Source organism: Spinacia oleracea, chromosome 1 (assembly GCF_020520425.1).
Source record: "Spinacia oleracea cultivar Varoflay chromosome 1, BTI_SOV_V1, whole genome shotgun sequence".
Classification (NCBI taxonomy): Eukaryota; Viridiplantae; Streptophyta; class Magnoliopsida; order Caryophyllales; family Amaranthaceae; genus Spinacia; species Spinacia oleracea.
The window spans coordinates 102273093-102417271 of record NC_079487.1 but is presented as its reverse complement, the minus strand read 5'-3'; the positions used below and the strand labels follow the sequence as shown (position 1 = coordinate 102417271).

Genomic DNA, 144179 nt, shown 5'->3' with positions numbered 1-144179 from the left:
GCTGAGAATGAAATAGAAAAGAAGGAAAGCGGCAAGGAGAAGGTTACTGATTCTCCCCCTTTTGCACCTACACTACCATTTCCTCACCGAATGCAGAAAACAAAGGTTGATCAACAGTTCGGTAAGTTCTTGGCTATGGTCAAGAATCTCGAGGTAACGATTCCTTTCACTGATTTAATATCTCAGATTCCTATGTATGCAAAGTATTTAAAGGAATTAATCACTAAGAAAAGGGATTTTGGTGGTGTAGAGAGAGTGGCTTTAACTGAGGAGTGTAGTGCTATGTTACAAAACAAGTCTCCTCCTAAGCTAAAGGACCCCGGTAGTTTCTCCATCCCTTGTCATATAGGTGCTCTATTCATTGATAAGGCCCTATGTGATTTAGGTGCCAGTGTGTCCGTCATTCCCCTCTCTATTTACAAAAAGTTAAATATGGGAGAATTAAAATGTACCACCATTACTCTTCAAATGGCCGACCATTCTATTAAATACCCCTTAGGTGTTTTAGAAGACGTCCCCGTGAGAGTAGGTAAATTCTATATTCCCGTAGACTTTGTTGTGCTTGACATAGCAGAGGACAATCAGATTCCAATAATCTTAGGTAGGCCATTCCTTCATACTGCAGGGGCAGTTATTGATGTTAAGAAAGGGAAGCTAACCTTGACTGTAGGGGATGACAAGGTGACCTTTAGCTTGTCTCATGTGATGAAAAGTCCAATGCAAGAAGTGTCTTGTTCAGTGATTGTCTCTAATTCCAAGTTGCCTCATTCTTATTCTAGAAATTTTTCAAATAATGCACTTGGTTTGAAAAGGTTTGCAGGTGATGATGATCCTGGAGATGCAGTTGATGCTAGTCCAACAGTTGGAGCAAGATGTTCGGTGCCCGATGGCACCAAGTTCAAAGCGAACGACCAACATTTGAAGTTATACACTGAAGGAGCGTTTATCGGAAAATTGGAGACGATCTATCTCTCCGATCCACCCATCAACGCTTGATTTATGAGGTTTGGAGTCAAGCTAATGACTTAAAACGAGCGCTTATCGGGAGGCAACCCGATTTCTAACTCTTTTTCTTTTCAATTTTTTCATTTATTTCTATTTTTAATCTAATTTATTTTATTTATTTTGTTATTTTATTGGAAAAAAAAAAAAATTAGAAACAACAAAAGAACAAAAATATTTTATTTTGATTTCACTTGAATTCGTATTTTTATTTTACTTTTAGATTAGTTTTTCGTTCATCGTATTTATTCATTGTTTTTGCGTGTTCTAACCTTTACTAACGATCCTTATGTTTTATTTTAGTGGTGCTTGATTTTTTTTAAAGATGTGTAGGTGCAAGATCGAGTTAATTCCGGAAATTTTAATGCATCGACAAGCCGCAAGTGGATCAACAATCTCGCGGCAACCAGCTACACTATGCGCTGCACCCATGCTAGCGGGCCCAACGAGGGATCTCTCGCCATTCATGACTGCCCAGCGCTCGCCCAGCGAGCCCGCTTGTCTGTTTTACCCAAATCGCCTCGTTCTCTGCCTTGCCCGCTGGCGAACCAGCGACGCCGCTGGATTTCCCGCCTCCCTCTTGATTCAAAAAAATACAAACGAAACCCATCTCCTCTCTTTCACAAACCCACGAGAAAACCCTGCCACCAGCCCGCGTCCCTCTCTCTCTCACCACCGTACCTTCTGACCGCCGTCGCACCATCACCTCACCGGCGTTCCGCCGGCATTGCATCACCAACGCACCACCGGCGTCTGCGCACCAGCTGCCCCTGTCCGCTCTCTTTCACCACCCACGCAAGAAACCTTCGAACTTCCCTCTCTCTCTCGCACCACCCTACGGCCAGCCATCACCCTACCGGCGTTACGCCTGCGCCGAGCCGCCGCCTGCAACCCGCCCAGCCTACATAACCCGTCGTACCTCCCTCCCTCGTGTGCGGTTCTCCTTGAAGCACGAAACAGCAACAAACTCCCTTCGCGAATCACCTTCTTTCCAGCCACACCAGACCACCACCGTCGGCCGCCTGCAATTCGGTGGTCGGCGCGCCGCACCACAAGCCCACATCCGCCACCTTCCCTCCCCCTGCAACCCCCAAATCTCCCACCTTCACCATCGTTTTGTACATGAATTACAAACCCTAATTTTTAAAATCAATTTGGGGGTTTTTGTTTTATTTTGGGCATTGGCAAATTGTGGTATTGGTGCTCGTTTGCGGAATTCATTGCATTTGCAACCAAATTTTGGTCTTTGTGGTGCACAAAATATATTAAAATTTCAAAATTTCTAAAGTTTATTCACTCGAATCAAATTTTGAAAAGAAAATGGGAATTTTGATATAATATTGGATGTTGAATTCGGATTCTTGTTGTTGGTTGTGGATATTATATGAATTATTTATTGAGATTGTTTAACGTTCGTTGGTTGTTGAGTTTGAATTTTTAGCATTGGGAGATAATTGATTATTGCTTGAACTATTTGTTGAGATTAATCGTTGAATCTTGAAGTATGCACCGTCTTGGTTGATTGGAGTATTTTAAATCGTGGTTGTTGCATCATGAAAGCAACTAAACCAACTAGCTTTCACCCAAATCCACCACATCTATGGAGATTGGCTCTTAGCGTAGTCAGTTTGAAGCTTCTGGCCACACCGCTTCTACTGTCGACAGTCGTACCGAGTCATACTCGGCAGACGATGCTCATCACGAGTGAGCATTTCCCATCTCTCTCCCTTGTTTGAATTTTTCTGTTGCTATTTTCACAGTGAGGGCACTGTGTTTTGTTTAGCTTGGGGGAGGGATATCTATCTTTATTGCTTTCTAGTATAGTTTTATTGCTTTTTTAGGTGTTGTACGCTTTGTACCATCCATTAGGGATGGGAGTTTACGTGCAACCAAAAAAATGTACTGCTTTCCTAGTGTTATTGTTCAATTTAGTTGCACTCTTACTTGCATTCTTACTTGCATTCATATGTCTTTATACCCTGCATTGTGCAATTGACTTTCAAACTATGTTCGGGCTTTATTTGACTCTCTTGAGCTTCTTTTGAACTTAGTTATGATTCTGAAATTCAGTCGGTCATGCTATACATTGATAACTGCTTGGCATTGTGTGAACCAATTGAATGGTATGCGGTAAGATGTTGGTCTCGTGTCAAGAATAGCTAGCCAATTATCTTGTAGGTCACCTTACTATGTGTTTGTGTGATTGATGTGACTTGTTATCGTATGATTTTGGCTTGAGATTCATTAGTAGTTTAGTTGCAACTCACGCATGTCGCGTATGACAGAGGCCATTCTCTTAGGAAGCCTTCAGACGAACTTAGAAACATCAGTTCCTGCCTTTCATACCCATGTTGTAGCCTTGTCCGTTTATTGTTTTAACTCCACAAAATTGAGCCCTATTAGCCCCGTTGGTTACTTGTCCCGAGTCTAGCTTGGGGGAGCTTCGGTGTTCGTAATGGTTTCATTGATGTTGATTGATTGGCACACTAAGCCAATAGTTCGTGGTTCGAGGCTATGTTTGGATTTGTGGTTCGGAAATGGTGTATATTATTGTTGGCACCCAAGCTTGTAACAGTTAGAATTAGATTTATCTATGTACTTTCGATTTCATTCTTTAGTTTCATTTTCAATAAAAAAAAAAAAAAAAAGAAAAAAAAAAGAAAAAAAAAAAAAAAAAAAAAAGAAGAAAAATCAAAGAAAAATCAAAAATACGTTTTTCGTTTTTGTATATAGTTTGAAGGCAGGGAAAGGGGATTGAACAAAGATCATTGACATTATATTATGTTTTTCCCCTTGGTCATATATAACTTGGTTGATTGTTCGGGTTTCATGGTTCGACGGAGTTGGATTTTCAGCATTATCACGCCGACGCATATAGTTCACATTTGCTCCCCAAGTTGGACCTTACTCTCACTTTTTCCCAAATTATATCCTACCCTTCCTTTCTACCTAGCCCCGTTACAAGCTTACTATAAAGACCTCTTGATCGGCATGTTTGTTTTGTGAATAAGCGAAAATTGTTTCTTGCTATTGTCATCTTACCCCGCGTTGCATCATATATTCATATTCTACAAAGTATGCGGCGAAGACTAGCTTGATTGAGAACGGTTTGTGGCTAAGCTTGGTTGTTTCAATTGTGGATCATGATGCTTTGTGGTTCTATTTGTATCCGAGCTAAATTTCTGTCTTAATAACTTTGTTTGATTGTTTGCCCGAGAGTTGAGTAGGTTTGTTCAAGTTCAATGAAAGTCATGTGCGTCTCATTTCTCTGTTTTCGGTCTAGTGTTGCTTGGGGACAAGCAACAGTTTAGCTTGGGGGAATTTGATGAATCATATTTATATAGGGTATTCTAGGCTCATTTAGGTTGCATTTCTAGGCATTCGTCTCATTTTAGTTGCATTTAGAGTCATAATTGCATAAGTCGTCGTTATTGTACTCTATTACGCTCCGTTTGTGTTTTCTTTGATATTTCAGGTGATTTTACAATCATTTGGGTGCTTTCGGAGTGTTTGGAGGTGGAACGAATGATCACCGGATGGTTTGAGTCGGAGACGAAGTGTTTGATCGGAGAATTGAGTTTTCCGGGGATGATTAACTCGATATATCGCTTGTGCATAGCTCGCAAGACCCCTCGTTGGCTCGCAAGACATCTATCGTAGGCTCGCTACATTTATCGTTGGCTCGCAAGATCCCTCGTTGGCTCGCAAGATCCCTCGTTGGCTCGCAAGACATTTATCGTAGGCTCGCTACATTTATCGTTGGCTCGCTACATCCATCGTCGTGCCTCATCGCTTCATGGTTGCTTGCTTCACTAGGCCAGCGAGGGATGGCTCGCTAGCTCCCTCGCTGCCTCGTTGCTCGTCGCCTTGGCCTGCTATGCATCTCACTAGGCCAGCGAGGGATGGCTCGCTAGCTCCCTCGCTGCCTCGTTGCTCGTCGTCTTGTCTTGCTGCACTTCACTAGGCCAGCGAGGGATGGCTCGCTAGCTCCCTCGCTGCCTATAGCTTCGTCGTCTTGTCTTGCTGCACTTCACTAGGCCAGCGAGGGATGGCTCGCTAGCTCCCTCGCTGCCTATAGCTTCGTCGCTTGGCTTGCTACACACACGCGCAGGGCAGCGAGGGATGGCTCGCTAGCTCCCTCGCTGCTCTACCTTCTTGCTAGTCGCTCATCATGATGCCAGCGAGGGATGGTGCGCGAGATCCCTCGCTGCCCATGCCTCGCCATCTATCTTCCCGTGTGCGCGGCTCGTGCTCGGGTTTGGCTGCCACATCATCGCTCCATCGACCAATCATCGACGACTTTTATTTTTATTTTCATATTTATTTAATTTTTTTTATTTTAGAAAATAGGAGCATATAAATACTCAAGGGAACTAATTAATTTCCCTCATGTTATTATTTTCCTAGAATTCTTTTAAACGTTCAGTTTTATTTTTCTCTCTACACATTATTGAGCCCTAGTTCATTCCATTCAATTATTCAATATAGAGGTATTTTCATAATTCTTCTTGCTTCTCTTGCTTTGAATTATCGTTTCTTATTATTGTTCATTATGAAATTCATTGTTAATTCATATTTCTTGCTTTGAATTATCGTTTCTTATTATTGTTCATTATGAAATTCATTGTTAATTCATATTTCATGCTTGTTAATTCAATTATGAGCGAGTAGTTTTATTCTAGGGCTAAGTAAGGGAAGCCATGTTTATACCATGATTGATATGCATTAAAGTTCGTTAATTTATAAATTATGATTGAGTAATTCCAATTGATTTGTTCTTAATCGTTGATTCATGTTATCGGCCAATTTCATGGATTAATTATCTAGCTAATAGGAATTAGAATCGAAAGATCGTGTTTTTAGAGGCTTTGTACAATTGGCAATTCTGATTATGTTAGCGACCGTACTGCATATGTTGAATTGAAAGTGTTAAGACCCGACCGTAGGATTAGCATGTACTTTAATTACTCGGCCTAGTTTATTCGTTGTCGAATTGAATTGTGTTATTGGATTGGTATAAGCATGGTGAACCGAACAGACGCCCTAGACCTTTAATTCATTGATAAATTACGCATTTTTATTATTGTTTTAGCTTTAGTAGTTAATACTCAAACTCAACTTTCGTTATTGAAATAGTTCGTATAATTGGGCAAAAACTAATAGAACTTGTCTCCCTGTGGGATCGACCCGTATTTGCTAAGTATCTGCTAACAACAGACACCGTGCACTTGCGGTATCACTTTTTAATTCATCAGGTTTACAACTGAAAAAAGAGGTGTTATGTAGGTGTTTTTGTCTAACAAGGGAGACCCATATACTTCTATTGTCGTTAAAGATTTTCCAACCAAGCTTGATATAAAAGTGTTGTTAAGGGGTCGGGTTTTACCGAAGCCAAGCCCCCCTTTAGATTTAGGTTGACAGATTTTATCCCAAGCAATAAGGGGGTGGATTAGAGCTGGGTGTACTGTGTCATTTGCTTCCAACAGAAAATTTCTATGGACCGAATCAAGCTGGGAAAAAGTTTTTTTTGGTAATAAGACGGAGGAGCATATATACACTGGTAGAGCTTCAAGGTTGGCTTGGATTAGAATACCCCTTCCAGCTTTAGAAAGAAAGTTTGCGTGCCAAGAATTGATACGGGTTTCATCTTTTTGCATGATATTGTTATAGTCAATTTTTTTAGGTTTTTGAGAAGAGAAAGACGCCCCTAGATATCTCCCTAGTGACATAGGTCGATTTTGTCATTGTGAAAATGCTCACTAGAGTGAAATTTTGTACTTGTTTTGAGAAGATAGTTGTTGACTTATAAAAATTGACCAATTGTCCGGAAAGGTTGCAGAAATCAATGATGGTGTTTTTAAGGATGTTACAGCTCGATGAGGAAGTTTTATATAAAATTAGACTATCGTATGCGAAGAAGAGGCAAGGAATTTCGGTTGTTCGTGGGGCAAGACTAAAGCCAAAACCATTCTTGTTGTTAGAGGCCTTTATTGGGAGCATTATAATAAAGACTAAAATGTACAAAGTACATGAATTTCTGAATAACGCAAACATGTTATTACTCGTATATACATACGAAGTACGTAATGTATTATTCATTTCCACCTATGGTGGAAATTCCCCCCGTGCGGAGGGTTTCCTAAATTCTTTTTTTCTTACCTCTCACCTATGGTGGAATTCAATACTAGGGTTTGTCAAATCAGATGAATTATAGGTTATCTAGTACATAGTATTGAGTAGTTTAGATCTAGGTCGGATCATTTTTATGCGGTCTTATATACTAGAATTGGACCCGTATACCGAATTGATTGAGTCGATCCGGTACCCGATTTTATCTGAAGTTAACCATGAACCCGAAAATAATCCGAACTGAAACCAAAACAAATGTATAATTGACTTGACCAAATTTTACCTGATACACGGATTGACCCGAACCAAGTAACCAAGCCGTATTGAACCCAAATAATCGAACCAAATTGACGCCAAGTATTACCTAGTTCACTATATGATGATGCATCTAACCAGCAAAAAATCGAAACTAACCCGAAAAAACCTGATCAACCAAATCAGACATGGCCATGCAAAAACAAATTATACCCGATTCTTGATTGCATCCGACCCAAACTCGTGCATGACCCAAAGTAAGAGTGATCCAAAACAACTTGAACCGAATTGATCTGATCCAAACCACTCGTTTTCCAAATCCAGTTCTTCCTAGTTAGGAATGTCTTCTAATTGGAAAATGATTCGGCATACTAAAAAATTGTTTTTGGTACACTACAGTGAGATACTTCGTACAATTTTCTTTGCTCAATTTACAAGGGGTGTGCCAAAATCAGTTTCCGTTCTACTTATATGAAATAACAACGTGCTATGGACCACTACCCTGGTGAAAAACCAGTGGATAGAAAAAAGAAGTTAAGCAACGAAATGGAATGAGCTAATTGTTTTAAAGCACTCCCTCCGTATTTTTTTAGGGGTCACATATACTACTTCCGACCGTCTTATTCTAGGGGTCACATTTCCATTTTTAATAACTTTTCTACCTAATTTCCTCTAGGGACCACTAGTACGATAAACTTCCTCCCTACTTTGATTAAAATACTTTTCTCATCATCTTTTTTCTATTTCTTTATTACTCCCTCCTCCACTTGCTTTAGTATTTTTATTAGATTCTACTCTCCTTCCTTACGCGTGCCTTCAATATATGACTCCTAATAAAGTACAGAGGGAGTAGTACGTAGTAATTTGTAACCGACGGGTAATGAAATCTCCAAGGATTCTAAAACTTGTGACTAAAATTCGAATTCGCACCAGCTACGGGACAACCTTTGGATAATATACGATGCAAATACCCCAACCATATTGTGAATTCGGGTAAAATACGGACCAGATTCGAATAAGATGAGTTTGGATTTGGATCGGGTTAATGTTAGTCATAGATTTGAAATGAGTCTCGAGTATGGGTCAAGTTATGATCATTTTAACCAATCCTGGCACGGGAGGTAGTGACAATAAATAACAATATGAGGATCATTGAGTCTGATAATTGGGAGGAGGAAAATCTAAATTCCTTAACAACATCCAATGGAGGGAAAGTCTTGTGCCATCAATCGCGGTTACTTTGAAGAAATTAGAGTGCTCATAGTTGGACCTTGGGGGGGGTTACGATCGGTCCACCTTTTGGTGCAGTCGTCTCACCTCTTTCGTCGGCGATGCGCTCATGGTCTTAATTGGTCGAGTCGTGCTTCCATCACTGTTACTTTGAAGAAATTAGAGTGCTCAAGGAAGCCTACGCTCTGTATACATTAGCATGGGATAACATTATAGGATTATATTCCTATTGTGTTGGCCTTCGGGATCGGATTAATAATTAACAAGGATAGTCGGGAGCATTCGTATTTCATAGTTAGAGGTGAAATTCTTGGATTTATGAAAGACAAACAAAGCATTTACCAAGGATATTTTCATTAATCAAGAACGAAAGTTGGGGGCTCGAAGACGATCAGATGCTGTCCTAGTCTCAACCATAAACGATGCCGACAAGGGATGTTACTTTTAGGACGTCACAAACACCTTATGAGAAATCAAATTTTTTGAGTTCCTGGGGAAGTATGGTCGCAATGCTGAAACTTAAAGGAATTGGAGAAGGGCACCATCAGGAGTGGATCATGCGGCTTAATTTGACTCAACACATGGAAACTTACCAGGTCCAGACATGGTAAGGACTGACAGACTAAGAGCTCTTTCTTGATTCTATGGGTGGTGGTTGGTTCTCTTCCTTCGTAGCTCAAAATCGAGAAGCCGATCTTATTTTTCCATCGTCTTATCTTTTGACTCCATTTACGGAGGATGAAATTTAAAACACATCTTTTAAAATGAACTCACGTAAATAGAGATGGTTTTGGGCCGAAATTCTATCAATCTCATTGACCAATTGTTGGTAAAAAAGTCATCACATCTGTTATAAGTTTTTTTTTCTATGGGAAAATTACTCTGACTCGTAACCATACAATTTTAGTACTTGCTTCAAAAAATTTAATTTCATATCAACTCAAATCACTTTTGGCAGATTAATTTTATAATATTATCTACAAGGTCATTTCTAAACTGCTCACCCTGTGTCTAAACCCTACTCTTCAGAATCATATAAGCCGATTTCAAAATATTGTTGCTCCACAACGAAGAATCCATGACAATCTTCTTATCGTGAAGAAATCCTCATTTATATTTCAAAAGTCCACGAGGTATCAAATTTCCATGAATATCTTTGCTTCTTGCATTAACTGAATCTTCTCCACATTCTCAGGATCTTGATTGACCACTAATTTAACATTTTGATAATTACTTATTGCACTCCTTCTCTTCTTCCAAATATGAATCACATTTGTGAAATAATCATCCAGCTCCTCAGTGTTGTAATAGATAACAATCATCAATGGGGATATGATGTTGTATAATTTTGAATATCTTACTGACTCAAGTATGTGAATATATACCGATGCAAAATCAATAAACTTGTTAGTACCTCTGCTAATTTTCACTAAACTTTGGGACAAGTCTAGATTCTCAATTTTGATTTTTTTTTTCTTCGTTAAGACCTTGTCCGCAGCTTGTTTTTGTGCCAATCCCTCAAGTAATTCCCATCATGACCAATTTTTTTTCACCTACAATGGGGAAATCGCTAAGCTTCACCTCCTCCCATTTCCCTCTCTGTAATAAGCAATGTAGTAACCATTTTTTTGATAAAAATAAACTTCAACTTTACCATATATTATAAGAGATAATAGTCAATTAGGACTAAAATGATTGTAGAAATTACCTACAACTGTTGTGGGATGTCCATCACATCAGTAATCACCATATTCATTCCAATTGAAAAATTACAACATAATTTTCGAAACCTGTGGAAAATGTACCAATAAGCACCAAGTCCATCATTAAGATCAAATTGAATTTTGTGATCATCAAACAATCCGTTTATATAATCCGAAGTCAATGGTTGTAATCTTTCATCATTAAGAACAATTCATAAATTAGTTATCACAAGCAACTCAACAAATGCTTGGTATGCATGAATGATGAATATGTATAATTATGCATGCATTCAACCGTAGCTCAAAATCGAGAAATGGATCCTAGTTTTCTCTCGTATTATCTTTTGACTCTATTTAAAGATGATGAAATTAAAAACACATTTTTTTTAATTAAACTCATGTAAATAGAGATGACTTTAGACGGAAATTTTACCAAGCTGATTGACCTATTATTGGTAAAGAAGTCATCACATCAGTTATAAGTTTCTTTGTCTATGGGGAAATTATTTAGGCTCTTAACCATATCTCTTCAATTATCCTCCAGTCCTTACAAATAAATAAGAGTAAGAGATTAAGAAAATATAACTATTAATAATTTCACATTTTACCAGCTTTTTAAATAATTTCACCAACCCCAGTTAGATCTCTGGAAAAAAAATTGTAAATTTATATAAAAATAGTAATATAATTATTAGAATGACAAATGTTATTTACATTAAAAGAACAATAAAATATATCTTATGTTAATTTAGATCATAAAATTTATTACACATAGTTTATATGAGTTCTGATTTAAGATTAAAATGTATTCTCAATATAATGATGATGAAATTATATAGACTCAAATTATATTTTAGTACAATATAGGTTCAAAACCTATGTCAACTTATTTAATTCAAACGTTAATTTTAAATCTCAAAAAAATAAACAAAAAAAAAGTTTTAATTTTAACTCATAAACATTTAGAGAAATTAGTTAGCTCTTATTTTTCTTAAACTTAACTTGTTTTTCTTAAATATAATATATCTCTTATTTTCCCCCAAAAAAGTGAAAATAAATTGAAAATAATGAAGGTTTAAATTTGTAATTTACGTACATAGTACAATTTCATGCTAAATTGACCACTTTGAACTAATTGTGTTTTACACATATTCTAAATTTTACTACGTCGTTATTTTTAATTTGTACTTCATATTTTCTCAATCACACGTAAGAAAATTAGTTCATTAAAAATATTTTCTATTTATAATTATTTGCGAGTAACTTATAATATTCTGTAAAAAAAATTAATTTCATTTGTGTATTGCACGGGTCCTAAGCTAGTAAATAAATGAAAACTTACCATATAATCGGGTCGTTTTTCACCGGTAACATTTTCAAACTCGAAAAACTCTAGAGTGAAACCGCATAGAGTTGCTCTACCCCGTCTAGTCCGTTAAAGTTGTGTATAATTAGAAATATTTTTGTCAGATTTTCTTTTGTTTTTCCAGACCTTGTCCAAGTAGCATCAAGTTTTCTGAGTTACATCAGCTGAGTTTTTGTAGGGGTGGGGTTGTCAGTAACAAAAGAAATACAAAACGAACTTTGCATTATTTTCGGGTTTTCCTGAAAATCCTTAAGTTTTTGAGGAATGAATCCTAAATATTATAATGATGAAATTATATAGACTCAAATTATATTTTAGTAGAACATAGGTTGAAAACCTATATCAGCTTGTTTAACTCATGCTTTAATTTTAAATCACTTAAAAAAAGATTTTTAATTTACAGAGAAAAATAATTTCTATCTTAACCCGTAAACATTTAGAGAAATTGGTTAGCTCTTACGTTTCTTAAACTTAAATTATTTTTCTTAAGAAAAATAATTTATCTTTGATTTTTCCCCCAAAAGTGAAAATAAAGTGAGAATTGTGAGGTTTAAATTTGTAGTTTACTTATGTAGTATAACTTCATGTTTAATTGACTATTTTGAACTAATTGTGCATTATACAAGTTCTAAATTTTACTACGTCGCTATTTTTAATTTGTACTTCATATTTTCTCAATCACACGTAAGAAAATTTTAGTACATTAAAAATATTTTCTATTCAGAATATTATTTACGAGTAACTTATGGGCGTTACACGGGTCATAAGTGATATACATGTTTTATATAGTATTTTTACCCCCGTCCCTTAGTACTTTTATGTGTCAAACGTGCTCTTAGGAGCCGTTTCTAGTACTAATGTGTGTTATTGAGTGTGCCTTGAGTTTCAGGTTTGATTATGAGAAATTGGTCTTTTTAGACCCGTTTCATGTTGATCTAGGCCACTATATGAGCCCGAGGAAGTTCGGGACCTCCATCGTCGACTTTCGGGAGCCTTGGGTGCTTATGGTTGAGCCCCGAGAGTTAGACTCAGTGATATGGGCGAGCTACATTGAAGATTGCAAATCGCCCTGGAAGCTGAGGGCGAAATGCAACCATCGGGCGGAATTTAGGCAATTTGGATTCATTAACGCGCGCCCGATCGGGCGCAGCTCGCCCGATCTGGATCGGGCGGTCATCCTGGAGCCTATGTGGAGAGTTCACAAACCGCCCGATCGGGCGGATTTTGTCCCGATCGGGCCGACTATCGAGTGGATCGCCCGATCGGGCGAAGCGACGCCCGATCGGGCGACGCCAACCTCCAGCAGTTTTTCGCGCATTTATTTTCCGTTTTTTAGGCTTTATTTTGGTAAACTATATAAACAAGCTTTAATTATTTTTAGAGCACACTTTATTTTCTAGTATTGAACCTTAGTATTATTCCCTTAGCTTAGTTTTCTCTCTAGTTTATGCAAAAACACTTAGTTTAATTCTCAATAGAAATTCAAGCTTTCACTTCCCTTTGTCCTTCAAATAGGTATTATTTCTTATTTCAATACATTGTCTTGCTTTAATAATGCTTTCAATTATGATTATTGCTTTGTTTATTGTCAACATGCTTGAGTAGTTTAATTTCTAGGGTTGGGGATCCATGAATGATATGAAGGGATGATTGAATGATTATGATTGTTGGCATTGTAATTGATTCCTATTGATTGGTTTATTTCACTATACAATTAGATTTGCGCAGGTTTAATTGTGGTAGTTATGCAATATCAAATTAAGATTCGAGAGATGCAATTTGATGTTTAGGCTTGTGTCAATAGGTGGAATTAGAGTTAATACGTAGCGAGAGCCCGTTAATTCTAAGTCTATGATTAGTATCGACTTGAGAGAGCATGCTAGTCTAATTAATTACTTTGTTGATTATCGTGATTGTTCAATGTCCTGGATTATTATTTGTTGGCGAACCTATACCCTAGATTCCTTAATATATTGATTCATTCTTGTTTAATTATCGTTCGTAGTCTTAGTATACAAATCACAAACCAACTCTTGTTCACAATAGTCTAGATTAATTAATTGATAGTAGAAAGAACGTCTGTTTCCCTGTGGATTCGACCCTGACTTCCCTTGCTACCTAGCTAGTGGACCTTAGGTTATTTTTGATTAGGTGATACGACTTTAGCCTGTCAATAAGCTAGTAAATAAATTAAGACTTACCATATAACCAGGTCGTTATTCACCGATAACATTTTCAAACTCGAAAAACTCAAGAGTGAAACCGCCTAGAGTTGCGTTACCTCTCGTCTGGTCAGTTAGTGTTATGTACAATTTGAAAACTTGTTTATGCCCAAAATTTGCCCTCTAATTACCAACTTTCGCCCGATTTTTTTTGTTTTTTCAGACATTATCCAACTAGCATAAAAAACATTACTTTGTTAAGTTTTATGAGTTACATCGGATTAGTTTTGGAGGGGTGATGTTGTCAATAACAAAAGAAAAAAAATACAGTGGAGATTTTTTGTAGTTTTCTCTAGTTACGCCAAAACAGTTAAATAAGTTAGATAATACATACTTAGTGAATTCAAGGGAAAAAAATCTCTGCATTGTTCTTCGGGTTATCCTGAAAATCAATAAATTTTTTGAGGAGATCAGATTCTCTTATTCTATTAAGATAGGCAAACGGATAGGCCGTATGCTCAAGAAGATCTGAATACATAATTGTGGTCCATCAAGAAGTTGATGATCAAGACAAAAAGGCGATATTCGATTAAGGGGAGATGAAGATGCAGGAGAAAGAAAGTAAACATTGATGAAGACAATAGAATTAACGAGGCGGAGATGAAAAGTAAGATGAAGACTGAACGTTTTTATCAGTTGATCGACACAGCTGTATCTGTTTTCACAGTTGACATGAGTTGATCGATTTCAGTCCATTTCACAGCTGTATTTGTTCTTTTATTTTTTAAAGGAGCCACGTGATAGTAACCTTTCCTCATTCAGGTGTGTGAAAGGTTTGTCTTCTATGTGGTGTTCCTAAACATACCTTGAATTCATTAGAGCCCTATAAAAATGTATATTAAGCTAGTCTAATATATTTCCAAAACAAGTACTACGTATGATCTTTACATTTAAAATAAAACAGTACGGTATACTACATTGATTACATTAACCAATAAAGAGTATTTGATTGGAAATATAGAGTAACCCTTCACATACGAAGTAGATGCGATTACTAAATAGTGCAACATGGCACGAATAAACTTTGGCTCTTAAAATGCAAGACCTTACGTACAATAGCATAATTAAACTTCCAACATGTTTGACCTCACACACAAAGCATAAATAAACTTCTTTGCATGCACATAACCCATACATGCATTAAAACATATTTGGACAACATGTTTGCTATTAAATACAACAAACATAAATAATAATAACATGCTTGCTGACATACTCAAACATAAATCCAATAATCCAAGTAAACATGAATCACAACATATAAAATCATAATATGTACTCACATGATTAAATTGGGTCGCCCTAGACTTGTGCGTACCTTGAATACTTAATTAGATGGGCCACTTGTGATTCAATTCCAACTAGACTAGAAATCACCTCATATATAAAATAAATAAAACTTAATTATTCTTTATGTTCATTAAATTTCCAGCAACTTTATTTAATTTTAAACCGCTTGAATTAATTATAAATTAATCGTTAATAATTAAAATAATAATTCTAATTAATCTTTTAAAACCCTAGCATGAAATATAATTAATTTCATGCATAAAACCATTAAAAATCGATGGTTTAATGATCATGAACGAATCTTAAAATTCATATTGATTATCATAATTAAAATCGATCTCTAATTATATATGCTAATCAATTAATCATATGAGTTTAATTAAAACCCTAACCCTAATTCATCATTAAAAGCAACTAAACTCATAAAAATCAAAGCTTTATTCTATATTTTAAATCTAAAAGTTAAAAACTCTACAATGAAATTCAACATCAATAATCCAACATCAAAAATCCTCAACTTTGGTGTTCATAAATAATCTCAAAATAATTTAAATCATTAATCAAAATAAATAATCATAATTAAAACATAATTTAAATAGAGATAGATTAGGAAGAAGAGAATCATAGAGATTGGCCTAAAGGCACGACAATGATGATGGTGGTGGCCGAACGACCGGACGAAACAAAGAGGAGAGGGACGAGCGGTGCAACAGTGCTGGCCGCGTGCGCTGCTGATGTGTGCGGGGCTGGCCGCGTGCGCTGCTGATGTGTGCGGGGCTGGCCGCGTGCGCTGCTGATGTGTGCGGGGCTGGGCAGCAGGGGCAATGGGCGCGAGGCAACAGGCAGCAAGGACGAAGTTGGGCAGCGAAGGTAAGGATGGGGCAGGCGAGGGAGCGAGCTTGTTGCTGCCTTTTGTGCTCGGCGGGAAGGAGAACAATGAGAGAGAGAGAGATAAAGCGAGGGAGAGTTTTATGAGGGTTTATGGATTTAATGAGTGTGGGGATTTATGAAACATTAAAGCAGTATTTATAGGTTTCGTTTCCTAGATGGGCTAGGATTAGGAAATCCAAAGATGGGCTTCATTAAATGAGGGCTTGCTTGGTTTGTTTGGGCTAACAATTGAAATTGGATTGGGCTAGATTATTTGAAATTCGTTTTGTTTTTCTAAACCCAATTAAATTCCCAAACTCAAAATAAAAACCATTTTATATCTAATTAAAAATATTTAATATTTTTTAATTAATAAAATACGTTTAAATAAATACTTAAATGTGATTTAATTTATAAAATCCATAAAATAATTTATAAATATAATTAAATATATTTATAATTACTTAAAAATACGGGGTAGTACAGCTATGCCCCAAGAACCACCCTGGAAAGGATTGTGATGGCAATTTGGTTCTTTGTAGCTTCTATAATAAGTTAGGCCATAGGGAGTATGAGTGTTACTCAAAGAATGGGAAACCTAACCATAACAACAACCAGAACATGAATGGGGGAAATTCTGGAGGTACTGGAGGAAACCAACAACAACTAAGGTGGTAATATGAATGGTAATGGGAATAACAATGGAGGTGGTTACAACAAAGGGAATGCCCAAGGAAAGCTGAACGTGATTACTAGGCAAGAAGCATAAACATCCTCCGACGCCATAGCTGGTACTTTTTCTATTAACTCCATTTTAGTTAAAGTACTATTTGATTCTGGTGCAACACTTATTTATTTATCTCGGTAAGTGCATTGGAAAAATTAGGGTTGAGTGAACATGAAACAATTAAGGTACCCATAGTTATATCAACATGTAGCATAGTGAAATGTACCAAGATCCATAGGAATGTGCCTTTGACCATATGCAAAACTATTTTCCCATCTAACCTAATTGAGTTTTAGTTATGAGAATTGGATGTCATCTTGGGTATGGATTGGTTGGCCACGTTCAAAGCCAAGATAGAATGTAGGAAAGATGGTATCATATCGTCGTTTTGGTAAACCTAGAAGTGTAGAAATCATCACGGAAATGGAATTAGTGAAGCTAGTCAGTAAAGGGAACCCTGTATTTCTGTGCAATGTAAGAGACCTCGAGAGTGAAGTTATGGATAAGCCTGCGGATTTGTTGGAGAAAGGTTATATTAGAACAAGTGCATCACCATGGGCAGCACCAATTCTGTTTGTGAAGAAGAAGAACTGGAGAATGAGACTCTATATAGACTACAGGGAGCTCAATAAAGTCACACTCAAGAACAAGTATCCTTTTCCTAGGATAGATAATCTGTTTGACCAATTGAAAGGAGCAGGAATTGTAATACCTCGTATTTTTCGTAATTTATAAATATATTTTATTGTATTTATAAATATTTTTACGAATTTAATTGCATTTAATGTGATTTAAATGTATTTTAGTTTAAAATAATTTAATTATTAATTATTTATGAAAACCGGATTTTTATTAAATAAATTAAAAGAATTTATTTATTCGGGAATTGTTGGGTTGTATTTTGAAAACTAATTTAATTCCAATCTAAGCCCAATCCAATTTCGTTGACAAACCCAACAAGGCTTGCAAGAAACTAATTTTAATTAAGCCCTTAAGCAAGCCCAACTCAAAACCCTAAAACCTAGCCCATGAGGGAAGGAAAAGCTATAAATACAACCCTTCCCCTCATTAAATCCCCACATTAAATTCAGAAAATTTGCCTCTCTCTCTCTCTCTCCTCTCTCATTCGGCACTTTCTCTCTCCTCTCGCCCTTACCTTCGGCTGCAAGCAAGCACCCCCGTGCCTTGCTCGTTGCCCAGCCGCGCACACGCGCGCAGCACCCGCACACCCCGTGCGCTGCTGCTGCTCACCCCTCGCACCTCTCGCCTCTCTCGCTCACCCTCTGCCCAGCACACGCACACTGTTGTGCGATGTTGCTGCGTTGTGCCGAGCAAGCCGCGCCCAGCCCTCGCCCTGCTCGCCAGCGCACCCGCGTGCCTTGCGCACCGTTGCCGTGCCTTGCCGAGTGCCCTGCTGCTTTGTGTCGCTGCCCACACGCAACACAATTCGTGTTGTGTGTGTATGTGTGTGTTGTTGTTGTTGATCGATTTCCATACTCTGTATACTTTTAAACTTTTCCAAATTCCGTTTTTAAATTATTTAATTATTATTATTGTTTTGGATTATTTAAATTGCTGGAAACGGTTATAAACACCGTGTTTTAATATTGTCGCATTTAAAATTGATGAGATTGATTTTAATTATACGAACTATTATTTTCAGATTTAGTGATTAATTAAAGTGTCAATTTTTATGGTCAAAACATGGTTTTATTGATGACCTATTGATAGGATTTTAATTCCAATTGTTCAAGCAATTGATTCACATAATTTAATGACGATTTAAATTATGGGAATCAACTTAAATTTTCAGATTTATTATCAAGCTTTAAAGTGTTGATTTTTAATGATTTTAAGGTCAAAAGTCAACGTTTTTATGCTAGGGCTTGAGTTGACTATTTGAGACTATCAATTTAATGAATAACAATTAATTTCTAATCAAAACAAAGGTTTTAGAATCTTAAATATTTGCTAGAAATTTAGTAAACATGGATAATAATTAATTTTCTCCGTTGTGATTATAGGAGTTGATTTCTAGCTTTGAGTCGTGATTCGCATAGTGGCCCCCGTACTTAGGTATTCCAGGTACGTACATGACTAGGGTGACCATCTATCCCATGAGGACTTTATGAAGTATATTGATTGTGAATCATGTGAACTTAAAGTGTTGAGAATTCATGTCTGGTGTGTGAACAAGCATGTTGGGAATTATTATTGAATCTATGTGTTCTACGTGAACGAGCATGTTATGAATTGTTAATGTTGTATGAATTCTATTGAACAATCATGTTGTGGACTTTTATAATCGTTGAATTATGTCAAGCATGTTGTTCGAATTGATATGCATGTATGAGTGTTTCGCATGCAAGTTATTATGATTATGTTATTGTACGGGATGTCTAGCATACTTTGAGCCTATTGAATATTGCCTCAGTGCATTGTTTATTTTACCGCCGTGTAGAATACATTTAAGAAGTTTATGTGAATTGAACTAAGGACTATTCGTGCTAAGGGCACACCCCGTTTGTTAACAAGCAATGTCGGGTTATCTCACAGTGTTTTGAGAAGGAACAATGGGAGCAAATTCACTTGAGTCCTATGTTTGATCACAAGCCCTAAGGGATTAAAATGAAGTGTCATTGTTTAATCGTTTAATTGCTTGCATGTTATGTCTTGTGTAGAGTCTTGAGTCGCCTTGAACATAACATACTAATTAACATAAAGTGTAACCCAAATGACCTTCAAAACTCTTGGAACATATATACCATGAGTATGAACAATGGGCGGAGTCGCGTCTGAGAAACTCGTACTCCTTGAATGATACAAGATGTTATTTCATTCTTTTGGTTATCGCTTATAAACGCGCAGGAATTCCGTCGGTATGGTCCCAGTCGGTAGAAAGCCCGAACTTAATTATTTAGTGCTTGGTGGGCTCCCAACACCCTCAATTTCCCTTAGTGGTTTTGTTATTATATTTTACCCGTTTGAAGCTAATTCTTATTAATCTGTGAGTTAAGAGTTGTGTCAAGTATCGAGTCTGTCTCCATGATTAATTGTTTAATTAAATGGCTTTTGCATGTGGATTATTATATTGTTGAGTGAAGCATGTTAGACTAGGATTTCATTCTAGCTTATTCGTACTCATTGTTGACTTCGTGCTTCATGTCTTTCGGTCATGGCCTTCGCCTTAATGACCCTATGATGATCCATCATTGCACTTGCATTGTTGGGGAGTAGTTTTCAATAAGCAGGTTCGTAGAGATAACTTGCGGGAGAAGTTATCGTGGGAATAGTGTTGAGAGACTATTTCATCTTCCGTATTTATAAACTCTATTTTGATTTCTAGTCATGAGTACTATTATTATTTAAACTATTTAATGCTTTGGTTTTGGGCCGTAATGGTTCCAGTTTGTTAAGTGACCATTAACTATTTAATATGTTTTGAAAGTTAGTTATTTCCGCTATGTAATTTTGGTAAATAGCCTTAGCCGTTATCAAGGTGGCGGTAATATCTTGGTAATTCTTTTATATTAGTCGGAAAAAGGAATTATAAATATAAGGAATTATCAGGGTGTTACAGGAACCTTCTCGAAGATTGATTTGAGATCAGGTTATCATCAATTGAGAATTGCGGATAACGATATACCAAAGACTGCATTTAGGACAAGATACAGTCGTTACGAGTTCACGGTTATGCCTTTTTGGGTTGACTAATGCACCTCCAATATTCAGGGACTTGATGAATCGTGTATTCCATGCAGTTTTGGACAAGTTTGTAGTGGTTTTAATAGATGATATCTTGCTGCATTCGAAGAGCGAAGAAGATCATGATGAACACTTAAGATCTGTGTTGAATACACTTAGAGACAACCGGCTGTATGCCAAATTCTCGAAGTGTGAGTTTTAGTTGGAGAAGGTTACATTTTTAGGACATTTTGTGTCAAAAGAAGGAGTTGCAATGGATCCTGCAAATATTAAAGTTGTTAGTGAATGACCTACACCAAAGAGTGTCACTGACATTTGAAGTTTTCTTGGTTTAGCTGGATACCATAGACGCTTCGTGCAAAATTTCTCTAGGATAAACCAATGACTACTTTGATGAAAAAGGAAGCTCGATTTGAGTGGAATGAGCAGTGTGAAGAAGCACTCCAAGCTCTAAAGTCATATTTTAAGATCCATGATGATGGTAGTTTGAGGTACAAAGGAAGGTGGTGTACGTGTGCCTCAAAAGTGTGAAGAACTGAAGGACAAATTAATGAGAGAAGGTCACAATAAGTCGTATTCTATGCACCCATGAAGTGACAAGTTGTATAAGGATCCGAAGAAGGTATATTGGTGGTCAAGAATGAAGAATGAGGTAGCTGAATTTGTGGCTAAGTGTTTGACTTGTCAGAAGGTCAAAATAGAACATAAGATACCCCGTGGAAAGGTTCAACCATTAGAAATTCCTAGTTGGAAATGGGATTGTATTTCAATGGACTTTGTCACTTGTTTGCCTAAGTCATAGGTCGGAAATGATACCAATTGGGTTGTTGCAGATAGGTTGACCAAGTGTTTATACCAATGAAGGAGACCTGGAAAATGGAGCAACTTGCTGAGGCTTACATCAAATACGTTGTGAGACTACATGGAGTTCCTAAGGATATCGTGTCAGATAGGGATTCAAGATTTCTTTCAAACTTCTAGAAGAGTGTGCAGAAGAACTTTGGTACGACATTGAAAATAAGTACATCATTTCATACAGCCACATATGGACAGACTAAGAGAATCTTTCAGACACTTGAGGATATGCTTGGTGCTTGTGTTATTTAATTTCAAGGAGGTTGGGAAGATAGCCTAGATTTAATTGAGTTTTCGTATAACAACAATTATCATGCCAGTATATGAATAACCCCATTTGAGGCCTTGTATGGAAGAAAGTGTAGAAGTCCACTATGTTGGAGCGGCATTAGTGAGACAATTGTGTTAGAACCTCAAATTATAGAGTACACCATGAACCAAGTCCGAACTATCCAATTGAAGATTCAGGCAGCGCAAGATCGCCAAAAGAGCTATGCAAACTTGAAACGTAGCAGGACGAAGAATTTCAAGTGGGTGACAAAGTGTTACTCAAAGTTTCACCAATGAAAGGCGTGATGAGGTTTGACAAGAAAGGAAATCTAAGCCTAAATTACATAGGTCCCTATGAGATCTTAGAAAGGATAGGAATATATCTTATAGACTAGCCTTACCATGGACTTGCATAGAGTGCATGATGTGTTTCACATTTCGCAACTGAGGAAGTATGTTCCATATAAATCGTATGTGTTGCAACCGGAGACCATAGAGTTAGACCAAAGTTTATCTTTCGAAGAAAGACTAGTTAATTAAGATCCTACATAGTAAAGTGTGTAGTATGCGAACTAAGGATGTTAAAATTGTCAAAAATCAGTGGTCTAACCAAAAGTCATAAGAAGTAACCTAGGAAGCCGAGGACGAAATGAGAAAGAAGTATCCTGAGCTATGTCCCGAGGTTAGTTGAGTTACGGGGTCATAACTCGTGTCTTTTAAGGGGGTGGAGTGCGGTAGAATTTCGAGTTTTTTGCCTTATTTTCCCTTATGTTATGCTTAATGTAGTGCTTTCGATTGAATTTGCATTTCAAGTTTATCATTTTTCGCACTTTGATGCGTAAAGCTTAGCATGTTTAATCACTTAAAGAGTACAACAACATAAATTTTTTCAAGAAAAGTAGTAAAGTTCAAATTGTTCAAGCAAAGTTTGAGTTATCATGCCCAAAGTTTCGGGAAGAAACTTCTTTTAAATTAGACTGTTATACCCTGTATTTTTAAGTAATTATAAATATATTTAATTATATCTATAAAGCATTTTCATAGAGTTTATAAATTAAAGTTGCATTTAAATTTTTATTTAATTAAATATATTTTATTAATTAAAAATATTTTATTTTCAATTGGAAAGAAAATGATTTTTAGTTTGATTGGGATTAGAAAAGTAAAACGAATTTCAAACGTTCTAGCCCAATCCAATTTCAATTGCTAGCCCAAACTAATTAATAAGCCCGTCTTATGTTTAATAAAGCCCAACTTGAAATATTCCCAAGCCTAGCCCAACTTAGATTCCGAAAACTATAAATACCCCTTGAAGCTTCATTAAATCCCCACTTAATATTTCAAAACCCTCATAAACTCTCTCCTCTTTTTTCTCTCTATCTCTCCTCTACTCGGTCCTCTCCGCTCCCTAACATCCGAGCACCGCAAGCCCATCAGGCCCGGACCCTGTCGCTGCTCACTCAACGCGCACGCTTGCCTACCCCGCACCCCACGTGTGCTGTTGTCCCCTCGCCCGTGTTTCACCTGTGTGCTTTCCCCTGTCCGCGCCCCCAGGCGAAGTCGAGCAGACGAGCAACAATAACATCGCTGCTCGTGCTCCTCTCCCTCTCTTTTTCATCCGTCCGTGAACCGCCCTAGCCACCGCCGTCGTGCCTTTGGCCAACCGGTATGAATTCTCTTCTTCCTAACCTCTCTTGTATTTAAACTATTATGTTAAATTAGGATTAATTATTATGTTGATGATTTAAATTGATTTGGGATTGATATATTATGGATATTAAATTATGGATTTTTATGTTGGGTTATTGATTTTTGTAAGTATTCATGAAGGTCGTAATTTTCAGATTTGATTTATAAAGTAAAACATTGATTTTTATGGTCTTTAATGATAAATTAAGGTTATGGTTTAATTAAACTCATATGATTAATTGATTAGCATAATTAGATGTTGATTAAATTATGGTAATCAATATGAATTATCAAATTTGTTTATGTTCATTAAAGTGTCGATTTTTAATGGTTTTATGCATGAAATTAATTAATATTCATGCTAGGGTTTTAAGTAATTAATTAGAATTATTATTTACATTAATAACGATTAATTTCTATTTAATTCAAACTATTTTAAACCTAATAATGTTGCTAAAAATTTAATGAATATGAGAATTGATTAAGATTATTTGTTTTATGGTAGGAGGGGATTTCTAGTTTAATTGGAAGTGAATCATAAAGTGGCCCCTCTACTTAGGTCTTCAAGGTACGTACAAGTCTAGGGCAACCCAGCTTATTCATGTGAATACATGTTACGTATGATATTGTGATTCCTGTTTACTTGGATTATGGATTCATGTGTGAGTATGTGAGTAAGCATGTTATTATTGTTTATGTTTGTTGAAGTTTATAGCAAGCATGTTGTCCAAGTATGACTATTTATGTTGCATGTATGGTTTATGCGCATGCAAGGTGTTTATTTATGCTATAGTACATAAGGTCTAGCATACTAAGAACGAAAGTTTATTCGTGCCATGTTGAACTTTTCAGTAACCACACGTGCTTCGTCCGTGTAGGGTATACAATATCAGTAAGCACATGTGCTTCGTCGTGTAGGGTATACATTATCAAGTCATTGTCAAGGTGAATTGAATTAGGAATTATTCTGCTTAGTGAATGAAGTAGAAAAATGACTATAGTCCACTATTGTAATCATAAATCAAGTTATATAAATCCAAATCCAGTGATTTTAATTGGGTTGGATTCTAGACTTCAAGATATTTCAAACGAGTGGTCACTCGCCTGATTCCGACTTATAACGAAGGAGATATGACGTTTTGAAGATAGGGGATCATGCAGTTGGATGAGCCGATCGGGCGACGACAACCCGGACACGCGTTTTAGTTTTAATGATTCCGTTTTTATTTAATTTCATGGGCAAGACTATAAATACTAAGCCTTAAGTTATTTGTAATCATATTATTTTCTTAGACTCTTTGTTTATTACTTGGTTTTATTCTCTCTAAACTTTGGTTAATTACTTTTATTATTCAATTCAAGTTTCTAGCTTTAAATTTCATCATTAATTCTTCAATTTGGTATTGCTTCGTTTCTTATTTTATTATTCAATTTCAATTATGCCTTCATTAAATATTCTTGTTTGGTCTAATCTAAATATGTGTGAGTATTTTTTTTTCTAGGGTTTAGGGGATCCATGAATGTATAATTGAGATTGGATTGGGTTTATTATTGTTTGATAATCGTGATTTCTATAGTCTGCTTTAATTGTTCGTCAATTCTGTTCGGTCGGACTATTTTGATTGAGTTTGATTAACCTTATATTATGCGCCGAGAGGTATAAATCTGATGTTTATGATATGTGGCTATTAGATATATAGGAATTATTTCTAATAATTAAGTTGCGAGAGCCTGTTAGTTGTATTTCCTAAGGAATTTCAGAAAATTCGAGAGATGCATAATTTCCTAGTTATGATTGAATATTGCTTATTATTGTCCGTCGTGCAACCATAGTCTGCATTTGTGGTGAACCCTTGCCCTTAGAGCTGTCAAAAATTGACCCGACCCGAAAACCGACCCGAACCCGACCCGAAAATACTGGGTCATGAACAAGATTTTGTGACCCGTAACCCGATTTTATCCGAACCCGAGCAACCCGAAAAGGAATGGGTCAAAACCCGACCGAACCCGTTTTGGACCCGACCGATTGAAAATCATTGTATTTATAGTAATAAATGAGATTATGAGAAAATTTAAGCATAATAGACACGTTGTTTTTACTATTGTTGTGTGTAATATGATTTTAATTTGAATTATACGTCATTTTATGGTTGAATTTGACTAAATATAAACTTTCGTAGGAAAATTTGTTAATTTGTGCCAATATTTTGTATATTTAACCTAAATTAATGAAAATATAATGCGCGTTTTAAAATCTCTCAACCCGTTGGGTCAACCCGAACCCGAAAGTTCTGGGTCCCGAACAAGCATTTGCAAACCCGAACCCGAAAGTGACCGACCCGATTCAACCCGAACCCGAAAGTAATTTTTTACAACCCGACCCGACCGACCCGTTTGACAGGTCTACTTGCCCTGGATGTTCTTAATATTGATATTATCGTTCTTTGATTATTGTCATAGTTATAATCATAAAGACCAACCTTTTTACCTGTTACTTATGGTCTAGTCCTGTTAATTAGTAGTAGAAAGAACATTGTTTTCCTGTGGAATGGATCCTGACTTCTCTTGCTATTCAGTTAGTGGATTTAGGTTTATATTTGATTAGGTGATACGAGTTTAGCCTGTCACCAGCAAATATTATTGATTATTCATGGTGGTTTTACACCAATAAATTGTGCAAAAGGAATACGTTACCTAGTAGAAATTAATTAGATAGTGAAGACAAAAACATAAAACCATAATAAGAACAAAATACCAATTACAAAATGTAAAGAAAAAAGTACCTGTTGCATGAGAAAGTTGTATCAAATGTGATTACATCTCCAAAATATTTGCATGTTCCCCTATTACGCGCATCAGATCAAAATGCATTTGTAAAAGCACCTTCATCATCTTCTTGGATAGAACAATAAAATTCATAATTCAATTCACGTTGAGCCTTAAAATACTGATATAATCTTGTTGCATCTACCATCTTTAAACCTATACTTACGACGTATTGCATTCCTAAGGTCTATCTTGTTGAATGTAATATTATCAAACCCTCCCTTTTCAATCAATTAAGTACCATAATTTCTGCTAATGCTAACACCACACCCATGTCATTAATCATCGTTCGTTTAAACGGCATACCATCAATATTCATATAGTTAATCATCATTCTATTACAATCAAGATTTACAGCATGAGTGTGTTTCAAGTCACAATTAAATATGGTAAACTTCCCATCTCTCACGACACTGTAAACAAACATCTTACAACCCGTTACATTGGATCCAGCATTGGAACCTCCATTCTTACATTTTGATCTAATGTGTTGCATCATGTGCGTCTTTGCCTCTAAATCTCCAATACCGCTCCTTACTTACTCCAATATCCTTATGCTTTTGTTTCAAACTATTACTTTTCACAAGCATCTCAAACCCTTCCTTAAACGCATACAAATGACAAAAATCGGTAAACTCCTGCCTCGATTAAAAAAAAAAAAAACCTTCTGTAGGGGGATTGGAGTTCTTATCAGTTCGACCAGTTACCTCACAACAATCTTCTTCACTTACAGTTGCATTCAGGTCCATTCCTTCCATAACTCTTACGTAGAAAGCTGTAATATGTCATGGTACATTGTGAACAAAGTGCTATAAAATTGACTCTATAATGGTACAGTATAATTTTAATAACATCATAATAACTAAAAATTTATATAACGAAACACATTTATTGTTACTATATAACACTACTCTATATTTACCAAAACCTAGTTTATATATGTTCTAAAAACAAACAAGGTATTGCATATTTTAATATTACGTAACTAGAAACACAAATTAAATACACAACATCGATAAATCCGCCCATCAAATTCAAGAACTCAGATCTAACAAGATTTGCCAAGAGATAAAATGTAATCAATAATTGTTACACACTTATACAATTAATTACCATTAACAATTTCATGCACTAGATACATAATCAAAACAAAGATGAAAAATTTCCTGGTATCCGTTGAGCTTTGTCTCAAATAATACTAGAAGCTCAAGAAATTACCAACAATGGTGAAGCTTCAGCAATTACCAACAATGGTGAAGCTTCAACACCGATTTAACTTCTTCTTTTATTGGTTGGGTGAGCGGGAAAGTAAATTGGTGAATATGGACGGAAAATATCCCACTCACGAAGACATTGAAGGCGCAATTACCACAAAAGTTCGCCCCCAAAGATAAACCCATCTCCCCCCAAAATAAAATATTTTTTTAGCACAGGTGGACCAACAGATGCTCAGGGTATAGTGGCCCTACATACCCTCGGGTTATGTGTATCATTTCCCGTATTTCTGGGATCCTAATTTATGGATAGCAAGATTTTCAAGAAAAGTTGGATTTTCTAAAAAGGAGCAAGAAGGACCCGAATTCTTTTGAGGGGGTCCGAATTTTTTTTTATAAGGTCCGAATTTTTTTATTTTTTTTATTTTTATTTTCAGGACCACATCGTTCGAATTTCCTCCCAAGTATACCAATATTGGTACCCTCGAGAAGGCGGGGTACAAAATTCTCTATTCTGCTTGTACTCCGTGTGAAAAACTCCCTCTGTCCTTAAAACATTACCCCATTGCAATCTTTTGGGTCAAACTTTGAAAATTTTGACCATGAATTCTCATTAGCCTTTAAGAAATGCGATATGGGTGTTGTTAGATTCGTCTCAATATCTATTTTCATAAAAAATTAATTTTTCATAGCTTTTACGCATGTAAAATTAGAGACTTTTATATTGTAAGCTGTATTTTAAAAAACTGTGAAAAGTCAAATGGGACAATCTTTTAGGGACAAAAAATGGCACACCACCCTCGTGTAAAACCAGCTGCATGGATATAAAAAACAAGTTAGGCAACGAAACGGAATGAGGTATTTGCTTTGAACTTTAAAGTAGTAATTTGTGACCAATGGTAATAAATCTCCAAAAATTCTAAAAGTTGATTCGAATTCGAGACAACCATTGGCTAATATAGGACGCAAAAACCCCAACCAAAATGTGCACCCATCATTTCAGAAATCAGATGCTTTATCATGTTACTGCCTTTAATTTAGTGGAGTTAGAGTAGATGATTGATGGAGCTTCAAGCTTCAAGCTTCGACCTTCTCCATCCAATGGAATTAAGCTTAAGCTCTCTTAACTACCATTCGTGATTGAAACGTGATATAGATTGGATCTGATCCTTTTTTTAGAACGGTCTCTTAATTTTGTTTATTCATTAGAGTTAGTTGACATTCACAACTAAACATGATCCATCTATTACCTCCCTTATTCAAGTTTAACAATGTACAATGATTGTAGAATAACTTATTTATGACAGTCGGTCTTGAGTCGGTCTTGTGTGTAAGACCAACTTCTTATCATAAAACCACTAGGTGACGGTTTTTTGCAGTACAAAAACAAGTGCTAATGGCTACTTTACGGTAAAAGAATACTTCATTTTCTTGCAAAAACGCTGACGTAAACGATATGGTGTGAATACTCTGTATTTGTTAACAAGGTGTGTTTTGAAAATTCAGCCATCTTTTATTTGTTAGTTAGGAATACCTTGGAAATGACCGGAATAACTCTATGTATTTCAATTTGACAATGGAATCTACCGGTATGTACTATAAATATATCCCCTCTTTTTTAACAAGTGCAACACCTTGACTTTGACGTTACTCATATATTAAATTTAGGATATATTTTTTTTTTACCACCTAAAAAACCAAAAAATTATTTTTTACCACCTAAAAAACTAAAATTTGTATTTTATCACTTAAAAAAATTTAAAATTTATTTTTTACCACCTGGAAAATGGAAAAAAAAAAAAATGAAAATCTTATGTAGGGGGCCACAATAACGGTTGTAATTCTTATATGCTCTATTATTCCACGATTTCATGTAACTCTCTTCTTTTCTCCAACTACCTCATGTTTCATGAATTTACATAATTTTTCACCAACATTAATTCACAAAATTGAAATTTAATGGAAGTAAAGAGAGAAGGGTGAAAGGAATAAAGAAAATCACACAAATAGTGTAAAAAATTGGAGGAAAATTGAATTAGGTAGCACACATAAAGGTTTCATCTATTTTTTCGCTTTCAGGTGGTAAAAAACAAGTTTTAAGTTCTTTTAGGTGGTAAAATACAAGCTTTAATTTTTTTAGGTGCTAAAAAACAAATTTTCAATTTTTGTAGGTGGTAAAAAACAATTTGTCCTTAAATTTAACTTGATTTTTTTACTAACTACTTGATTTTTTTACTAACTTGCATGTTAAAAGAAAATGTTACGGAGTAATCGAATATTGTTGGATAATGCATATTTTCATAAAATATACTTTGTATTACTTCATAATAGGACTATTAATAGTTAAAGTTGTGCATTAAAACATATATCAGTCAAACTGTCAAAGTGTTATACTTATTTAGAAACCGATGAAGTAGTATGTAAGTGTTAACCGGTCATTGAGAAATGAGAATAGTAATTTGGCGTGTAAGAAGGAATTTGTTTAACGTACACATTGAATCGATGTTGACTTTAAGTGATATTTGTAGACAATAAGGCATAGCATGGCCGCTTATTTCATCACTTACATAATGATAGAAGTATTTGTCAATCATTTGAAATCTTCAAAACTTATAAACAAATCACATGTTGTAACTTGATTGTGACCATTATATATTACTCCATTGCCAAGGAGTAAGAGACTATCAGCCAAATAACTTCCCAAGGCGACCCTTCAAATGTTAGCTAGGTGGGTTGGCCTTTATCAAGTCAACGCTTAAACTATAACTGGTGCGTAGCTCGAGCAATGTCCCAATTATTACTTTTAATACCATATTATCGTGTCTCTCGTTTTTTATTTGTTCATTTAATTTGGAAATGATTATAAAAAAAATGTGGACCTTCAATTTTCTCGTTTTCCTCATTTATTGTAATTCACGACATTAAAGTACTCAAGTTTTCCTACGTTCATAAAAGTTATTTCCAGTTACTTTTGTATATTTTTCAATGTACGTCTTATATCATTAATGAAGTTTTTTTGCTCATTAAGTGATTTCTTCTTGATTTGAAATTTATAAAATGAGCAAAAATAATTTATTTCTAAGTACACCCGGGTGTACGACAGAGTTGCTCGAGCCATAAAAAACATTATAAATTATAAATATGAAATGGGGATTCGAAGTTATAATTTTTCATAAATATATCATCAGTTTCAGTCAAGACCTCGCTAGTAAAGGAAAATATGTATCCCTTATATTCCTTTTTTTATTTCCATATATGTCGTTTTTGGATCTCTCTTTGAGTTCGTCTCGATCATAACTCTTTTGGAAAACTGCTTTTGGCACGCCTCTATGTGAATAGAGTAAAGCAAGTGTGTCAAATTCACTTTACAATGTGTCAAAATGACTTCCCCTCTTTTGATAGATTTTTCAACACGTTCTCTCTACATCTCTATGTCACATGTCTACTTTTACCATCATATGTTTACAATTTTATCTAAATCTTAATAAAATATAAAATTAAACTTAATTGCATGAGATAATCTATAAGGGACGAAGAGAACGATACGTAACAATGGTTAGAAACTTAGAATTCTTAAAACGTTGGTAAGATAAGAACACAAGTGACCGCAAAGCCAAGGGACATCGATCAACATCACCTTCAAAATAACCAATCTCTTTCTCCCCCTTAAAAACTTTTATACAAATAGACCTTAAAAAGAATCCATTCCTTTTCATATTTATTTATGTAAGGAATATCAAGATTCCATTGAATTTTATAATTGAGTACAATTATAAGAGCAATCAATAATTTGTTCCTAATTTCTGACTATTTTATTTGGAATTTTGGCTTTTAATAATGTACTTTTAAATTGGGTTTAATTGCAACAAAAAAAAAGTCTAATCTAATGTCCAGCTCTCACCTGCCAAAATGCGTCACCTAATAACAGATTAACATGTACACCAAAATCTACATGGATTATTGGTTTCCTAGTTTTCAGTTTCCAATGATAGATATGCCTGCCTGCCTACCTTCCCATCCAATAATCTCATTTTAATTTTTGAAAATAAATAAATACGAGTACTCACAGGAAAAATAGAGAGGAAAGTAACAGAAAAAAGAATTGGAAATGAGAGATGGATAAGAGTAGAGGAAAATAAAAATAAGGAATTAAAGAGAAAACTATGACGTCCTTTTTTTTCAAAAGGGAAATTATTTTATCTCGAAGGAAAGTTATTTTTAACATTTTTCACCCTTAAAAAAACACAAAAGGAAAATGAGAAAATTATTTTTCAAGAAAGCATTTTCAGTTAAAATAAATGGAGCCTAAATTACTAATCACCCTAAAAAAAATAGTCGTAATGTTTAACTTTTTTATTTATTTTATATTTTTTATGTTTCTATAGATGTACTCCGTATCGATTTGACTTTGTACATATTAACACTAGTCACCAATACTTTTATTTATACTGCATCAATTCACTTTTGGATGATCTATTTCACTTTTTTCACTAATCACATAATCTAGTTTGACTAACGTTGACGATTTATCCTTAAGAAAAAGAATAGTTGTGCAGTGTCTTGTTAGAGTTAAAGATATTCCCTGACAAACACGTTAATCTCAACAGCTCGTCCATATAGAAACATACAAAGTACTCTGTATGAAGTAAAAGATATTAAAAATTGATGTTCTAAAAGTATATTGAGATTAACCCAACAATTAGAATAATACGGAGTAACATTTATGTTTAAGTAACGTGGTCAAAATTAATACTTCCTCCGTTCCGCATGCAATAGATGCATCGTTTCTCTTTTGGACACTATTCATCAATTAATTTTGACAATTATTCTTTCACATTATGTAAAAACAAACATAATCAAGTGAGATCTTGTTAAATTCGTATCAACGCGAGGATTCCAAATATCATTTTTTTTAAATATTTTTACTTATACGCAATTAAAGATATTATTAATGTTCAAAGAAGCATGTTGGGATAGCGGATACGTGAAAAATGAAATGATGCAAGTATTGTGAAACGATGGTAGTATATATGAATAGTGTAAAAAGTTTTATACCTATTAAGAAACGATTTAAGTATGTTTAATGCACAAACGTTGATATGGTAACATATTTAAGATTTGTTTGTTTCAACTTATTTTTATTAAAATAAGTTAAAATAACTCATAGTTAGATTGGTACGGATATCGGATATGTATCCAACGGGTTCTAGGTATAAAAATTTAAGATGATTTTCCCTTGAGGAATCCACGCCTTTGAGGTTGGTGAATGGTCTTTATGTTTGATTTACCATTTGCTACACCTTTTTGGTTAGTTGGTGATGGTCTTGATGTTTGATTTGAGTAAAAGGATCCAGGAACGATTTATTTTGTGTACATGAATAGTACAAGGGGTTGTTTCCCCATTTTATGTTATTTTTTCTTTTGAAACTATAATTACGAGAGTCTATGAGTAGGGTTCTAGTCAGTATACTTTGAATTCGGATTTACCTCTATCTGATAAGACTCGTTTTTATACTTGGATTCATTGGGTTTAAAATAATTAAAATTTATAATTTCATACCCTTAAATTAGGGTAGGGCCCGGGCTAGATTCACTGCTAACCCTACCCAAAATGAGATGTTTAAAGGGAGATAGAGAAAGTATAGAATACGAGTACATGTTCTACCCAAGATGCTACTAAAAGTATGGAGTATCTTATTTTGGAAAAATTACTCATTGACATAAACGTATATGTAAAATAAATCGACATGCATTTGGTCACTAAATATCCTTTAGTAAAAATGATACGAGTATATTTTGTTGACATTATTAACTTGTAGTTAATAATTTCATGTAGCTACTAATACTTTCTATATATTCCATTAATTTTTACTGATATGAATTTAATCACACTCAACTATTCTCATCTGAACTTATCAATACTTATAGGTAACTAGGTTTTAACTAGGTAACGTAACATGATAATATGATATCAGTTACAAGAATGAGTACGGAGCATTACATTTGTCCACTCACGACTTTGTGCAGTATTCTATTCATACTTTTCTTCTATAAATTAAAGACTTATTTGTCTCTGCTTATTTCACGTCTCAAAGTTTCATAAACCAGAGGAAGAACATCTCATTTTTCCATTCAATCAACCAAATTTCTTCCTCCAAATCACAAAAAAACATGTCGCTACTTTCAGATCTTGTTAACCTTAATCTATCCGACTCCACTGAAAAGATCATTGCTGAATACATATGGTGATTTTCCTCACTTACTATACACTGAACAGTGCACACCATGTTTTCGACATAATGCTTCAATCAAAATTATTTCATCCTCTTCTTTTCCTTGTTAATTTTCTGGCTTCTTTTTCCCATTAATTTGCTGTTTTCGGAAAGTACCCATGATTCTCAGATATATTTAGATAGTTTGGCCCTTCATCAACAAGTGCACGATTAAATTTTCATGGGGTTTTCTCTCATATTTGTTCTGTTCTTGCTCTATTTTGAAACAATTGAAAGTACCAATAATAGTATCCAACAATATTAGATAGTTTGACCCTTCATCACATATTCATTTAGTTCACAATAATTTTTTTGTTGTCACCATATTCTGATGTTATGTTGAACTTCTTACAATACTACATCATGCTCTCGGGTGCAGGATCTAATTTGAGAGTTTATTTTTGCTCCATAAATGATGAGTTTTTAATGTTATGTTGTTCTTATCTAGTTTTACTGTTGACCAACAACTTATGGAAATAGTGAGTGGGTGGGGTTTTTGATAACTCAAGTTTAGTAGTATGTCTTTGTTGAATCTTGGTAAAACTCTTAAAATCTTGTGCTGTGAATCTATTTCAGGATTGGTGGATCTGGTATGGACATGAGAAGTAAAGCAAGAGTAAGGATTTTCCCATCTGATTTTTTACCTTAAAACCCCAACCCCACAAAAATCTACTTATATTAATTTAAAGTCAACTAGTTTAATTGGTTGAAGTTTGACATAAAATTTATGACCTTTTTGAAAATTGGTTTTGTGTAGACGCTTAATGGACCAGTTTCTGATCCAAAAGAGCTGCCAAAATGGAATTATGATGGATCCAGCACTGGTCAAGCTCCTGGTGAAGACAGTGAAGTCATTCTATAGTATGTTGTTACTTTCTGTTTTTAGTTTTTTACTGCTTACTTATCTGATGATTATTTGATTTTATTTGATAGTTCACTAGGAAGAATCTGTATGAAGGTTCCTTGAAATGAACTATGCAGTTTTCAATCATATTCATTAGGGGTTGGTCAAATTGTCATTGTTTGCCTGGAAAATCGGCCCTACTCGAATTAAAAAATAGACCAAACATTCATCTAATCATATTTCTGGTGGTCCATGAGTTCATTGTTTTTGGTTGGAACGATTTGTTCGAGCTAATATCGCTTTCTTATGATAACAAGATATGATCTTTTTCGAGCTAAATATCGCTTTCGTATGGTAACATCTTAGAAGAAGATAAAGACAAGATATGATCTTTGTGATTGAGAAGTATTTGGAAATAATTATGTATTGTTTGGAAAACTATATTCCCTTAAATTTATCAACTAAGGGAGTTGATTTTAATAGTGGGATTCTTTTCTATTCCATCTGAAAATCGAGTTTGCATTGAGCTCAAATAGTAACTCATTTTCGACTTTGATTTGCTGTTGAAAACAGCCCACAAGCTATCTTCAAAGATCCATTCAGAAGAGGCAACAACATCCTTGTGAGTTTCTTTTATTTCTTTCCATTTGTGTAAATAGCTTTCGTTTTCAGCCTAATTTTGTTTGTTTCAGTAAGCATACATGCTATTGTATTGTAAACAATTGACATTATGGTTTTGGTTACAGGTTATGTGCGATGCCTATACCCCACAAGGAGAACCAATCCCAACCAACAAGAGATGCAATGCTGAAAAGATTTTTAGCCATCCAGATGTTGTAGCTGAAGTGCCTTGGTAAATCTTTTGGCAATGTTGCTTGGGTAATTCTTACTAGTATTGGTAATTTGGTACACTTTGTGAACTTACAATCTTGTGAAATACACAGGTATGGTATCGAGCAGGAGTACACATTGCTGCAAAAGGATGTTAACTGGCCCGTTGGCTGGCCTGTAGGGGGTTATCCCGGTCCACAGGTAATTTGACTTGTGAAGTTCTTTGGTTAATTTTTCTCTTAAGGAATATGAACTGGACACAGCCAAAATAAAGAATAGACGAGAAAAGCTGATTTTTGTATTGGATTTAGGGAATCTATATATGATGTTCTTGTCTTAAATTGCGAATTTATGCTTGATGTCGTTACTTGTAAAAAATCTTCTGGGTTTCAATGTCATTATAAATTTTGAATTACAGTTTGCTTAAGTAATTGGGTAATATATACAGGGCCCCTACTATTGCGGTATTGGTGCTGATAAAGCTTTCGGAAGGGATATTGTTGATTCGCACTACAAGGCTTGCATCTATGCAGGAATCAATATTAGTGGAATCAATGGAGAAGTGATGCCTGGACAGGTAAAATGAACAAATTTTCGACAATTTTACAACCAGTGAAATCTCATCAAAAATGTTTGTGTTCATTCCTGTTAAGTTCTTTATCCTTTTCCTTCTTTAGTGGGAATTCCAAGTTGGTCCAGCTGTTGGAATCTCTGCTGCAGACGAGGTGTGGGTAGCTCGCTATATTTTGGAGGTACTTCAACAAACAAAATCTAATCTTCGAACTAAATTTCCACTTTCTTTAGCATAGTATAGATCGAATTTTAGTGTCAATATGAACTGTATATGGGTTGTATTATGTTGACAGAGGATTACTGAGATTGCTGGAGTGGCTCTTTCTTTTGATCCAAAGCCAATTCCAGGTGACTGGAATGGTGCTGGTGCTCACACAAACTACAGGTGCTGCATTTTCACTCTTCCGTCTTCTATTTTTTCACAATGTTAACTATATATGACTAAAGGGTATTATTAATGATTATAGCACAAAGTCCATGAGGGAAGATGGTGGGTATGAGATTATTAAGCAGGCTATTGAAAAGCTTGGATTGAGGCACAATGAGCACATTGCTGCTTACGGTGAAGGAAATGAACGCCGTCTCACTGGTAAACACGAAACAGCCAGCATTTCTACCTTCTTGTGGGTAAGTATTGTTTTCATGTCACTGAATCTGTCAACTTCAGAGTTTGTTCTTTTTATAATGTTAGCATGAGTAACCATTATATTACTTGATTTAGTTTTTATTCCAGTTTCTGCAGTATTTTTAGTATTTGGCTATAGTTTTCATCCTGTTTCTGAATTTTCTCAATTGCTTTTGAGAAAGCTGGTTAATTTTCTCAAATAAGAACTTATCAGAATGAATTCCTAATCATCTGCAGGGAGTAGCAAACCGAGGTGCATCAGTTCGTGTTGGAAGAGACACAGAGAAGGAGGGAAAAGGATATTTCGAGGACAGGAGGCCGGCTTCAAACATGGACCCGTATGTTGTAACTTCCATGATTGCCGAGACTACCCTTCTTTGGAAACCATAGAGTGCCTTGCCGAGTCCAGGATTTAACTATCAGTATTCTGTCAAGTCATTGCGTTGAACAAGATGCAGTCTGTTCAAGCTGTTGTTAGAGTTTTTCGTCTATTTATAAGTTCCCATTCAAACTGGCCATTTGTGTAATCCATTGCTTCGGTTAAGTTGCTTTACACATTAAATAACACCTATTTCTTGCACTAATACTTCGTTGAAAAAACTTTGTATGATTATGTTTCCATACAAAAATTTGAAGAAATAAAATTCTCCCATGGGCTACTTATGCAGTTCTACTGTTGTTATTGTGCAGTAACTTTAAGATTTTGGCATAGGGACCTTTTAAAAAAGAAACTACGGATTACATTTTTTTCCTTATGCGTTAAATGCGTGAAATTAATGTTGAACATTTTTTTTTTCTTTAGTGTGAATGAGCCATGCAATTATACACTAACTCAAGACATTATTAATAACTTTTTGTTTTAAAAAGGCGTTATCTTTGCGTCTAAACTTGACCATTCATTATTCCAAAGTAGGCTAAAGCAATAATACAAAGTATTTGGTAATCTTAGGAAGTTAATATTTTCTGTTTTTTTTTTGGGTTTTTTTTTTTGGTAATAATCATGGGGTTCATAACAAAGTATTAGTTTCTCCTAGAGTATATTTTACTTTAAACGTTTGTGTTATGACAATGAACCCACTTTCTAAACCTAATTTATCATAATGAATACAGTGCAGGAAATGGCCAACAAAATCCTAATTTAATCCTTTACATTGTCTGGACATGCAGATTGATATTGTCGACAGTCTCGAGACAGGCCAAAAGAAACCAATAGCTAACTGCTGTACCCGGGTACAGCCAGCTCTGGCTGTACCCCCCAAAACGACACACTCATATTGTTTGTTCATTCTTGTCGACTGTTTGTTCTTTTTTATTGAACTGTTTGTTCTTTCTTATTGTACTGTTTGTTCTTTCTTGTTGTACTGTTTGTTCTTTCATGTTGTTTTTTAAATTCACCATCAAAATTTCATAATTGTTGTATTTTTTGTTCTTTCTTCTGGATTTTTATGTTCTTTTTTATATTGTTTGTTCTTTCTTGTTTATTTGTTTGTTTGTAATAATCATATGGTTAATGTTCATAATTAAACTCTTCATTGATCTTTTATTCTTTCTTTTTGTATTGATTGTTCTTTCTTGTTGTACTGTTTGTTCTTTCTTGTTGTTTTTTAAATTCATTCATCAAACTTATTGTTTGTTCTTTCATTTGGCTTTAAAATTCATCATAAAATTGTTCATAATTGTTGTATTGTTTGTTCTTTTTTCTGGAATTTTATGTTCTTTTTTATATTGTTTGTTCTTTTTTGTTGAATTATTTGTTCTTTTTTGTTTATTTGTTTGTTCACAATAAATATATGGTTAATGTTCATAATGAAATTGTTCACTTCATTGGTCTTTTATGTTTTTACAAGCGCCTATATTGTTTATTTCCAAATAAATAAATAAATGTTCATTTCCAAAATAGTAAATGTTCATTCCAAATAAATAAATAAATGTTCATTTCCGAAATAGTAAATGTTCATTTTTGTAGTTTATTTCCAAATAAATAAATAAATGTTCATTTCCAAAATAGTAAATGTTCATTCCAAATAAATAAATAAATGTTCATTTCCGAAATAGTAAATGTTCCTTTTTGTTGTATTGTTTGTTCTTTCATGTTGGCTTTAAAATTCATCATAAAATTGTTCATAATTGTTGTATTGTTTGTTCTTTTTTCTGGAATTTTATGTTATTTTTTATATTGTTTGTTTTTTTTGTTGAATTATTTGTTCTTTCTTGTTTATTTGTTTGTTCACAATAAATATATGGTTAATGTTTATAATGAAATTGTTCACTTCATTGGTCTTTTATGTTTTTACAAGCGCCTATATTGTTTATTTCCAAATAAATAAATAAATAAATGTTCATTTCCAAAATAGTAAATGTTCATTCCAAATAAATAAACAAATGTTCATTTCCGAAATAGTAAATGTTCATTTTTGTAGTTTATTTCCAAATAAATAAATAAATGTTCATTTCTAAAATAGTAAATGTTCATTCCAAATAAATAAATAAATGTTCATTTCCGAAATAGTAAATGTTCATTTTTGTACCAGTATATTAATGTTCATTTTAAACAACACAAAACGACATCGTTTTGGATGGGGGTACAGCCAGCTTTGGCTGTACCCGGGTATAGCCAAAAAATTGCGAAAAGAAACAACTTATACTCCGTAGTAGGCATGTTTAGTGGGCCAGGTCAGAGCCAAATCGGGTAAATACTGAATGGGTCGGGTTAAGAAAGTTTGATAAATGGACTAAGCTGGTCAAAGCCCAATTAACCCCACTCAATCCGGCCCATTTTAAGTAATGCATTTCATGTGATAAGTAATTTAAGGTGGTTTTTCATTTAAGGTTGATTTGTCCAAGAATTATCTTATTTAGACGTGATAACACTTTGTAGATTTTTGATTCAGCATGGAAAAAGTGACAACAAATAAGCAAAATATACATACAAGCATATAAATAAAAAAAGATAAAAGATGATGAGGTCCAATGAAAATATGCCATGTGGTATATATGATGGAATAATATACACGTCATAGTTGGGACTGCCCTAAGTTATTTGAAAATTGAGACCCATAAGTGAAGCTCATCAACAGTTTGGGAACCTTTATTGTTAATATTTCCAAACAATAATTTATCCAACTATGTATTTGATACAAAGATCAAATCATAGACTTTTACATCCCCTTCTTCAACATGTATGATTTCCTTAACCTAGAGCCTGTGTTTTTTATGCGATGATATTTCTTCTTCAACGCGTATAATTTCATCTCTCAACTCTTGCACCTCGACTTTACAGGATTGATCTGCATTGTTTGCAGTATCAGTGATCAAGCTCAATAAGTTCTTCAAGCAAGAAGAATACTCCCCCTTAACTTCAATGGGTATATAAGTTGAAATAAGAGCTCCATACTGCAGATTAATGGTAAAATTAAACAAGTTATTTATGGTTACATAATAACAATTTGATACTAACACTGAACTAGGTATATATATACTGTAACTAAGTTACTTCAACATGCATGCAACACTGCTACAAACAACTCATAAAAATTATCTTTAGATATTCTTTTCTGTACAAAAAAGTTCAACCTTTCATAAAAATTAAATATCAGACAACTCCAGGGTACCAAGAAAAGAAACGCGGCAAAAGAAAACATCCAAAGATAGTACAGAACATATTTGAAACCCATCCCTGCACTGAGGAAAAGTTCACCTATTTCCATAGCAAGTTATGACTTATGAGCAATCTCATGTGTACCTGTTTATAAGCTCCTATGCAACGGCGAAGCGACTTTTCAGCCTCCAAGACAGGCAAATCTTCCTGTTCACAAGGTCAAGTAAATAATTAGCTGGTCGCATTATCAATCATCTTTAGTTACTTCCATAAATTAGTTTTAAATTTCGGACCTGCAATAATATTGTACAAGACAACCCGGGTAACAATATGCTCAAGATGGAATATAACATAATGAAAAACCCCATACTGCTCTTAATTTGGGGTTGTCTGTTGCTTAAAAAATTAAGAAAACTTATCATGTTGCAAAAAAAAAAATTGAAAGTTAAACCATAGCTTTTTTCTGCAAGGAAATTATACATTGAAGCTGGTGTTAGCAAAGGACTAGAGAGTAGCCATATTTGAAAGGACCAGCTTTTCCATTTAGTTAGTTAAGTTATCAAACTTAACAAAAATATCAAAGGACAAAAAAGAAAGAATGTGCTTTTCAAATTCATGTAAGTTTGAACAATTGCCATTTATGAAATTATGAGCATGTCAAACAGTCTGAAACAAACAGCAAAACAAAAAGAAAACTTTCAGAAAATTGCCTAGACGTGTATGGAAAGTGGGACAGAAAAGACTATCAAAAGAAGTTGCTGTATACATGGAGATATCCATTTTGTAGCCAACAGTAAACTTGAAGTCACTCTCGTCAACACTTTAATAGGGCCCGAAGTACAAAGAAAAAGCCAGCTTACATCCTAGTTCCATTTTGTTTTTAATATTTTCAGTTTCAGTGAGGAAATTACTGACTTCCTGAAATTATATTTGCAATCATTATAGAAAATCCTTTTTATTATCTATGAAAACCGAACCTGAGCTCTAAACTACATTTTCTATTAATTCTTTATATCGCACTGGGTCTGGGACTTTTTGCACCAGTTCCAGCAAAGTCTCTTTCCCTAACTTATCATGTGGCACCTCAACTCATAAAAGTGCCAAATGTATTTGTCGGGTGCTGCTTGGCCAATTCTGAAGCTAAATACTGGCAAGCTGGAACAAATACTTTGAGATACTACTAGCTAGCAAACAAGCATATCTATTGGGAGTTTAGGACACTATGAAGTAGAAAGTGATCTTCCCAGCTTTTTTCCCCCAAATATCTCTGGTTCCAACTTCCAAGTTAAGGGTAGCAGTAACCTATCAATTTCAAGGTGGGTAACCCCATAAAACAAGTAGGAAAAGGTATAACGTATATAATCTATGCATATAGTTTTCCATCTAGCAACAGACTAAATAGTAAAGGCAATCCCATATACGGGAACTGGATAACATAATAATAGCTAGTACACATATGGGCACTTTTTTCTTCCAGTGGAAAAAAATATATGATAAACTAACTGGAAATGGAATTTAGGGTAATGATTACATGCTCATAAGACAAACAAAACATGGCAACAGCTATATGTAATAATCATCTTCGAAAAGAGTCTACATATATGGTTGGCTATACGTGCAAATGTGCAATTGCTGATACTAACCCCTGTTTTTTTTACTTCTTGCTTAGCCATCTCAACATGTGCAAGAGCTTTTAGTGACTGTAGCTGCAAGTAAAATCAAGGTGTCAACAAGTTTGCTCCATAATTATAAATTTATAATGCAAGTTACTAAATAGAACCTACAACTGCATGACCATCCTAGGAATACATTATCGCTTGCGTTGGATATTTAGGTACCTAACAGTCAGCAACAAGCAGAACCATCCCAGAAATTCAGTTTCCCTGGTATTGTATGCGTTATAGTCAGCAGCATAAAGGATAAAGCTTTATACCCCATGCATACTTATAAGGCTTTAATTCTTGCTATTGAGTAAAACACTTTCATGAACCTTTCATGGGAGTGATAGTATAATATGCAAACATGTAAGCTTTTTCTTACCATAAACCAAAAAATACTTTTGATTAGATAGAAACAGTGATTACCAGAAAATACAAAGAGTGCAATGCAAAGGGAAAAAAAAGCTCAAGTGTGATGCTAACAAAACCACTTTTCGTCAAATAAACTCGAACACAACTTAAGGGCCCGTTCGGCATCACTGCCAGTTTCGGTTTTTGGTTTCATGATTTGAAAGTCACGTGATTTAAGGAGAATCATGAACTTAAAATTAGACAACCCATTATAATCATGTAATATTGAAAATGGACAACAAAATACTGGAAACTACATTTTTCTGGTTTCCATTATTTTGTTTTTGGTTTCTGAAGAAACAAAAAGTGGAAACAAAAAATGATAACAAACAGGACCTTACTTCAAAGCTCCGTTTGTTTGACTGACATGGACCCATGTATGTGGTTTAGGCTAACACATCAAACAACGAGCACAAAGTGCATTTTATCACCAACATGGCTGGTGTTAGATCTAGGCAGCTAAGTATTTTCTAGCTTATTCAATTTTAAAAGTATGGGAAGAAAACTATGCCAAACCTTTAGGCCAAAGACAACATTACAGACCAGGGTTTTAAGTCAAGGATGTTAACGTGATTTGGTAACGGTCGCAGAACCACTTCTGCGGGCAACACATATTGTTTTCGGCTGTCCCCAATTCATATCAAGGTTTAAGTAAGCTCGAAAACCTTTGTGATCAAGATGCAATACTGACCCACATCCACGTACTAGTTAAAGGGAAACGGATAAAAGAAAGAACACTCTATTTGCAGAATCAGATGCTAACCAGTATGAGTAATGCAGTATGTTCATCTCTTCCATAACGTTGCTTGGATTTAGATCCATCCAAAACTAGCTGAGCTATCCTGTCATGAAGAGAGATTTAAATTCTAGATCTATATGAAAAAAACTAGATAAGTTACAGAAAATCATACCAAATTCAAATTTAGCAATAATTAGAAAAAGAAATTTACGTAAGAGGATTAGTCCTTAAGGTATAGAAATTGATAATCCGAGCTAATACTAGCTATATTTCTTCTTCTTAAACTTGGTAAAATTCATTACTAGGGTTATATCCGTGGTCCATGGGACAAATCTTCTACTGGGTAACTCAAGGAAAAAGTGCAAGAGACTTAAGGCTTTCACATGCTCCCCATATAACATCATCATTTCTTATACCCATATTTTCTCTCTGAGTTTAGTTCCTGGAAAACTCAATAGCCCTCTGCATAAATGGAAAACTTCCTACAGGTACTTTTTTAAAACATGCATTCCACATCAGTTAGTTGGTCTCCGGATCAGCTGTTTACCGATAGTATGTCCTTGAATTTATCCAAAGCTGCATTCGTACAAGAATCTGCAAACCTATCGAAGCCTTTGATGTACTCAACAAGAATGAAAGGCAAATAATGTAAAAGACATCTGTGTTTCTTCATTGTTTATACGAAGAGTTGCAAACAAATGAGACTGACAACTGCCCTCTTTAATATCAAGTATCTTAAAAGGAGATTTCTTTTCAGCCTTGAAGTTCCTTTCGATTTGTATTATTCGAGAGATCATATCTTGATGAATCATATTTATATAGGGTATTCTAGGCTCATTTAGGTTGCATTTCTAGGCATTTGTCTCATTTTAGTTGCATTTAGAGTCATAATTGCATAAGTCGTCGTTATTGTACTCTATTACGCTCCGTTTGTGTTTTCTTTGATATTTCAGGTGATTTTACAATAATTTGGGTGCTTTCGGAGTGTTTGGAGGTGGATCGAATGATCACCGGATGGTTTGAGTCGGAGACGAAGTGTTTGATCGGAGAATTGAGCTTTTCGGGGATGATTAACTCGATGTATCGCTTGTGCATAGGCTCGCAAGATCCCTCGTTGGCTCGCAAGATCCCTCGTTGGCTCGCTACATCTATCGTTGGCTCGCTACATCTATCGTCGTGCCTCATCGCTTCATGGTTGCTTGCTTCACTAGGCCAGCGAGGGATGGCTCGCTAGCTCCCTCGCTGCCTCGTTGCTCGTCGCCTTGGCCTGCTATGCATCTCACTAGGCCAGCGAGGGATGGCTCGCTAGCTCCCTCGCTGCCTCGTTGCTCGTCGCTTTGGCTTGCTGCACTTCACTCGGCCAGCGAGGGATGGCTCGCTAGCTCCCTCGCTGCCTTGCCTCGCCCCTTGCTCTACATTGCTACATTACATTGGGCCAGCGAGGGATGGTGCGCGAGATCCCTCGCTGCCCATGCCTCGCCATCTCTCTTGCTGTAGACACGGCTCGTGCTCGGGTTGGCTGCCACGTCATCGCTCCATCGACCAATCATCGACGACTTTTATTTTTTATTTTCATATTTATTTTTTTATTTTATTTTAGAAAATAGGAGCATATAAATACTCAAGGGAACTAATTTATTTCCCTCATGTTATTATTTCCTTAGAATTCTTTTGAACGCTTAGTTTTATTTTTCTCTCTTCACATTATTGAGCCCTAGTTCATTCCATTCAATTAATCAATATAGAGGTATTTTCATAATTCTTCTTGCTTTTCTTGCTTTGAATTATCGTTTCTTATTATTATTCATTATGAAATTCATTGTTAATTCATATTTCATGCTTGTTAATTCAATTATGAGCGAGTAGTTTTATTCTAGGGCTAAGTAAGGGAAGCCATGTTTATACCATGATTGATATGCATTAAAGTTTGTTAATTTATAGATTATTGCTTGAGTGATTCCAATTGATTTGTTTTAATTGTTGATTCATGTAATTGGCCAATATCGTGGATTGATTATCTAGCAAATAGGAATTAGAATTGAAAAATCATATTCTTAGAGGCTTTGTGCAATTGGCAATTCTGATTATGTTAGCGACCGTACTGCATATGTTGGATTGAAAGTGTTAAGACCCGACCGTAGGATTAACATATACTTTAATTACTCGGCCTAGCCTATTCATTGTCGAATTGATTTGTGTTCTTGGATTGGTATAAGCATGGTGAACCGAACAGACGCCCTAGACCTTTAATTCTTTGATAAATTACACATTTTTATTATTGCTTTAGTTTTGCTAGTTAATGTTGTAATAATTGGGTTTTCAAGGCAAATACTAGAATAAGAATAAGAACGAGTTTAGGAAATCGTTGCGCCGTGGTAACCAAACCACTGCCTTGAAAACGAGATTCGGTGCAACCGGGGTGCACAATTGTATCCACCGATTCGTTCCCTAAGGTTTACACAACTCTCAACACACAAAGGCACTTTTGGGTGATGAGATGGAGCCACATAAACTTATGCCCAAAAGAATAAGAAGGAAACGGTTTGAAGAGATACAAATATTCATGACTTAATCATGAACCAAAATTCTTCCATCCAAAACAAAAGGGAAAGGAGGAGGAGAGGAAGAGATCAATATATGTGTGTACCAACAACTCAGAAAATGAAGAGTACTTATAGGATGTGTGGAGGAGACAAAACAATCCAAAGAAATCAAAGGTTTCAAAGGAATTCAATGATATTAATCAACCATAAACCCATGATAATGAAGAGTTGATAACCCCCATAATCAAGAGAAATAATGGACCAACTTAATCACCATAATCAGAATGATAATTGTCCATAAATAATACTTAAAAGGTTATCATAAAGGAGGAATCCAAGAGAAGATAAAAAACGGACAACACCAAGAACCGATCTCGAAACCTGCCGGTTTTCCAAAACCGGCCGGTTTTCGGTTCACTTCAAAAAATGTCTTTTAAGTCCGATTTTCAACTTACACTCGAAACCTGCCGGTTTCGGAAAACCTGGCAGGCAGGTTTTGAGCGCTTTTCCATCTTTAAATTCCAACAATCCCCCACTAAAGATGAGAAAAGATACCAAATGAAAGAGGAAGATATTGGGCATAAGAGGAGCTTAATACATAACACTTGGTGTTACATAAAGTAAATTGAAACCAAATGCTTAGTGAAGTGAATTATGACTTACAAACCCAAGGGTGGACGTACCTTGAAACCCTTAAGTCCTTGATCAAATAGTGGACTAACCTTGAAACTCTAAGATTTAAGTCACGCCCCCACAACACATACCTCACTCCAAAGATTATGTGGACTCCGCAAAGTGTACGCGTTTTAAGCCATGCGTTTACCTTAGTTCTCATGGAAGCTCTAGGAAACTGCCCAAGTTTCCATAGAAGATGGCGAGTCTTCACAACCACGTAGGTGAATCCTCAAGTGCTTCTCAAAATAGCACTTAGTCAATAGGGTTAAATTATGTTCACTTTTAGTGAACCATCAAGAGCTACCTCGCAGCTATATTAACCCCCACAAGACCATAGATTCATTAAGAACATAATATAATGTTCAACCTCTCAAATAATTTGGTTGGTGAATCCACAAGTTGAATGCGTCCATTTCAATATGTTAGATTCATTAAGAGTTTATACAACTCAACCCTCATACAAGCGGTGGTTCTCTTTAAAGTGCATCTCAACTAGCACTCTACCATTAAGAGTTCAAAGACTCAACCTCATTCAAGCATTACAACACATGCCATAGGGATAAGCAAGTAATGCTTATTACTTTACTCAAATGGGCATGAAGCCTATCCCCCTCGACATTTCAACCATCAAGGATCATTACATGTCCCAATTCAATCTTCGTACCATAGTGCATAGCGTACCTTGCATTAAGATTTTCCGTTAGAAAGTATAACCATAAGCAAGGACATTTAAATGGTATATGCTCACTCAAAAGCACACATGGTAAAGAAATTATAAGATGCTTTGTTCTTGGTTCAACTAACACCAATTAAATTTGATGGGACAATTTTGTAAAACTCAATTTTACAAAAAGTTCTTCATAAAGTATGATCCTCAAATCAACATAGCCACTTTAGTGAAAGTACTTCATCAATATCAAACTTCTATAATTTGCATCGAAAACTTCAAAGCGACATACTTTGAAAACATAGCAAATAAATACCATTCGACCTTATCCATGATACCTTTAAAATGAAGCAAACTCTCGTTCACTAAAAATTTGTGAAATTAAAAACAACTCAATTATTTCACAGTAAATTCACAAATAATAGCTATGTCAAAATACCAACAATACATATCATTATCATAGCGGAAAATATACTAGCGTCCACAACCTAAATCATGTTTTAGGTCCTTTTAAATGTTGAAGCTAAAAATTACATTCCACACATACCCACAAATGATATGATTTTATATTTCCACAAATCTTCTCAAAAATTAAGAAAATGACTTACTATGAAAACCAAACATTTGTTTTCATATATTACTCAAAACCATTTACTTAAATAACACTTTCAACTTTCAAGGGAGAAGACATAGAATTCAATGAAGGTTTAAAACTCAATATTCAACATGTGATGTAAATATAACTTGAGCACATCATCCACATATCGAGTAAAATAACCACACATAATTATCACCTTGGAAAAATAAGAATTGAAATTCTCCACCCAAGTTATTAATCTAAACAACTATGAGAATTCAAATTCTACACAATCAATATGCATCAAGATATCGATAAGGTACATGTACCATTACAATGGTGATAACTCCAACACACATAATGAATTCCATAAACACATAATTCTTATCCTCAAGCATGGGAACTCATCACTCATGGTTTTACCACTTAGAACAATCACTTTACATACCTATGATAAAAGAGCATGCAATATAGGAATGAAAATTAAACTGCTCAAAAATCTAAGTGATATAAAACTTGTTCCCAAAATAATAAGAATAAGAAAATCTCACTCCCTTACGTTGATAAGGTTCTCCCAATTCAAGTATAGCCTTGAAACTCCTAATAACCATCCGGTGAATAGTCATGAAACCCTTTCAAGAAAACATCTAGATATTCATATTCCTTAGGTAGGTTGCGAAACTCACAAGTAAGCTTAACTTACTCCCAAAAGCTTCCCCTCAAAGGTTAACGACAAAAAGTCTCCATTGACAAATCACGGAATTAAGGTCTTACTCATAGGAATTGAAAACACAACACAAATTCAAGGCATACATAAAAACGTCCTTTAGCATAACGGGCAATTCTCATGCCTTGAAAACTCTGACTTCAAGTCTCTTCTAAATTCAACTTGTTCACTACTAACAAAAGAATTAGAAGAAAATAGAACAATCAAGCAAGAGACACTTTAAACCCAACATGCATAGCCAAACAATTAATTGCATCATGCACAAACATGCTAAAAGAAGAATTACCGTTAAAATGAGAATACTCAAAAAAATACATACCAAAACTCATCAATAAGATGAACATCCCAAGAAGTCATGGAATTACATGCATAATAAAAAGAGTACACTCAAATAATACAAGGACCAAGAAAACAAGTCCAACATTGAAATATTAGGCACTTCCCATATAGTGGACTTAAAAGTCTCTTTTACATGACACCTAAAAATTTCGAATCTCGAATATTTGGACTCACAACCACTTTCCAAAAAACACCGGGGTCTAAAGGTTTCCCAAGAGAAACTCTCAAAAATACATGAGCATTCAAAAACAACCCCCACATGGAAATAATAAGCCCAAAAATTAAGATCATAAAATGATCACTCAACAAGGTTAAACTATGAGAAATGCCATAATAAAATTATGTACTCAACAATTCCCATAAAACCATTTTAAGATCAATAAACCCTTAAAACTCAAGTCTCAAAACTTTTGGCCAACTTTAATGAAATTCCAACACCAACACAAATAAAAAGGCTATTTAGTCTCAACCATAGAAAATTCATTAAACAACACCATACCAATCATGACAAGATTAATGGTCAAATTCCCAAAAGTGTAGTGACTCGAATAATCAGGTATACATCCAAGGAAAATATTATACGTAAAAACTCACTCAACATATTCCAAGGAAAAGGGTTAACATAGTTTGCTTCCACAAACTCAAACACTTATGTTCTAGGGGGTCATCACAAGCTTATGATAACTTGCTCCAATGGGTACACAAAAAACTCCAAGGAATTAAATATGCATATTTCCAACAATGCATAAGAAACCATTGATTATGAAGTTACATACCCAATATTCATGGTGATAAACAAGAACTTGGAATCATACGTATACACCAATATTACTATGACAAGTTAGTGCTTGAAATGACAACGTACAAGGCTAATAATCTAATCACTATTAGAATAAAACTACTTACTAAATACCCTTAGTAAAGCAAGTACACAAAGTCACAAGCCCAAAATTCCTCTACCAAGGAAAATATGACAATGCACAAATAATTCACATTAGTCTTTAAAAGACTAAAAACATAACTTTAATAAAACTAAGGTCTCCTCATGAAATTAAACATGCATGAAACCAAAGTAAACTGTAGAGTGCAATAACATGTTCATACATCATAAATAATTCAAATACTCTACTTTCTAGTAATCATTCCAACAAACATCATTTGACAATATAAAAATCAATTTTAATATTGTCATCTTCACAAAATATAATTTGTTGAAATGACTATTAGAAATGAACATGTTAGAATAATATCTTATTAAAAGAAGTAGTTTAGAATGAACCTCCCTTGATATTAAATCAAGTATGTGTATTGTAAGACATTCCAAAATCTTCAATCAATCCTCCATCACGATATCATGACCACCATTCATCAATCATCTTCTTCCAAGACGTTACTTTTGACTTTCCGTATCCAGAAAAATCAGGTTCGTTGTTGAAGTTGTAACTGACGATCGCGATCATCCAATGACAATCCGACCGTTAAAAATCAAGCCCAAGATGTCCCGGATATTGTGTCAAAATTTCAGGACAATCGGACCACGGATGACCCTCGATCCGGATCAATCTTTGAGACTTCTCCCAGAAAAACGTGAATGAAAAACATCTTTGGAAACCCTCTAAATTCCCTTTATCTTTCACTCAAACTCACAAATATAAATTTCCTCAAAAATCATAAGAAGTATTTAGCCATTGAAATATATCTCGTTTTCAAATTGTTGTAATAATTGGGTTTTCAAGGCAAATACTAGAATAAGAATAAGAACGAGTTTAGGAAATCGTTGCGCCGTGGTAACCAAACCACTGCCTTGAAAACGAGATTCGGTGCAACCGGGGTGCACAATTGTATCCACCGATTCGTTCCCTAAGGTTTACACAACTCTCAACACACAAAGGCACTTTTTGGTGATGAGATGGAGCCACATAAACTTATGCCCAAAAGAATAAGAAGGAAACGGTTTGAAGAGATACAAATATTCATGACTTAATCATGAACCAAAATTCTTCCATCCAAAACAAAAGGGAAAGGAGGAGGAGAGGAAGAGATCAATATATGTGTGTACCAACAACTCAGAAAATGAAGAGTACTTATAGGATGTGTGGAGGAGACAAAACAATCCAAAGAAATCAAAGGTTTCAAAGGAATTCAATGATATTAATCAACCATAAACCCATGATAATGAAGAGTTGATAACCCCCATAATCAAGAGAAATAATGGACCAACTTAATCACCATAATCAGAATGATAATTGTCCATAAATAATACTTAAAAGGTTATCATAAAGGAGGAATCCAAAGAGAAGATCAAAAACGGACAACACCAAGAACCGATCTCGAAACCTGCCGGTTTTCCAAAACCGGCCGGTTTTCGGTTCACTTCAAAAAATGTCTTTTAAGTCCGATTTTCAACTTACACTCGAAACCTGCCGGTTTCGGAAAACCTGGCAGGCAGGTTTTGGAAAACCGGCAAAAACCTGGCAGACAGGTTTTGAGCGCTTTTCCATCTTTAAATTCCAACAGTTAATACTCAAAATCAACTTTCGTTATTGAAATAGTTCGTATAATTGGGCAAAAACTAATAGAACTTGTCTCCCTGTGGGATCGACCCGTATTTGCTAAGTATCTGCTAACAACAAACACCGTGCACTTGTGGTATCACTTTTTAATTCATCATATCTTAACAAACGACTTTGAGGTTGACGGCACCATGTTGGAAAGAAAGGTGATATTTACACGCAAGAGAGGTTATTTCCCTACAAACACACTAATCAAAGCCCCAGTTTGACACCCACTTCCCAACTTAGGCCTAAACGATGAAGGAACAAAGAAGACAGAAGTCACAGAACATAGGGCAACTTTTACAGGGTTAGATGGCTAGTGGATGAGGCATGGTTCAATGCGTAATGGCAGGATTAGTATAAAAGCTTCCTTAAATCAGCTGAATATCAAGTTCATGTTAAGGAAGTCAATGATATTATTTCAAATACCACGTACTACATCAGTCATTTACATCCAACAATCTAAATGACACCTCCTTCCAACTTTTAAAATTCTTGCTTAGATCAGTAATTAGATCGATAAATTCCAATACTCAGCTATTGTCAGATTGCTTTTGAGTTTGTGAACAGCACATACCCAGTCAGTATGAGATAAAGGGAGTACTTCTCCTTTCATGAGGGTACTTTAGTGAATATATAATTATCTCATCAGTAATCGAACTCCTAGTCTACTGTTTTTTTTCTATATGAACTATGAAGTTTATTTCCGTATGAAGACCATTTTCTTCAAATATCTCCTAACACCAACTTACCATTGCAAGCTCTTGCAGATTATCCAGAGCTAGTAATCTGATGTGACCAAGAAATTATATGCATCTGGAAGAAATAGAATGGGACTTGCAACAGTGTTCTACAGACCAGTAACACATAAAAGCCTCCAACTATCCTTCCCTAATACTCACTCCCTAAATTAATACTCCCTCCGTATTTTAATATGAGTTACACTTTCTAAAAGCTGTCTTATTTTAATATGAGTTACATTTTCTATTTTTGGTATGTCATGGTCCCCACTTTCAATTATATATATCTTTCTCTCCCTCATATGATCCCCACACTTACTCACATCCTCTTCTTTCCACAATAAATAATTCACCCACAATCAATTTACTACAATAAATAATAACCCACCCACTTCCATCTTATTTTAATAAAATCAACCCACCCTCTTAAAACCCCGTGTCGGTCAAACTGTAACTCGTATTAAAATACGGAGGGAGTAATAAAAACTGTAAAAATACAAATCTAGCAATATAACATATGTCAACACAGTTATTGAGAAATAGAGGGGCTAGTTCTAGCTTATGTAGAAGTGGTAATTAATTACAAGTTATTTGTCGTCAAAAGTTAAATCAGACAAACCTGACTGAATTTGTTAAAGGTTCTTTTGCTCTGTCAAGCTCCAAACTTGCTTCAGCAGTCACTAATTTTTTCATTTGTTTGACATTCAGCAAAGCCAAATTTGCGAGGCCCAGCAAGTTGGCCCCAATCTGTCCAAAGAATGACATTATATGTTTAATACATCATGAAACATCAGGCAGACACTAAAAAAGGGTTACTTCATCAATAGATTCCTGCTAACTATTTTGGCATCATGTATGAGAACTGAGAACAATATGCAGGGATTTCTAAAGATAAAACCCAAAAGGAACCAAGACAACATTTGCATAAAGATGAAACTAACTGACAACCACAAAGAGCCACCTTCATCATAATTGAAATTTGCTATTAAATTACCGCACTCAATTCTGATTGGTGACTGGAAAGGTGAATGTTTAAATATGCATGACAAATACAGGTAGTCAGGTACAACAGTTCCTATGAGAACACTATGTTCAACAAGTAATTATTCACCAATTAGTCCATTAATCCATCCGTTCCTTTCTAATGTTCCTAGGTTCTTTTGAAGGTGTTGCAAAATGTTGTTCCTATTGTGAATATTTTCAATTAAAGGACAGTTTTTTGTTACAGTTTTAACCTCATAAGGACATAAAATCCTAGCCCTGTCCTTATTTTTTTTTACTAATCTGACATGGGATCAACTACCCTTCGATAAATGCTCTCCCTCCCATTTGAGTGATTTGACCATTTTCTCTCATCTCACTCTATCTTCTATGGAGTTTCATTATTATATTTAATAAATAAAATTAGGTGTTTTTAATTGAAATTCTTCGGAACTTTTATCTGCTTTCGTAAATTAACTTCTGAATTTGTAATTGTAACTCTTAAGTTAGGGATTCTTGTATGTTTGGTGATTGTTAATAGTTCGGGAAGAATGAAAGTTTTTGTAGATCTTTAACTTTGAAACCCAAAAATTAATCTTGCAAGAATCAAACTTTTTATAGATCTAACTTCTAAACCCAGAGTTGGGGTTTACCCCTGTCTTTCACCTAAAAACTTCTAAACCCAGAAACCACTCAATTGGTAAGGTAGAGTTTGTTCAGAGCAAGCAAGGTAAGGTTAACGCCGAGACGAGGTTTGAGAGTTGAGGGTTTGAGGAGAGAAGAGAAGAAGGTGAATCTGAGGATTTGTGCAGCATTACAAGAGAAAGAGATCATGGTAAATATTGCAGTGTACTAAAGAGTACAGATTGAAACTTCATTCAGATTACAGTATTCTAAAGAGTAAAGATTGAAACTTAGACCTGAATGTGATCTCGAGGAAGTAATGTCCTCCGAACGTCAAGACACCTATGAATAACATGTTATATTTCTTTCAACTTTATATCATTGAGATTACAAGTTTACGTCGTTATCACAAATGGCTTACCTTTCTAATAGTTCCCTTGCATCCCTTAGTTTTCCCAAAGATTGCAAAGTCATGGACAGACTTCCAGCAGCATTTACAGTGTCCAGAGAATCCCATCCCTGTGCATAACATAAATTAAATAGTCATTTGATGTAACTGGAAGAAGAAGAAGAAGAAGAAGAAGAAGAAGAAGAAGAAGAAGAAGAAGAAGAAGAAGAAGAGGGAAAATATACAAAGCTTTTAAGAATTTTTAATGCAAACAAATAACGTGAAATTCAAGTTTTTGTGTAGGAACCTATCATCCACGTTAAATCAAATAAAGCATGCGACTATTACAAATCACATGAAACAAGGTTGCAACCGGAGGCAAGAAGCTTAACCAGAAACACATAACACTGCAGTTTCTGAGTTTAGATGCTCGAACAAAAACTAAAACTTCATAAAGAGTATGAAGCTTCGCGTGTACAGTCCAAAGTTTTTTATGCGTGCATTATAAAATGGAATAAAATTCTATGTCTCATAATGAACTGACAAATTCCATTTATAAGCACCCCAAAATAGTGATACTGAAAACGATCATCTATATGAAGCATATACATAATGGTCGGTTCACTGGAGAAAAATAAATATAATATGATTGTACAATCTTGGTATTTGGCTGATGGAAGCCTTGGAGGCTTCGAGCGTGAGTTATAATATACTGTGCCATTATTTCTTCAGCATGGGTGTAAAATCCTATTTACCCTTCAAAGCAAGGTCATTAAATATTACTAGGAACAATTTCTAGGTCTTCGTCAATCACGTCTTCCACATCATACTTCAAGTACAACAACGGTAGGTAATAATAACACTACTGACTTCTGATTTATTCCACTCAGCTTCTATTAATTAAAAGGAAACTCTACATGGTGGCCTTGTGTTTTGCAAAATTCCATGTGCTGGGTAAAAAGAGTTTGATTTTCTAAATTGAACCGTGTCTTGCAAAAACACTCGAATGTGACATTATGAACATTTTCCACCATATCATTAACTTCATATTTGCGAAAAGTTCAAAAGTATAGCGTGTGTTTTCTTAAATTTTTTTTTTTAATCCACCCGAACGTCCTAGAGGTTTTTTTAAAAAAAGCTAGCAGTAAAGTGGATGGAATATGCTCATAATGTCACGTTTCGGTAAATTGCAAAACACGGAATCACTTCAAAAGGTAGGATTTTTTTTAAATTAACCACCTTCCGAATATCTACTTTTGAGACTTACCACCATATAAAATTTATTTGATTTTTACCACCTTAATTTTTGCAGACGTTATGACATACTGCCACTTAACTTTTTCGGTAAATTTTTCTGTTCTTGTGGACCCACTAAACCGATTTTCTTTATTTTCTTCCTTTTCTTTCTCCTCTTCCACGATTTTCATCTACCTCAAAATTAGGTTAGGGGAACTAATGACTTTGTAGATTCGTCAAAATTGAATGCTATCAAGAAGCACAAATCAGCTGAAGAGGTGTGTATTCTTTTTTCCCCCCTTTTTTTCAACCTAGGCCCATATACAAATTGGGGATTTTTTCACCCTTCACTCTCTATCCTCCAACAACAATATAGTTTCCCTATAAAACTTCCTCCCGGCATATAATAGAAGTAGAACCAGTCACCTTAGCAACAAGAAATATGATTAAGAAAACTAATAGAGGTCGAATATTTAAAAGAAGATGGGGTGATTGAAGATGAATAAACAGAATTGTACCGTTGTAAGGTGATAAAGTGCTAAATAAAAGAGAAAACGGAGGAAAGAAAAGGATAAAATTTTACAAAGAACTTATAAAATCACGTGAGGTGACTTTTACTTGCTATACAAGTCAAATTTTACAAAGGACCATTCTTGCAAAATACAATACAATGTTGGGACCAATCTTAGTTAATTGATAGGTGAGACTGTTTAAAGAAGGAGGTCCACAGTTGGAACTGTTTTCATCAATTTTCCAATTTATAAATTAATTGAAGTATAATTCAAGGGGAAAAAGAACAATGCAAGGCTGTTCAAGTATTTTAAAGAAAACAGGGTTAGAGGTAAGAATTTAAAACAAGGGTATTATTGTAAAAAAAGGGATAAGAACTTTTTTTCCCCACTAGCTGATCTTTTTCTGCACTAACCCTGTCCCTTTAACCAAAAAGAAAAGAAAACAGAGAACCAACACAAACTGAACCAAGAAAATACAATAAAATAAAGGACCTTAGAAATCATCAAACAGATAATGAATATTACCTTGGTTAACTCCATTATGTGCAAAATCTTTCTTTGTACATTCTCAGCCTCCCCAAGTTTATTGTTGGACTTTATGTAAATCTGAAGACAAAGCAGATTGAGGTTATTCACTATCTGGAAAAAAACTGGATTAAGTTACTCAATTGTTCGCAAAGGGATATCATAAAACCATAAACCACAATTTTGTTTTTTGGTTTTTCTTTTTTTATCAAAAACCAAAGTATTTGCAATAAACAAAAAGAAGAGTTTCCTTTATAATAGGTTGTATTCAAGTCTGCGCTAACTGTGTATTCTCTTCCTTTCCCCGTGTATACCCAGGTATAGCAGCATCCATTGCTAGAGTAATCAAAATCATATTCACTTCAATACAAGACAATTATCGTAGTTTGGTGCAGTACTCGGTTAAGGACTTAAGGTAGCACAGGATATGTTTGACGACTCAAAGAAGCAACCAGGCAGATTTGCAGTACAAGTTTTAAATATCGCATATTGTATCCAATCATGAAATTAATTAAAGCTAAAGGAGGACACTAGAAACCTTTGCTAGATATCGTAGCTTCCTTATGCAAGAGAATGATTCCCCTTGACCGCCTTCCTGCATGACAATGAAACAATTGAGTACAAAAAAATTACTAGGATATACTCATTGATGTTGTTCAGCTCATCATCACACAGTGCGAAGAGGCACCTCTAATATCCGTATTGAATCCTGAATAAGGACCTCCGCATCCTTTGCATTTCCTTGAAGATACAGCACCTAGAAGTTACACTTTACGAGTCACAACATCACATAACTAAGAGAAAAATCATCATTGATCAATGAAAAAAATCACCAAGGGTCCAAATGCCATTTCACAACATTGAATATGCCATAACAAACCACTCAGATGTACTGAATGTGCTAAATGATGCTTGATTACCCACCGTTCCAAGATGAAACATCGTCTCCGCATAATCAGAATGGCCATGTCCCAAGACGCGGCCTTTTATCTGAAGCATTTCAGAAAATAAAATGTGTTATAGGGCCAAAAGAAAATAGAAAAAACTGCTCAAGAAGCAGAACAACATTGATCTAACCAAAACGGTATCTGTTTCTGTTTATTAGAGTAAGGGATTATTCTTCAAAAGTTCAAAGAATCTTAAATAGTCATTTGACAGACAAATTTACCTTCAACGACCGCTGATCCCAAACACAACCATGCATCAAAACAAAACCAAATATCAGCCCGAGATAATAATCATGAAGACAAATTGTAACAGGTATCAGAAATTCAGCTGTAGTCCTCAAGGGAGTGTAATTTGTGTAAGTTTCATAATTACCTCGTAACAAACTCGAGCTTCTTCTAATTTCCGCTGCCCTATATAGAATTGACCAAGGTTGTGGAAAGCAGCACCGACACTGAAATTCGGGAATAATGTATTAACAGACAATTCAGATGCACAAAGTCGTGAAAAAATGAGCAGCACTTAGAGGTAACATAGGTTTTTCTGGAAGATCATGTCCAACTAATAACATTAAATGTGAGATGTTCAGCACATTGGCACACACAAAAAGCACAACATAAAGTGATATTTCAGAGTATGCAGCTGGCACAACCATAGCCCAATTAGACACTTCCAGTCAAGCATTTATTTGCAACCAAACCAAAGGGAGACATCTAGACAGGCAGAGCCAAAAATAACACTTGGATTCGAAAACAAGGTATACTACGGAACGAATATTTCACTTTTGAGTGCACTGGAATATAACTATACAGTTTCCTACAACTGCATACTTCATTAGCATTTCCCCACCTACATATATTATTTTGAAACCAAAGGCAGCAAGGCATCTTTTACAAGACAACACTAAAACAAGGCAAAAAATTGCATTCCTGATTTATAGAGAATCCAAATTGCCATTTTTAGAATCTGTACTTCCATAAATTTAAGATCCAGCTTCAACGTTTGTTTACTTAACCATCCTTCCTAGTCTCCCATTAAACAACCATGCGAGAAACTGGAGGGAAAAGAAAGCTGTGCTCCCTAAGATGGTCAGTGCTACAAAGACCTTGGGACTTCAGATTGTTTTTCAAATTGCTAGTCAGAGGGACATTCTCATTGAACATCCAGCCACACTTTACCAACAGTTGCCCGTGATTGAAAAACATGAGAAATATCCCATTGTGTTTCTTCGACGAAGGCACTCCAATTTTTCTATTACAAAAACATCACTTGTTTCAAGTTCTTTCCTACTTTTTTCTTACACAAACTCCACTTATTCTCTCTTACTCTCCTAAATTCTTGTAGTATGTTAGTAACTGTATTTACGGTAACGGAAAAAAAACCTGAAGGAGTACAAAGAAACCTACCGTACGTCGTCTGGACCAAACGCTTCCTCAAGTATACTAATGGAATCCAAATATAAGGGCTCTGCTTTATGATATGATTTCTGGACTCTGTACAGCTCAGCCTGTGAATCAACAAGCAAATAATTTCGGAATTAACTCAATTAACAACAATTTTCACATATCAAATGCTATTTAATAAAATGAATTTCCAACATATAGTGATATAACTGCCTACAAAGGGGTCAAAACATACGGAAATGGAAAAGATATCCTCCAGCAAAGACTTACAGCTTGTAAACTGATCCGGCCTGAATAGAACATAGTCGCATACATTCTTTTCTTTTTTAATAAGAAAAGAGATTATATTATATTAACAGTAGTAGTAGTCTTATACGATCTTCACTCAACATATTAGGAAAAGTTTTAATTTTAATGTAAGGCTTCAATTACCTAACTCTCAAATTAAGAAAGAGTTTAGATTATTATGATTGGCTTCACTCAATAAAACTAATTAAAGTAAGTTTAAATCTGGTGATCTTTAATTTGAATTCAGTCACCGAAATAATGCTATCAAGTTCAGAATCACACTCCTAACAAAAGACTTCTGGAAATATTCCACCTTCAAAAACAAAACACACTGAAAGTAACAATTACAAGTTATAAAAATAGCCCCACCTTCAAGTCTATGCTAAGGAATTATCTTTTTTATGCTAAGTAGTAAAGAAATATATTAGAAAGACACCAGCGGGGTCTAAGGAAAGAACAGCTCATGTCCTTAATACATCATCAAGCTTCGAAAAAATCAAGAAAAAACGAGTCCCTCGAAGAATTAAAAAACTTAACTTCAATTATACAAAAAAAAGCCCCAGAAAAGGAACATGAAACTTGACGAGGAGGGCTATACCCTTTAAACCACTTGGTTTTTTCTATTCAATTGCACCACCAGCTTGAGAGACTTAGTTAAGGCAAGTTAAATGAAGAACCAATAAAGAGTATTTGAATGTTGACAATAAGACTATTAGACCTAAACCAAGCATTTCAGGATTTTCAGCCAAAACACATATTTGAAGTGAGCCTCAGAATTATTTGAGTTCCATCTAATAGGAAAATTTGAAGTTAATATTCCGCAAGATAGTAAATGTTCCAAGGGAAAGAGGAACAAGGCCACTGAGAAAAGAATCAACTTTCTCATACATAGCTACATACTTACAAACTCTAACTTAAGCCAATACGCATCTAACATCTAGAAGAAAAAAGCTATAAGGGTAATAACAGTCCTCCATATACTAGCGTAAACCTTCCCAAGAACATTAGTGCAGTGCATCTTTAGTAACAGAGGAAAACTTACCAGATTGTTACACGCCGATGCAACATGTGGATCCCTTTCACCAAAACCCTTTTTAGCTTCTGTCAAGGCGGATGAGAATAACTTCTCAGCTTCAATCATTTTCCCCTAAATCGAAACAAAAGTAAATCAACGTGGAGAATCAACTGGAAATAAAGACTTGTAACTTTGTAAACATTATTAAATACCCTAACCGAGTATAGGATCCAACAAACTGATAGGACAAACAGAAGCCCAGTTAGTTGTCAAAACCAAAAGAAGTGTGCTTACTTGCAGAAAAAAATCTCTCCCATTATCTGTGAATATACGCCACTTTGACGTATGTTCGTTTGATATAACTGAGCCATCCTCAAGTCTTTGTAATCCATCATTGGTTAACTCTCCAGCATTGGTTTCAGAGGCTATTCCATTTGGAACATCTTCAGCAAAGACAATAGAGCAGCTCCCCCCAAATAGAAGTGCTGGAGAAGTAAATATAATTAACTGTGTTATCAATGATTCTCGAACTTGATAAGTTATAATAAAAAGTTGTCAGAGTCAAGGAAATACAGACAAGACACACTGACATAAAATATTCTTCACAAAGTAAGACAACTGTAAAGCACATAAAAAATATATTTAAAACAAAAGGTCCTTTCTTTTAGGGCAGGGGGCTAGGGGGAGATAATACAATAGCAATGATGAGTAGATACATCTAATAACTTCCTGGATTACACAACTTCTATGAAGCACATAAAGGAGTTGTTTCCTTTCTTGACTTGCACCAGATGACAGTATACCATAGAGGCCTAGAGGGTGCAGCATTTCTCAGGTTGAACTGATACTTATTAAGTTCAGACTCCAGAGACACCGGGCAGCCATGAATAGTTGATGCTTCTACGCAATACAAGTACCCCGATATGTCTAATGAGACTCTCGTTGGAACAGGGTAAAGGTTTTCTTATGACCCATTCAAGTACACAATGACCAAGCAGAAGTTGCAGAAACCAACTTCTTTCCATAGTTGTCGCTACTTAACTTGACATCATGCCAATGTAAAAATTTAATTCAAGCATCAGAAATCACACTTAATCACTTTGATGCTTCATAATGTTAAGTGACATGTAGCACACCACTATACACTCCGTCCTACTACATTCTTTGCCCACCTTCTAATAGATGAGCAGTCAGACCAATTACAGAAGGAATAAACTCTTTGGGAGATACGGAGTAGTAAATTTCCGATCACAATTAAGTACAGATAGTCTGACACTCTGATTCAACCATGTATCAGAATAACAGTGTTGGCATTACGGTCACAACAAAAATTAAGATTTACCAAGTAGCAAGTGGTTGATAGATGAGCAAGGACTTAGGACAAAAGTATACTCACGCATTAATATTGGTCCTGACCTCGTTTTTTAGCTACAATAGGTCATGACCTATACTAAACAACTTTGGTTTGATGCAGTCAAACTAATTCTTATGAAGTCCTTAACAGCCGGGCTCAATTTGACCAGAACCTGTTGACAGCAACTCAGTTATTTTATTTTTTTCTGAGAGGTGATACCAACTCACGTAGAAGAATACAAACACGGACATTTTAAGAACTTTTACCTAACCTTGGCCAGAAATGAAGTATCTAAGTGTAATACTATATACTAATGTCCAACTGATGAGTATCCGACACAGTTACTTGAGGTGAAATGATATATCGGAATAGCATAGAGCGGAACTAGCCTTAAACACACACCACTTCTATATCTATTTCCTGTCCGGTCACTTTGTAACAATTTTGGACATCGTTTCTAAAAATAAAAATATTCATGTTAAAAAAAATTGTAAATGCAAAACTCATACAAATTACTAAGTCCACTCGCCCTTAAACAAGCTAGAATCTCTACAATATAGCCAATAGAGCCAACCACAAGTTTGGATAATTCTGACAGAGCTCTACTCAAATCAACTTATCAATGTTTCAACTTTCAAGTTGAAATAAAACAGAGAAAGACCTAATTATAGCGATGTCCACAAGAACTCTCAAGGATATAACCTATATAGTGTGGACACCAGCTGAGTATAAAACTTGCATTTTTATTTTTTTTGAGGGAATAAATAAATGTTGCATAAAATTATTAAACACCTCAGAAAAATAGGACACCTGCTTGTCCATGTAGCAACATCCATAGTAAGCCTCCATAACTTCCTTTTGAACATCTAGAGCCATCTTGAGAAAAATGAATCATCTTCCCTGAAAGTAACGACCAACATGTTAATTAAAAAAAGGGATATAAAACATATTGTTGCTTTGTCCTGCCTTTATGAGTATCAGATATCAAGTCTACAGTACATGAATCACACCTGCTCTTCAAATAGAAATTATCTTCAAAGAAAACAACCCATCATTTTCAATATTAGAATGACTTGTTTACTTCTTTGCAGCCTTCAACGTCAAACTTTAACCATTTATTTGATCATAAAAATGAACAATTACAAGATAAAATATGATTTAGATACATTCTATGACATACCTAGAAATATCATGTTCATGCTATGGATCACTATACGTTTATGAGTTTATCCAACTATTGTTCTGAAAGTCAAAGCGGAAATCAACGTGGAACAAAGGGAGTAGAGAAGTTATAATATAAGAAGGAAAACCGAATAAAGAAAAACAAATCTATCATTCTATCCAATCTCTCGAATTGATTACCAAGAATACCCAGACAAAAGAAGACAAAGAGAAGAAAACAAATGCTCCCACTTATCCTGCAGCTATAAAAGCGGGGTTGTGATGATTACACGAATGGACAAAAGAAACTGAACAACATTGTCCTATAGAGAACCAGCCTGAAAAGTACCAAAAAGTTCATTCAAGAAAGTTTCAGTCATTTCTCCAAATCGAAGATCCAATGGTTCTAGTCCAATAAAGTTGTACCAGATAGTGGGAACAAAAAAAATAGCAGCACCATAATGCAGTGCTGAAAATTTCAGCAGGGAAATCTTTCAGTTTTTGCTCTTGTGTCCAAAAAAACCAAATTCACAAACACACAACCAAAAATTAAGCATTCCTCCCTAATAGTCTAAGACAACCATTTTTGACAAGGGCCAGGCCATGAACACATTCTAGAATTCCCCACTATTCGCAACCCCGCTCGAAACCACATAATTAGAATCCATTATATGCCTATAGAGGAACCAAAAGTACTCACTTAAGTAAGTAAAACGCATTTCAACTAACCAATACTGTTTGATTCTTCAAACTCAATTCCATCAAACCAGTCCTACTTGATTCTACACCCAACCAAACAAATTAATAGAAAAAAGGGGAGAAAGTTGAACATTCTTATGTGCAGCTTAAATTGTAATAGTTCATCAATCCGAAATTATAAAAATGTAGCATAGATATTGCTTAGAAATGGACGAAGAGCTCGAATATAACGACGAAGACGAACCAAAAGCAATGAAAATCAGATTAGTTTCTTACTTGTAAGACATGATGACGATGATGATCCGGTGCCCAATAATCCGGTGAAAGAAGACGACGTAATATGAGAACCAACGTATAGTCTTCTCAGCAATGGCGTTACCTGACGACAAGACATCACCTCCAAGCAGGAGAGGGGAAATCACAGGCCCGGAAGAGGAAGAGAATAGGAGAGGATTTGTTGACGAAGCTGAGAGAGAAATGATGAGGGATTTGCACGAGGGTTTTAGGTAGTGATTTATTGAGCTTTGAACTAAGCGGAATCGAATCGAATTGAATTGAATTAAATACTCGTTAAAGTTAAATTGAATTAAAATTTAACATAAACTAATACTCTCTCTGTCCCATAATTATCTTCCTGTTTGACTAAAAACACCGATTTTAAGAAAAGTGGAATATAGTACATAAAAAAGTGGAATAAGGTACAAATGATGATTGAGTTGTATGGAAAAGTGGAATAAAGTACATGTGAATATAGTACATGGAAAAGTGGAATATAGTACATGGGTAGGGTTTTCAATTCAATTTTAATTAATACTCCCTCCGTCCCATAATTATCTTCCTGTTTGATCAAAAACACGGATTTTAAGAAAATTGGAATATAGTACATGAAAAAGTGGAATAAGGTACAAATGATGATTGAGATGTATGGAAAAGTGGAATAAAGTATATGTGAAATAGAATATAGTACATGGGAAAAGTGGAATATAGTACATGGGTGGGGTTTTCAATTCAATTTTAATTAATACAGTACATGAGAAAGTGGGGACCTTAGTAGTCAAAATTAGAAACAGGAAGATAATTTTGGGACGCTCGTTTAGGAAAGCAGGAAGATAATTTTGGGACGGAGGGAGTATAGTACATGAGAAAGTGGGGACCTTAGTAGCCAAAATTAGAAACAGGAAGATAATTTTGGGACGCTCGTTTAGGAAAGCAAGAAGATAATTTTGGGACAGAGGGAGTAACTACTATGTCACTTTGAACAAAATAATTTGTAAATATTATTTTTATTATTAAAATATCGATTGGTCTAAAATATTATCAAAAGTCATTTAACTAATTATTGTTATGTGGTATCTATTATTAAATTGTCATATACTAGTAATAAAATTGATAGAAAATAAATAAAGTAAAAGTATAGGGAAGGGATTTTGACGGGAAAATATTACACCAGAAATTGATATGCGTCGTGTTTATTTTAGTAGAAAAGTTATAGATAGATAGATTTAGTTAAAACTAGTTTAGGGCCCGTGCAACGCACGGCTACTACTAAAACAATTTATTATTTTAATAGTAACTAAAAGACTTGTGATATTAGGAAAACATGAGAGTAAAAAGGATATATGAAAAAGTATAAATTCATAAGTTGTGTAAAAAAAATATTCAAATGAACTAAATTTGCATATTACTATGCAAAGTTAAAAATTATAGTCGTTTACTTGTATGTATGATGATCTAACAACGTTAACCAAACCCGAATGACTCAAGACTAATTTTCGAAAAGACCCGAGCATGACCGAGTTAGTCTGTAATCCCCCGTAATTTTATACATTTTATCATTATATTTTGACGTATAGTTAGTCAAATACGACATATTTTGAATTGAGTAAAATCTTGATAAATAAACTTATATGTTAGTCTATTTACCATGTATTATTATTTTAAATTTTTAATTAACATTCTTACTTAAAATATATTTGTATTTAAAATATATTTTTATCTTAGTTTCCTAAAAAAACGTAATGTAATTGATTTATTTTAAAGTAAAAAAATAAAAAATAAAAATATTTTAGCGGGAAAAAATCGCACCAGGAAATGACACATGTTATTCCTGATGTCTCTTTTAGTATATAGTAATAGATTATTTTTCAATAAAATAAATACATTAAAAATATCCCACTTCCAGCAACAATCCAGAGCATTTTTTTCTCAAAAGAAAAAATTGAACAAAATTTCTGAAAATCTTTTGTCCAACAAGTGTCAAAATTTCTTCCACAACATGAAAACGGTGTTCCAAGAATTATTCAAGTTATCTATTTGCAAATTTCATCAACTCTGCATTTGAAGCATTTCAAAAGTTCCATTAGTTTTTTTTTCATGTGTATAGATAAAGCTATAAAAGGTAGGGTGACCAATTGACGTAGAGAGAATTCAATCTCAGGTCTTGGATACATCTTCTTATGACTTTACCAACTAGAACTTTCTATTAGTTCGGAAAATGAAGAGTGTAATAATTTTGTAATTTTTTTTGTTGACATAGGATAAATTTGCATAAAATGAAAGTTTACAAACTAAAATACTTGGTCTTTATAGACCATTACACACATTTACAAAACGAACTACAACTATAATCCTAAGAGGCGAATAGGTAGTTGGCTCTTCCCTTGTCGAGCCTTTATTATTGCCTTATTTACAACACCATTACACCAATGAAGCGTTTTCGTGTCAAGGCCACTTGTGGTTGTGATTTCTTTATAGAAGATGGTGGTGATACTGGTTCGCTCACCACTAAGATGTTTACATAAAAACCCGCAGCTATTGGGAGACAAGAAAAAAATGGAAGAGAAAAAAAGTTAAGGTCTTGGCTGGTAAATGTTATGAATTGCACACAAGTGTCTACTAATCATTGAACATGACTTCATTAGTATGCTTTGAGCCCCCCAAAACGGGGAGCACCATTAAAATATTGAATTTTAAAAGCATTAAGAATAACTCTTAGCACTAACCCAAAAAGAAGATTAACAAAAGTAACCTCAAGACCAAATTAAACCCAAGACCCGAGGGAAATGACCCTTCCCAATACCCACTTCTTGTTCCCTCGTCAGACTAGTAGCACCGATTCCACATCCATAGGAGACGAAATCCTCCAATCTACACACAACAACACTACCTCCGACAGTTGAACTGTCAACCTCATAGGAGTTGATGACTCAAGCATTGCCTTAGTAAACATGTAAACAAACCCCATGTTTTTTATCATCTTTAAACTACCTTCGAACTATACAACCCAAAATGAAACATTCATTCAACATTGTAACAACTAGGAACCACATTTGACAACCGCAACCAACAATATCAAAAGAAAACCCACCAACAAATTCGAAAAGAAACCAGAAAATGACTACCCACATTAGCATGTAATCCCACAAGTCCACAACATAACCACAAAAGCCAACCAAACCTCAACTCTAAAGCCAAGAAAAAAAATTGTATGTGACTCCATAAACACAACATACATTTAGCCTAATTAATCAATCCCAAAATTGAAACCCTCAAACAGAACTTTAACTTTACTTTTACAGTCAAGATTGGGATAGTACGACATTACGAGAAGGAGACAACGACGACGTTCTAAAGAGATTTGGGATTAAAGAAGCTAAAACACTAACCCAATCAAAACCCAATGAAAAACGATTCCTATCCACCAAAGAAACCCCCAACCCCTAATTTTACCTTTACCACACTCTAATGGTGGCGGCGTATGGGGAAGAGGTGAAATAGGCGTCGAGAGTTGTAAACCCGACAAAAGAACCTCACGAAACGAACTTGGCGAAATTGAACTTGGTTGATCCAGAACCACTAACAATACCTAAGACAACTGGAGAGAGAGAAACAAACTAAGAGGAGTTGAAAGTTCCGATGACGGAAACTTGTTTACGTCTTCTTCTTCGTTGTCGATGAAGCACCAACGACATCTACGACTACACTGTAGTCGCAGACGATGAGTCGAACACCTAATTACTACTATGCTTGTTGGCACGCAAGCTCGCCGACGGTCGTTAAGGCTACGATCACCAACGAGCAAACAGTCGATGCTAGGGTTTGAGGTTTTTTTTTGGGTCTTCTTAGAGGCGAGGAAAGGTAGAGTGAGAAAAGGAAATTTTTGAGCAATGTGCTTTACGCCCGAATGTAATAATTTTGCATGGGTCATACAAGTAATGCCCCAAAGTGTCACTAGTGCACACAGGTTATATTGGCGTATACTTGAAAAAAACGACGTCAATTCTTGCAAAGTTTGGCTGTTCTCACAGAAAAATGAGAAACATCTCCGTCTGTAACCCTTTAACTATTCTTCTCCGGCGAACTCCTCCACCTCCATTCTTTGCCACCCTTCCATGGTACTCTCCACCGCCATTTCGACCGCCACTAATCAACGATCCCATAATCTCCACAATCTCAACCGCCATCAAAACCGCCGACGATAAACCTCTCAAACGCCTCCTCCCTTCCATTAAACCCCACCATATCATCCAACTCATCAATGTCAACCCTCTCAATTTACAGCCACTTGCTCTCCTTAATTTCTTCAATTGGGTCTCCTCTCAACCTGGATTTCGCCTCACTCTTCACTCTTACTGCACTATGGCTCATTTCCTCACCGCCCACAATTGCTTCCAAGAAGTGGCCTGCATCTTTCGATTCATCGTGTCTCGAAAAGGTAAGGATTCCGCTGTTTCCGTCTTCGGTATTCTTCTTGAATCTAAAACTGGTCATTATAAGAGTAATTTTGTGTTTGATGCACTTATGAATGCTTATTTGGAGTTAGGTTTTGTTTCTGATTGTATTCAATGTTTTCGGTTGATTAGAAAGAATGGGATTCCGTTACCCTTGAAAGAATGTGCTCGTTTGTTTGATCATTTATTGAAGACTAAATCAGCTGAGATAGCTCTAGGGTTTTACAAGGAGATTATGGACTATGGATTTCCTCCCAATGTGTTTGATTTTAACATTTTGATGAATAAGTTCTGTAGGGATGCTAAAATTAGGGATGCCCATTTAGTGTTTTGTGAGATTGAGAAGCGTCGTTTGCAGCCTACGGTTGTTAGTTTCAATACTTTGATTAATGGCTATTGTAAGCTCGGCGAAGTGGAGGAAGGTTTTAGGTTGAAGAGGGTTATGGAAGAAAAGAAAATATCACCTGATATATTTACATTTAGTGCTTTAATTAATGGGTTGTGTAAGATTGGTAAATTAGATGATGCTAATGAATTGTTTGAGGAGATGTGTGATATAGGATTAGCTCCGAATGATGTCATCTACACTACTCTAATCAATGGACATTGTAGACATGGGAAGGTTGCTTCAGGGTTGGAGTTGTATGGTCAACTATTGAAGAAAGGCTTTGAGCCTGATTTGTTTATGTATAACACACTGGTTTATGGCCTTTGCAAAGAGGATGACTTGAGACAAGCAAGAAAACTTGTTAATGAGATGTCTCTTCGAGGTTTAAAACCTGACAAGATCACTTACACTACACTCATTGATGGTTGCTGTAAAGAAGGTGATATAGAGATGGCTTTGGACATTAAAATTAAAATGGTCAGAGAAGGGATCACCATCGACGATGTAACTTTTACTGCTCTTATTTCTGGGCTATGTAGGCAGGGCCTTGTTTTGGATGCTGAAAAAACTCTCAGAGAAATGTTGAGAGCTGGTTTTAAACCCGATAATGTCACGTATACTATGGTAATTGATAGGTTTTGTAAGACCGGAGATGTGAAGATGGGTTTTAAACTACTCAAAGAGATGCAAAGTGATGGTCGTGTTCCTGGGGTTGTGACCTATAATGTTCTAATGAATGGGTTATGCAAGCAAGGGCAGATTAAAAACGCTAATATGCTCCTGGATGCGATGCTTAATTTAGGAGTAACTCCTGATGACATTACCTATAATATCCTCTTAGAAGGTCGGAGCAAACATGGGACTCCAAAAGAATTTGCTGCACTGAAAAATGAAAAGGGTCTTGTCAATGACTATGCTTCTTATACATCATTAATCAATGAAATCACTAGGTCATCAAAAGATTGTGGAAAGCGATGATTTGTACTAATGGAGAACTCAAGAAGTCTTTTGTGGTTCCTGCCAGCCTGCCAATGTGAATCCCAGTTTTTGTTATGGGATATATAAGTATTGGAAGGTTTGAATGCTTCCTTCTCCATTTACGAAGTGAACCTTACAACATCTTGGTACCTTTTACTCGGCTGACTATATCGAAATATGTATGATAGACAAAGTGATTCATCATAAGCTGATACTACAATACATGGAGGTAAATTCTTTAAACATTTGATTCTTGATCTTAATTGACAAAATTCCCTTTTCACGATGTTTAAAAATATGTTGTAATGATTGCTAGGAAAATTAAAGTTTAGAGATTTTTCTATTGTCGCAAAACAGGTATGGCTAATGGCTGTTAGCTGTTCATGTTCAACAAGATGTTTTGTTGGTTCATTTGTTTTGTTTTGAGAATATCCTGTGGGGGAGGGGCATATGATCCATGAACATCTTATTTTCTGCACCTCAAATCAAATAAATAGAACGTCTTATGTAAATTAGATTAATAATCCATTTTAATCTTCTTACAACTATTTGGTCTGCAGTGTTTTACTACAACTGTGTTAAGCATCTGTCAGCTTAAATTGCTCTCGTTATGCAATATCCGTGGATTTATGCACCCTGTTTACTTTCACGACATCAAGCATGTCAAAATTTGTCATGTCATGTCTTGCAGAGACATTGTAGCTTATACATCTGTCTTGAATGCAGGCTGCTTCTATAGGAGGCACTAGGCAGTTGTTTGTAAACTGTAGCCACTTTGGTCATTACCATTGTTCTCTTTCTCTTTTCAGAAGCTTTGCTACACAAAATGGTGTAAAGATATTGTTATGCATCAGACAGTCTTAATTTCATTTTCATGCTTGTGCATTCTGCTCCCTTAGAATTAGAAATTCTGATGAGGTTAATCTGTTATTGGAAGTTTGGAACGTCCTCCTGAACAAAGTATATATTTCCAGATACGTGCCTGTATCTGTCAGTAAATAAACTAGCCATGTAAACTTAGTGTATGACGAAGTAGCTCTTCACCAGAAAGAAAGCAATGAACAGTCCGAAGCCTCCGAGCACTGTCTATAACATAATATTGATATCTGTACCCGAGTCTGACTAACATAGTATATGACTGTATGTCAACGTGTCCTTACCAGAAAACACAGCAATACATCCACCTGCCCTGCCCTGTCCTGTCCCTTTGTATATATGTTTATGGTGTATTAGTATGTCAACGTGTCCTTACCAGAAAACACAGCAATACATCCACCTGCCCTGCCCTGTCCTGTCCCTTTGTATATATGTTTATGGTGTATTAGTATAGAAGCACCAACAAATACTTTTTCCTGTAAACCATTTGTAGTTCGCATTTGACTCTTTGGAAAGCTAGAAATAGAGCCCTCTCTTGTAGGCTCTATGTTTCATGCAAATTCTATGATTTAATAGATTTGTAACATACTTGCACTATGGCAATCTGGGTTTGCAGGGAAAAGACAAGGACAAAGTGGATGATCTGAAGTCTGAACACAAGAGTTAAAAGATGGTACCAGTCAGCCATGAATTATCTGAAGCTCAACAAGGATGGATCTTGGAAACATATCAACAAGGGTGGTGGTGTTGGCATTATCAATCAGATTCAATGCTGTTTCTCCTGCAGTCCTGCTGCAGCTGAGTTAATATCTGTCAGAGATTCAGGGAGGGACTGACGATTTCTATGTGCGTATCAATCGCCCTGATCGATTCAGGCAGAGGACCTCAAATAGGAAGCTGAAAATACATGTTGAGCAAATCTAAAGAGCATTAATATCATAATACAAATTTTTAAATCAGACGGTCTGACGCGTCAGACGTGCCCACGTGTCAGGGCGCGGGTCAGGACGCGGGTAAAAAAAACCGTGGTTTTCAATTCGGATCATATAAATACCTATTTTTACCCAATTTCAAAACCCTAAATCATTTCTCTCTCCTCAAACCCTCTGCGTCTTGAAAACCCGAACTCGCCGCCTGCGAGTTTCTCTCTCCTCTTGATACTCTCCGGCGCCGGCGGTCGTCGTAGGTGAGAATGATTGTCGCCGGAGTTGAAGATCCGGAGATTTGGCTGCCGAACGAGCGAGGAAATGAAAGATCGACGAAGGAAGGAGAGGGCGGAGAAGAGCCGCATACACAATCACCTCGTCGGACAACCAGAATATTGCGCTGGTGGCTATAATTTCGCGGTGGCTGCGATATTGGTAGGGTATGCGGTAAATCAGCCTTGAGAATGTTGCCTCCTTGTCGGCGTCGCCATAAGAGGTTAGGATTTTTTAGCTTTTTAACTAATTTTGTTGATTTTGCAATTTTAGGTTTTAGATTGATTTTTTCGATTTTGCAATTTTTGTTTAATTATTTTTGTTTATTTTATCGCCGTAGTTGGTGGCTTTGATGGAGGCGGCGCCGGTGATTCTCCTTGTCGCAATAGCCGTCGGAGATGGACGGGGAATGGAATGGAACGGAAGACTAAACGGCGGTGGCGGCTGAGGACGTGGTGCTTGGCTGTGGTGCAATAGCCGTTGGTTGTGGTGTTTTATTTTTGTTTTTGTTTAAAATAGTTACATTGTTGTTATATTTAGTTATGAAATTGAATGGTTTAGTTAAATTTGTTGTCAATAATCATAGGACCACCCTGTGTATTACGCTGCTTAATACTGCTTTTGTTTAACAGCTTGAAACGCTGCTTGTTGCTGTCACATTCAATCTAATGAAGGATGCTTGTTCTTTTATGATTTATTCTAGCCAAAGCAGGTTCAGATGAGATGCTGGTCTACTTTATCTGCTCAAAATTCATAAGTTGGTGTTTTTTTTATACCAAAGTTGACTAGGTTTGACTTTGGTATATTATGTGTAATTACAATCAAAATTCATCATGTCGGTATATTCTGTGTAATGATTAAATAGGTTTTAGTTCATGGTTAAGATGATTTAGTTTTAGTTATACTTTTGTTATATTTAGTGATGAAATGAAATAGTTTAGTTACACTTTTATTGTCTAAGTTTTAGTTGTGATTTGAACCAATTAGTTAAACTAGATATTCAATTAGTTAAGTAACGAAATCAATTAGTTAAGCAAATGAATGAATAAGTTAATTTAATTGAACCAATTAGTTAAACCAATAATTCAATTAGTTGCGTTTTTTCTCAATTATTATTTTAGTTATAATTTTTTTGTATTTAGTTAAGAAATAAATAGTTTTAGTTATTTATTATTTTGAATTAGTTTTGAGATTGAAATCGGTTAGTTAATCAATAAAACCAATTAGTTAAGCAATATATTCAATTAGTTAAGCAATAAAACTAATTAGTAAACCGCTGAAACTAAACTAATTACCAATTAGTTAATCAATCGAACTAATTAGTTAAGCATTTGAACCAATTAGTTAAGCAATAAAATCAATTAGTTAATCAATCGAACTAATTAGTTAATAATTCGAACTAATTAGTTAATCAATCGAACTAATTAGTTAAGCAATGATATCAATTAGTTAAGCAATCGAACTAATTAGTTAATAATTCGAACTAATTAGTTAATCAATCGAACTAATTAGTTAAGCAATAATATCAATTGGTTAAGCAATCGAACTAATTAGTTAAGCATTTGAACCAATTAGTTAAGCAATGATACCAATTAGTTAAGCAATAAAACTAATTAGTAAACCGCTGAAACTAAACTAATTACCAATTAGTTAATCAATCGAACTAATTAGTTAAGCATTTGAACCAATTAGTTAAGCAATAAAATCAATTAGTTAATTAATCGAACTAATTAGTTAATAATTCGAACTAATTAGTTAATCAATCGAACTAATTAGTTAAGCAATGATATCAATTAGTTAAGCAATCGAACTAATTAGTTAAGCACTAAAATCAATTGGTTAAACACTGAAACCAATTAGTTATGCAATGTAACTAATTAGTTAAGCAATGTAATCTATTAGTTAAGCAACCGAACCAATTAGTTAATCAATCGAACTAATTAGTTAAGCAATGATATCAATTAGTTAAGCAATCGAACTAATTAGTTAATAATTCGAACTAATTAGTTAATAATTCGAACTAATTAGTTAATCAATCGAACTAATTAGTTAAGCAATGATATCAATTAGTTAACCAATCGAACTAATTAGTTAAGCATTTGAACCAATTAGTTAAGCACTGAAATTAATTAGTTAATCAATGAAACCAATTAGTTAAGCGATGAAATCCAATTAGTTAAGCGATGAAATCCAATTAGTTAAGCAATGCAACCAATTAGTTAAAAATAGAAACCAAAGTTAAGCAATAGAATCAATTAGTTAAGCATTGTAACTAATTAGTTAAGCATAGTAACTAATTAGTTAACCAATGGATCTAATTAGTTAAACAATAGAACCGATTAGTTAATTAACGGAATCAATTAGTTAAGCATTGGATCTAAATAGTTAAGGAATTAAACCAATTAGTTAAGCATTGAAACTAATTAGTTAAGAAATTAAACCAATTAGTTAAGCGATGAAATCCAATTAGTTAAGCAATGCAGCCAATTAGTTAAACACAGAAACCAAATAGTTAAGTATTGTAACTAATTAGTTAAGCAATAGAACAAATTAGTTAATCAATGAGACCGATTAGTTAATCAATGAGACCGATTAGTTAATCAATATAATCAATTAGTTAAGCAATAGAACTAATTAGTTAAACACTAGAACCTATTAGTTAATCAATGGAATCAATTAGTTAAGCATTGAGATCCAAATAGTTAAGCAATATAATCAATTAGTTAAGCAATTGAACCAATTAGTTAAGCAAATAAACCAATTAGTTATGCAATGTAACTAATTAGTTAAGCAATGTAATCTATTAGTTAAGCAACCGAACCAATTAGTTAAGCACTAAAACCAATTAGTTAATCAATTAGTTAAGCATTTGAACCAATTAGTTAAGCAATGAAACCAATTAGTTAAGCACTGGAATTAATTAGTTAATCAATCGAACTAATTAGTTAAGCATTTGAACCAATTAGTTAAGCAATGAAACCAATTAGTTAAGCACTGAAATTAATTAGTTAATCAATCGAACTAATTAGTTAAGCATTTTATCCAATTAGTTAATGTAATACCCCGAATTTTTAAAACTTGATTAATTATGCTTAATTATTTTTATTTAACTTAAAATCGTTTTAAATCCTCATTTCGAAATTTATTTTTAAATTAACGAAGTTTTATTTCGCTTAAATTTTTAATATTGCTACACGGTTTATTTTTCAGTTTATAATTTAATTTCATATTTACGAGCTTAACGATCTTTTTTTTTTAAAATTTTAATTATTTTCGGATTTTTTTTAATAATTTCGGAACGTTCTTATTTTATTCGAAAACTAAATTTATTTTTCGTTAACGATATTTTTATAAAGGATTATTTTAAAACTTAATTTTTATTAAACATTTCTATTCAAATTAATTTCTTAAAAATAGAAATCAATTTTTCTGAATTTGTGCCTAACTAAAGTGAAATGACAAAAGAAAATAAAACAAAATGCCTTAAAAGAACCAAAACTTCATTTTCTTTCTCTTTCTTTGCTCTTCACGTGTACCAGGAAGAAGGAAGCAACTCCTTCCTTCCTCTCTTTCCCTCAATTCAGTCCAAGTTCACCCCTTGGACCCCAAGCAAACTTTTCAATACAAATATACAAATTGCATTTCCATTTCAGGAAATTCAACATCAGACAATCAAAAACAAATTCCGATTTTCAATTCTTCTCCTCCTCTCTGCTTCGAACCATCACCACCATCAACGACCACTGCAACCACCATCAACCACCATCGTGACCACCTTGACCACCTCATCCAACCACCCAGCCGCACCGTCGGGCTGTTTCAGTCAACCACCACCACCGCACTCACCCCACCGTCCCCCCTGCTCCCTCTTTCCTGCCCGCAACTCCCCTACCCTCCTCTGCTTTCCATTCTCTTTTCCCCCTCGCTGCGCCACCACACCACCACCACCACCTTATCACCCCTCAAATCCATCTCCGCCCCACACTCCCCGGCGAGCCGCCGCTCCCAGAACCAGCCCGAAAACCTACACTCAAACTCCCCTGTTTCGTCTCCTCTGCTCGCCCCTTTCCCCTCTTCATCGTTAATCATGCTGCCGTGAACCACCCTCACCGTCGCATTACCGGCGCTTCCTTGCGCCGCCATTCCAATCAGGTGTCGGCCACCTTCAGCCGACCACCACCCCACAACCCTCGCCTTTCCCTCCTTTGCTCGACCACCCTCTCCCCTTCCGTGATGTTCCGCGCCGCCACAAACAACCACCAACATCATCGTCACCTCTGGTCGCAGTTCCCGGCGGCACCGAGCCACCCAGACCCCAGCCTCCTTCCTCCCTCCTCTCTCCCTCCTCTTCGTCCGTTTCCCCTGTTCTTGGTGCCCTGCTTCGTGCCCAGCTTCCCAAAGAAACGAGTTCCAGTTTATTGGAACTTTGTACCCTTTTCTTTTTTTTACTCAAATTAAAGCCCAAATGTATTAGGCCCAAAATCCCAAAGTGAGTATTACCATTTAATTTAAGTCCTAAATAACTGTTATGTTAATAATAAAGATTTTAAATGATAATTACTTATATAAATATATTTCGACAGAAATTTGAGTTAATTAATATTTTCGTAATATTTTCATTAAAATCGGCTTAGGAAATTTAAAATATATTTCGATTGAAATTTCGATTAATAATATTTTCATTAAATTTCGAAAATATACTTTTTATTAAAATTCGTTAATTATAAATTCTTTACTTATAAAATTTATCATTTATAAAATATCGATTTTAGGTTATTTATCGTTGTAGTACTAATTCAATAAATTAATATTTTGAAAGAAATCGGACTTGGAGCTCAGGAAGAACGATCCATCAGACGGGAAGTATAAAACGACAGTTGAGGTAACGGCTATTGCTAGTACCCGCAATCCCTTTATAAATGTATTACGAAATTATGACGTTATGATTGGATTTATGAATTAAATGTTTTGACATGTTTTATGGATTGTGGGAATGAATTATGATTTGTTTGAATTATTCTTTATAATATGATTTGATTGAGTTTTCTCATAAAATAATGTTTATATGATGCGTTGAATGAAATGATGTTTTATGGATCCCAGGATCTAAATGATGTTTTATGATATAAAATGAGTTATGTTATTTCGAATTGAAATACAAGCCAAGGCTTGGTAAAATTACATACAACATGATAAATGAAAGTGAAAGAACTGGTTTGTCTGGCGGTATATAAACTACCATCTTCCTATCTACCGGTCATGCATGCACCACGGACACCTGTCCACCCATGGATTACGAGCCCAGGCTCCCATGGTTTATGAGCCCAGGCTCAGGGCCCAGGCCCCATGTTACGATGAGCCCAGGCTCTTATGGGCCCAGGCCCAGTGGAGAATTCCTTCACGGTTCGTACTTGCCAACAACTAGCATGTTAATTAAAAGTTTATGAATGATGTTTTCATTAAAAGATTATGAATGAATTGAATATGATGTTTTATTAAATGTTTTACTTATTATATTCTCCCTGTGTTATTAAATAAAATGAGTTGAAATGAATTTACGTTGCTAGGGTAGTCGTTACTGAGTCTTCGGCTCACCGTTTTGTTTTCCATTTTAGGTACTGCGGGGATCGATGGAAACGAGTAGAGGCGAGGAATTTCACTTTAATAAAATTCACCTAGTTTATGCTTAAAGTTATAATAGTTTAATTAAAGACTTTTAGTAAGTTATGTACTTTTATTTTGAGAATATAGAGGATTATTATATTATATTGGAGGTTTTTATGGCTTATGTATGATGTTTCCTTGTAATTTCCAAGACGGAATTACGGCAGGTAATGTCCCGACCAAATTAGGTTAATTCCGCTGCTTATTATGCTTTAATAAGTGATTTAGAGGTCGGGGCGTTACAGTTTGGTATTCAGAGCAAAGGTTCTGGACCATAAGTGCTAAACCTTACGGGTTTTGCGCATAGTAGAACTCAATAGGCTTTAAGCAAAGAGTTTTAAGGAATAAGTTAAAAAGAATATGTTAAAATCAAGTCAAGTTAAAATGAAATGAGTGTGAGCGTAGGAACGCACGGGATAAAAGGGATTCATTTCTTATGTTATCGATGTTTTCTTGATTGAATATGTTATGTGAAATATCGATTATCGAACTTACCAACGATGCCACGAACGGAGCTCACATCAAAGCGCAACATTCACAATGACGTCTCGCACAATGATGTTTCCTATGATGATTTCTATGACGACCAACCTATAAAAGACCCCAAGGAGATGATGGAACGATTAAGAAACTGCACGTACGTTGTCAACTGAATTTGTCAAAGATTCTCGGCAAACGAAAGTTACTAATGCGAACGGAAAAGCGTCACTATTTAAGAAGTTTTCACCTCCGAATCCACCAATCTATGATTGCAAGCCAATTCGATGGAATTTAAAAGACTAGATAAATCATATGGATCAACTATTCGAAACTTTCGACATGCTCTAACGAATGGAAGCGAATATCGTGCGAAAAACGAATACTTGTTATTTATGTCGAGGAAAAGATCATTTCGTTAAAGATTGTCCTAAACCACCTCCAACGAATACCGGAACATCAACCTCGACCAATCATGAACGAAACAACAACAATGCTAAATCCATCACGCCCGTCAACATACGTAAGAGATTACATGATAAAGGACAAGATGACGCCAACGTTGATATTATTTTGATTTAGCTCTCTCTCGCTTTAGAATCGAACTTCCTTTGATTTTATGCTTATCGTCACATGTCATGTTATGAGTTTTCTACCCTAGATAGACCAGGCAAAGTTTAAGCATTATATTTTAGAAGAAGTTAAAGTTAAGCACGGTGCGAACTCAAAGATTTTATGGATATGAATGGTTTTGAGGAATTTTGATGGTCGTGAAATCTTTAGGGATAATATAAACGTTAGGAGTACCAAACGAGCATAAGGTTGTGGTTGATCACTAATTAAGTTAAGATTATTCGAAATTTAAAGTGTTAAAGTTATGAACAAAAGTGATTCTTGGGTTACCTTTCCGATGATTATTTTGATTTTTATAAGTACTAAAGTCTATTATCTAGAGGATGATTGAGTAAGGAAGCTAAGAAGTTGCACAGAAAAGTTATGAACCCAACATGAGTTAAGATAAGAGATCCAGTTGAGTTGACCCATGAATAAGATCTTGAGGAATTTTACCAAAATAAGCTATCAAGAATTAGTCTGTCGATAAAGTTTAAAGATAGGGTACCAAAAGAACATAAGTTTGTATTTTAAATGGCGAATCACCGATTAAATCAAGGTTATTCAAGGTTTAAAGCATGCGAGTATAATTGATTTTTGAGTTACTATTCCGAACCCTTTATAATGATTGTTTTTGTGGTTGCAAGTACCTAAGTGTATTTTCAGATATGTTAAGGAAGCTAAGCTAGAATTTTAAAAGTTATGCAAGAATATTATGCGCAACCAAAACATGGTTTGTGGTAAAAAGATGAAATTGAGGTTACACAATGAAGTTCTGAGAATTATAAAAGAAGCTATCAAGAATTGGTCTTTCAGTAAAGTTGATGGTATTCTTGGTTTACCTTTCCGCATCATTTATAAGGATTGTTTTTGTAGTTATCTGAAAGGACGCTTGATTATCTCCATAAAGAAAAGTTGGACTAGAGAATGTAAGGTTTTGCAAAAATTTTGTGAGGAAAAGTATGATTTATGGTGAGGAAATGAAATTGAATTTGCATATAAAGCAAGTTATCGAGAATTAGTCTTTCCATTAGGTTGATGATATCAATGGATGTTATCGAAAAGAATTATGAATGAGTGAGGAATGCAATGGAATTGAGAATAGAAAATCGACAAAATGACATGTCAATAGAACTGGGTAGTCTGAACTGAGTTTTCTAGGAGCTAGATTGTTTCTGTTAAAGGCACACTTGATGGCTTAGCGTTATCCGCAAAATACGAGATTTACTGACTTAAAATATTAAGGATAAAATAACGGAGTCGTATGCCTAAAGATATATTTCTAGCCACGTGATTGAAATGGAACCCCTGCAACGAACACAGTTAACGAAGTTATTCAATGTAGATGAAAAGATCGGAGATCGAAATCAAAACGAATCGAATAACGAAAGCCAACGACAAGAATTCCTGTAGCAAAGAAGGCAAGAGAAAACGAAAACGCGATATCTCCAAATAGTCTACTGAGAATGATATAATGTATGAATCATGATGTTTATGTAAACGTGTTGTGAATCAACCATGCTCATGTGTTAGATCAAATGATTATGAATGTTATGCTTATGTTGAATATGGAATTTTCAATTTATGAACTATGTCTATATGATATGGATTATGTTTATGCCGACATGATTATATTGGTAATCTAATTGTTATGCATGGAAGCCGTCTCCGATGGAAGTTCTCCTGAGCTCAGAGTACGAGATTGATATAATAAATGACTTTTTTTCGAGTATTGAAATTGGTTGGTAAATATTTATTTTCACTACATATACGTATAATTTCAGAATTATAATTTAATTTGCATTAAAAGTTACTGTTTACGATAGAAAATATTTTCAAACAAGATATCACAAAGTGAAATGGGAGCCTAGTCTAAGCTAACAAGTTTGCCCCTTTTATGTTCTTTGCTCCTCGATCCTATTTTATGAAGTAAAGTAGAGATACGAAAGACGATGGCGAAATGTAATTGACCTTAATGACGATTAAGGATCAAAATATAATTTTGCCCCTTTTGCATTCTTTACTCTTCGATTCTAGGTCTCGAGTTGAAGCGGAGTCCTAAAAGATGATAGCGGAATGAAGGCTAGACATTGTCGGGATTGAAATAAAATTTTGAGATCTTGGTTTAAAAATAAAACATCATACTTTTATTCGAGCGTTTTCAATTTTCAACAAACATTCTATAAATCTAATTTTCAAGTTTCGAGGACGAAACTTTTTCTAAGGGGGTAAGAGTGTAATACCCCGAATTTTTAAAACTTGATTAATTATGCTTAATTATTTTTATTTTACTTAAAATCGTTTTAAATCCTGATTTCGAAATTTATTTTTAAATTAACAAAGTTTTATTTCGCTTAAATTTTTAATATTGCTACACGATTTATTTTTCAGTTTATAATTTAATTTCATATTTACGAGCTTAACAATCTTTTTTTTTTAATTTTAATTATTTTCGGATTTTTTTTAATAATTTCGGAACGTTCTTATTTTATTCGAAAACTAAATTTATTTTTCGTTAACGATATTTTTATAAAGGATTATTTTAAAACATAATTTTTATTAAACATTTCTATTCAAATTAATTTCCTAAAAATAGAAATCAATTTTTCTGAATTTGTGCCTAACTAAAGTGAAATGACAAAAGAAAATAAAACAAAATGCCTTAAAAGAACCAAAACTTCATTTTCTTTCTCTTTCTTTGCTCTTCACGTGTACCAGGAAGAAGGAAGCAACTCCTTCCTTCCTCTCTTTCCCTCAATTCAGTCCAAGTTCACCCCTTGGACCCCAAGCAAACTTTTCAATACGAATATACAAATTGCATTTCCATTTCAGGAAATTCAACATCAGACAATCAAAAACAAATTCCGATTTTCAATTCTTCTCCTCCTCACTGCTTCGAACCATCACCACCATCAACGACCACTGCAACCACCATCAACCACCATCGTGACCACCTTGACCACCTCATCCAACCACCCAGCCGCACCGTCGGGCTGTTTCAGTCAACCACCACCACCGCACTCACCCCACCGTCCCCCCTGCTCCCTCTTTCCTGCCCGCAACTCCCCTACCCTCCTCTGCTTTCCATTCTCTTTTCCCCCTCGCTGCGCCACCACACCACCACCACCATCTTATCACCCCTCAAATCCATCTCCGCCCCACACTCCCCGGCGAGCCGCCGCTCCCAGAACCAGCCCGAAAACCTACACTCAAACTCCCCTGTTTCGTCTCCTCTGCTCGCCCCTTTCCCCTCTTCATCGTTAATCATGCTGCCGTGAACCACCCTCACCGTCGCATTACCGGCGCTTCCTTGCGCCGCCATTCCACCCAGGTGTCGGCCACCTTCAGCCGACCACCACCCCACAACCCTCGCCTTTCCCTCCTTTGCTCGACCACCCTCTCCCCTTCCGTGATGTTCCGCGCCGCCACAAACAACCACCAACATCATCGTCACCTCTGGTCGCAGTTCCGGGCGGCACCGAGCCACCCAGACCCCAGCCTCCTTCCTCCCTCCTCTCTCCCTCCTCTTCGTCCGTTTCCCCTGTTCTTGGTGCCCTGCTTCGTGCCCAGCTTCCCAAAGAAACGAGTTCCAGTTTATTGGAACTTTGTACCCTTTTCTTTTTTTTACTCAAATTAAAGCCCAAATGTGTTAGGCCCAAAATCCCAAAGTGAGTATTACCATTTAATTTAAGTCCTAAATAACTGTTATGTTAATAATAAAGATTTTAAATGATAATTACTTATATAAATATATTTCGACAGAAATTTGAGTTAATTAATATTTTCGTAATATTTTCATTAAAATCGGCTTAGGAAATTTAAAATATATTTCGATTGAAATTTCGATTAATAATATTTTCATTAAATTTCGAAAATGTACTTTTTATTAAAATTCGTTAATTATAAATTCTTTACTTATAAAATTTATCATTTATAAAATATCGATTTTAGGTTATTTATCGTTGTAGTACTAATTCAATAAATTAATATTTTGAAAGAAATCGGACTTGGAGCTCAGGAAGAACGATCCATCAGACGGGAAGTATAAAACGACAGTTGAGGTAACGGCTATTGCTAGTACCCGCAATCCCTTTATAAATGTATTACGAAATTATGACGTTATGATTGGATTTATGAATTAAATGTTTTGACATGTTTTATGGATTGTGGGAATGAATTATGATTTGTTTGAATTATTCTTTATAATATGATTTGATTGAGTTTTCTCATAAAATAATGTTTATATGATGCGTTGAATGAAATGATGTTTTATGGATCCCAGGATCTAAATGATGTTTTATGATATAAAATGAGTTATGTTATTTCGAATTGAAATACAAGCCAAGGCTTGGTAAAATTACATACAACATGATAAATGAAAGTGAAAGAACTGGTTTGTCTGGCGGTATATAAACTACCATCTTCCTATCTACCGGTCATGCATGCACCACGGACACCTGTCCACCCATGGATTACGAGCCCAGACTCCCATGGTTTATGAGCCCAGGCTCAGGGCCCAGGCCCCATGTTACGATGAGCCCAGGCTCTTATGGGCCCAGGCCCAGTGGAGAATTCTTTCACGGTTCGTACTTGCCAACAACTAGCATGTTAATTAAAAGTTTATGAATGATGTTTTCATTAAAAGATTATGAATGAATTGAATATGATGTTTTATTAAATGTTTTACTTATTATATTCTCCCTGTGTTATTAAATAAAATGAGTTGAAATGAATTTACGTTGCTAGGGTAGTCGTTACTGAGTCTTCGGCTCACCGTTTTGTTTTCCATTTTAGGCACTGCGGGGATCGATGGAAACGAGTAGAGGCAAGGAATTTCACTTTAATAAAAGTCACCTAGTTTATGCTTAAAGTTATAATAGTTTAATTAAAGACTTTTAGTAAGTTATGTACTTTTATTTTGAGAATATAGAGGATTATTATATTATATTGGAGGTTTTTATGGCTTATGTATGATGTTTCCTTGTAATTTCCAAGACGGAATTACGGCAGGTAATGTCCCGACCAAATTAGGTTAATTCCGCTGCTTATTATGCTTTAATAAGTGATTTAGAGGTCGGGGCGTTACAGTTAAGCAATGAAACCAATTAGTTAATCAATCGAACTAATTAGTTAAGCATTTGAACCAATTAGTTAAACACTGAAATTAATTAGTTAATCAATGAAACCAATTAGTTAAGCGATGAAATCCAATTAGTTAAGCGATGAAATCCAATTAGTTAAGCAATGCAACCAATTAGTTAAAAATAGAAACCAAAGTTAAGCAATAGAATCAATTAGTTAAGCATTGTAACTAATTAGTTAAGCATAGTAACTAATTAGTTAACCAATGGATCTAATTAGTTAAACAATAGAACCGATTAGTTAATTAACGGAATCAATTAGTTAAGCATTGGATCTAAATAGTTAAGGAATTAAACCAATTAGTTAAGCATTGAAACTAATTAGTTAAGAAATTAAACCAATTAGTTAAGCGATGAAATCCAATTAGTTAAGCAATGCAGCCAATTAGTTAAACACAGAAACCAAATAGTTAAGCAATAGAATCAATTAGTTAAGCATTGTAACTAATTAGTTAAAATAAAATGTAACAAAACCTTTTAATTTCGTAACTAAATATAATTAAAGTATAACTAAATAGAAATTGTCATTAACTAAAAACAATTTAATCACTAATTAAATGAATAGGATAAAACAAAACTTAAAAAAAGGTTCATAAGTTCAATGTAGCTAAACTGTTCTACATCTTCAAGTAATTAGCATTCAGGGAAGGAGACAAAAAACATGGGCCTGCATACTCCAAGACATGAAAATTTCTATCTTCAGTTCTCAGTTTCTCATTATCAAACATGATGGATCTGATGATGTTGGTGGATCGGAAGATGATGGCGACGCCGGCGGCAAAGCTTCCTTGGAAAAGGGAGGAGCTCAGGCGAATCGCCGCCTCTTTTTTTTCCCCTTCCCTAATCGCCGACCAACAACTACGACTAATCAACCACCTACCGCAGTTGTTGCGAGGAGGCGAATCGCCGCCTGTTACTCGCTTCCCCCAATCGCAACGACTCCCCTCCCTCTCCTTCATTCATCGCCCTTCTCTTTCCTCTCTTGCTGTTCGCTGGCCACCGCACCGCAAGATCTCCGGTCAAAAATGAAGGGGCTCAGGCAGCGGCAACGGCAGCAGGTGAATAATCAAAATCCTAAATCAAAAACCTAAAATCAAAATTAAAATCCAACTGAACAGGAGATAGGAGCGCAGAGAGGAGAAAGAGGAGCGCAGAGAGGAGGGAGGACCGCAGAGATGAACGAAGAGGAGAGAGAAATGAAATTGTTTATTTGTATGCGCGTGAAACACTTGCGCGTGGGCAAACGAGATGAAGTCAGCATGGTGTAATCCCCCGTAAATTTATAAATTTTATTAATATATTTTAACGTACATTATTTATATTTAAATAGAATTTATGAATTTTAAGTAATAAATATATAATTAACGTATATTTATTTTATTTTAAGTACGTTCTAAATATTTAACGATTTTAGAACTTTATTATATATTTAATGTATATTTAATTTTATTTAAGTATATTCTAAATATTTTAACGGTTTGTGCAATAAAGAATAATTTTAGAATTTTAAGTTAAAAAGAATTTGAATTACGAAAATCGATTGAATTTAGAAAACGATCATATTTCGGTTTTGGATTCGAATCCTAAAATTAAACTCCTAACTCTAGCCCAATTGGTGAAGCCCAAAGTAATAAAACCCAAACTACATACTCCCTTTCTCTTTTCCTAATTCACGTGAAACCAAAGAAGAAAAAAAAAAAAAACAAGAAAAGCAAACCCTCATTCTCTCATATATGCTATCACGTGAAACCTCCTTCACGTTCCTTACTCTCAGCCGTTTCTCTCTCCTGCCGTTTTTCTCTCCTCCCTTCAGCCGCCGTCGCGCCACCGCCGGACCACCGTCGTCCCTCGCCATCCTCCGGTAATCCTCTCTCTCCCTCTCTCTCTTTCGTTCTCCTAAACTCCTTGTTTTCGGTTGCACGTTAATAGTTGCTCTGTTTCTGTTGTTGCGCAGCCACGCACAACCACCGAGCACCGCCATCCACTCGTCGTTCCCTTCGCTGCGCCGCCCACCTGCAGCGTCGCTGCCGCGCCTGTCCAGCCAGAAATCCTCCTTCCTCGTTGGTTTCGATTTTTCCCTCTCCTTGCGGTTTTTGGTTCGACCAACAACCACCACTGCCTCCCACGGCAGCAACCCATCCCAGCCGCAACCGCTGTCGCGCCGTCGTGGTTCTGACCGTCGCCGCCCCCTCTCTCTCCTCCCTATTTGGTTAACTTTCTTAAACCCTAAGTTATTGAAATGTTTTGATTTAAGTTTATTGATTTTAATTTATGTTTCTTGAATTAAATTATCAATCTTTATAGTTAAATTATAATTTTCAGATTTGATATTGATATTGTAAATTAATTAATTTCAGTTTTGGTTGATTAATATGTGAGTTAGGGTTTTAAATTATTTTAGTGATTTAGTTCATGTTTATTGAATTTAAATTATAATTTATTATGATTAAATTATATTTTCAGATTATATATTATGTTTAAATAATAAATTCAATTTTCAGATTATGCGATTACATTGAAATAATGATTTTTAATTATTAAAGCATGAATTTTTAAGGTTTTAATAGTTTTAAAATCATGGTATGATGTTTATAAGTTATTAAGGTTATTGTTTTTATGATTTTAAGCATATTAATTATGGTTTGGCAAAGTTTTAAACTATTTTATATTGCTGGAATTTTGAAAAGGGATGCTTTATTGGAGTTCATGATAATTGGTGATCATTAGTGTAGTAATCAATATTCTAGGAAGTTAATTAATTAAGTTTCGATATTGGGGAATGTTCTAATTATGTTTAGGATGTGTTTAGAGTACGTTAATGTTGCTGTAAATTATTAGGAATTGATTTGGGTACGTTTCTTGATTATTTTAGGCGGAGAATTCTTTGTGGGTGACTTTTGAATTCGTTAAAGTGGCCTATCAGTTTGTTTACACAAGGTACGTACATACCTGTGTGCTTGGAATGTGTGTGATTTGTTGAAACCATATTGAAATGATTCATGAACTTCGTTATGTTGAAATGATTAAGGAACTTGGTTATGTTGGAATTGTTGATGAACTAGGTTATGTTGAAAGTGCATGTTTAATATTGTTGGATGGACATGTTAAGCATATATATATTTCGTTATGAGAATTATAGCATGTTGGTATGGATGATTGATGCGAACATGTTTGTTGGGAACATTAGATTATTATATATGTTGATTCAGATCGATTGTTCATTGTTCCCTTTTTGCTTTTCACTACTTTATAAGGGCCGAGGACCTTGTTTAGTAAGTTGAAACCTTATACCCATATAGAGGGGTTTATCAGTATTAAAGGAAAGGTTGAATTAATTGGAATAAGTCTTGTGTGACGTCTCTGTGATCACTGGTTTAATTCAAAGATAAAAGAAGTTGCGTTTACTTGTTGAATATAATATTTATGTTTGATGAGTCATAACCAAGTATTAAAAGTTAAGCCATGTAAAGTGAAAATGAGTAGCAATAGCTTTTGTAATCCCCCGTAATTTTATACATTTTATTGATATATTTTAACGTATAGTTAATTATATTTAAATAGAATTTGCGAATTTTAGAAATAAATTATTTAAGTAACGAATATTTATTTTTATACGTTTTAAATATTTCAACGATTTATGAAATTAAAATAAGTTTAGAATTTTATGTTGAAAAGAAATTGAATTACGAAAACCGTTTGAATTTTGAAAACAATCCTAATTGGTTTTGGATTCAAACACTTAAACTCAACCTTAGTTCTAGCCCAAGTTGATAAAGCCCAAATAATAAGACCCAAAACACTTTACTCCTTTCCTCTCTTTCAATGTTACGTAAAAGCAAAAACAACAAAAACTTCTCTGCTTCACTTTCACGTGAACCATAACCCTTAACCTCTTCCCCCTTTGCTCAGCCGCCAGCCGGCAGCCACGCTGGACCACCGTCACTACACCGACCTCCTGCCACCATCCCCTCCGCCGTCGGTACTCCTCTTCTCTTTCGTTCTTTCCTTTTTATCTCTCGTTCTTTGTCTCCCCTGACTTGTGTTCTGTTTTTTTTCGCACAACCACTATCAGCGCACGCAACCACCACCTGTACCACCACCTGCTCCCGCCGACTTCCCATCGCCACAACCCAGTCGTCGACCAACCTCCTCCCTTCTCCTTTACATACACAAGAAATCTCCCCTCCTATTTTCTTTGTTGCTCCGCACGCAGCTACCAGTCGTGCTGCACCACCCGTCGCGCCACCAAGAGTGTTGAACCACCGACGTACCCACCGTCTGCTGCCGCCACTGTCGCCGGCCAGCAGCTTCCTTCTTCCTCACTTTTGGTTATTTCTAAACCCTTAAAACTAATTAATGTTTAATAATGTTTTTATAATTCGATTTATGTTTCTCGAATTAAATTCATGATTCTTTTTATGATTTATGATTTATTATGAATTTCGGATTTCATGTTTTGTAATAATTATATCATTAATTTTCAGAATATACGATTTGATTGAGATATGGTTTTAATTATTAAAGTATAAATTTTAAGGTTTTTAATGATTTTAAATCATGGTAGGATGTTTAGGAATTATTAAAGTTATTGTTTTTATGATTTCAAACATGTTAATGATGTTTTGGAGTAGTTTGAAATTAGTTATATTGCTGGAAATTTAAAGTATGATGCTTTGAAAAGTTTTCAACGAATTTCAATAATTAATATAATAATTATGATGCTAGGAAATTAAATATTCAAGTTTCGATATTGGGAAACGTCCTAATTATGTTTAGGAAGGGTTTGAAGCTCCCTAATGTTGCTGAAAATTCAATATGAATTGATATGAGTCTATATTGGTTGTTTTTAGGTGGAGAATTCTCTTTAGGCAACTTTTGAAAGTGTTAAGGTGACGTATCAGTTTGTTTACACAAGGTACGTACATACCTGTGTGCTTGGAATGTGTGCTAATTGTTGAAACCATGTTGAATTGTTGATGAACTTGGTTATGTTGATATCGTTGATGAATTTAGTCAGGTTGAATATTGCATGTTTAATACTGTTGGTTAGACATATTGAACCTATATTGCATTTTGAGGATTATAGCATGTTAGTATGGATGATTGATACAAACATGTTTGATTAGGAACACTAGATTACTTTGTATATAATTCAGATCAGTGGATTGTTGTCCCTTTTAGCTTTTTCACTACTTTATGAGGGCCGAGGACCTCATTTAGTAAGTTGAAACCTTATACCCATATACTGGGTTGATCAGTATTAAAGGAAGGATTGAAGTTAATTGGAATGAGTCTTGTTTGATGCCTTTGTGATCACTTACTTAATTCCAAGATAAAAACAGTTGTAAATAAATGTGGATTGTATGCCTTATGTGATTGTTGAGTCATAACAGGGTGTCAATTTGTAAATCATGTAAAGTGAAACTGAGTAGCAATAGCTTTAGACTGTGCACGTCTAAAGTGACGGACAAACATGAGTTGGGGTTCATGGTGGTAGCCCATGGCCTTTAATTCGGACCGGATTGATCACCGTGTCCTATTTTTATTCAAACGTTCCTCGATATCGCAGGTCATTGAGGTTACGGAGTCGCGCCCGTACCTCGTCTTCCTTAGTGAAGCATCTAGCTAGAAAACTCGGTCCATTGACTATTTCAATTAAAATAATGTTATTGTTATAAAGGTCTAGTCCAGTCAAGTATAGCTTTCAAGTCAGTATGTTTTGGTTTTCCTTGCTTATGTTTTATTTAGTATCATGTTAGGATTGTTCGGTTAATAGAATCATGTTAGGATTATCATTTATTTAGTATGTAGTACTCAGCTTTGCTGATTACGTGCTTTTGCTTATGCATGTTGATCATGGCTATGCCTTATTGATCCTGTGATGACCCAATCTTTGGTGAGCAGTCTCTAAGGATCAATAAGTATTGTCCATCTGCAGGTTTGAAGATGTTGCATCATTGGGATCGGGAATAGAGAGCTTGTATTTAGTTTTGATTTGCTAAGTTGACTTGAGTTTGTTTAATTGGACTTTAAACTTGTTAGTTGATCTTATTTTTGTTGATTGGTTTTTGGATTAACTATGTAATCGATTATTTATAAACCTAAAGTTATTTATTATATTTTCCGCTGCAAAATTCTGAATAAGCCGTTACGTTTTCACACGGGCGATAATGCCTTGATAATTCTCTACGTTTTACATAAAAAGGTTAGTTTAGAAAAGAGAGAATTGTCGGGGTGTTACAAAGTGGTATCTAGAAGCTAAGGTTTTACTTTAATAAATTTTTAGGCGCCTAACTATCTAGTTATTTAAAATAAATTTCTTAAAAATCGAGATTCTACGTATTATAGTGAAAAAAAAATTGGTACTTTTTTTTGGGGGGCAGATTTCCTTTTATCTTGTTTGAAAGTATATAATATTTCTTATTTAAGTTCGAAATCAAATTATTTATTCGAATTAAAGTGACTTTCGAAATTTTTATTCTTTTTCTTATTATTTATTATTCAAAAATGAGTACAATTTTTTTTAGAAGTTCAAATTTTTTTAAAATTGTTTCAAGAGTTAGAATTCGTTATCAAGGCATATATAAATCTTCTTCGAATTAATAACTTTATTTTTCGAATTTATTCGCTACGCATTTCCTTAATTTATTTTACTTTATTTATTTTATATTTTTATTCTATGTTATAATTTTATTATATTATCGTCCTTTTACTTTGTTATTTAAACTATTTCAATGCTTTAGTTTATGAGAGATGGGTAGTATAAGAAGGGCATATAAGATAGAATTATATGTGCATTAGTAGCTAGTCAATGCTAGCATAAGAAATTGATTGTTATGTGCGTGCGTGTGCTAATTGTTTAATGTTACATTTAAATGTGCATAAAGAATTGTTTGCTTCCACCAAACTTATTGCATTATTGAACCTTGTTTATGATTTGGCTGGAAAATCGTTAGTGAGACATGGAATTGTTTATTTCAGGAATAAAATATTTCTTTCCAAGTATACCAACATAGGATCCTTCGAGAAAGATCGATATAGAGACCACTGATATTTTTGTGAGAAAGTGGTGTTTAAATGTGAATATCTTGCTAGGATTCAAGAGAAACCCAATTGTACTAAGTGATCATGAGAATGAAATGGATTATGAGTCTGACATTAATAGTTACACCAGCTTTGAACGCACAATGCGTCATATATTAAGAACAGGAGACCCTGATAGGGATGAGGAAACCCTTCGTGAGTTTGACCGTGCTAGAGGGCATACTAGAGTTGATATTTATAATGTAGTGATACTAAGATAGAGGATGACCTCAGTCTCAGAGACTACGAAGATCCACAAGGTAGAGAAAACTAGCTTAATATTTTAATACTGAGGATGAGGATTAATTTAAATACGAGCCCTTTTACTCGAGAAAGCTATAAGAAATCAAAGAACAAGATTGATAATGTTTCCCTCTAAGATTGTTTCATTATTTATTTATGTTGGGAATAATGTGGGACAAGTCGCCTAACAGTAGTTTAAATTTATTGCATAGCACTTTTATTTTATTTTGGGACAAGTACATTACTATGGTTTAGAAATTGTTAACAATATTCTTTTGAGGAATAAAAGTTTCTTTTGAGGAATACAAGTTTCTTTTGAGGAATAAAAGTTAAATATTTAATTATCCAAATGGTTAATGATTTAGTTTGGGCACGCGAAGAGGAATAATTTCTTTTATTATTATTATTATTTGTGATGATTGAATTTGATTTGTTTTCCCTCGATCGGATGTCCTTTATGTGAATGTCGTTCACGAATGATCGAGGAGGATTATTTTGCAATGATTATTGCACCTTCGTAAATGATTTTTGCACTTTCGTAAATGATTTTATGTGAATATTGTTTATTGAGGCGATCTCTATGGTCAAATCAAATATTGCTTGTATAGAATGACGTGTAAGTAGTGTTTAGAACCTAAGATAGAGTATATTAATTTCAGGTCGTGTTATAGAATGACCAACAATAATGACTTAGTTGATGCTATTCGCCTCTTGGCGGAATAGCTGATCCAAGAGAGAACTGAGCGTTCCGATTCTGCTAGGGACGTGTTCGAGAGACTAGCCAAAGTTAAGTCACTATACTTTAAGGGGAAAACTGATCTTACCTTTTTAGAGAACTGGGTTAGAGAGTTTGAGAAACGGTTTGGGGCTGTGAACTGTCTTGAGAACATGAGAGTGGGTCAAGTTGTACTGTACTTGAAAGATGAAGCTGAATTATGGTTGAGAAAAAAATGGGGCTAGACTTAGCGCGGTTGAAAGATTCAATTGAGATTCATTTGTTACTGCCCTAAGGAAAAAGTTTTATCCTCCTTTTATGAGAAAGCAAAAGGCACAAGAATTCATAAACCTTAGGATGGAAGTATGACCATTGCCGATTACTATAGCAAACTTATAATATTGTCGAGGTTTGCACCTGAGATTGTAGCCACAGAGGAGCTAAAGGCTCTGAGGTTTAAGAAAGGTTTGACTGAGGAGATCCAATTAGGATTAGGTAAGGAAACCTTTACATCCTTGGATATTGTGTATGGGAAAGCTGCTCATATTTATGGTTTGCAGTCTAGAAGGGACAAGAAAAATATTGTTGTTGGGGAGAAAATAAAAGAGTTTAATGTTGGGGAAAACCAAGGGAAACCAGGGTTTAACCAATCCGGAAATCGGAGTTCGAAGCCTATAGGGTCGCAGAATAACCTAGGGAACCACAGTAAGTCTACCAATGAGAACAACAACCATAATAAGGCACCGTGTAAACTATTCTTGATGAGTCGAAATGAAGCCGGACATTCTGCAGACGTAGTTCATGTTACTTTTCCTATTAACTTTGTGCTAGTTGAAACGTTGTTTGATTTGGGAGTAACTCATTCTTTTGTTTTGTCATCTGTTATTAAGAGTCTGAAGTTAGTAGATTTTGAATGATTGATTTACCTGTCATTATGCCTACTGGTGTAACCATAAGGTGTATAAGATTAATTAAGAACTTGCCTTTGAAGATAAAAAAAAAATGCGTTTTCCCTTCTGATTTGATAAAAGTTTAATCTGAGGGACCTGGATTTAATTCTGGGGATGGACTGGCTAAGTTTGTGCAAGGCTAAGGTAGACTGTGAAATTCAGAAAGTAAGTTTAAGGAACCCTATTGAAAGGTTGAGCTCGTGTAGATGTTTTGAGAAGTCCAAGAACCTTAGTTATTTCTGTAATGCAAGTGAGGAAATTGATGAATAGAGAGTGTGAACAATTTTTCTGTAGTATGTTAGAGGTGAGTAAAGAGGTTGGAGTTAAAATCGAGGATGTTGCCATCGTGAGTGGATTCATTGATGTGTTTCCGAGTGAAATTGCAAGTATGTTACCAGCTAGAGCATTTGAGTTCACTATAGAGTTAAATCCTGAAACGACACCTATAAATGATCTAATTAGGACACAATTGCAAGAGTTGTTTCGTTAAGGAGTATGTTAGGCCTAATGCGTCACCGTGAGGAGCTCCTGTGTTTTTTATTAAGGAGAAAGATAAGAGTATGGAATTATGCATCGAATTTAGGGAACTAAACACCATCAAGAACAAGTACCCTTTGCCTAGGATAGATGACATGTTGGATTAATTGAATTGGGCGAGTGTGTTCGCGAAAACTGATTTGTGTTTGAAGTACCACCAATTGAGAATAGCTGATAAGGGCCTAAGACCTCATTAGGATTCGTATTGTCATTGTGGGTTTAGAATAACGTCTTTTGGGTTAACCAATGCACCTGCATTAATTATGGAGTTGATGAATGAGATTTTCTACGAATTCCGAATTAAGTTCGTTATTATGTTATTGATGATATCCTGATTTATTCAAGGAATGAGAAAGAGCATGACAATCACTTGAGGATTATTTGGAGACGCTTAGAAAGAATCTAGTTTTATTAAATAAAGTATACAAATCTTGAAGTTATGTGTGTATAAGTGACACCGACGAAAAAGTGAAGGATTGAATTGATTGAAAACTACATTACGTAAGGGAATAAATTTAAGAGAAGATTTGAGTGGTCCAGGATCGTTTGAAATCAATTGTTGTCTTGAAAAGAGGAATGTATGAATTGGTGAAAGTGCTAAGAGGTAAGCCCAAGAGTTATATATCCATGAAAGGCGTAATGAGGTTCACTAGAAAGGGAAAGCTGAGTATAAGGAGTTTCTGTAGATCCTACTAAGAATCAAGCTGTGAGTGAGTGACCTACTCCAAAGGAACGTGTCTGATATCTGAAGTTTCCTAGGCCTAGCTGACTATTATAGGGGGTTTGTGAAAGACTTTTCGAACAAAGAAAAACCAATGACCATTTTGATGAAAAGGAATCGAAATTCGAGTGGAGTGAGAAATGTGAGAAAGCTTTCTAGATTTTAAAAGAGAGTTTGACCTCCGCACCTATCGCCGCGACAATTGAAACCTCATGAAATCAATTACCCTACCCATGACCTAGAGTCAGCTGTTATTGTGTTCACTTTGAACGATTTGGAGACATTATCTTTATGGGGCAACATTTGAGATCCTTACCAACCATAAAAGTCTGAAACTTTGGCAAAAAGGTCTAGTGAATCTTGGGACGACATTGAAAATGAGTACTGCTTTTCACCCTGCGATCGATGGACAAACTGAGATTACTAACGAAAAATATGTTGAGAGACTGTGTTATTGACTTTAAAAGTAATCGGGACGACCACCTAGATTCGATTGACCTTCTTGCAACAATAGTTACTATGCGAGCTTTAAGATGACACATGTTGAGGCATTGTGTGGAAAGAAGTGTAGAAATCCAACTTGCTACGATTTTAGTGGAAATATAGCATTGGGGACATGATTCGTTGAAGTAGGAATATCCAAAGTTATTCCCTGAGATGAGTTACGAGGGCGTAACTCGTTTTCTTTAAGGGGGGTAGAATGCGATAGAAATTCGCGCTTTTTACCTATTTTTGTAGCAATTTTATGCATTTTATGCTCATTTTTAGCAACTTATACATGTTGATGTAAAGCAAATAGATTCTCCGCATAAGAAAAAGGTGTTCATGAGTAACACAAACAACTTTAAGTTGGCAAAAGAGTGCACATGAGTGACACAAGTATTTCTCAAGTAAGAATGAATTAAAGACTTTTGAAAAATGTGTGAATTTTCGTGTCAAGTTTCGGGACGAAACTTCTTTTAAGAGGGGTAGATTATAATCCCCCGTAATTTTATACATTTTATTGATATATTTTAACGTATAGTTAATTATATTTAAATAGAATTTGCGAATTTTAGAAATAAATTATTTAAGTAACGAATATTTATTTTTATACGTTTTAAATATTTCAACGATTTATGAAATTAAAATAAGTTTAGAATTTTATGTTGAAAAGAAATTGAATTACGAAAACCGTTTGAATTTTGAAAACAATCCTAATTGGTTTTGGATTCAAACACTTAAACTCAACCTTAGTTCTAGCCCAAGTTGATAAAGCCCAAATAATAAGACCCAAAACACTTTACTCCTTTCCTCTCTTTCAATGTTACGTAAAAGCAAAAACAACAAAAACTTCTCTGCTTCACTTTCACGTGAACCATAACCCTTAACCTCTTCCCCCTTTGCTCAGCCGCCAGCCGGCAGCCACGCTGGACCACCGTCACTACACCGACCTCCTGCCACCATCCCCTCCGCCGTCGGTACTCCTCTTCTCTTTCGTTCTTTCCTTTTTATCTCTCGTTCTTTGTCTCCCCTGACTTGTGTTCTGTTTTTTTTTCGCACAACCACTATCAGCGCACGCAACCACCACCTGTACCACCACCTGCTCCCGCCGACTTCCCATCGCCACAACCCAGCCGTCGACCAACCTCCTCCCTTCTCCTTTACATACACAAGAAATCTCCCCTCCTATTTTCTTTGTTGCTCCGCACGCAGCTACCAGTCGTGCTGCACCACCCGTCGCGCCACCAAGAGTGTTGAACCACCGACGTACCCACCGTCTGCTGCCGCCACTGTCGCCGGCCAGCAGCTTCCTTCTTCCTCACTTTTGGTTATTTCTAAACCCTTAAAACTAATTAATGTTTAATAATGTTTTTATAATTCGATTTATGTTTCTCGAATTAAATTCATGATTCTTTTTATGATTTATGATTTATTATGAATTTCGGATTTCATGTTTTGTAATAATTATATCATTAATTTTCAGAATATACGATTTGATTGAGATATGGTTTTAATTATTAAAGTATAAATTTTAAGGTTTTTAATGATTTTAAATCATGGTAGGATGTTTAGGAATTATTAAAGTTATTGTTTTTATGATTTCAAACATGTTAATGATGTTTTGGAGTAGTTTGAAATTAGTTATATTGCTGGAAATTTAAAGTATGATGCTTTGAAAAGTTTTCAACGAATTTCAATAATTAATATAATAATTATGATGCTAGGAAATTAAATATTCAAGTTTCGATATTGGGAAACGTCCTAATTATGTTTAGGAAGGGTTTGAAGCTCCCTAATGTTGCTGAAAATTCAATATGAATTGATATGAGTCTATATTGGTTGTTTTTAGGTGGAGAATTCTCTTTAGGCAACTTTTGAAAGTGTTAAGGTGACGTATCAGTTTGTTTACACAAGGTACGTACATACCTGTGTGCTTGGAATGTGTGCTAATTGTTGAAACCATGTTGAATTGTTGATGAACTTGGTTATGTTGATATCGTTGATGAATTTAGTCAGGTTGAATATTGCATGTTTAATACTGTTGGTTAGACATATTGAACCTATATTGCATTTTGAGGATTATAGCATGTTAGTATGGATGATTGATACAAACATGTTTGATTAGGAACACTAGATTACTTTGTATATAATTCAGATCAGTGGATTGTTGTTCCTTTTAGCTTTTTCACTACTTTATGAGGGCCGAGGACCTCATTTAGTAAGTTGAAACCTTATACCCATATACAGGGTTGATCAGTATTAAAGGAAGGATTGGAGTTAATTGGAATGAGTCTTGTTTGATGCCTTTGTGATCACTTACTTAATTCCAAGATAAAAACAGTTGTAAATAAATGTGGATTGTATGCCTTATGTGATTGTTGAGTCATAACAGGGTGTCAATTTGTAAATCATGTAAAGTGAAACTGAGTAGCAATAGCTTTAGACTGTGCACGTCTAAAGTGACGGACAAACATGAGTTGGGGTTCATGGTGGTAGCCCATGGCCTTTAATTCGGACCGGATTGATCACCGTGTCCTATTTTTATTCAAACGTTCCTCGATATCGCAGGTCATTGAGGTTACGGAGTCGCGCCCGTACCTCGTCTTCCTTAGTGAAGCATCTAGCTAGAAAACTCGGTCCATTGACTATTTCAATTAAAATAATGTTATTGTTATAAAGGTCTAGTCCAGTCAAGTATATCTTTCAAGTCAGTATGTTTTGGTTTTCCTTGCTTATGTTTTATTTAGTATCATGTTAGGATTGTTCGGTTAATAGAATCATGTTAGGATTATCATTTATTTAGTATGTAGTACTCAGCTTTGCTGATTACGTGCTTTTGCTTGTGCATGTTGATCATGGCTATGCCTTATTGATCCTGTGATGACCCAATCTTTGGTGAGCAGTCTCTAAGGATCAATAAGTATTGTCCATCTGCAGGTTTGAAGATGTTGCATCATTGGGATCGGGAATAGAGAGCTTGTATTTAGTTTTGATTTGCTAAGTTGACTTGAGTTTGTTTAATTGGACTTTAAACTTGTTAGTTGATCTTATTTTTGTTGATTGGTTTTTGGATTAACTATGTAATCGATTATTTATAAACCTAAAGTTATTTATTATATTTTCCGCTGCAAAATTTTGAATAAGCCGTTACGTTTTCACACGGGCGATAATGCCTTGATAATTCTCTACGTTTTACATAAAAAGGTTATTTTAGAAAAGAGAGAATTGTCGGGGTGTTACAGCTTTAGACTGTGCACGTTTAAAGTGACGGACAATCAGGAGTTGGGGTCATGGGTAGCCTATGGATTTTTCTGGGGCCGGATTGATCACCGGTTCTATTTTTATTTAAAGGTCCCTCGATATCGCAGGTCATTGGGGTTTACGGAGTCGCGCCCGTACCTCGTCTTCCTTAGTGAAGAAGAAGAAGTTTCTAGTAGACAACTCAGTCCATCGACTATTTCAATTAAAATAATGTTAATGATACAAAGGTCTAGTTCAGTCAAATATAGTTTTCAAGTCAATATATTTTGATTATCCTTGCTTATGTTTTATTTAGTATCATGTTAGGATTGTTCGTTTAATATCGAATCATGTTAGGACTATTATTGATTTAGTATGTAATACTCAGCTTTGCTGATTACGTGCTTTTGCTTGTGCATGTTGATCATGGCTATGCCTTATTGATCCTGTGATGACCCAATCTTTGGTGAGCAGTCCCTAAGGATCAATAAGCATTGTCCATCTGCAGGTTTGAAGATATTGCATCATTGGGATCGGGAATAGAGAGCTTGTATTTAGTTTTGTTTTGCTAAGTTGACTTGGGTTTGTTTAATCGGACTTTAAACTTGTCGTACTATTTATATTTCCTTATTTTCTTTTATTGGTTTTTGGGATTAAACCTGTAATCGATTATTTATAAACCTAAAGTTAGTTTTATGTTTTCCGCTGCAAAATTCTGAATAAGCCGTTACGTTTTCACACGGGCGATAATGCCTTGATAATTCTCTACGTTTTATATAAAAGGTTATTTTAGAAAAGAGAGAATTGTCGGGGTGTTACACATGGTCTGACACTCACGCGCGCGTCAGGCCGTCTGACACAAAAACTTCTGAACGAATAAACTAGACTAGGAAAGCTTGAAACAACTTGAAACCAACATTAGCTAACTAATTCGACCCAACTAAACACATGAATTGGACTTAAGCAGATGGATTAAGCTCAAATTTTACCACTTTCACCAAGTAAACTCCTAGCCTTTTGGGATCCCAAAAAACTAACGTCATGTTTGTATACTGGAAAGGGAGAGAAAAAGAAGAAAAAGGAAAGGGAGGAATACAGTTTCTATTGTTTGGATACCAAAGTATGAGGGAGAGGAGAACGCAAGGAAGTTATTTCATTCATTGTTTAGATCTATCCAAATTGAAAATATTTTCAAGGAAAATGAAACAAATTAGTTGAATCTTTACTAAATTTGATGATGAATTGTAATTAATTTTTTGATTACATGTAAAGTCATCTAGTAGAATTGGGAACTAGTTTGGAGAAGACATTGGAGAACCAGTGAAAAATTATTAAGTTCCCCTCCCTTTCTCTCCAATTCCTCTTATTGAAACAAAGTTTAGTATTGACCTTTGTACACATCATGTTGATCTTAACACTCAAAAATAATCTTAGTTACCCAAGACAAACAGAAAAGTGTACATTATTCTTCAGCCTCAACTCAAATTTAAAGATATCACTGAAGAAATACAACAGATAATATTGAATTGTTAACAGCTGACAACAGCCTGCATACTATGGTAAATTACAGAAATTACAAACTAAATACCAAAATGTTTGTCAATTAAGACAAATTTCATCGCGGCAATCCAGCTTAAATAATCTCAAAATATGCAATAATGCTGAAATGCCAAATCCCAGGGCTTAAAAGAAAATCAACCCTGCCAAATTTATTGCAAAGATTAGAAGTAAATTCACTTCTTCAACAGCTGGGAAGAGCACTGAGCCATAATCTTTGATGCTCGAGTAATTGAATCAGTCATATAGAAGTTTTCAATTGATGGTTTGAAAGGAACTGGGTTGATTTCCTTCTTAATTTCAGGCTTTATCAAGGTTGAGAAAGTAGCTGGTTCTCGTTCATCCATGCTCAGCAAATTCGGTGCAACAGTCCTAATCCGTTCTCGGACATCAATAAGGGAATCATAAGGAAGATTAACTCCAGCAGTTTCAGACAAAGCCCTAATTATTTTCCAGTCATCTCTGGCATCACCAACAGTAGGAACTGCTGGTACAGTTTGCTGTGCGCGTCCTTCTGTATTAGCATACGTACCTTCTTTTTCAGAGAAAGCTGATGCAGGCAAAATGACATTGGCACGATATACACCTTGATCACCATGGTGACCTTGATATACTACGAACGCATCGCTAGGGACTTTGTCCATGTTCACATCATCTGCACCCATTAAATACAGAAACTTTGCAGATTCGATACTTTTGTCAGATTCTGGTACAAGACCAAGATCTAGGGAAGCAGCTTGGGCAGCATTCAAGAGCAATACATTAAGACCATTCCAATCTGGTCTAATGACATTTGCTGATTTTGCAATGGTTTCAACAATTGAGAGGATAGCATCTTTGTCCTCTCTCTCAAAGAGCCCAGCACCAACAACAATAGCTGGGTTTTTAGCATTTTTTATGGCTGAGAAAAATGAGTGAGTGCCTTCTGCAATTTCTTGCAGGGTTTGTGGACCTGTGCCGAGATGTTCATAGTCATAGTTGAGGTCTGTAGCAGGTCCAATATAACCAACCTTTGCATGGTTTGACCGTACGGCTTTCCGGATTCTGGCATTTACCATGGCAGCTTCAACTCTTGGCTGAGAACAGGCATCCAACCCAGTGAACACATAATAATAAAGAGTGAATAAAATCCAATAAGTCAACAATGAAATATAAACACCTTCAAGTGACATAGTATTTTTTTTGACAAGGGAATCCTTTGATATAAAAAATTTACTGACTAAAAAAAAATGTTGTCATAACAACACTGTTTTGATAATTTTATATCTTTTGAACATAATTTTTTGCATGGTGGTTTGGAACATTAAAGCTATGATAAAAATAACAATGATGCGAATTTAATAAAATTATGAACTCCTCTATATTGTCCTAACTTAATTTTCTGAACTTTGCTGCACCATTATAAAACAAAATTCGTATTATGTGTTGAAGAGAACTAGAATAATGAAACAACGTAACCTTACTATCCCTTGTCTATGTCAGTAAATCGTTTCCAAGACCCACTTCTCTAAGTCCTGCGCTCATATTTGTCAATTCTTCTATCAAGAGCCCACAATATTTCAAAAAGAAATAAATACGGCTAGAAGACTTAAAGAATATATTGGAGATCCTCTACAAAACCAAGCTAGATCCAATCCTAATCCACTACACAACAGGCAACAACTTAATATAACTTTATGGCCTGTTTGGATATAAAGATTTCATTTCAAATTATGGAATTGGGCCAAATCAGCTGTTTGGGAATGTAAAGTATTTGGAATTGGATTTGGCCCAATTCCAAGCCATTTAAGAATTAAGGCCTAAGGCTGGGATTTGAAATTACATGAGAAAAGCTGGAATTTCAAATCCAAAATCACGCATGAGCTCTCTCATTCTCTCACTCTCTCTCTCTCCCGTGCATACTTTCTCTCTCCTGCCTCGCCGTCTCCGAGCTCAGCCTCCAAGTTCTTCTCTTACTCTCTCCTTCGCTACTTATTCTCTCTCCTACACCACCCATGTTCTTGCAGCCTCTTTTGTCGCCACCACCATTCTCGCCTCCACCGCCGACGGAAGTTTGGGTATTCGATCAACCTTTTGTCCTCAAGAAAAATCAGAAGAGTTATTGTTTGGTATTCCCCCAAATCCAAAGAGTTAGGGTTGGGATTTCCCCAAATTGAAAGAGTTAGGGTTGAGATTTCCCCAAATTGAAAGAGTTAGGGTTTTATTTTCCCCTAAATTTGAATCTGATTTTGATTTAATTTTTTAGTCCATTGATGATTAATCAAATAATTTTTCATATTTAATTGTTGTTAATTAACACATTTTGGTTTCGAATAGCATGTAGTTTTGTTGAAAATTTTCTTTTTCACATCTGAAGTGTTGTTTTAATTCACCATTTTCTTGATTATTTTTGGATAATATTACTATTGTTATTTAATGAAATAGTTAGTTTACATTCTGAGTTTAAATGTGTAATTAAAATATGGAGGTTAATTAAAATTCTTTTGATTTTAAAATAACATACTTACTCCATAATAAAGTTGTAAATTCCATATTTGAAATTCCAATATCTCCCAAACACAAAATTTGGAATTGAATTCCAAGATTTCAATTCCAGAAATTGAAATACGTTATTTAAAATAATTCCACGTATCCAAACGCAACCTTATAGACATCGGCATAAGAGATACCGCTTTCCTCAAAAGTACCTTAACTCGAACAGCCTTACTCTAGCAAACACCATATGCAACACAAATAACGGACTGCCAAAATAATTGGTAAACCAAACTGGCTGCCTGTACCAACTCGAAGAAAAGCAATAGGCTCTGGAAGACAACCACCAAGAAACTGTTGCTATGACCAGTATTCTTATCGTGGCATAGGCTGACAACCTCCCACCAGGCCCTAATGTTGTTTTGTGTTGGTTCTTGAGAAAATACCAAACTCCTTAATTGCAACTGTTGTTGAAAGTTTTTTTAAAACCTTACATGCATCCTTTTCCTAGTTTTTTCTCTTTATTTTGACATAATATAAAGACTACAATATATTTGCTTATATGAGTGACTTATGGTTGGGTATAGTTGATATGGTCAAGTAGTGTTGCTGTTACATGGATGATTCACATGGTTGATGATGGTATTTTGATGTTTTAAAGGAACTAAAGCCTGTTACTTGAACATTATTATGGAAAGATTGATCTTAAATTTCCTATAGGACATGTGGATCAGCCTAGGAATAGTAATTGGACGAAAAGCCAAAAAAAATAGTTTAACAACTTGAATCATGCCAAAAGAAGGTAAGAAATAATTCAAAATATAGTTGAACCATGACAAAAAAGAAAGTGTCCATATTCATCTGAGACCCATGAAAAAAGGAAACTGTTCAAACTATTTAGACAAAGGGGTCTAGAATTGTAGAACTAAGGTGTTGATCCTTTAGGACACGACACTGAAAAGCCATTGGTGTTGATGGCATGTCTTGACTATTATCATATTTATATATGTGATTGTAGCCGTAAACAGAGACTAAAATATAACACTTGCAATTGCACACGCTCACAGACGCCATAGTTGACAAAAACACCTCCTAAATCTTGGGGATCATCAATTTGACAATGCACTATACTGATTTAATAATTTTCCAACATGATATGCTTGCAAATGTTGAAAAACAGACAAACAAGGCACCGTGTTACAATTATCCGTTTACTAATGATGTTCCAAAACAAAGCAGAGAAGACAGACATACCTGGGTGCCAATGAGAAGAAAGACATCTGCAGTCTCAAGATCAGCAATGCCGGTGTTCAGAAGATAGCCTGAACGCAGATCAGCTTGTGGTTGCCCACCATTTCCTTCACACCAGATATTATTTGATCCCATCTTGTTCAAGAAATCCTTCAACGCCATCATGGACTCCGCATCAGACAATTTACCGGCAACGCCAACAATTTCTTCTGGTTTTACCTTGTGCATAACCTCAGCAATAACGTCAAGGGCATCACGCCAGCTGACAGCTTTGAAACGGCCGTCAGACCCACGGATCATGGGATCATTTAACCTTTGCCTCTTTAGACCATCATAGCAGAATCGTGTTTTATCTGAAATCCATTCTTCATTTACGTCCTGCATAAATGTGGTACATGGCCATGACGCACGTTCATATCAGAAGACTGAATTACTACAGCTATATGAGAAAAGGGGCATCAATTTAAAGGAATCATCTAACTTTTTGGATATTGTTTCGAACAAGTTGCCAGATTCAAGCAAGATCTCCTTTAAAAAAGTGCCAAATTGCTATACATCAGACAATTTTAGCCTCTCGAAAGGACCCTTACAGAGTAATACCAAACCGGAACTACATAGACCAAGATAAGAAAGGCTGCAAGATATATAATATTGGCAAGCACTATATAATAATTGAAAAAATAAGGCCATAAATAAATCATCAAATTTACACACTCTAAACGAAATGATTTGAGCAACAATTTGATCAGCTAACCTTTAGCACAATAACTAATACATTCAACACCCTTGCACTTAGAACATACAATCAGATATCTATGCACAATATAGCCTGCAAGTCATGCACCATGACTTAAACCACTTCATAAACGGCATACAACATATTTAACATAATGTAGTGCTCAAGGGATAAGGAAAGATTTCTTGCTGATCATGTCGCACAAAATTACATCTAGATGAAGCATACATATTTTCCATGCACATGCTACAACAAACCTTGTATAATTCCTTTGATTGGTAAGCCAAGCCACAACATCTCAAGATATAAATGCTCTCAAACACGTCCACAAATAAACCAAAGGCGCAAAGGGCACTGACATGGAACGTAAATGGGAAAACAGTAAAGCAAAAAAAAAAAAAAAAACCTCATTGAGTCGTGGAGTGATACGCATCACCTCTGGTCCTCTACTATCAATCCGTATGTTCGACCCAACTGCATCAGTGACATCAATACTCTCGGTTCCCTTCAGCTCCCAATTTCGGGCCTTAAATGCAAAAGGTTTTGAAGTTAGGGCACCAACAGGGCAGATATCAATTACGTTGCCAGACAGCTCACTTGTCATAAGCTGTTCAACATATGTCCCAATTTCTTCACCACTACCACGGCCTAATATGCCAAGATCCTCAACTCCTGCTACCTCACTTGCAAACCTCACACATCTGTTGACAACATATTCATGTAAAATGAGTATAAGCCACATCCAGGAGAAAACAAACAGAGTATATTAAACAAATGTTACGTTTTTGAGGACAATGAAGCCAGGATTAAGGTCATGATTCACAAAGCTCCGTGAACTTCAAAAAAAGACACGATGTACATGCATAACGAAAATCTAACTATCCAAGTTGTTAGGAACTCATTCTTAGCATAATATAGTTTTTATAAGGAGACATGTCTCCAAGCTACATAGAGTGCTTATTATTCATTTAAATCATATAGGAGTACACAGGTATAAATGTATAATAAACGAACTAAGAATTAGATCAGCAACTCGAGCTCAAATCAATCTGATCATGCATGTTTTATTTACAAAACTATACATAGCTTGACCTAGAATTCTTATTGATCAATAACTTGGCCTAGCTTGAGCACAAGGCTTCTGCCATTTATACCCACTACCTACTCCTATAAGGGTTCATTACAAACTCCTTATTAGCCTGCTTGCATCCAATAAAGCTTTAAGCTTGAATATAACTCTTTCAAGTTTTGAAAATTTCAATGGCATGTGTTAGGATACCCAAAGAAATTCAAATCCAGAACTGAACTAAATCCTTAAAATTTCTTCAAAGGCCCAATAGTACGGGATATTAAATGTCAATTTAAACTTTCATTACCAAATACCCATCAGCCCCTTGCTAATTTATTCTCCCACCACCCCCTTTTACTATCACGGTATCACCTACTCACTGTCAACTTAGTGGCGGATACTGGGAGGCAAGGAAGCCATGAAATGCTTCTAATCTAAGTCCTCTCCCTCAAATCAATGACAAGAAGCACCAATCAAATTGTGCATACACAGAAAGATTCATTTCGATTCTCACCGCTTTCATCTTCAAGCTCCTCAACGACGATGAATAAGACAAGAAGCAAGTCGAAGGAGAGAGAAATACGGAGGATCAAGTTCTTCAATCTTATTATTATTATTATTATTATTATTATTATCAACAATGGAGAAAGTAGAAATACACCTATTTCCTAGGGAAATATTCAATCTTCACTCCAAAATCATTTCATAGAATTTGAACCAAAAGAACAACACCTCAAAGCTGATTCTAGAAATCAAGATTGCTATGAAGTTGCAGCAAATTCAAGATCTAATTTTTACTTTTAGCAGCTGAATTATTTTATGCAATTTTTATAACCAAATAAAGTTTTCAATCCTGAAGTTGATATTCTAGTTTATTTCCAAACAACACATGGGGTAGTTAATTTGTTTGAAATGATGGATTTGGAATTCTTAGTTTTCTTAAACAAATATATTGGTACTGAATGTCAGTATTTGACCTCCAAAATTAAAATCAAGCATTAGAAATTAACCCTCGTATGATCGTATCCAAACACTACTTTATCTTATTCTATGTCCTTTAGTAAATAAATTCATGATGTTACCGTTAACGTAAAAGTAACATTAAGCTTAATCTAAGAAGTTCATGAATTGACATGGAAATGAGTCAACCACCCAGATAAACCCACCTACTTGGACAAACTACCCAAGAGCTGAAATAGAGGATAGAAAAAGTTTTTCCAAGCTAAAGTGGAAAAAAACAGGTTAAGAAAGGCTGCAAGGAGTCTCCAGGATAGTTTCAACTCCTTTACAGACAACCTAATGGCAATAATTCTGATTTAGTTTGAATACCAATGTTTCCAAAGTGCCTCATTTTTACACAAGATTTAGGTACTCCTTGACAATCCAAGTAGAGAGGCCAGGTACAGTCAGACATGCAAATTTTTAGGATAAACAACAGGAAGTTAAGGACCAGCTAATTACTGACCTTGTGCACTGGATACACCGAGTCATCACAGTTTTGACAAGGGGGCCCAAATTCTTATCAACCACAGATCTTTTCATTTCAGTGAAGCGACCCCTATCGGAACCAAAAGCCATACTCTGATCTTGGAGATCACACTCTCCACCCTGATCACAAATTGGACAATCTAGAGGATGATTCATAAGCAAAAACTCCATTACTCCCTCCCTGGCCTTCTTGGCTATTGGTGTATCTGTTTTAATCTTCATCCCTGCATTATATGACAAACATAAAATATTTTATCAAGATAACACTACTAAAAGATAAAAAAAAAAGTAAATTATTTTCGGCACAAAAAGGATAAGGTTAAAGTATCCCCAAATAAACACGTATCCCCAAATAAACACAGAAAAAGGAGAAATGATGAGAACAGAGGACTGATTTCAGCAACCTACAAAAAGTATAGCAAGCAAATGCAGATTTTCCTTTTAAATCACATATCTTATCTTCTTTTATAGTTTGTTCACAGTGAGAAAAATGTAAATGCAGGAATTCTCAAAATGTGCAAAAGCCAACTCTGGAAACAGGAAATTAACAAACGCCATTGAAATAAATCCTCCATGCCTAAGGCTTCTACAACATCCTTAATATTTAGAAATTAATTTCGTTCTTTAGAAAAAATTGAATTTATTCCAACAACCAAACGGGTCTCGACAGTCGACACTCTAATGTGGTTGTATGGACACTTGGACACATACACATATCCAACACATCTACTAGAGTCCAACTGACATAGCTCGTAATAGTATAATACTAGACTTAACAGTCCTACTAATGTTGTGTGATCTTATTCTGAGATACATAGGACAACTAACTCTGAAAGAAACCATTTCAAGTCAAAAAGTGTACCATTAAGCACAAAATCAACCAACAATCCAGCCTAGGGGTGTTCATAAAAAACCGTAACCGCGTACCGTACCGAAAACCGAAAAAACCGACCTAAATGGGCGGTAAACCGAACCGAAAAAATAATATAAACGGTTACGGTAACCGAACCGGCAAAATTAACGGTTAAACGGGTCGGTTACGGTTACAATTTTTGACAAAACGGTTAACCGAATAAACCGAAATTTATTTTTTCAAAAAAATAATTCAATTTAATTTAGTTGGAGGTGACAAAATCACAAAATTATAGGTAAAGTATTTAAGTAAAAAAATGTTTGTTTGTGCACAACTAGCCCTATTAGTGTACTTACTTCTTAGGCTCTTAGCCCATTAGTCCTTTCTTGAAACAATAAGTACGTTACTTCGTAATTTTGTTTGAAGTTGATGAACTTGTGTAATTTTAGACATTGTTTACACTTATTTTTGTTTGACTTGATCTTCTATTTCAGATTGTTATTTTTTGTAAAAAAATAATACGATAAATGTGATCCAAAATAAAAATAAATAATTTAATAGCGGTTTATGGTTAACCGGGTAACCGTACCGAAACCGCGGTTAACCGTTTAAACGGTAACCGGTTTAAACGGTACGGTTACGGTTCATGAAAATGCCTAACCGAAATTTTCGGTTACCGAACCGAATCAAGTTTCGGGACGGTTAACCACCCATGAACACCCCTAATCCAGCCCATGTTCTGTGAATATAAACTCCTTCTACTCAATATACCATATCATTCACATAGCCTGATCTAACATGAAAGAGTGATGGCATACTAAACAAATGCAATAACATGATACATGAATCTTCAGTGAAGATGGAAATAAAAAAAATTCAGGTCTAGTTAGCCTAACTGGTTAAAAGCACCCTTGTAGTATTCATTTTTTCCCGTTAACATTTTACAACTTATGAAGAAATACTAAAATGTTAAAAGTTCCAGATCCATTTAAGTCCAATAGTATTACTGACTACAAAGAGAACTTGAAACATAACGATCTAACAACAATGTTTGTTCCAAGAAAGCAAAAGAACAAGTAAAACATTTAAGACAAATTAACACAATAAAGTTAACAAGTCAGGAGAGAAACAATAAAAGAACTAGGACATCATACAAAAATTAAACTAGAAAGAATTACATTTACATTAGGTGTATTGTCCCAAAGGTTGACTACATCTCTAAAATCAAAATATGGCATTGCCTGTTTGCCTCTAGCTTCTATGTTGACAACAAATGAATATCAAGAGGGAAATTGAAAAAAAATAGAGCATTATCATACTATTGACCAACATAGAATGTTTTCTTAAAAGAATTTGTAGAAAATGAATTCTAGACTGCGAAGAATAATCATTTTGTAGTTCAATTGTACTTTCCAATGGTGGCTCTTCAAATATGGTTGAAAAAGCCATCTCTAAAGACAGTGTTACCTCTAGTTTCTAGTTAACAAGAAAATAGGATTGCATTGAACACTTTATTTCAATATCCAAATGGGCTAATATAGTTTAATGAAGAGTTCAGTCCTTCCAACAGTATTATGTTTCTCTATACATACAAAAATAAAGGGAACACTGAAATTATGCTGGTAAGCTGGTAGAAATTCTTTAAATATAACACAACTAGCTTTGATGTCAGGAATATAGTTTGAGGTGTTCTGTTGAGAGTTATACCAAAATATTTATGGATCTTTAACAATTTGTACTTTGTTTTTACACAGTTACACTTGAATGTGATTCTAATTACTAACTGAATCTCAATTTCTCATTATAAACGAAAACCTTGTACTGTTAGATCATTATCGTTTTCTATTTGAAGGGCAGATAATATTTCACATAGATGAATCCTATTTCAAATTTCCGGACAACACTTCACAATATTGTGGAAATCTGAATAAATTAAACTCACTGCACGAAAAAGTTTCATGAACAGCAAACATTTTAAAAATGTGAGAAATACCTACAGAAACACCTTATCGAATTATCATATAAATCTCCAGCCTTTATCCTTCCACAATAATGTGACAGCTCAACATCTACGATTTCTGAACCTTTAAACCCTCCATTTGCAAACTAAAATAGCCTAAATTAACAAGAACTGCAAAACCCAGCTCCGCAAAAACCAACACCCCCTTAACCAAAGAAACAAATCCATCACAAACTTCAGTCGCCCGCCTTTCTCCTCTCAAGCCAGAGACACCACAAGACACACTACAAAATGTAGGATTTATTATTTTTCTGATCACTCCTTATCTATTAACATAAATACTATAAACATTTCCGCACTTCAAACCAAAATAAATACAACCCCCTCTACTTTATCGATTTTCGAAGATACCTCATTCTCCCAAATATTTCCAAAAAAATCCTGATCAGTTCACAATCTCCAAATAAATAATCAATTGAAATCAAAACCTTCCGAATTAAAGCATCAGCAAATCAAAATCCAAATTCAATCAAAATCAAGTAATAAAATCAACAATATACCAGGAAGAGCAGGCATGGCGCACGAAGCGACAGGCTTGGGAGATTTCTCAACTTCAACCAAGCACATACGGCAATTCCCGGCAATAGAGAGACGACTATGATAACAGAATCTAGGAATGTCGACACCGGCAACCTCACAAGCCTGAAGAACGGTAAATCCCTTAGGGACTTTGACGGAGTATCCATCGACAAAGACTTCAATGGCGTCCTCAGGGTTAGGGAAATGAACCCTAGCGTTGTTGACGGGAGGACGAGGCGGTGGTAGAGGAGGATCTGGGGTGGCTTCTGCGGCGGCGGAGGCGGTGTTTTTAAGCTCAGGGGTTGAGACAATCGACCTGACGAGGGAGAAATTGTGCGATCTGGTGGTATTGAGGATTGTTGATGCTCGTCGAATCATTGCTCGAGATGTCAATGAGCCTAACCCCATTTTTTCTGAGTTTCTCTCTCCTCCTGCTTCTGCAGTGTGACGATTTTTATCACAGTCGACCCTCTTTGTATGTGGGTTGTGTTGTGTTGTGTGCGTGTGGAAGACTCAGGGCGCCTTGGAAAGGGGATTGTTCATGGGCTTATGTGGGCTTCAAGTAGGAAGATTTGATTAGTTAGCGGGCTGTTAGAAACTGACCCGATTTAAGAAGAAATTATTCCACTAGATCAATCTAATCTAATCTAATCTAATATACATATATAAAGGAGGCATATTTGCTGAACTATCAGAGCGCCACCTAAGATTACTAATAGTTTCGGCCAATGACAAATAAGATTTCTAATTTATTTTTGAATTAAAAAATTTGAGTGCCACGTGTATAATTAATTAGGTGCCACGTAGATATTTAAATTAATTAGTTAATTACTAATATATACAATTTCATCCAAAATCAAATGCTCTAATAATTAAAAAATAAATCTAAAATAAAATTCATCTAAAATCAAACATTAATCTAAAATAAAATTCAATCTAAAATCAAACATTAATCCAATATTAGAGCGTCATGTAGAAAATCTAACGGTTTCAGCCAATGAAAAATAAGACTTTAAAATTATTTTTGAATTAAAAAGTTGAATGCCACGTACATAAATAATTAGGTGCCACGTAAATATTTTCATTAAATAATTATTAATATTTCTTATATACAATTTCATCCAAAATCAAACACTATAATAATTAAAAAATAAATCTAAAATGAAATTCAATCCAAAATAAAAAAAATCAATTTAATCTACTCCCTCCATTCCCTTTTGTTCTTCCCCTAAAGAATGTTGGGTGTGGTTTAAGAAAACTGAATCTTGGTTTGTATTGGGATATGAGTAATGATTGGGTGTAAGAATAATGATTGGGTGTAAGAAATTGAATAAAGTAAAGAGAGAGAAAGTATTTAATTAATAGGGAGAAAAGTAGATATTTTATTAAAGTAATGAAAGAAATCAGAAAAAAAATTCAGTCACATGGGGTATGGGACCCATCAGCTGTTACATGGACCAATCAGATTTAAGCATACAATGACTCACGTTTTTTTTGGCTGGAAATTAAGCCCAAACAATTGATTTCAGTTTTCCCTCCAAATTTTCCCCCCAAATAAAAAAACAGGGGATTTTTAATTTCCCTCCAAATTTTTGAGGGGTTGACATAGTGAATTCCCTTTATAAATAGGGTCACTTTCCCCCCACAAAAGACCAAAATCTGACTTTTACCAAGTTCAATAAATACAAGCAAAACACCAAAATTTCTTCCTCAATTCAGCATTAAATAGCAAAAAAACAGGGGACTTAATGGCTTCAGATCAAGAGGATGACGATTTCCTCGGATTTTCTGATGATGAAGGCGATGGCATTAACTCCGATTCTGACTCAGAGGTAGGTGATGATGCTGCTGACTTGGTACAAGCTTCTCAAAATACTGCTGCTGATTTTGGGGACATTGGGTTTAATGAAGATGTACCAAACAGCACTGAATATGTACAGCAAGTACCAGAAGTAGAAGGGGAAGGGCACCAGCAAACTACCAACTTTCAAGAGGTACCATTTCTTTTTGATTTGAACTTTCCACCACCATCAGAAAATGCATCACCAATTCATCATCAAACAGCAACACCCAGAACAGATCATCATAAGCCTAGGACTCCTAGAATAAATAATGAATTGAGGCTTGAAATTTTGGTGTACCTGCTGAATAGAAAAATTCCAGATTCAGAAACTCTTTTGTTTGGGACAATAAGGGATGCAGCCATAGAATTTGATTACAACAGAAAAACCATAGGGTCAATATGGGACAAAGCAAAGAAGCAGAAGGCAGCAATGAATTCATATGTGGTGGAAAGTAAGTATCACAAGTGTGGCAGGAAAAAGGTTCAAGTCACATATGACTCTATTGCACAAATAGCCATGGGGGACAGAACATGCATTGTAGATCTTGCAAGAATGCTCAATTTGGGACCAACAACAGTATGGAGGCTCATCAAGAGGAAAATTATTAAGCCACACTCAAGTCCCTTGCATCCAGGCATTTCAGATGCATGCAAAATGGCAAGGATGAGGTGGGTACTCAGACTAATAATGGATTACACTATACCACAGGAACCAACTTATTACAGCATGTATGACTTCATTCATATTGATGAGAAGTGGTTTTATTTGACTCAAAAAAACCAGAGAGTTTATCTTGCAAACAATGAACCCTATCCACATAGAAGTGCAAGTTCAAGAACCAAGATACCAAAATTCATGTTCATGGCAGCAGTAGCCAGACCAAGGTGGGGTGAAAATGGGAATTGTGAATTTGATGGTAAAATAGGCATATTTCCATTCACAAATGCAGTTGCAGCCAAGAGGACATCAAAAAACAGAGTAAAGGGGACCATTGAAACAAAGCCAGTGAAGTCTGTGAATCAAATTGAAACAAGGGCAATGATGATCAACATGCTAATTCCAGCAATCAAGGCAAAGTGGCCACCACATGAAGGGGAAAAGGTCATCTATATCATTCAAGATAATGCAAAGGCACATATATTGCAAAATGATCCTGAATGGCAACTACACTACAAACAAGATGGGTTCACTTTTGTGTTGACTCAACAGCCAGCAAACAGTCCAGATTGCAACATCTTGGACTTGGGATTTTTCAGGTCAATACAATCACTTATGCACAAGAAAATGCCTAAAACTGTGGAGGACTTAAGTGGAGCAGTGTATGATTCTTTTAATGAGTTGCATCCTAAGACATTGTCTAATGTGTGGATGACATTACAGTTTGTTTCTAATGAGATTCTAAAACACAAAGGCAACAATGATTACCAACTTCCACACAACAAGAAGAAGATTTTAGAAGATGAAGGCAGACTGCCAGAGCAAGTCAAGGCACCTATATGGGCAGTTAATGAATGCATGCAACTCTATGATGAATGGAAAGCAAACCAGTGAAGCAAGGTGAAAACAATTAGATAACTTTTTGTGTTTTGGGGACATGTTTTTAAATTGACAAGTAAAACCAATGTGTCACTTTTGTAAGCTTAAATGCAAGCATAACATGTAGGCAAAACATTTTGTAAGCATATCTTTTGGAAGCATCAATGAATGAATCTCATGTTTAAGTTTAGTAAAGTTTTTTTTCCATCATTCTTATTCACATCAATGTAGAGTAATCAAGGCAAGGCAATAAACATCAAATGAGTACATAACAAGAACAAGGCAGCATTGGCAGAAAAAGTACAAGGCACAAGAGGTAAGGCAGCATTGGCAACACTATAAACAAGGCAGCATTGGGTTCTTAAGAACAAGGCAGCATTTGCAATATCACAACTCTAAACACATCGGCTTCAAAATGGAAATAAATAATAATATCACATCATTTTCAGATGGAAATTATTCCCATTTTGAAACCGATGCGTCAAAAGATGTAATTTTGACAAAAACAATCAATTCATCATTGATAACACATGGAATATGCCTCACATAAACAAAGATTCATAAATATCTCAGAATGTCCCCAAAAATCATTGAATCAAACCCTTTCCAATTAAACTTAGCTCCTGAAAAACATCATGGATGCTAATGGTGCATGAGTTTGATTGAAAAACAAAGGGTTTGACACTCATAAAATGAAGACTCATCACAGATCACAAGGCATAAGTACAAAAACTTTATCACATCACATCTCTAAACACATCGGCATCCAAATGGAAAGAATGCATATCACATCATTTTCAGATGGAAATTCTTCCCCATTGGATGCCGATGTGCCAAAAGATGTAATGGACAAAGAAACAAGAACAAAGCAGCAAAAACAAGGAAGCAATGAACAAGGCAACATCATTGACTCTCAGTTAAGTTGTTTTACATCATTGACATATTTGTTTCTAAATGATTTACAACCTCACCACCAATTCACCAAAGGGGATACTAGATCAATCAATGATGTGACATGATCTGTATTCCCTTTGGTGATTGGTGGTGAGGGACATGTTTAGAATCAAATATCTCAGGTTATCAACACATACATCACAGATCAGAAACACTAACATCATTGAATATCAGAAACACATTATACATGTTTTGCAATACATGAATTGCCTCTCCTGTCTAACCTGACATAAGATCTCAGAATGTCCCCAAGCATCATTGACACAAACCCTATCCCCTAACACTTAGCTCCGGAAGAGCATCAATGATGCTAATGGTGCACAAGTGTTATTGGAACATTGGGTTTGAGTCTCAGCAAATGAAAGACTCATCACAGATCAAGCATAACAATAACAATCAACAATGCATCAGATCACCATGAACTGATCAAAGCATAGGGTTTGAACCTCATCAAATGAAAGACTCATCACAGACCTCCACTGATTCATGGGACATGAAGCATTAAACAGATCATTAACATGTAGGGTTTCATTTCTCAGACATATTGACACACATCATTGATCAAGTAGTTTCAATACTATCATATCTTTAACATTCTTCTGCCGAATGGAATGATTGATATTCACATTCCATTGTGTGAAATGACATTCACTCCGTTCGACAAAAGAAGTTAAAGGACAATTATCAAAACAAAGATCTCAGAATATCAACACTAACATCATTGAATATCAGAAACACATTATACATGTTTTGCAAGACATGAATTGCCTCTCCTGTCTAACCTGACATAAGATCTCAGAATGTCCCCAAGCATCATTGACACAAACCCTATCCCCTAACACTTAGCTCCGGAAGAGCATCAATGATGCTAATGGTGCACAAGTGTTATTGGAACATTGGGTTTGAGTCTCAGCAAATGAAAGACTCATCACAGATCAAGCATAACAATAACAATCAACAATGCATCAGATCACCATGAACTGATCAAAACATAGGGTTTGAACCTCATCAAATGAAAGACTCATCACAGACCTCCACTGATTAATGGGACATGAAGCATTAAACAGATCATTAACATGTAGGGTTTCATTTCTCAGACATATTGACACACATCATTGATCAAGTAGTTTCAATACTATCATATCTTTAACATTCTTCTGCCGAACGGAATGATTGATATTCACATTCCATTGTGTGAAATGACATTCACTCCGTTCGACAAAAGAAGTTAAAGGACAATTATCAAAACAAAGATCTCAGAATATCAACAATCACATCATTGAAGATCACAAACCTCCTAATATTGATCTCAGAATGTCCCCAAGCATCATTAAAACAACTCCAAACCACAAACACTTAGCGCCCGAGAAATATCATTACTGATACTAATGGCAGCACGAGCATTTGTGGTTAGTTGGACTTGTTCCTCAGCAAAAAAAAGACTCATCATCGATCACAATAAATAAAGGGACATTATTGTATCCTAAAGGGACATGCTTGGACATTAAGCATTCAACACCAGGCCACACTGAGAGGACTGAAATAACTCAAACCCTATCCCCAAATTATATTCATTTCATGCCTTTACTAATCCAAAACATAGTTATACTGATCAAATCTCATACTCACCAAAGCATCATATTTATCATACACAAAACATACCTTAAAACAGGGGACATTAAGCCATCAAATCATGTTCATCACACAGACAACATTCCACAAAATTTCATAACCATATGGAAACACCATCATCCAATCATCATTATCAATATCAATATCATAACTTAAAATATCTAACATCAACATCCATACAACTAATCACAACATCATCATCCAAACAACAACACCCCTGGCCAACAACAGATCACAGTTGTTGGCATCCACCTTATGACTCCACAGCTAGCCAGCATTCAATAAAATGAAAAAAGGGAGAAAGGAGACAGACTTATCTAAGCATCATCAGATGCTGAAGCCGATTTTTTTCCCTTTTCTCCTTTCTTTGAGGAGGGATAACCAGATGAAAGTTGTCCTGGAGACCCAACAGCATCACCATTCTCATTTTCACACTCTCCAACATACACCAGATCAAATGAATCAGACCCACTTGGTTCCTTGCAATCAATAGGGGACAAACAACATGATTAGTGCCATCATAAAATAACAGGGGACCATGAATTAAAATCAGATTTAATCAAACAACTCAAAATAAAGTTCCAAATAATTTCAGATCACCATGGTTACCACATGCAATGAGATAAATGAAAGCAAATCACACAATAATTCCATTAAAATCCAACTAATTTTCGGAATACATCCAGATCCCATTTTTACCCAAAAAATGTGAAATAATATCCCAAATACATCCAGATCCCATTTTTAACCACATGCAATGGGAAAACAGATCAACAAAACACATGAATATTCCGATTTTCTTCAAATAATTTCCAAATAGCTCCAAATAAAATCAGAACTCAATTTTAACAACATGCAATGAAAAAACAGAGCCCAAAATAAAATCAGAACTCAATTTTAACAACATGCAATGAAAAAACAGAGCACAAAATAAAATCAGAACTCAATTTTAACAACATGCAATGAGAAAACAGAGCAAAGAATAACATAAAAAGCCCGAATGAATCCAACAAATCTCCAAAAAATTCCCAAAAAATTCGAAAAAATACCAGATCTGCATTTTTAACACATGCAATGGGAAATCAGAGCAACTACTCCAGAAAATAATCCGAGTTTAATGAACAATACTCCAAATAAATCAAACATTTATCAAATCCCACTTTTTTAGACATGCAAACATTCATCAAACCATTTTAATAAAACCGACATCAATAACCCTAAATAAATCGCAAAAAATCAAAATTAATACCTCATCGGAATCTCCTTCACCGAAAAAACGCAGATCTGAGGGAGTGGGTTTCCGATCGTCATATTTTGACTCAACCTCCTCTCCTGGCTCCACTTCCCTCATCCGAAACCATTCTTCCAAATAGTTTCGAGTACTCGTATTTTCTTTTTGGGCCAAATACAGATTGTTTTTATATTCGGCGGAGTAGGAATGCTCGTTATTGGGACAGTTGCACTTGGATCCCCAATCACAGTTGGAATCGGGGATTCTTTGACCAGAAGTTCCCACCCCAGAATCACCTCGAGTTCTAGACAAAGAAGAACCCATAAAGTACCAGAAAAATAGAGATCAGCGACGATTAGGGACCAAAAAGGGGACAAAAATAGAGGGGATCTGATCGGAAAATGATTCCGAGTAATTTTTATGAACGTTTTTCTGCGAAAACGTTTCAGATTTGCGAGATTTGGAGAGGAAAACCCAGATCAGAGGCGGAAAACCTAGGGTTTTCTCAAGAACAGGGGAGGAATTTTAAGAGAGAGAGAGAGTGAAATAAGAGAGAGAGAGAGATCCGAAGAGGTGAGAGAGAGAAATCAGAATGAGAGGTGAGGGAGGGATTGTGAGATAGGGACGGGTAATAAAGGGAGGGGGGGTAGGGTTAGGTTAATTAATTAAATAAGGTGGGTGGGGTAAAAGTGGGTGGGAAAGGGTAGAATCTTAGGGTATTTTTTGTAAATAGTGGGGAATCTTAGGGTAAATTGGTAAAAAAACTATGGCCAAAAATAGTAAATATTCAGTAGGGGAAGAACAAAAAGAAATGCTAAAAAAGGAAATGGGAAGAACAAAAAGGAATGGAGGGAGTAATATATAAAAAATAGCAGTTGATATACGTAGGTGTTTTATTTTATCGTAATAATTTAATAGAAACCGTGCATCGCACGGGCTAAAATCTAGTATATATATATATAAAGGGGAGTTTTTTGGAGAGCATTTAGAGCGTCCACGTAGGATTTCCATGTCATCACATATAAAATATTTTAAGTTTATTAAAAAAAAAAAAATTAGAGTCTTTGCCATGATTAAATTGGTAGATAATATGATAAAGATAGATTCCAACAAAAATTTATCCTATTTCTCTTAACCTTTTTGTATATATATATGCGTCTAAACTTTACGTTCCTTTTTCAATTACGTAACTCTGCGTACGTTTTTTTGGGTTCAGTTGAAAGATCGTATAATGGAATATTTGCACAACGAACATTGAGGCGGGTTATTATGCAATTGGAGGTTGTTTTGACTGTCGATGCTATCGATCTGTTACAGAGAAAATTTGATGATTCATGGGTTGCTTAGATTTGAGAATGATATTGAAGTTGGGAAAGAGATTGTTTTGAGATAATAATTTGACTGTTATATTAAGCGTTTAAATGATATTTTAGTTATGACTACATGAAAGGGGTTATCTTTTGGTTTTCTCGATCTCCGGGGCATGACTGCATGAAATTGTTAATAATATTGGATTAGTTTGAAAAGAATAAAAATAAAACTTCCTATTACACATAAAAGGGACTGAAATATTCACAATACATTACTCCGTATTTCGATTATGGGGTGTCTTATTCACCTGATTTTTGTTTACCTAAACTTATTATCTTAGTTGCAAAACTGAAATTAAAAGTCCTTATTTTATGAATTGAGCTAAAGTTATTTTTTCTGAAATAAGTGAAAATAATAAGGTTTTACAAAAAAGCAATTATACCACTTTCCCTGCAAAATATTATGTCCGGATAAATAATTATATACCCATATGAACCTACCGTCTCAAGATAATTCCTCTATTAATTGCAAATATACTCACATATAAAGTTAAAAGAATTTCTTTTAAAAATAAAAGAGGGAAGAAACATTGAAACCTATACTACCTTATTTAGCCAATATATGTAATCAAATTTAACACTTTTGTCTGCTAGCATGTATTTGCAAGTCGATCAAGAAAGTGTGTGTTTGGTTTGTGTAAAATACTATTTTTATGGAACTTTTTTCTTTTACAATGATTTTTTCCTTTTCAAACCATTGTTCGTTGATTGTTTTGGCAATGGTGGAAATCATGCATTTTACATTTGGAAGGAAGGAAACTATTTTCTCATCAATCATTCAGTCCCGTTTTTCTTTTAACTACTTTCTATGACTTTTCTGTAAGGAACCAAACAAAAGATCGAAAATAGTTTGAGATTGTATTTTTTCTAATTTGTCACCGGAATAATTTTCATACGTACAAATGCTCGCCTTATTCATTTTCATCATTTTAGTATCCAACATTTTTTAATGATCACTACGAATAATTAAATAAATTTACCATTTTATTTGATATTTATATAGTTTAAGGAATTGTAAAATACGTTTATGATGAAACGATAAGATTAAATGAATATGTAAAAGATATAATATAATAAATATCTTTTTTATTTTTTGCTACAAGATAAAATCAGATATAAATTAAGTTGATGGACGAAGAATCAAATAATACAACATAACATAAATTAACCCTTATCCTGTAATATTGGGCTTCAAATCCGCCAATAAAAAATTTGGACTGCAATAATATATATAAAACATAAACAAACAATTCAATTAACGCACGGGCTTAAAACTAGTAGAGTACATTTGAGAAATTGGTAGCGAAATCGACTTGAAATAATAAAATGTTAACTTGACACCCGTTTTAAAATGAGGTTTTTCAAGATTTGCATCTGAACTACACCATACACCTGATATGGATCAAATAACTTAAAATTGTATTGAATTTGCGCTAGATGGACACAATATGGAACTTGAATTCACCATTTGAAGTTGTAATATACTCGATTGGAAAAGGGTGAGTTGTGATTTGACCAGCACTATTGTGGACATGGCTAGAGTCATATGAACTATGTTGCTCCAACTCAAGTCAACTCGATACCCGAAATCATATTGGCCTGATATAACTCGAAAGTTATACAAATCGACTCGAGATAAATTCAAACTAATTGTAGGGGTGGATTTTCCTTCCTTATATGACACATGTAACCATGTTATTGGCTAGATTTGGATTCTGAAACTTTAACGAATTAGGATCCACAAAAGGGACAAAGTAAGGAAGGGGTAACACAAGTCTTTAAAGGGAAAAATTATACGGAGTAAAATTTTATATGGATTTCAAAAATAGGGACAATCGAAAAGGGGCAAATCATTAGGAACTATCCACATATAAAGGCTCGATTCATAAATCGATGAGATCAATTACTCCAATAATGGTCATGAAGTAAGATGGACTTTGGGATGATGGTAAGAATTCAATACTATGTCTTTTTTCGATCTTAATTCCTTTCGGAATATCACATGTAACAATTCAAATAATCATCAAACACAATTTAAGCCCTATGGAAATAGTTTTCTAAGTTGACCAATAAACTTGGTGGTGACTCTTCAAAACTTGAATAACAGTACATAGGAACCTTCAAATAGAAATCCAAAAGTGATGAATTTAGGTGTATCAAAGTGGAAGGCTTCCCTTTGGGGTTGGATCGAGAAAATCAAGCCATATGTGCACGACTTTCCTTTGGCATTGGATTGAGAAAATTAAGTGGTATGTGCACATGCGAGCGCCTAAACCCTTCATAAAATCGAAAAAATCTCGATAAAGGGCCCTGCAAGTATGATTATTTCATGTGGCAAAGGAATTGAAACATGTGGAAGTTAATTGTGAGTTATTTAAAGGGAAGATCCCACAGCACAAACTACCACCTTGGCTCCTTGAGTGCATGTAGTGACATAAGTGAGGCCGAAGATTCGGCCAATAAGTTGATTTATCTCCTTTATCTTAAATCTATTGTTCAATTTTTTTGAGCATTGACTTCTTATTTATTCATAACCCTTTCATTAATTTCCACACTTTAAGTTCCCAAATCTTTAACAAATCCAACAAAAAAATTGAAGAAGAAGATGTATTTAACATAAAATTATATCATGGAGTATTGTTAACTTGAAATTCAAATTCAAGGTTCTTCGTTAAGGAGAGGAGAAATTGATCGAATTGGGGTTTTGATGGATGTTGGAACGTGGGAGATTAATGGGAGGAGTAAGACTAAAGGAAAGAATTCATTGGGGTACTTGATAAAATTGAATAAAGGTCAAGTACTCCGTAAAAAAACAATAATAAAGTAATAAATATCATTATTTTCCAGCGGAATATCAAGTCTCCAAACTCTTAATGTAATGCATGCAATTAATCAATAATCAAGTAGAACATCTCTTAAAGAAGTTACATACCTATATTAATAAGTTCTCCATGGATTACAAAATCATGTCGAATATATACTTAACAATGAATTCGACCTCTATCACAAATATTAATTTCTAGACAGTTTTGGTTGAATTTTCTATCACCAATCTTTCTAGACAGTTTTATTTTCTATTTGTATTTTGTTGAATAAAATAAAGTATGCAAATCATCTATGTATCCTCTTAAACCTTAAAAATGTGAATTAGTTGCATGATTCAAGCATATCCCTTCAAGTCTAAACACCAACAATAATAGTCGGACCTTGAGACAACTAACAAGTCATCTGGACTCATTTTCTCAAGCTCGGCTTCTCTCCATTGTGCAAAGTTGTTCCTATTCTGGGGATCACTTGCTAATGGATAGTGTTCTAGTTTATGATTTTGAGATCTCATTCTCATGTATAGTTTCATCGTAGAAACACAATCTTCATATGGGTCTTGGATCCCCGTCTGAATTTCAAACCTATAACATCAATCATATATCCATCGTCATTAACATTAAACATGAAATATTTGGTAAAAAGCCACATTTAATTTTTTGTTTAGGTACTTACCCTAGATATGTATGTGTTAGATATTTTAAGGAATTGCTGAGCTTGCTTGTTTTCATCAATGGAGGATATTTTGCCGTATCCCTGTAGGAAATAATTGCACGTTAGTATCGTAGTGCTGCTTAAAGTAGAATGAATTACGTCAAATCTCAAGGCACAAGAGTGAAAATTTTATTTTATCATATACTGTCACGTTGTTAAATAAAATATGAATGTTAATTCTATACATTTATGAACACAACTAGGTGAATCTAACATGGTATCAGAGCTTAGGTTTTAGAAAAAAGAAATTATCTCGAAAGTTTTTTTTTTACTAAAGAGAACAAACTAAAACTTAGTTTCATTACAAGGTTTATGAAACTGCTTTGTCTTTACGCATGAATGAAAATACCAATACAATTATACATATTAATTAATGGTCAAAATTGTGCATCGTTGAACAAGAAAACCAAATTGGATCCATTAAAAACCCCGAGAGGTAGTAGATGATACCTAATCATAAGTGCAGGATATTCCATTCCAAGGCAATCGAGGTCATGATCTAGGCCATGCCCTACAAGAATCCTAGCTTTACCTCCTCTTGATCGGATTTTCCACACAGGTTCACCATTGCATAGGAAATCTTGAATTTTTCTTTGAACTTGCTTCAATGGCATTGCATCCCTTATGTTTTCTGGTCTCACACCCGTTGTTTCAAACCTACACATCATCAAATTACAATATATAAATGAATGATCAAGTTTTCATGTAAGATTTGATTAAGTTTCCAGTACAATGCATTATATATGATTGAGTTTTACTCTTTTAAAAGGTGGTTTTTGACAAATTTACCTGTAATTAGTGACAGGAATATGAGGCTTGACATATGTTTGAAACATGATGTTATCATGTTCATCCGTTAGGCATACTCGAGCACATATATCAAGTGTTCCATCATTGCCACCACCCACCATTTTACAAGCAAGTGCAACAACACTAGGAGTTGTTCTTTCTCGACCATTGTCAATCTTCATATTGTCATAGATTTTCATGCTGGCCATGCTTGAAATCAGTCCCTACATATATAACAAAGGTGGAAGTGTCACCTTTTGTATTATGAAGCCATATATTATTGAGTTATCTCATTTCTCAGAGATATGATGTTGGGTGTATACATACATTGGGGCGAGGAAGTTGGCATGCTCCTCGGTGCATTCTTAGGGTGTAAGGGCTATCTAGAATGGTGAGGCATATGTTGCATCCTCGAGTGCTAAATATTTTGGCACATTCCACCTTTGGTAACGGTCCTGAAAAACCAGCATAAAATTAAACATAAACAAACTTGTATGAGAAAAGTCAAAGCAGACTAACTTTGACCAGTAAGTAAAAAAGTCAAAGCAGTGCATCTATTGAGAAACGAAGGAATTGAAGCATATATATGAACATACCAATGAGATGTTCTCTAAGTGATTCAAAGGATCGACAACGTTTCTTGCAAACACCACACATGGGTTCATGGACTGAGTGAAAGGAAGTCCTCATGTGATCCACCAAGTGTTCCTTCCTGTTGAATTGTCTATAACATGCAGCACACTTGTTTCTGCATTCAATAAAACATTATGTTAATGTCAGAAACCCCCATGATGAAATAAACCAGTAATGAATGAATGAAATTTCTGACTGAAAAATGCCTTGAAGAATCTGAAGACTCAATTGATCTGTAGTCCATGATGGTATGTTATCAGTTGGAAGGAGTACGTACAATGCTCTGATCAATATTTGAGCACTGATGTAAACAACAACAATGAGAGAAGTGCTTAAGGAAATAAGAGCACAGACCACAGAATTTATATCAGTTGGAAAAAAGGACAGGAAGGAAAAAAAAAAAAAAATGTTTGGCCTTTGGAATTTTTTGTAAAGGATTCCTTAAGGATAATATTATCGTGTTCTGGAATTATTGTTCTCTTCTATCTTTGCGTAAAGACTGCTATCTTGATTTTTTTTCTACTTGTCATAAATCATAATGTAAGCATATGTTATGGCCAGGTTCATGTTAACCGACCCTAAATCATTTTGGGACTAAGGCTTTGTTGTTGTTGTCCTAATGTAAGCACTATGGCCAGGTTCTTGTATGTACTGAAGGAATTTTCATAGACTTTTTACTGGCGTATTGTGATTTAGTAGCGCGTGATCACATACGCAGTTAAGTAACTGGATTAGTATATCTGATACAGTTATAAGTACCGTAAATTTTAGAATTTTGTAGCCATTTAACCTGCTGGAGAAGAAATGAGCACGTCTGCACATACACTGACATAATTATATATACATATATGTGCATTATATTTTTTGTGTGTGTGTATTAGTTAATTTGTTTTGAAACTTATTTAGAGTACGTTAAGAGGTTGATGTAGTATTAGTTAATATATTTGAGATTAGAAGAATATTCCTCCTGTGTGATTTTGTGATAAAATTCTGGTGTTTTTGTATTGGTTGAATGGGTTGCAAACACTATGAATTGATACCTTAATTGTATCAATTAAATCAAACACTACTGAGAACAGAAAATGATTCTCTTTCACAGTAGCATGCATTGAACAGGATTATATTTTAATTTCCTGATCATTATCCCTGTTATGTTGCAGCTGATGAATCCAAATTACAGCAGTAGAATGAGTTATAATTGCATGCTATGGACATACATAATTAGTGTCACTAATATTCAGCAAAGCATGATAAGAAGTACATATTATGTTAGGTTAACTATGTTTTATTTGCACTTGAAATTCAAATAGGGAGCTATGGAGGATTGTACTATTGAAAGTGAGCATTGAGCAAAGATGGAGTATGCCCTTTGACTGAGGTGGTCCTGAAGAGATAATTGGGTCTCAAGTTTGAAAGATGCCCACGGTCAAACAACCAAAAGATTGATCGAATCAATGTAATGTACTGTATTCTGTATTCTGTACTCTGTATTGTATATGCAATGGTCCCCGCTAGTGTTATGATATGGGTGCGATCGATCTATAATTCTATATAGTACATTTACAGCCCGTTTGGTAGCCGGTAATAAACGCTATGAATGGGAATAAATCCGGCCTAGTGTTATTTGGCAAGAAATTAACATTATGATGTCTATGGTAATGAAATTTTGTCTCAAACTTTGTGTTTTTCTTCATAAATTTGCATTCCCACCTAATACCACTCCCCAAATGGTAATGAACGGTAATGGAAATTTATATAAAAAAAAAGAGATAATTTTGAGTGAATTAGCATTACCATGGGAATGCATATTGATTTTCTTTACAAGTTTACATACAAATTGATTCTCATTGACACCATTTATGACTGGTTACCAAACGGACTGATATGGTTTCATGACTACCATTCCACAGGATATCATTTTCTGAGGATACCTAGCTTGCACTTGAAAGCTAAGCCCCCGTGTGAGTTGTCTACTAATCAACTTGTCTCAAACTTACAATTACGGTCCCTCTTGGCCGATGTAAAGTACGTCCGCTTTTGTGAAGTTTCGTTACGTTGTGGTTTTTGAGCATGCATATGGCCGGTATCAACCTATGTTACTCAAACCCGAGTACCCAAGTCATGTCCCGCGGGCGGCAGTTTTGTGCAAATCAAGTGTCGATGATCGATCTGAGTTACATTCTTGAGGTGAAATCAAGAGTACGAGTAACATATGTGGCAATTAACACGCCAGACTTCCCTTGTTTTTACATATGTATCTTGAGAGTTGAGAGTTGAGAGTTGAGACTGAGTTTGTGTTAACATATAGGCTTACATATATAGTTACATGCAATGACAAGATTTAAAAGGGGGATGATGGATGCTTGATGCTTGATGCTTTCTTGGTTCTCAAAGACAGGTCAAAAGCACAAGATTGTAGACGTATCATCATTGTTGTGGTTCTATTCTATTACGAATATTATGTCAATTGCACCAGATTTTATTAATTTGTACATCATATTGTACCCTTTAATTATGTCATCAGACCAAATTACAGATTTTTAGTGTCTTCAACGTACTACTTTGAATTAAACTAAACCACTGCTCCCTCTGACTTCGAATTTGGAAGCTTAATATAATGCAGCTTGATCTTAAGACTTAAGGCATATATGCATGTCTGCAAATTTTACATGGGAATTGAATGATAATAGAACAAGAGAATGCCAATCAAGGTGTAGCTTAAGCGAACATACTCCATAAAGAGCTGTCAAAAACAGACCCGACCCGAAAATCCAACCTGAACTGATTTGTATTCGTATCCGACCCGTTAAATAGATTACCAATTTCGGCCCGTTAATGCATGACCCAGGCTCGAACCCCACTGGAATATAACTGATCGATAACAGAAATGACCCGATCGGACAATATATGACACAAACCTGATTCAACGCCCGACCCGTGACAACCCGTTACCTGATTGTACTCGGCCTGTTGACAACCCGGCTTGTCATTTTTCTAACCAAATAGTAACTTAAATCAAGTTAATATTATTTTGACTAAATTACTAAACTTAACCTATTTGCTAGTATGTAAAATCGTACATGATAAATTTCGCCTATATCTAATTAATAGTATAGTTACACATTTACGCTTTAAAATGTTGAGATGACCAAATCGATTATTGACCTCGTAATCTCATATTAACTTTATATATGTATTGACTTGACAATAACACACGATGACTTGGTTTAAATAAAACGCAAATTTGAAATAAATGAATCATTAACTTTTACAATATAAGAAAAAATGATTATGGGTTAAAAAGTTGACTAGACCTGATAGTTATCGGACCCAATCATAACCCGTATACGAGAGTGAATTAACCCAACCTGAATTTTATAATTATCCGATCCGAACTTGCAGCCGTATCCGAAATAAACTGCTACACGTCAGACTCAAACCCGACTTGATAAGACACGTACCCAAAATTGGTACCCAGTCAGAATAAGACTCGACCAGAACCCGACCTACACCCGAAATGAGAAAGAAACCCGACCGGAAGTCAACCTGACCGAACCCGGGTGATAAACCCGACACGACACGACCCGACCGAAATATAACCCGAGACTCAAGATGACTAGACCCGGATCCATCTCGAGTAACTTTTTTGACAGCTCTACTCCATATTCCATTAAAAACTCCGTAGAGTGGTTTAGTAGAAGATACTTAATTGGTGTTTTAGTTTCTTGTATTCCTATGTTCAAAAGGTCTTGCGCGCACAAGGTGTACAATAAATTTATTGTACACCAAGATAACTTTTACCCATTTGTTCGTAACTTTAACCTAGTTTTGATTAACTTTTATATTAGTAAAAAAAAAGGTTGATAGAAATGATTAAATGATTAATTTTATACATTATTAGTGGTTTTGAAGAAATATGTTTTTACTGAAATGAAAAAATTTATCACTAAAAAATAGATAACTTTTAGATATATAAGCTTAACTTTTAAACATTTTGAGTTAACTTTTACTCCGGTGTACAATATTTATTGTACACCCTTTGTAAATAAGAATTTGTGTTCTCATGTTTTGTTCCTCATTTGCCTCAATAATTGTTACAATTTTTTCATACTGGAATGTATAATATTGTAAATATTATATAAAAAATAATTTCTTAAATTATGTATAATTTTTTAATAATATTACTAAAATGTATACTACTGTACAATTGAAGTTAATAATCTAATTAGCAAAGTCAAACACGGGAAGTACTCGTAATCCATAAAATCCAAAAGAGTGGGAACTTTTTGTAAATGTGGGAGTGAGTACTGAGTACTGAGTACTGAGTAGAAGGGCATCAATAATATGTCCGCCAATTGCCTACCTTTTCAAATTGATTCCTCCGAAGCCCATATTTTGACTCTCTTTTTTCACTTCTTGAAATGGATGGTCAAATTTTGACTATATTCCCTTTTGAATATGCAAGATTATGTTTGATAGGGGATCAAAATAATAGATTTGTGACTGCTGTTTTTTATCTCCTCTTTCATTCTTTCATTCTTTCTTCGGATATTTCATGAAATACCCCCGAGTTTTGCCTTAATTCACCAAATGCCCATCAAGTTTCAATAATTCACCAAATACCCCTCACAAATGACTTAATACCCCAAATACCCCTCTATGACGTCATCATCCTCATAATCGACCAATTACGATCTAATTACTCACCTAATCCCTCATTAACCCCCTAATCCTTAATTACCCACCCATTAACCCACCCATTTCTTTTTCTTTTCTCACTCCCCTTCCTTCTTCCATTAACCCACCACCCACCTCAATTGATTCGGTCACCCTTGTTCCTCATTCCCTTTCCTCCATGGAAGCCCCCTGCTACTGCCTCCAGCACCCCGCCATCTCCTTCGTCCTCGTCGAACTCAATGCCCAGGAACCCTAGAAACCACCATAACTCAGGGACCACAAAATCAAGATTCTACTCAAACTCTCTCCCTTTTTCTGGACCATTCGATCACCACCACCAATTTACCAAACCCACATTGCACCGCCATTTTTGGCTGGAAAACGAGAAGGAAGCAACTAGAATTTTTGGCTGAAAATTATTCGATTAAGACGAATTTTTGGCTGGAATTAACTAATTGAAAAAGTGTGAATTGAATGAAAATTTGATTTGTGTGATATAGGGAGATGAAAAGTGCGAATCCATCCAAAAAAAATTGGAGATGAAAACCTAAATAATGCAAAGAAATCAATAATGGAAAAAGATGGGTTTATTTTGAAGAAAGATAGTGGATCTGGAGGAGGATGATAATTGGGTTTAGAGTTGTTCTTGGATGTCGATTGATGAGATTTGACGCATCATTTGCTTTGAAGAATTGGAATTTGCAAAGGAAATAAAAATGGTGATGATGAGTGGTGTTGGTGTTGTCGGGGGAGGAGATCAGATGGTGGTGATGAGTGGCGGTGGTGGTGGTAATGTAGGGAGGGAGGGCGTGAGGGAGGAGGAAAAGGCGAGGGGCTTCAATGGTAAATGGGGGCGAGGTGGTGGCGGCGGTGATGGGTCGAGGAGGGAGAAAACGGGTGCGATGTGGTGGCGGAAGAAGGGAGAGGAAGAAGGGTTGGTGGCGGAAAGAGTGAGAGGAAGAAGATGGGTTAATTAGGAAAAAATGGGTTAATTAGGAAAAATGTGTAAATGGGTGGGTTAATTAGATGATAATTGAGTTAATTAAGGATGATGACGTCATGGAGGGGTATTTGGGGTATTAAGTCATTTGTGAGGGGTATTTGGTGAATTATTGGAACTTGATGGGCATTTGGTGAATTAAGGCAATACTCGGGGGTATTTCATGAAATATCCGTTCTTTCTTTCTTTCTTTTTTAACGCAGAAACGAAGTGTTATATTATTAACTAATTGTCATCGAGGCTTTACAAAAGATGGTCGGGCAAAACATCAAAAACTTGCATCCCGACTGAAACATTAAGCTAGCACCTAAAACCCCCCCATTACAAATCCAAAAGATATAAACCCAAACATCTAAAACCCAAAAGTCTAAGATTATGGACATGGAGGTATTCAAGTGCGTGATTTCCACCTTAAAAAAATAAGTCTTAAGTCTAAGATTTTGCAATAATTTCCAATCAAGTCTTACAAGTGGACTCTCTCAAAGTTTATCTCTTGCAATTACGGCGAGTAAATTCTAATCAGGTTTGATCAAATCCTATCAGGTTTAATCAGTTCTGACAAGTTCAGTTCAAAATAAGTTCAGATTTCATTGGGCGAAGACAAGGTCCTAAAAGATTTCATTGGGCGAAGACAAGGTCCTAAAGTCGTACTTAAAAATCACAAGTATTTATGTGAAAGAATAAGATCTTATCATATGCCAAGAAGCCAAGAAAAACCTTCAACACACTATCACAAATGTCAGCACACCTGTGATTCTAATGATACATAAAAAAAAAGGTCATGTTTGGAACAGGTAAAGAATTCCTAGAAGGAGAACATGGAGTCAAGCATGGTCCGTGATCCACATTAATGGACTCTACAATCCATCCATGAATGTGCAAGGAGGCAGACAACGACTACCAAGGAAGTTTTCGGTACATTTTTCACTCCATGGAAAAAAACAGCATTCAAGACAAGAAAATAGAGGGGAAATACAGTAAAATACAGAGAGAATCCAACCACTAAGAGCATCATTCAAGTAGTCGCGTAACAATTTGGCAAAGCAAAACAAACAAATGCTGTTGTATCATATCATGTCCGTAGAGAACTCAAACCATGTACAGGCAAGTCAAAAAAGTATCATACTATGAATTTCCAAAATATAGAACTGCATCAATATCTGAAAATATACATAATTGCCACTTTTCACATAGACTGAATGTTATAAACAATTTAAAAGCAAAACTCGTATTCACCATTCTTTCAGTCACTCACATACCGGTCTTGCTCCATCAGCCAGCCCAACAATGACGTCATTCATGGAATATTACAAGGAAGGCTACTTATTGATTCCAGTTCGAATTAAGTATTTACTTCAACATACGATCCTGCAAGAAAGCCAATATCCTAAGAATCAGGTCATGTAAAGCATTAGCTAAATGCACAAAAATCTAGCCATTTGAGTTTCTCTATCAAACTCATTGATATTTATTCACAAACTTCTGGAAAACAATTATTGACTGCACAAATGCACCAGGAATACTTTATCATCCACCAAATTTTGACAGTTGACACACATACACAACTTCATTTCGCAAAAAAGCAGTAACTTCATTCATAATTCATTAACAAAAAAAAAAAAAAATTGAAATAGTAAAATTTTGCAATATAACCCTAACTAAATACTTATAAAAAAGATAGCAAACAACTGTCATAACCCAAATCCTCTGAACATGTAATTTTCTCATTAACCAACATTATTGCAAGAACATCACTAACCATCAAAACCCAACCTAAATCTGATTCAAGACATTTGTAATCCACCTTTTAGCTTAAACTCTTAGTTTTAGTGGTGGAAGTTGACTGGTAACAACTAACATGAGGCTCCAGTACAGCAACAAAAATACGGAGTATAAAGTAATTAAAAATGAAAAACATTAATTAATTGGTCAAAGACGAGGACCAAATTGGAACTCTATGTATCTGTGAATCTACTTATATAGTTACAACTGGTAGTAAACTCTATGTATCTGGGAATCACTCTCAGATTCAAGCATAAACCCAAAGACTCAACATTAATCAGTAAACACCCATAAAATCAATCCAAAATCTAATACACAGAAATCCTGCTAGACACCAACAAGTCTTTAGAAGGCATCCAAAAGCCAAATTATAGTGAAGAATGAAAATCAGCAACATATGCAAAATCACCTTTATTGCATAACAAAATTCTGAAAAGAAAAGACATCTTTGCGCTCCAAGAGCTTAACTGATATGACTTAGAAACTAAAGAGGTGTGTGATTGCCAAATTATTCATGTGAACTGATAAGTGATTTTGAGCAATGATCATAAAATAATATCTGAGACAACCTAGGCATCTTAAGGTAACTCCACTTTAATTATATTGGTTTGAATAGAGTTGAGAATAATGCTCTAAACTGTAAAGCTATACAAGATTACCAAGGGGAAATTTTATCGCAAAAATCTGACACAGGAGAAACAGAACCGGTATCATCTTTTTCTGTTGGGTGCATTAAGTAAGTCCGGTTACAAGCAGGAGAACAAAGAGAACTCCAACCAGCAAAAATGAGGCTCAAACTCAGGTTTCTAGGTTCAGCAGTGAGAACATGCCACTGCTCCCCCGTCTACTGATTACAAATGATCTTCAATTGGGTGTGCGAATGTGAAATATGTGATATTAAATATTCTAAAATCAGAGAATATGTAGAGACCTATTGGAATGTGGTGAGTTGATGAGAAAGTCTACTATAATTTACAAATTCTAGACCATAGAAGAAAGGTAACATGTTTGGAAATGAGCCGTCCTTTTTAGATTTGGAAAGTTACTAGAAGAAATTAAGTTAAAAGATTTTACATCCAAGATAGAGTTGGTAAGGTCACAGATGCTACAGCCAATCAGACCATCCTCCTTCAGTTAAAAACCAGCATACTGCGGCTGGCAAGAGATTACTGGTACTTTTAAGAAAAGGTCAAGAAACCATAGCTCAATGGACACCATGGGTATTAAGAATCTAGGTCACTGAATCAAGTGCAATTTAGTGAGCGCAGAAAGAGTAAGGGGTGTCTCAGCTATTGACAGCAATTGATCAAGATCTCCACATTACCATTCATGATCAGATCCTTGAACAGACAATTTAACACATAACCTGAAGGCAACTAAACCGTGTGAGGCCTCATTCCAAGGGGTGCAAAAGGTAGGATTAGCACACTGAAGCTGTTATCCTGTATTCTAGTTGGACACCGGAAGAATTTATGATGACTATTGAGTTAGATTGCAACAGGTCTTCGTCTTCAATATTTCAAAGCATAAGGAGTTAAGAATATACAAACTTTTAACAAAGTTAAGAGGCTTAGGTTGAAATGAACATTTTTTCAACTTTGCATTACAACCGTTGTCAGATGAAACTTTTTCTCAATGTACTACGAAGATCAAAGTAGTAGCCATTTCAACTGCTTTTGAGATAAAGAGTCTGATGGAAACAACCTATATGCAATTGTTACGTTATGGACGAAAGCCCTCCTTCGCAAAGTGTATAGGAAAGGTATATCCGCTTAGACATCCTTTGCCTGGCTGCGCCTAACCCTGCCTTTATCAGGAACTTCATAGAGGAATAATTTTTTAACTTTGGATTACACAGCAAACTGATTAAACGCTTTCTCAGTATTCAATATGAAGTAGTTGGCCAGTCAACTGCCTTTGAGATCCAGAGTCTGCAAAGAATCAATATCGGGGACAAGGACAATTTAGGAAGGAGCATTATCCAATTTTTCTTACACCTACCCACTTTTCTTATACCACTTACCTCTCCTAGAAACAAAAGTCTACAGTAACTGGGTAGTGGGTACATCAAAATAAAACGGAGGGAGTACTCCGCGTAGTACTTCGACTACTATTTCCTACTAAATTTCAGCAGATTTTTAAAAAAAACATGGAAATGAGGCTTCTTGAAACTCCAACAGAGGTAGCGGATAGCTCTACCTAAGATGAATAACCAAGTTATGCTATGCTCCAAAAGAGAAGGCTTGTTGGAACAGATAAGGATGGTTGAGTCTCATATTACTTTGCAGTATATAGTTATATGCCTGGCAGGTCTAGCTGCTTAAATTTTTACTGAACATGATACTAAGTATTAATTAAATGCAAAGCTTTGTTAGGAATCCAAAATTCCAAACAAGAGAACATTTCAGAATTCTTTGGGTGGACTCCTCCAAGGCTCTAACCCAATTATGGACAAAGCTAATGATGCAGGAGCATTAGACGATGAAACCCTCGCTTCAATGGCTAAGAACATGGCCTTAGACTTGCCTTCAAAGAGGCCTTGCATGCGAATTGGCTATGAGTTACTACAAAGGTGGTAATTACAAACGAATCATGGAATACAATTCCAACTCAAGACAGTTTGTAATGCAGAATCCGGTGGGTCACGCACCACTCCTTGGCCCACACGCCACCTCCCTTATGTCCATTGTGGGCTAGTCATTGCACTAAGTTGGGCTTGGTCCAAGTGGGCTGATTGTTAAGATTTTGGCTACGGATCTTTTTGGACTTCACTAGAAGTAGTTTTTCCCGGTTAAGTCTTTAGGTTCTAATTCTAGAAGTAGGAATAGCTAGAGTACTATAAGTCTATAAATAAGCTACTTATGTACGTGAGTTCTGTAGTTTTTTCTTAAAACACACATAGAAGGGTGGTCATTAAGTTCTTTACGCTTTCATATCTAGATTAGTTTTATTTGCAGGAGATTAAATTCTATAAGAACATCAAACTATTCGATCCTTCAGATTCGTATTGGTGATTAAATTAGTATAGCTTCAAGCCTAAAGTTGTAATTCCGCACTTGTGTTAAGTAATCATAGATTAAATACATAAGCTAATAGGAGCAGGTTGCTTCCTGTCCCTACCATCCTACTCTTACTCGAATAAAGAATGGATAAGAATAACATTTTAAGGCCAGTTGAGTAATTCAATCCTATGCAAAGGTATGACAACCAATGACTGTTATTTAAACTGGAAAAAGAACTTGGAATAGAAAGTTCCAGAACTAAATAGTAGACAGAGCAAATATGGGGGCTGGGGTCATAAGTAAAAGTTCTCTAAGGAAACTTTCTTTGTTTGGCAGTTTTCACGTTGTTCACTTTGCTAAGAACTGGTCGGCCACTAGGTTTAACAAATTTTCTTTTTAACACCCCCCCCCCCCCCCCCCCCACCCCAATTACAACGAGAGGAAAGAAGAATAGGCAGTGAATTATGAGCTTTAGAACATTAGGCTTCCACAAATTCCCCTCATTTACGGATTACAAGATTTTGTTAAATATAATGCAAGCAACCTTGTCAAATTCTCACTCTGCAGGAGATACTTCTTCGCAAAACCAACTCTTCCATGCTTGGGTTTTGTTAAAATAGGTCTAGAGATCAAAGCTCAAAGATAGACTATCAGTGGAGGTCAGCTTCCAATAACGAAGAAGACTTGGCATAGAGACGAGGATTGTAAAACGCATTAGAGGCACATGAAACATAGAAGAAGACAGAAAGGCATATAAAAGGGTAAAATCATGGTTTGAAAAGCCAGAAGCAGGTACCTATCTACTTAATATCCAACAAAAAATGAATAGCAATGAGAAACATGCATTCAAATAAGGAGGATAAGAGGTATATTGAATGACATTACAGAGTAGATCACTGATTACCTAATATCCAACAAAAAATGAAATAGGATGTAAAAAGATGGATTAATAAGAAGGAGAAAAGGCAGATGCATTGAAGCTTTGGAGGGAATTGCAAGGCCTAAGCAAGCTCTTTCTGTTCAGATGAAGATTACTGATTACCTATACAATTCTAGACAAATATTAGCAAAAGTATATCGGATGGAGGCTGAAGCCGCTAAATTATAAATTTGTTTGTGTATGAAATTATTGATCCGCAAACATAAGATTACAAGTCCCTTAATTACCAAATACTATAAATGTAGTTTTTAAAAAAAAGGTAATTTAAAGATTAGCCTCAAGAAATGCAAGTGGCTTCAAGGGAACACAACAAGAAAGAGCAACGGTTTAACAATAATCAAACGTCAATGTCATATATGACCCACGTACCACATATGACCAGATAGATACAGCTTGCCAAATGGACATGAGCAAAAATATCAAGAACATGAAATACAGGTATCAGGACAGCAACACAATCCGCATGAAAAATAAGTAAGGGAATTTATGTTCAGGTGCTTATTATTCTTTGTTCCACTAGTACACATGGGTATATGAACAAGATGAATTCCAGTGTAGAAGGCAAACAAAAACCAATAACGATAAGAAACTATACGAATATGTCACAAGAAATTCTACCTGACTACGAAGAGAACTTACATGTCCTGCTCACATCGTATACTGTGATGTCCTGGAAGCCATACTAGCAACATGAGCTTGCATTTGAGCTGCTCGGACTTTCACGGAAGTAGCCCGATGGAAAAACTGGTCTCTGGACAACAGCCTCACATTCTTCAAGTACTGATCAAAAGGTATTACCCCATCCTGAACTGCCTTATCCAAGGAATAAATGACATCCTCTATCGCCAAATCAGATGCGCTAGCCTCAATCATTTGCTTCGAAAGAGTATCACAAGGCTCAAATGCATCATCAACATCAAAATTACTCCCTAATTTAGACATCTTCTCCTCATTTTCCCTCAACCAACCTTCCAACACATCTGCATTTGTCAAAACCATCTGCAACTGTTGTTCCAGACCTTCCTTCTCATCAAACATCTCTTTCAACCCCTTATTGATTTGCTCCTCCCTCTGTCTCAACGTAGCTTGGGCACTAAAAAGACCTTCCATTTCTGCCTCCCTCTTCTTCCTCAACCCCACAACATCCCCATGTACCATTCCCACAAGCTTATCAATTGCATTCCTCTTAAAAACCTCGTTCGGATCATCTGTTCCACTACTCGCCCTCTGTGGCGAAGGGGGCATGATCCTTCCGCTACCCACATAAGGCGAGGGTGGGAAAACCCTCGGCCCCATCGAAGGGTTTACGACCGACCCAGACCCAGAAAACCCAGAATTAGACGAAATCACAGAATTCCCACCCAAACTACCACCATGACCTTGACCATACCCATGACTATGATTAGAATTAGGATTGTTAGAACTCGAATCAGGTTTCCGCTGAGAGTAAAGCGGTGGGTCTCTACCAAAATAATGGCTCAAATCACGAGCTAAATCAACCAAATTAGAGCTAGGGTAAATCCATTTCTGCAAATAAGGGATAGAAACCGAACCAGAAGGAGTAACATGAGGGTGTGGGCGCTTGATAATCATGTCGCGCGTCGGATTCACAAATACGCAAGGAGGGTGACGAGGGTACAACTCCATAAGCCAGATAACAACTGGGATGTTGTAGGTAACGCCGCCATAAGACATCGGAACTGTGCCGTCGGCTTGGAGGAGGTTGACGGTGCGGCCGTCGTTGTGCGTGAAAGTGGCGGTTTTGGGCTGAAGAGAAGGGTAGGCATCGGTGAGAGAAACGAGGTGCTGGCGGATCAGCCACTTGACATCTTCAGAGTATGGGAGGGATGATGGGCCGCGCTGTGAGAGGACGTTGCTCAGGAATTGTAGGGTTTGCTGAGTGGAAGCGCCGCCGTGAAGCGGTTGCGGAGGTGCCATATGATGATGATGGATTGGGAGAAGCGTCACCGACCAAGAATATAACGTAGAGCTGTTTACTTGATTGTTAAGACTTAAGAGAGATCTTTTATTATTTGTTTTTGGCAAATTTGCAAAAAATGACATTTTATAACTCAATTTTTTTTTTTTTGAAATCACAATTTAATGTAATTTTTTTTTGTCAAAGATAACCTAAGGGAAGTTTCTGGCATTAATTGAGTTTTTCCGGCCATTGACTTGCACGTGAGCTACACGTGTGGCTTAAGTTGGCTAAAGACACTGATTTTCCCAAGTCTTGAATTTCAGACTTGCTTCTATTTATTTTTTCAACTTTAGATTTTAAAACTTGGAATTTTGAAGGAAAAGTAGGTGTCGTTAGCAAAATAAAGCCACACGTGTTTCTCACGTGCAAGTCAATTGGCCGGAAAAGCTCAGTTAATGCTGGAAACTTTCTTTAGGTTGTCTTTCAGAAGAAAAAAAAAATTACGTTAAGGTGTGATTTCACAAAAAAAAAGTATAAAAGGTTCTTTCTCGCAAAAATATTTACATTGAGATGTGATTTCACAAAAAAATTATATAAGATTATCTCTCGCAAAATTTGGGTTATAAAAGATCCTTTTTAACAAATTTAATTGTCTTTGTTTTTTTCGTATTCTTTGTAGTTTGTACTACATAAGCTTGAGATGTTCGTTAAAAACCTTGCCGAAATGATAATATGGGCAAAAGGTCGATAATTTTCTCCAACAACATAGTTGTATGTAAACAATAACTCGTTCGCGTAATTTTTTTTGTTCTACTACGAGAAGTTTCTACCGCCTTTGATAAGTGGACTAATTTTTCGCGGGAGTTTGCATGCGTACCTCGATGGGCAGTATATCATTCCCATGGGTCGAACCCGAGACCTTGGTTAAGGAGCAAGAAGCCATTAACCACCCATGTCAACCTCAATTGGTATAATTTGTTCACATAGTGAATCTAATAAATTAAACATCAATTTTTTTTAGATATACGAAATAATAAAGACTTAATCAGAGTAACGATGTTTACTTTAAAGTGAACATAGACTTAAAATCACATTGTACTACTAACAACATTTCATATAAACCACTCGCCAAATCAGTTGAAACTCCTCGTAGTAGAACCCAAAAACACTTCGTATAAACCAACAACAATATTAATATTTTGATATTTTCCATATAAACTAAAAAAATAGTTAAATATAGGAAAATTTGTCAGAAACGACCTTTTAAAACACAAAAATTGTGAGAAAGAACCTTTTAAAAAAAATTGTGAAATAAGGCCCAATTGATTTTTTTTGTTGTGAATAAGGACCATAAGTCATATTCCCGTGGTCAACGACTGTTTTCCGACGTTGACCATCACGTGACACGCACGTGTATAACATTTTTTTTAAGTTTCCCTCCAAGTTTCGATTTTCTCTCTCCTGCTCTGCTGCTCCTCCACCATTTTCTTCTTCCTCCCAACCACGAATCTCTTCTCCCCAGTTGAAATCAACCAAATTCGCGCAACCCAATTGCTTGTCGGTCCTTTTCGTACGAGATAACACTAAAAGCCCTAATTTTTTTCCTCAAATTTCTCCAATTTTTTGGTTCTTGAAATTAGGGTTCTTAGTGTTACCTAATTTCAAGAATCGGTTTTTTTTTTGTAAGATCTGAATAAGTTAGGTGGGGGTGGGGGAAACATGGAGGGAAACTTTTCAAACAAAATTGTAAAAAATTAAGACACGTGTATGTCACGTGATGGTCAACACCGGAAAACAGTCGTTGACCACAGGAATATGGCTTATGGTCCTTATTCACAACAAAAAAACCCAATTGGGCCTTCTTTCACAACTTTTTTTTTAAAATGTCCTTTCTCACAATTTTTATGTTTTAAAAGGTCCTTTCTGACAAATTTTCCTTAAATATATTAAAATCAAGTTGTTGACTTTCTTTTTAGGCATGGTTTACAATCAATTTAGTGTGGACCATGTCCATTTAAGAATTGGTGTTGATGAGGATATTATTCATAGTTGTAATCAAGCAAAAATCAACTAAATAAACCGAATAAGAAAGCGAAACTCCCTAGTAATATGAAAGGATCAATCTACTTAATCATATGTTTATTTTTAAAAAAAATATAACCTCTAGTACATATGTAAGAGAAGTACCAATTATCTGTTGGTTCAGTGGTGATTGGGGCTGAACTTGATAGGAAGAACTCGTGTTCGATCCCCCGCAACAACAATTGGGAGGGGACTGGAAACCTATCCACCCAGAACTCTCCCCGGATCTGGATTAGCTCTAAGGGTGAACCGGATGCTAACACACACACACACACAAAAAAAACATATGTAAGAGAAGTATTCACCCTTTCATATTTTTTTAATCAACTTGGTGCAAGGAAGTTATTATCTGAAATCTATCTTAATATTTTAAAATAGGAAGATTTGCTTGTCACTTGTCACCACTTTAAAATCTACTCCTACTTATTTTTATATATTTTAACTTATTTTATACAACTCTCCCTAAATATATATTTAATACAAAAAAATTAACATTTTTAAAACACCCAATTAATCAATGCTTGATTATTTAGTTCATTGCCCCTTATTTTTATATCAACATCATTTTTAATTTTATTAAAAAATATATAACGTCCGTCGCACGGGCCAAAAAACTAGTTTATTTCATAACTTGAAAAATATCACCAATAATACCCTGCGTTCGCCTAATGAGAATCTTAGAAACAATCTTGTAAACAACATTGCAACAAGCTATAGGTTTGTACTCCTTAACCCAAGTGTCTTTGAACTGTTTACACATGATCGGTTTTGGAAAATGCTTTAATCCCAAACCTTTAAAATAGTCACAATTGGAGTACTATTCTTAAGAATAGTGTTATGAGTCACAAAATGGTGAAATTCACTATTCCTAAGAAATAGAATTTTGCACTCCTTCCCTTTAGATTCTCTATGTTGATTACTTGATTGTTCCAACAACCTAGGTTCAAGCCTTGGTACTCCCATATTTTTCCATGCTCCACTTGCTTAACATTTTTTCTTTCTTTTTCTTTTTCTTTTTCTCCCTTTCTTTTCTTTCTTTTGCTTCTGAAAATTGATCGTTTTTCTTTGTTTTCTAACCTAGCTCATCTCCCTTCTCCCCTCCTATCTCCTTCGCCTCTTTTCTCTCACTCAAACTCATTAAAAAATCGTCAAATTTTAAGCTCCAAATTTCTTCAATGGCGTAAAACAAAACCACACTATTTTCTTTTTTTGAAACAACCTCCATTGGATATCCTCAATTTTCCAAGCATCGAAAAACAACAATTCCCCCCATATCTCTTCTCCCTCTTCTTCATTGATCTGATCTGAATCTTCCCCTCATTTTCAATAACTAGGGTTTCTACTAAGTTTCGTCGATCGAAGAAAAAATGTCGGGAGTAGCCACAACGATGTTCCTTTAGACATTAAAGGTAGAGTTCTCATATGGCGGGATTATCGCGGCGATGTTTCGGCGGTTCAAGCTGAGAAATTCTTCACTAAGTTCCTCGGGAAAGACGTTCTTCTGATCTATCTATTTTGCTTTTTTTGTTAATTTATTTTTGAGTTGAATGAAGTTTAATTTTGATTTTTAATAGTTTTTTTTTTGGTTTGATCTGATTGATATTTAGGCTGTTTGTAATTTTGAATGTTTGATATGGATAATTTACTTGTATTTTTTTTTACTGACGTCTATGTGTAATTTGGGGTTTTAAGTTGAGCTTTTTTCAATAATCAAGCTTGATTTTTTGTTGTTTTATGAGAACTATATCCCAATTGGGACGGTGGAGTTTGAATTGCTTGTTTTGAACTAGATCCCAACATTTTGCTTGTTTTATGTTTCAGTTTTTCAAATTGGCTTCAACGCATTGAACGTGTATTGATGACCATGACGATTTTCTTAATATGCGGTCATGTTTGTGTTCAAGTTTAATGCAACTCTTGTCATATCACTTGCGTTTGTTAATTATACTAAGTTTTTTTGAACCCTTTCTGAATTCTTTTTTTTTTCTGGTTGGTTTTGTATACTCATTCGTCTTTTCACTTCTCTTGTTTTCATTCTTATGAAGGTAAAATGTTTGGAAAATGCTAACTACTGCAAAATGTTGTTCTCTGTATCATTGCAAGGAGAAATGGAGCAACTTCTTGATAAGCTTGTTGTGGTAAGGCGTACAACAAAAGCAGAAACACACTTCAACACAAGAGAATGAAGAGGACGACACTCATCCTCCCTTTTTTCTTAGCTTAGCTTATCTTAGGCACTTGGAAATTAGTTTGCGTTTTGCAATACCCTATCTTGGGAAATTAGTTTGCGCTTTACGAAAGAATTGAAATATTAGTCTTTTCATTTGCAACGTATTAGAAACAACAATCACGCATTTACTTAACATTTTATGAATCATCTAATTTGATCTAACTATTCAACCTACTTACGGGATTTTTTTGCTAATTGATTCCAATTTCTTGGGGGATCGCGCGTTAGCGCGATCTCACAACTAGTATATATAAAAGAGTAGAAGTGACCATTAATAATAATCCATTAAACTATCTAATCATGGAGTTTTATCATCTGCAAAACTCCACATAGCTAGAGAATCTCCTTTTCAGTGAGTTCTTGACAAATAGAATCTCCAACCTCACTCAACCGAGGGCCACTTATAAGGACAAGAAAATTAAATGCGGGCAGAACAATAGTACAGAATCGTGCCCTGTCAAAGATTAATAAAATTAATCTCAAACCTCACATTGAATATCATTTATATTACATGTCCCCTTGATCATTGGTAAGAACCGACACCCAATTTCTTCTTTTCCTTTCTTTATGAGAGGAATTCGTGATTGGAATCACTAATTTTTAACGACACTATCTTTCCTTTTGACTTAGGGAAATCTCCTCTACTCTATTTTTGACCATTTCCTCAGCTTATGAACATAAAACTTCTCTTCCTCGTATAACTCTTTTGTTTCTTGATGTTGGATTTGAAATTACACAACATTCAAAGAATTCCTTGGCGTTCAGAGAGTTCCTTGCCTTATCAATTTTTGCAACACTTCCTCAAATTTTTCCGGGCATAAAGCTTTTAGTTGCACCTTAACTTTTTAAACATTTTCCATAGTTTATCCATATAATTACCATGATTAACCGGAGCCTGCATCAACAACCTCTAGGTTGCGTTTGGAAACATGGAATCCATTTGAAATATTGGATTTTAATTTCTGGAATTGTGGAATTCAATTCCAAATTTTGTGTTTGGGCGGAACATGAGAATTTCAAATCCAGACTTCCAAAATCTAGTAAGTTGTTTGGATATAATTAGAATTTCAAATATTACATCCAATAAAACATAATAGGATCCAATCTCCACCTAAATATTAAAATACTACCCGTCAATACATAATTAGATCCAATCTAATTTCTGATCATCTAGTAAATGTCTCAATGACCCAAACTCTCGAATTTTCGCACAAATCAAACCCTAAAAAATCAAAAACAAAAAAAATGCATTAATTAACTATTAAATAGTATAACTTCGTGTAATCATTATTAGTCAATAATGAACTGAAATCAAACCCTAAAAAAAAATTTTGGGGAAAAACCAAACCCAAAAATGTTGAAAAAAATCATATGGATAGTGAATTGCTTCAACATAAGATCAATTCGCATAGAGTGAGAGAAGAAACAGAACTCGATTCCTCTCTATCGGTGAGTCAGGAGAGAGAGGGTTGGATTTGTGAGAGAGAGTGAGAGCAAGAGAACGGGAATGAGAGCAAGAAAGCGTGGATTTCAAATTTTTCAAATGATAAAAGGTTGGACTTATTTTGCATAAGGCTGGATTTGGGTCAAATCTAAATCCTTTTAATTCTCAAACAATGTGTTTGGGTCAATTCCATCATTTCAAATAAAATGACAGTTTCCCAAATAGGCCATTAGGAATTTTCAATGAGGAGCAAGATAATCGAAGAATTTGAAGCGCATCCCTCCTCCACTAGCTTATAAGAAATTACAAAAGTTTAAATAAGACGGACTGACAGCGTCAGACCGCCTACGTGGCAGCGCGGGTCGTGACGCGGGTCGAGACGCGGGTCAGGACGCGGGTCAAATGTGAATCGGTTATTTTTCCGGGTTTAGTATAAAAGCCTTCTTTCGCACCTTTTTCCATTTTCAAATCACTGTTCATCTTCTAGAGAGAGAAAATCGTCGAGTTCTTCCATTTTAGGAGAGAGAAAGCTTCTACTCTTTGATCTTCTCTTCGATTTCTTCATTTTCTGTAAGTTTTTTGCATTATCACTTGCTTTTCTTTGTTCGTCTGTAGTTCTTACTAATTTTTCCTCTTTTTTTTCGTTCGATTTAGGGTTTTGAAGGTTCGATTGTGATATTTTCTGAGTTTCTTCAACGTTTGGTAAGTTCTTCTTATTTTCATCTACTTTTTGTTCAATTTTGTGATCATTTGATGTTCGTTTTTGTTTGTTATTGTTTTTCGTTTTGATTTAGGGTTTTGTAATTGCGATTTGTGATAATTTCGGTTGTTCTTCATTGTCGACAAAATTATTGAAGTTTTTTGTCATTTTTTCTTCTTTTTGTTCATTTTGTTCATAATTTGAAGTTCGTTTGGTGTTTTTTTTAGGTTTTTGTAACTGCGAGATTTAGGTTTTTGTAACTGCGATATTTCAAGTTCTGATTCATGATTTTATCAACATGTAGATGATTTAGTTTAGAATTTCGTGTATTTTGTTAAGACAACGGTATTTTTAGTTTTGATCTGCGGTATATTTTGCAATTTATTCTTGTTCAACTGTACACATGAATTAGTTTTGTATTTGTTGTTATTAGTTTAGTAATGACATTCATTAGTTAAGTTTTTAAACAAATTAGTGATTTATTAAAATTAAAATTTCGCTGATAAATTTGTTAGTTTTTATCCAATTAGTTAACTATTTTTACCAATTAGTGATTCATTCAAAGCAATTAGTGATACTCTGACATTCATAAATTAAGTATTAAACGAATTAGTTATTTATTTAATTTCAAACTTTTTTGACCAATTAGTTTAGTTTTTTGACCAATTAGTTAATGCATAATCCAATTAGTTAACTATTTTAACCAGTTAGTGAAACATTCAAAGCAATTAGTTACACAATGAAATTGTTTTGTTTTTATTGCTATTTATACTGCTTATGTTCATTACACATTCTTTTTATTTGCGCATTACAATATATTGAACTACATTCATTTATAGTTTCAGTTCACATAATGAGGTCAAAAAATGCAAACAAAGCATCTGATTATCACGATGCTGGGAAGTCGAGTCAAGATGTTGAAGGCAGTTCAAGGCCGACTGAAGATATTCCAGCTAGTTCAAAGCTGAGTGCAGATGAGAGGAAAATTGGAAGGGGGCCAAAGAAGTCGAAAATTAAAGTAGAATATACGGAAGATGGTGGGGAAGTTGTAGAGTTGGATAGGTATAACTCCTATCTTTGTAACTGTTATTTATCACTGTTTAATTAGTTGGATAGGTATGACTATTTAAAAATTGATTTTGCAATTATCATAACTTATTTTACATTTAGTGAACTTTTTGCATAATTTAGTTAACTTTTGACTGCAATTAGTTAAATATTTTTCAGTAATTAGTTAACCTTTTTTAAAAAGAACTTTCCACTAATTAGTTAACTTTTTCCACTAATTAGTTAACCTTTTCCATTAATTAGTTAACTTTTGACTGCAATTAGTTAACTCAATAATTAGTTTACTTTTGACTGCAAATAGTTAACTTTTTCCATTAATTAGTTAACCTATTTCATCAATTAGTTAACCTAATGCATGATTAGTGAAGTTTTTTTCAGTTAGTTAACCTTTTTCTTCAATTAGTTAACCTATCTTTGTAACTGTTATTTATCACTGTTTAATTAGTTGGATAGGTATGACTATTTGTTATTTATTTTTAAATTAATTACTTTTGCTTTGAAACAAATTATTTTACCTATATGAAGTAGTTATGTAATTAAAATAATTAGTTAACCTTTAAACACAATTAGTTAAATATTTTTCAGTAATTAGTTAACCTTTTTTTAAAAAGAATCTTTCCACTAATTAGTTAACTTTTTCACTAATTAGTTAACCTTTTACATTAATTAGTTAACCTTTGACTGCAATTAGTTAAGTCAATAATTGGTTAACTTTTGACTGCAATTAGTTAACTTTTTCCATTAATTAGTTAACCTATTTTATCAATTAGTTAACCTATTGCATGAATAGTGAAGTTTTTTTGCAGTCAGTTAACCTATTTCATTAAATAGTTAACCTTTTTCTACAATTAGTTAAATTCTTAAGCAATTAGTTAAATATTTTCATTAATTAAATTCTTTTGTTTTGTGTAGGGGTTACAAACTAAATTGTAGACCAGAGGCGTTGA

General features: G+C 35.1%; 8 protein-coding genes and 1 long non-coding RNA gene across 14 annotated transcripts; 4 read left to right on the top strand and 5 right to left on the bottom strand.

Moving 5' to 3' along the window:
* The first annotated feature begins 17163 nt into the window (after window positions 1-17163).
* Window positions 17164-20701, top strand: LOC130465571 (uncharacterized). The gene is made up of 2 exons (XM_056834382.1): window positions 17164-17366; window positions 20527-20701. The coding sequence occupies exons 1-2, from the start codon at window positions 17164-17166 to the stop codon at window positions 20699-20701; spliced, it is 378 nt and encodes a 125-aa protein (XP_056690360.1).
* Window positions 20702-33410: 12709 nt separating this feature from the next.
* On the top strand, window positions 33411-37165 carry LOC110794296 (glutamine synthetase cytosolic isozyme 1-1). Its single transcript, XM_021999242.2, has 11 exons — window positions 33411-33598; window positions 34202-34241; window positions 34383-34486; window positions 35043-35091; window positions 35216-35322; window positions 35414-35501; window positions 35749-35877; window positions 35978-36052; window positions 36167-36258; window positions 36341-36500; window positions 36736-37165. The coding sequence occupies exons 1-11, from the start codon at window positions 33525-33527 to the stop codon at window positions 36886-36888; spliced, it is 1071 nt and encodes a 356-aa protein (XP_021854934.1). The 5' UTR covers window positions 33411-33524; the 3' UTR covers window positions 36889-37165.
* A 2294-nt stretch (window positions 37166-39459) lies between these two features.
* LOC110794295 (uncharacterized) lies at window positions 39460-63382 on the bottom strand. Of its 3 annotated transcripts, XM_021999241.2 has the most exons (18): window positions 63135-63379; window positions 61809-61898; window positions 59939-60129; window positions 59672-59776; window positions 58345-58445; window positions 57314-57392; window positions 57162-57173; window positions 56918-56983; window positions 56682-56750; window positions 56532-56588; window positions 55994-56074; window positions 53754-53851; window positions 53629-53674; window positions 52347-52474; window positions 42929-43007; window positions 41740-41802; window positions 40241-40303; window positions 39460-39891 (listed from the first exon to the last, which is right to left on the bottom strand). In XM_021999241.2, exons 1-18 carry the CDS (start codon window positions 63250-63252, stop codon window positions 39694-39696), a joined length of 1644 nt encoding a protein of 547 aa, XP_021854933.2. In that variant the 5' UTR covers window positions 63253-63379; the 3' UTR covers window positions 39460-39693. The 3 variants fall into 3 exon arrangements, with proteins under 3 accessions (XP_021854933.2, XP_056693848.1, XP_056693852.1); XM_056837870.1 differs by lacking the exon at window positions 41740-41802 and having other exon boundaries at window positions 63135-63382; XM_056837874.1 differs by lacking the exon at window positions 63135-63379 and having other exon boundaries at window positions 61791-61904.
* Window positions 63383-67107: 3725 nt separating this feature from the next.
* Window positions 67108-71719, top strand: LOC110794294 (putative pentatricopeptide repeat-containing protein At1g09680). 3 transcript variants are annotated; one of them, XM_056837864.1, is made up of 4 exons: window positions 67108-67572; window positions 68149-69183; window positions 70447-71252; window positions 71370-71719. In XM_056837864.1, the coding sequence occupies exons 1-2, from the start codon at window positions 67170-67172 to the stop codon at window positions 68952-68954; spliced, it is 1209 nt and encodes a 402-aa protein (XP_056693842.1). In that variant the 5' UTR covers window positions 67108-67169; the 3' UTR covers window positions 68955-69183; window positions 70447-71252; window positions 71370-71719. The 3 variants fall into 3 exon arrangements, with proteins under 3 accessions (XP_056693842.1, XP_056693840.1, XP_056693843.1); XM_056837865.1 differs by having other exon boundaries at window positions 67439-67572; window positions 67721-69183; XM_056837862.1 differs by having other exon boundaries at window positions 67108-69183.
* A 22517-nt stretch (window positions 71720-94236) lies between these two features.
* On the top strand, window positions 94237-95590 carry LOC130466082 (uncharacterized). Its single transcript, XR_008926102.1, has 3 exons — window positions 94237-94632; window positions 94727-94982; window positions 95505-95590. It is a non-coding gene; the product is annotated as an uncharacterized lncRNA (long non-coding RNA).
* Window positions 95591-98394: 2804 nt separating this feature from the next.
* LOC110794293 (NADH dehydrogenase [ubiquinone] iron-sulfur protein 1, mitochondrial) lies at window positions 98395-109380 on the bottom strand. The gene is made up of 5 exons (XM_021999238.2): window positions 108842-109380; window positions 105446-105692; window positions 103318-103612; window positions 102179-102553; window positions 98395-99528 (listed from the first exon to the last, which is right to left on the bottom strand). Exons 1-5 carry the CDS (start codon window positions 109266-109268, stop codon window positions 98629-98631), a joined length of 2244 nt encoding a protein of 747 aa, XP_021854930.2. The 5' UTR covers window positions 109269-109380; the 3' UTR covers window positions 98395-98628.
* Window positions 109381-114865: 5485 nt separating this feature from the next.
* LOC130468115 (uncharacterized) lies at window positions 114866-116381 on the bottom strand. Its single transcript, XM_056837853.1, has 2 exons — window positions 116076-116381; window positions 114866-115305 (listed from the first exon to the last, which is right to left on the bottom strand). The coding sequence occupies exons 1-2, from the start codon at window positions 116379-116381 to the stop codon at window positions 115144-115146; spliced, it is 468 nt and encodes a 155-aa protein (XP_056693831.1). The 3' UTR covers window positions 114866-115143.
* A 3961-nt stretch (window positions 116382-120342) lies between these two features.
* On the bottom strand, window positions 120343-122630 carry LOC110794334 (RNA exonuclease 4-like). Its single transcript, XM_021999295.2, has 7 exons — window positions 122593-122630; window positions 122350-122501; window positions 122081-122208; window positions 121754-121977; window positions 121415-121621; window positions 120926-121006; window positions 120343-120834 (listed from the first exon to the last, which is right to left on the bottom strand). The coding sequence occupies exons 1-7, from the start codon at window positions 122628-122630 to the stop codon at window positions 120588-120590; spliced, it is 1077 nt and encodes a 358-aa protein (XP_021854987.1). The 3' UTR covers window positions 120343-120587.
* Window positions 122631-129112: 6482 nt separating this feature from the next.
* Window positions 129113-135817, bottom strand: LOC110794291 (protein ELC-like). 2 transcript variants are annotated; one of them, XM_021999235.2, is made up of 2 exons: window positions 134427-135817; window positions 129113-129431 (listed from the first exon to the last, which is right to left on the bottom strand). In XM_021999235.2, the coding sequence occupies exon 1, from the start codon at window positions 135723-135725 to the stop codon at window positions 134436-134438; it is 1290 nt and encodes a 429-aa protein (XP_021854927.1). In that variant the 5' UTR covers window positions 135726-135817; the 3' UTR covers window positions 129113-129431; window positions 134427-134435. The 2 variants fall into 2 exon arrangements, with proteins under 2 accessions (XP_021854927.1, XP_021854929.1); XM_021999237.2 differs by having other exon boundaries at window positions 134406-135811.
* Between the last annotated feature and the right edge of the window lie 8362 nt (window positions 135818-144179).

Bases quoted from the DNA above. Each gene is read 5' to 3' on its own strand.
- LOC130465571 (XM_056834382.1), top strand. From the start codon at position 17,164: ATGGTATCATATCGTCGTTTTGGTAAACCTAGAAGTGTAGAAATCATC. The intron at 17,367-20,526 runs GTTTGTGAAGAA...TCCAATATTCAG, and splicing joins CCATGGGCAGCACCAATTCT to GGACTTGATGAATCGTGTAT.
- LOC110794296 (XM_021999242.2), top strand. From the start codon at position 33,525: ATGTCGCTACTTTCAGATCTTGTTAACCTTAATCTATCCGACTCCACT. The intron at 35,323-35,413 runs GTAAATCTTTTG...TGAAATACACAG, and splicing joins GTTGTAGCTGAAGTGCCTTG to GTATGGTATCGAGCAGGAGT. The intron at 35,502-35,748 runs GTAATTTGACTT...TAATATATACAG, and splicing joins GGGGTTATCCCGGTCCACAG to GGCCCCTACTATTGCGGTAT.
- LOC110794295 (XM_021999241.2), bottom strand. From the start codon at position 63,252: ATGTCTTGTCGTCAGGTAACGCCATTGCTGAGAAGACTATACGTTGGT. The intron at 56,589-56,681 runs GTGCCTCTTCGC...ATTGTCATGCAG, and splicing joins ATTCAATACGGATATTAGAG to GAAGGCGGTCAAGGGGAATC. The intron at 53,675-53,753 runs GTAAGCCATTTG...TGTTATTCATAG, and splicing joins GCAAGGGAACTATTAGAAAG to GTGTCTTGACGTTCGGAGGA.
- LOC110794294 (XM_056837862.1), top strand. From the start codon at position 67,170: ATGAGAAACATCTCCGTCTGTAACCCTTTAACTATTCTTCTCCGGCGA.
- LOC110794293 (XM_021999238.2), bottom strand. From the start codon at position 109,268: ATGGGGTTAGGCTCATTGACATCTCGAGCAATGATTCGACGAGCATCA. The intron at 102,554-103,317 runs GTTTTTTTTTTT...ACATTTATGCAG, and splicing joins TCACTCCACGACTCAATGAG to GACGTAAATGAAGAATGGAT. The intron at 99,529-102,178 runs GTATGTCTGTCT...GCCTGTTCTCAG, and splicing joins TTCTTCTCATTGGCACCCAG to CCAAGAGTTGAAGCTGCCAT.
- LOC130468115 (XM_056837853.1), bottom strand. From the start codon at position 116,381: ATGGGTTCTTCTTTGTCTAGAACTCGAGGTGATTCTGGGGTGGGAACT. The intron at 115,306-116,075 runs GTATTAATTTTG...ATTGATTGCAAG, and splicing joins GTGAAGGAGATTCCGATGAG to GAACCAAGTGGGTCTGATTC.
- LOC110794334 (XM_021999295.2), bottom strand. From the start codon at position 122,630: ATGGACTACAGATCAATTGAGTCTTCAGATTCTTCAAG. The intron at 122,502-122,592 runs GCATTTTTCAGT...TATTGAATGCAG, and splicing joins GAGTCTTCAGATTCTTCAAG to AAACAAGTGTGCTGCATGTT. The intron at 121,978-122,080 runs GTATGTATACAC...TTATATATGTAG, and splicing joins GCCAACTTCCTCGCCCCAAT to GGACTGATTTCAAGCATGGC.
- LOC110794291 (XM_021999235.2), bottom strand. From the start codon at position 135,725: ATGGCACCTCCGCAACCGCTTCACGGCGGCGCTTCCACTCAGCAAACC.